At 44.1% G+C, this 141,237-nt stretch overlaps 5 protein-coding genes across 17 annotated transcripts; all 5 read left to right on the forward strand.

The window, feature by feature from the left end:
• Positions 1-314: 314 nt before the first annotated feature.
• On the forward strand, positions 315-39,177 carry ENTPD3 (ectonucleoside triphosphate diphosphohydrolase 3). Of its 3 annotated transcripts, XM_027587623.2 has the most exons (11): positions 322-405; positions 1,361-1,413; positions 3,553-3,680; positions 10,071-10,188; positions 25,093-25,243; positions 27,380-27,539; positions 28,488-28,721; positions 34,245-34,517; positions 34,689-34,799; positions 35,182-35,319; positions 37,931-39,177. In XM_027587623.2, exons 2-11 carry the CDS (start codon positions 1,374-1,376, stop codon positions 38,165-38,167), a joined length of 1,590 nt encoding a protein of 529 aa, XP_027443424.2. In that variant the 5' UTR covers positions 322-405; positions 1,361-1,373; the 3' UTR covers positions 38,168-39,177. The 3 variants fall into 3 exon arrangements, with proteins under 3 accessions (XP_027443426.2, XP_027443424.2, XP_027443425.2); XM_027587625.2 differs by lacking the exon at positions 34,689-34,799 and having other exon boundaries at positions 315-405; XM_027587624.2 differs by lacking the exon at positions 322-405 and having other exon boundaries at positions 955-1,413.
• Positions 39,178-56,677: 17,500 nt separating this feature from the next.
• Positions 56,678-60,470, forward strand: RPL14 (ribosomal protein L14). Its single transcript, XM_027587765.1, has 6 exons — positions 56,678-56,901; positions 57,412-57,513; positions 58,114-58,208; positions 59,691-59,790; positions 59,877-59,930; positions 60,139-60,470. The coding sequence occupies exons 1-6, from the start codon at positions 56,899-56,901 to the stop codon at positions 60,415-60,417; spliced, it is 633 nt and encodes a 210-aa protein (XP_027443566.1). The 5' UTR covers positions 56,678-56,898; the 3' UTR covers positions 60,418-60,470.
• Positions 60,471-72,490: 12,020 nt separating this feature from the next.
• ZNF619 (zinc finger protein 619) lies at positions 72,491-84,783 on the forward strand. Of its 6 annotated transcripts, none has more exons than XM_027584642.2 (5): positions 72,491-72,618; positions 73,146-73,231; positions 77,350-77,476; positions 78,040-78,156; positions 80,333-84,783. In XM_027584642.2, the coding sequence occupies exons 2-5, from the start codon at positions 73,208-73,210 to the stop codon at positions 81,754-81,756; spliced, it is 1,692 nt and encodes a 563-aa protein (XP_027440443.1). In that variant the 5' UTR covers positions 72,491-72,618; positions 73,146-73,207; the 3' UTR covers positions 81,757-84,783. The 6 variants fall into 6 exon arrangements, with proteins under 6 accessions (XP_027440443.1, XP_027440442.1, XP_027440441.1 ...); XM_027584641.2 differs by having other exon boundaries at positions 72,501-72,627; positions 73,154-73,231; XM_027584640.2 differs by having other exon boundaries at positions 72,509-72,627.
• A 16,569-nt stretch (positions 84,784-101,352) lies between these two features.
• ZNF620 (zinc finger protein 620) lies at positions 101,353-121,030 on the forward strand. Of its 3 annotated transcripts, none has more exons than XM_027584650.1 (4): positions 101,353-101,667; positions 115,680-115,833; positions 116,322-116,435; positions 118,500-121,030. In XM_027584650.1, the coding sequence occupies exons 1-4, from the start codon at positions 101,644-101,646 to the stop codon at positions 119,495-119,497; spliced, it is 1,290 nt and encodes a 429-aa protein (XP_027440451.1). In that variant the 5' UTR covers positions 101,353-101,643; the 3' UTR covers positions 119,498-121,030. The 3 variants fall into 3 exon arrangements, with proteins under 3 accessions (XP_027440451.1, XP_027440452.1, XP_027440453.1); XM_027584651.1 differs by having other exon boundaries at positions 115,707-115,833; XM_027584652.1 differs by lacking the exon at positions 116,322-116,435.
• Positions 121,031-125,995: 4,965 nt separating this feature from the next.
• Positions 125,996-139,655, forward strand: ZNF621 (zinc finger protein 621). Of its 4 annotated transcripts, none has more exons than XM_027584646.1 (5): positions 125,996-126,097; positions 126,785-126,870; positions 135,232-135,358; positions 136,149-136,253; positions 137,868-139,655. In XM_027584646.1, exons 2-5 carry the CDS (start codon positions 126,847-126,849, stop codon positions 138,926-138,928), a joined length of 1,317 nt encoding a protein of 438 aa, XP_027440447.1. In that variant the 5' UTR covers positions 125,996-126,097; positions 126,785-126,846; the 3' UTR covers positions 138,929-139,655. The 4 variants fall into 4 exon arrangements, with proteins under 4 accessions (XP_027440447.1, XP_027440449.1, XP_027440448.1 ...); XM_027584648.1 differs by having other exon boundaries at positions 126,041-126,489; XM_027584647.1 differs by lacking the exon at positions 125,996-126,097 and adding an exon at positions 126,500-126,643.
• The last annotated feature ends 1,582 nt before the right edge of the window (positions 139,656-141,237 follow it).

Consider the following 141,237-nt stretch of genomic DNA (forward strand, 5'->3'; position numbering starts at 1 on the left):
ACGCACGAAGTACCCAGGTTCTACACTGCCCTGCCCCCACTCCCCCTCCACGTAGGCTCGTGGGGAGGATGGAGGAAACCAAAAGAGAGATCAAAGGGTCCTTGGTCTTGGCATCGATGGAAGAGGGAGTCAGGCAGTGGACACCCTCCTGGCCTTGCCCAGGTAGGCCCCGGGAGGGATTGGGGTGGAAAGGATGGGAAGAGGGAAGGTGAAGCATAGGTGCTGGGCCTTGACCCGGCCGAGGGGATGGACCCGGGCAACGGCTGCCCCGCCCCCGCCCCGCCCCGCCCCGGAACCGCCCCGGAGCCGCCCCGCCTCCCTTGCCTCCGCAGAGCCTCCCGCGAGCTGGCCGCCGGCTGCCACTGCGGCAGAGCCGCTCGCCCTCCTCTGACCGTCCGCGCGCAGGTGAGGACCGGGGACCCCTGCGCCCGAGCCGCTGAGGAACGAGCGGGAAGCTTCGTGGGGCTGGGAGCTGGGAGGGAAGGAAACAAAATCGGATTCCGTAGTCGGCCGTAGGGAGGGACCGAGGGGCGCGCGTCCCAATCCTGGTCGGCGGGGAGGTGGTCCTTCCCAAGCCGGGAGAGGTGGACGCGTCTTCACCGAGCCCATCTGCGGCTCCGGAGATGCGCTGGCGCTTGGATATCCTGGCTGTGTGGAGACGCAGGTCCAGAGCAGGGCCTCCCAGAACCTGGGGCGTTGTATCCCGGGGGCCCGACATCCCCTTGCAATCGTTTCCAGCCAGCAGCTAAAAATACCCCTCCTAGGTCTTTCAGGGGCGACTCCGGGCTCGTGGGTCGCCAACACCCACCGAAACCTCCCTTGCTGCTGTGATTTGAAGAAAAGCCCTGCCTCAGCCCTGTGAATGTTGTTACTAAGAGGTGGAAGATTTCTTCTGCCCCGGTCGGTGTGTACAGGTGGAAAAAATCTGCAAGAAATGATTGACTTATTTTTTGAAAATTTTCAGTTTAAAATTTCAGCAAACCTGTTCTTCTTTTTCTTACATCTAGGGAGTTGACACCAGAATTTAAACCCAGCTTCGGGTTTATATCCGAAGGGCTCGGTTTATCTGTCGCCCAAAAGGTTTCGATTTGGAAGAAGTGAAATGGGTTTGAAAGCGGGTTTTGCTTGGTGATAGGCTTTTCTGCTGGGGCAAGAGTTTGCTTACGGTAGTCATTAGCTTTTTACCTGAAAACTGAGGACTAAGAGGCAGCCGCGTGGATTGCTTACGTAATCACCCCCCTCGCACCCCGGACAGATGTTCTTTAGTCGTGCCCCCAAATTAGGCTTAATACCGCAAGGTTCTGGAACTGAAGTCAGGGGGCCAGTGATACACTGTCATTGTGTGTTCTCTTGCCTACAGTTTGGGAGGAAAGATGTTCACGGTGCTGACCCGCCAACCTTGTGAGCAAGCAGGTTAGTATCCCGCAGCCGGCAGCCAGTGTGATAGTCTCAAGTCACAGTCCCGGCTTCAGCCCACAGTTCTTCATGCGTGGTCCCTGCGAATAGTTTTAACGTCTGTGGTTTGAGACTCAGTTGCTTACCAGGCTTTCACCACCAACATTCCTCAGGTAGAAGTAATGCTTTTGATCAAAGCTACACAAAACAAGGACTAACATGCATGTTTCGCTTAAATGGTTTTTCCTGTTTGCATAATCCATTAATTTGGCCGTTTGTGGTTTCCCTGTGTGTGAGGTTTGCTCGAGAATATTGTGGATTTTGTAATGAATTATAAAGTACTTAGATCTGTCCTCTACTTGCATCCCAGTGTTGTTGCTGGCACAGGACCTACAGTGTCCCCCACTCCCCACCCCCACCCTAGGTCAGCGTTCTTACCCTTGCTAGCGGAGGCACATGCGTAGAATTCACACACACACACACACACACACACACACACACACACACACACACACACACACACTCACACACTGCCAAGCTTGCCCTGCCTGCCTCTGGAGCACGTTTTGTAGTTGCTCATGTGGAAGCCCAGAATGGTCTGGCCTCTCCACTCTCAGGTAGACACCTTGTAATTACAGTGTTTGTTCACTCCTAATGACAGCACAGCTCTGGGCTGCATTCCCTAAATGAATGAGACCTGGTCTAGTCCCTTTTGTTTTGCGAGAGGCTTTTCTGCTGGGGCCAGGGTTTGCTGAAGGTAATCATAGCTATTTACCTGAAAAGTGCTGAAGCGCAGAGGATGGGCGGCCGCACAACTGTGATCAGGAGAGTGCTTACATATCACCCCCTCCTGACCCTGGACAGATGATCTTTAGTCCTGCCCCAAAACTGGGCATTCTTGTCTTCTAAGAAGATATAATTTTAGGATGGTAGGGGCAATTTCTACAAATCTTTTTTTGTAAAAGGAAATTGTACCTAAGGAGCTAGTTTACTTGGATTTTCAGGTTTTCCTCAAAGGACTTTGAAAGGTTTGATGAATTTTGACAAATCACATCCATACACCCCATAATTCTAGGAAGATATAGAGCATTTCTGTGACCCCAGAAAGTGCCCCTGTGTTCCTTCCCCGTGAGTCCCTGCTCCCAACCCCCTGGGCAGTCACTGTTCTGATTTCTGTCACCTGCCTGTTTTAGAACTTCACATGAATGAAGTCATTTCAGTATAGAACAGTATTTGTTTGTTTCTCTTTTAAAAAAATGTATTTGCTACTTTATAAAATTTCCATTAGCCCACACTGGTTTGGTAAGACCCAAGTAAATATTTGTTCAAAATCATCTAGTTAAGCAATATTAGTTTAACTTTAATACATAGACCTAGTCCATTATGGTAATTATATACTTTTATACAATACAGATATAATTATCTTTATTCAGAGGCTGTGTATTTAGTTGAAGATTATTCATAGGCTTCGTTATTATTATTATTTTGCTTTTAAATGGGTATAGTTTACATGTTATGATTAAAATACAAAGGCCAGAGATGATATGACCCCTTTGGGAGGAACATGTGGCTTGAGGTCTAGCTGTGCTTTGTGAAGATGTAGGAGACCCTATATGCCTTCAATGTAGACACAGGAAAATTGCCTGAGGTTGACTTCTTACTGGCAACCCAAATATTTTAGAAACTCGTACATGTTACTATTTGCATAACATTATGCCACTGTGTACTGAACTTTATAATCATTGATTATATCTGAAGTATAGAATTAATTTCTTTTATCTGATATTATTTTTAAATGAAATATTGTATCGCCTGCTTTAATAGAAAACCCATATTTTTTTAATCTACATTGAAATAAATGTTACTGTAAATCATCTCGGGGACAACCAGTAATATGCATAACACATCTGGGGAGATACCAGGAAACTAAACTATGCCCACCCTCTCTGCAAATGTTGTCTCAGTCCACTCTTTGGAGGAAAGATAAATGGGTACTGGAGCCCAATCACTGCTCCACCTTAAAAGTGTGGGTCTCACCAAAGCCAGAGGAAGTGACGTATGCACACAGTTATGCATCCAGTCTGTGGATTCTACAAAGAAAGCCAGTGCCTTGTTCCTACTTTCCCCTCATGTGTCTTCTGGGTCTTCCCATTTTAGGCCTCAAGGCCCTCTCCCGAACCCCAGCCATCATCGCCTTGGTGGTCTTGCTTTTGAGTGTTGTGGTGCTTGTGGCCATCACACTCATCCAGTTTCACCACAAAGAGGTCCTCCTTCCAGGACTGAAGGTAAGTATAAAGGGATTGGCACTGAAGGGATGGGCTATGACATCAATTACTCTAATGCAATGAGTTAGAAGAAAACCCTTTTCCCCACCTCCCTTGGGGAAGACCCAAGGGAGAACCTAAGGGTCTTTGGTGTAGGACCCAAGGGAGGAGCTCTGGACATACTGGTTTTGTGATGTTTGACACTAGAGAATGTTAATGGTAACACCTTCTCTAAGGACTGTGTGGCCTTGCTTTCACTCCTGACTCTTGGAACCAAAGCTAGACTTTGTAGCCAAGAATTGCAGATGGCTACCAAAGATCTACCAGCTTGTGCATTCCCCCAAGACCACACAACCCTGATCATGAGTGGAGACCAGGAGACCCAGCCTCCTCTTCTGGCCTAACCTGGTAAACAAAACATCAAGGACTTGAAAAGGTCTCCTTGAGCTGTATTTGTGCTACCTCTCTTGAGTCTAGAAGTGTGCCATGATCTCTCTAACTCTTCCCCTTGAAAAATTACTCAGGGTCTTATGCTCACTTTCAGAAGCTACTCTTAGCCCTTGATAAGTCTGTCCCCATATGGCCTCTCAGATGTTGTCTGACAGTCTGAGAACAATATGTATCCCACCAGCCTTGGCTGTAAGGCTGAGGGGAGGTGATCCCATGAGGGACTTGTCAAATGAAAGGGAAAGGAATCCTTCAGTCATTTGGGTAGAGTTTGGCAAAGTTTTTCTGTAAAGAACTAAATAGTACATATTTTAGGCTTTGAAGGTCATTTATAGTCTCGGTCACATATCTTTTTTTTCTTTTTTTGTCTTCTTATGATTCTTTAAAAATGTAAAAACACTTCTTAGCTAGTGGGCCATAGGAGCCAAGAAATTCAACTGTTATCTGAATCTCATTTAGCCTTTACCCTTGACCTCATGAGTCCTTTCTACATCTTCCTGCTCTTAGTGACTGTTCAAAGGCTATATTTGAAATAGAAGTTTTTAAAGTTTTTAAAAGATAAAAAAGAAATGAATATTGCCTCAGCTTTGTGGGTGAGTTTGACCTACCATTCTGAGGCTGCTCTTCTGAAAGATTAAAGTAAAATCTCCTTTAGATTATGGCATTTGGGTCTTTTATAGGACATTTTACTTAAGAATCTCAACACTCCCCCATGAAAAACAGGAAGAAAAAAGAAAAAAAAAGAAACCTTATTACAACTGTCCAGTGATGATGGAAAACAAATTATCTGGTTGTCCAAAGACATTAGCCAAGGCCTAGAGGAGCCATTTTTCCAAGCTCTAGGCACTGCCTTCTTCTATAGACTATAGAAAATTAGGATTGCAACTGGGAGTAATACCATCTCCTTAAACTTTGTAAACTGCTCTTCAGTTTAGTGAACACTTTTCCCTGAATTTTCTCTTTTCTCTTGTGGCAGCTATAGCAGGGAGACAAAGCAAGCATTGTCACCACCATCTTGCAAGTGAGAAATCATAGGTTTGGCCAGTGAATGGCAGACTAGAACTGAAACCTTGTACCTCCTGTTCCCAAGGCCAGGGTTTTCTTCACTCACCTCCCTCTTCTCCCTGATCCTACATTCAGAAAGGGAGCCCCAGGAGAAGGTACTGCCTCTAATAGGAGAACTTACCCTCCTTTGCACAGGACGGAAGGTGGGGAGGATGGGTGCAGATGCAGGAAGTTTTGCTGAACTGGGAAATGGAAGTATCCCCCAAATGGGGGGAAAGCTAATAGCCCTCTTAGACCCCAGGAACCACTCCTACACCCCATATTTCAGAAGAACCAGCTCTAGTTGTATTCCAGGGTTATCTCTCTCCACGGCACAAAGGGATGTGCTAACCCAGAGCCATGCTTCCCCTTCTAGAACAAGCTGTGATGCCTGGGACTCCAGAAGCCAGGGTCCTGCAGAGGAGCTCTGGGAGCCAGTATAGAACCCATCCCAGGGTTGTCCTCTACCAAAGGGCATCTTGAACACCTGTCTCACAGGTATCCCACTCAAGGACATACTTAGACACCAACTTCTGCTAGTCATTGGTTGAGCGGCTGCTCCTTGGAAGACATCCACTCCCTAACGTTTCTGGCACAGTGTATGCTCAGGTGGGCTCAGGCCACTGCAGAAAGCCTTTAGGCAGGTGGGAAGTGCATGGCTGGGCATCACCATGGTAAGGCCTGAGGGATGTGGGCAGGGAACCCTCAGCGACTGTTCCACGTAGATATGGTTATTGTTATCCTCATTTTGCAGATGAAAAAGTAGAGGAACAGAAAGGGCAGATAGCTTCTCAGAGTTACACAGACTGGAAATAGCAGACGTGGTGCAGAAGAAACAAAAGAGAACAGAGAATGTTGGCCTTAAACAAGGGTTTAGAAGGACTGGAAAGAAGACACGCCCTCACCCATTAGCACACAGTTCAAAGGGGATTTTTAATCTCCTCAAATCTTGTCGTCAGGCCCCCGTCACAGTTGTAGGGGAGAGGAAGTTGTAGAATGTTGGAATACTGGCTCAGGAGACCCATTCTGCTTAATTGGGTGGATTAAATGTGAGAAAAGACAGATGTTCTGAGCCGGTGGAACCAAGAGCAGAATGGCCACTTGAAAGAACATTCCACATGCAGCTCTTTTCAGAGTGAGGACAAGCCTCTTTCTTTTGTTTTGCAGTGTGTGCTAAGGATAGGAAAGGCAGTTGTGGAAGTGAAGCTGATCATTCAAGGGCTTTTAAATTGTTCTGTTTTCATACCTTGAAGTTTGTTTTGCCTTTGTGTGCAGCTGATATTTGGTTATGAGGGGCCAGCTCCACAATGGCCTATCTGGGGGGACCTGGAATGTTCCTTAAGACCCCAATCAGGATAGCTGGCTGTTAAATCCAGCCTTGGCTTACCTAACCTTGGTTTATCTGAGTTGAATAGCAGAACTATTAAAACTTAGTCAAGGGTCAAAATGTCCCCAGTTCCATTTTCATTGTTACTGGTCTGACCTGCTCTACCAGCCTGAAGAGTAAATATGATGGCATCACTTTTCTTTTTCACTCAGGCCCCCCCTTGCCTTATTATCATTAAGTCTAGTATCTTCCTTTTGAGACCTTGCCCTCCCCACCCCCACTCACAACTGTCTAGAAGCCCTGTGGCTTCCCAGTCCGATATGATCAGTATCACATTGCCATTGCCCCTTATGGACACATGACGTCACTGTTGAAGAGAGGTCTACATAGTCCCTCTCGGGTCACATTAGATCCCCATGTTGAGTCACACTCCCCAAAGCACAACCACAGGACCAGGCTGTGCTAAAACCATTCATTTTTAACCCTCATTGGTTCTCAGTCATCGGCCTGGAGCTCTGGTGCCCTGTGGCCCTTCCTGGTTTACCCCTCGGAGAGTGAGAATTAGATAATTGGTTTCCTCCTTTCCAGAAAGACACAACTCCTTCATCACTTTGGTCCACCTCCTCTCCAGCCAGATCTGCACACTACTTAACTACGAGTTTGCTTTTGAGAGACTTTTTGTCTGAACAAAGAAAGTCTGCAATAGCACACCTTATTATGAAGCATTCAACCCTGGGAGACCTGGTTTCCTTGGAACTCAGTGGAAGCATGGGGGCTCTGTGTATAGGGTTGATGGTCAGTTAGACCCAGGCTTGAGCCCAAGTCTGGGACTGTGGGCAATTATTTACCTCTGTGAGCCTCAGTTTCCCCATCTGTCAGGTGGGAATGATGACAACACCTGCCTTCTGAATGCAACAGTAAAGCACTTTGTGTCGTGCCTGGCATATTATAAGTACTCAGCAAATGTTTATTACTACTATTCCTATTATTATGCTAATAGTGATGATGATGATGGTGATGGTGGTGATGATACTAATAAATAAATCTAAGAAAGCTGATCTTATGATCTTTGCTTTTGCTTTGTTAGAGGCTCACACAGTCCTTAAGTTTTGGATCATGCGGTTCATATGGGAGGCTGTTTCCCTTTGGTTAACCCACTGAGTGTGCCTTCAGTCCCACATTCTAGCCATGTTTTTTCCCTGACACTGCATTAGACAGAAGGGTTACTTATTGCTTTCCACCTAGCTGAACTGAATGAAATTCAGTCCCCACCCCATGTCCTCCATCAAACCACATTGAGTGCCACTGATCTAGGCAAATGAGCTCTGAAAATTGGCTAAAGACCAATTTTTCCATTTTTGAAAATGTCAGGGAATGACGGTGGTTACTCAGAAGTAGCACTGGGCTCAAGGCTGGTCCCTGTCAGCACATCAGCAGGTGCCTGAAGGGCAGCCACTTCTCCGGGCTCACTGTGGAATGTCTCGGCCTGCTCCCACCCTGATGAAAACTGGATCCCAGCCGGGATGAGGATGAGAATGAGAACGGCTCTTCTTCCTCCTTTGTGATCTTGGCCCAGCAGCCCCAAGTTTCCTTCAAAGGGAAAATGCACTGTTTGTGAAGAGCTGGGATCCAGAAGATGTGGGAAGGGTGGGGACCCCATAGAGTGGTTGCTCTCGTGTATGTGCGCTCCCTCCTCTAGTCAGCACCAGGCGTGGAGGGGCTGGGGAGGGGTCCTGAGGGGTCAGCAGCAGGTGGGAGGGGAGAAAGCAGACTGTTAGGGAGGCTCAGATCTCTTGAGTGCCTTGTTTCCTTCAGCTCCACCTGTGCGCTAATTTCCTTAGTGAGCCTCTGCCCAGAGCAGGCTGTGAACAATGCCTCCCTTGTTTGCAGGGGGTGTCATGTCAGGATCCCCGTTGGCATTAATCAGATTGAAGGCTGGGATTGAGAGGCTGTCCGAGTTCAAATACAAATGGACACAGGATGTTCTGTCTCGATATAATGGAGAAGCTGTGATTGAGGAGCTGGAGCAACATGTTTTTATTTGGTCCCATTTCAAACGAAACAATCACTTGTTAATAGTGGAAAGTTGGAACGCTCCCAAATGTCTAGAATCAGGGAATTGGCTAAATAAATTATGGTACATCTCACAGTAGGTGTGGGGAATGTATTGAAAATGATGATATCCATATTTTTACTGGCAGGGAGAGAGGTGCATGATACGCTTATTGAATAAGAAAAGAGCATTGGAAAAGACTATGTACAGTGTAATCCTGTACTGAATTGAAAACATATGCCTAACCACATATTCATATATGTAGCTGTATACAGAGAAGTCCATTAGAAAAGATATATAGCAAGGTGTTAAAACAATAGTGGGATTTGAGGGGTGTTATTTACTTTTCTGTCCTCTTTTCCTTGCTTTGTAATTTTGTTTATTTTGCTTCATTGATCTTCCTATATAGCCTGTATTTATTGAGCAGCCATTGAGTATCAGGCATATGGTCTCCTATTTACTTCTCAAGGTTAAATTGTCTGAAGATAAGAAAACCCAGAGAGCTTAGGCCTTTTACCCAGGGTCGTAAAGCAAGCATCCACCTGAGTCGCCCTGCCTCCAGAACCCAAATTCATCTTCCTCACTGAGATGAGCAGCCTAATCCAACAGCAGTGGAATTGGGGAAGAGCTGTGACCCAGAAGCCTCTGCTGCCCTGGGCTGACTCCAGGTTCAAGCATATACTGACCTCAGTCAGCTTTACTCATTCCAATCCCCAGAGGCTGCTAATGCATGCTCTTTCCTGCTCAAGCTTGGTCCAGGGCCTGGGTGCGCAAGACCCTCAGGGGAAGCTCCCTGGCGCCTGCCTCTAGCTGGGGAGATGGTCCAGGACTCCTAGCCGGCAATCCTGGGCACAGCTAGTCCTGGCACTGCCCTGGTAACACCCTCTTGTCTGTGTGTTCATGTACCATGTTACCAAAGCGGGACAGTATGTCAACATTAGCTGGTATTTTGGGGTTTTTCTCCTTAATTATGAATACTTTCCTTCTGAAGGCTAATGCAGGTATTGATGTGTTTCTCCCTTGTGAGAACTTCCTATGTTTATTTCTAGGCTGATGGGCCTGGAAGTTTAGAGAATAGAGGGCGCAAGGGGACTGACTATCCATTTCCCTCCTGAGACCTAGGTGGCTTCTTTCCCCCACCTCAGAGGTCTGGATGAGGAAGAAACCGGGGATAGGCAAGATCCTTGGAGTGCTAATTTTCAACCTTGGCTGCATACTGGGGTCACCAGGAGAGCTTTAATGGGTCTGGGATGTGGCCTTGGAACTGGGAAACTCCCCAAGTGATTCTAATGTGTGGCCAAAGCTGAGAACCATGCCCCAGAATACCTGACCCACCTCACCCCATTCCATTCCCCCATAGTCCAAGGAGACAAAGTTGGTTTGGAGGAAATCATTTTTTTTCCCCTTGGTCAGCCCCTACCTAAATGATGCAGTGTGGATTAAGCTCTCGAGAGTATTCCGGGTTCTCAGTGGCCCATTGGAAAGGAGCCCTCAGAGAAGCCCAGCCCATTTCTGACTCTCCCTTTCCCCTTTTGTTCAGTACGGGATCGTGCTTGATGCCGGGTCTTCCAGAACCACCGTCTACATATATCAGTGGCCCGCGGAGAAGGAGAATAATACTGGAGTGGTCAGTCAAACCTTCAAGTGTAGTGTGAAAGGTAAGGCCCAGAGTGTGTGCAGGAGGACCATAGGGAAGCAAGGGAGAGTCCTAAGGGCCTTTGGAGGCCTGGAGGGATCCCAAGAAGCTGCCCAGAGGCAGGATATGAATTCTGGACGGGGCATCAGGAACATATGCAATCCTGTGCTATCGCTGATCCTCATCCATACAGTGATCTCGGGCCACTCACTTCCCTTCTCTGGGCTTCAGTTTTCTCATGTCTGAAACATGGCGGTGCATGGTGTGAGATTTTACCCTGCCACACTTGCATGAATGAAGGCTGGTGGAAGACACAAGTCTCCTGGGTCAGAACCAAGGATGGTTTATTGCTCACAGTAATAGCAGTAGGCAGAGTGTCAGCATTTTCTTGAGATGGTTCTCTGAGCCTCACTTTGCACAAGATGATGTAAAGAGGGCCAGAGAGTATCTGCTCACACAGTGGGTTGTATTACAGAAGACGAACCCCAAGGTTAGGGAATCTGAAACACTTACAATGCCTGCCTTTTGGTCTGGGGGAGAACACTGTCTCTGTCTTCTAAGCCTGCTTGTTATGCAAACATCCTTGAAAATACAATCCAGAACAAAGGCAGTCAGGGCCTCTGCTCATAAGACATGCAGAAACATGAGCAAGTCATGGAAAATTGTATTCCAGTAGGGGAATTGTATTCTAATTGGCTGTGTATGTTGTGGGGGAGGGTGGTAGGAAGAGATGGACAAGGATGGACAATACATAAACAAATGGACGTCACTCTATTCCAATAAAGCTTGGTTTATGGACCCTGAAATTTTGAAATTCATATAATTCTCAACTGTCACAACATGTTGTTTTAATTTTTCCTTGTTATTTAAAAATGTAAAAACTATCTTAGCTCACAGGCTGTACAAAAAAAAGATGATGAACCAGATTTGGCCTGTGAGATGCCAACCACTGAAACAGAACATTCTCGGCATCTCTGCAACATAGCCTGAATGTTATATTCACTGTTTCCTTGTTCTCCTTTCTAGTTTTGTCCTTATGCATTTAGTTTTTCCTGTTCTTGAAAATGGAATCAAACATGTATTTATATAAATGGAATCAAACATTTATTCTTCTGTAATTTGCTTTGTTCACTAACATTGGGTGTTTAAGATTCATCTACATTGACAGGAGTAGCAGAAGCTCATTCATTTTTTTTTTATTTTTTTTATTGTTATGTTAATCACCATATATTACATCATTAGTTTTTGGTGCAGTGTTCCATGATTCATTGTTTGTTCATAACACCCAGTGCTCCATGCAGAACGTGCCCTCCTCAATACCCATCACCAGGCTAACCCATCCCCCTACCCCCCTCCCCTCTAGAACCCTCAGTTTGTTTTTCAGAGTCCATCATCTCTCATGGTTCGTCTCCCCCTCTGACATACTCCCCTTTTCTTCCTCTCCTGTTATCTTCTTCTTTTTCTTTTTTCTTAAAATATGTTGCGTTATTTGTTTCAGAAGTACAGAACTGTGATTCAACAGTCTTGCACAATTCACAGCGCTCACCGTAGCACATACCCTCCCCAATGTCTATCACCCAGCCACCCCATCCCTCCCACCCCCAACCACTCCAGTAACACTCAGTTTCTTTCCTGAGATTAAGAATTCCTCATATCAGTGAGGTCATGTGATACATGTCTTTCTCTGATTGACTTATTTCACTCAGCATAACACCCTCCAGTTCCATCCACGTCGTTGCAAATGGCAAGATCTCATTCCTTTTGATGGCTGCATAATATTCCATTGTGTATATATACCACATCTTCTTTATCCATTCATCTGTCGATGGGCATCTTGGCTCTTTCCACAGTTTGGCTATGGTGGACATTGCCGCTATAAACATTGGGGTACACGTACCCCTTCGGGTCCCTACATTTGTGTCTTTGTGGTAAATACCCAGTAGTGCAATTGCTGGATCGAACGGTAGCTCTAATTTCAACTGTTTGAGGAACCTCCATACTGTTTTCCAGAGGGGTTGCACCAGCTTGCATTCCCACCAACAGTGTAGGAGGGTTCCCCTTTCTCCACATCCCCGCCAACATCTGTCGTTCCCTGACTTGTTAATTTTAGCCATTCTAACGGGTGTGAGGTGGTATCTCATTGAGGTTTTGATTTGGATTTCCCTGATGCCGAGCGATGTTGAGCACTTTTTCATGTGCCTGTTGGCCATTTGGATGTCTTCTTTGGAGAAATGTCTGTTCATGTCTTCTGCCCATTTCTTGATTGGATTATTTGTTCTTTGGGTGTTGAGTTTGATAAGTTCTTTATAGATTTTGGATACTAGCCCTTTATCTGATATGTCATTTGCAAATATTTTCTCCCATTCTGTCGGTTGTCTTTTGGTTTTGTGGACTGTTTCTTTTGCTGTGCAAAAGCTTTTTATCTTGATGAAATCCCAATAGTTCATTTTTGCCCTTGCTTCCATTGCTTTTGGCAATGTTTCTAGGAAGAAGTTGCTGCGGCTAAGGTCGAAAAGGTTGCTACCTGTGTTCTCCTTTAGGATTTTGATGGACTCCTGTCTCACGTTTAGGTCTTTCAACCATTTGGAGTCTATTTTTGTGTGTGGTGTAAGGAAATGGTCCAGTTTCATTCTTCTGCATGTGGCTGTCCAATTTTCCCAACACCATTTGTTGAAGAGACTGTCTTTTTGCCATTGGACATTCTTTCCTGCTTTGTCAAAGATAAGTTGACCATAGAGTTGAGGGTCCATTTCTGGGCTCTCGATTCTGTTCCATTGATCTATGTGTCTGTTTTTGTGCCAGTACCATACTGTCTTGATGATGACAGCTTTGTAATAGAGCTGGAAGTCCGGAATTGTGATGCCGCCAGCTTTGCTTTTCTTTTTCAGTATTCCTCTGGCTATTCTGGGTCTCTTCTGGTTCCATACAAATTTTAGGATTATTTGTTCCATTTCTTTGAAAAAAGTGGATGGTATTTTGATGGGGATTGCATTGAATGTGTAGATTGCTCTAGGTAGCATTGACATCTTCACAATGTTGATTCTCCCAATCCATGAGCATGGAACGTTTTTCCATTTCTTTGTGTCTTGTTCAATTTCTTTCATGAGTATTTTATAGTTTTCTGAGTACAGATCCTTTGCCTCTTTGGTTAGATTTATTCCTAGGTATCTAATGGTTTTGGGTGCAATTGTAAATGGGATCGACTCCTTGATTTGTCTCTCTTCTGTCTTGTTGTTGGTGTATAGGAATGCCACTGATTTCTGTGCATTGATTTTATATCCTGCTACTTTACTGAATTCCTGTATGAGTTCTAGCAGTTTTGGGGTGGAGTCTTTTGGGTTTTCCACATACAGTATCATATCATCTGCAAAGAGTGAGAGTTTGACTTCCTCTTTGCCGATTTGGATGCCTTTGATTTCTTTTTGTTGTCTGATTGCTGTGGCTAGGACTTCTAATACTATGTTGAATAGCAGTGGTGATAGTGGACATCCCTGCCGCGTTCCTGACCTTAGAGGAAAAGCTCTCAGCCTTTCCCCATTGAGAATGATATTCGCTGTAGGTTTTTCATAGATGGCTTTTATGATATTGAGGTATGTACCCTCTATCCCTATACTCTGAAGAGTTTTGATCAAGAAAGGATGTTGTACTTTGTCAAATGCTTTTTCTGCATCTATTGAGAGGATCATATGATTCTTGCTCTTTCTTTTGTTAATGTATTGTATCACATTGATTGATTTGCGGATGTTGAACCAGCCTTGCAGCCCAGGAATAAATCCCACTTGGTCCTGGTGAATAATCCTTTTAATGTACTGTTGGATCCTATTGGCTAGTATTTTGGTGAGAATTTTTGCATCCATGTTCATCAAGGATATTGGTCTGTAATTCTCTTTTTTGATGGGGTCTTTGTCTGGTTTTGGGATCAAGGTAATGCTGGCCTCATAAAATGAGTTTGGAAGTTTCCCTTCCATTTCTATTTTTTGGAACAGTTTCAGGAGAATAGGTATTAATTCTTCTTGAAATGTCTGATAGAATTCCCCCGGGAAGCCATCTGGCCCTGGGCTTTTGTTTCTTGGGAGATTTTTGATGACTGTTTCAATTTCCTTAGTGGTTATAGGTCTGTTCAGGTTTTCTATTTCTTCCTGGTTCAATTTTGGTAGTTGATACATCTCTAGGAATGCACCCATTTCTTCCAGGTTATCTAATTTGCTGGCATAGAGTTGCTCATAATATGTTCTTATAATTGTTTGTATTTCTTTGGTGTTGGTTGTGATCTCTCCTCTTTCATTCATGATTTTGTTGATTTGGGTCATTTCTCTTTTCTTTTTGATAAGTCTGGCCAGGGGTTTATCAATCTTGTTAATTCTTTCAAAGAACAAGCTCCTAGTTTCGTTGATCTGTTCTACTGTTCTTTTGGTTTCTAGTTCATTGATTTCTGCTCTGATCTTTATGATTTCTCTTCTCCTGCTGGGTTTAGGCTTTATTTGCTGTTCTTTCTCCAGCTCCTTTAGGTGTAGGGTTAGGTTGTGTATTTGAGACCTCTCTTGTTTCTTGAGAAAGGCTTGTATTGCTATATACTTTCCTCTCAGGACTGTCTTTGCTGTATCCCAAAGATTTTGAACAGTTGTGTTTTCATTTTCATTGGTTTCCAGGAATTTTTTTAATTCTTCTTTGATTTCTTGGTTGACCCATTCATTCTTTAGTAGGATGCTCTTTAGCCTCCATGTATTTGAGTTCTTTCCGACTTTCCTCTTGTGGTTGAGTTCTAGTTTCAAAGCATTGTGGTCTGAAAATATGCAGGGAATGATCCCAATCTTTTGGTACCGATTGAGACCTGATTTGTGACCTAGGATGTGATCAATTCTGGAGGATGTTCCATGGGCACTAGAGAAGAATGTGTATTCCTTTGTTTTGGGATGGAATGTTCTGAAGATGTCTGTGAAGTCCATTTGGTCCAGTGTGTCATTTAAAGTCTTTATTTCCTTGTTGATCTTTTGCTTAGATGATCTGTCCATTTCAGTCAGGGGGGTGTTAAAGTCCCCCACTATTATTGTATTGTTATCAATGTGTTTCTTTGCTTTTGTTATTAATTGCCTTATATAATTGGCTGCTCCCATGTTCGGGGCATAGATATTTACAATTGTTAGATCTTCTTGTTGGATAGACCCTTTAAGTAGGATATAGTGTCCTTCCTCATCTCTTATTACAGTCTTTGTTTTAAAATCTAGTTTGTCTGATATAAGGATTGCCACCCCAGCTTTCTTTTGGTGTCCATTAGCATGGTAAATGGTTTTCCACCCCCTCACTTTCAATCTGGGGGTGTCTTTGGGTCTAAAATGAGTCTCTTGCAGACAGCATATGGATGGGTCTTGTTTCTTAATCCAATCTGATAGCCTGTGTCTTTTGATTGGGGCATTTAGCCCATTTACATTCAGGGTAACTATTGAAAGGTATGAATTTAGTGTCATTGTATTACCTGTAAGGTGACTGTTAACTGTCTGTTGTCTGTGTTCGTTTCTGCTCTTTGCTGCTTTTAGGTTCTTTCTTTGCTTAGAGGACCCCTCTCAATATTTCTTGGAGGGCTGGTTTCGTGTTTGCAAATTCCTTTAGTTTTTGTTTGTTCTGGAAGCTTTTTATCTCTCCTTCTATTTTCAATGATAGCCTAGCTGGATATAGTATTCTTGGCTGCATATTTTTCTCGTTTAGTGCTCTGAAGATATCTTGCCAGTCCTTTCTGGCCTGCCAGGTCTCTGTGGATAGGTCTGTTGCCAATCTAATGTTTCTACCATTGTAGGTTACATATCTCTTCTCCCGAGCTGCTTTCAGGATTTTCTCTTTGTCTCTGAGACTCGTAAGTTTTACTATTAGATGTCGGGGTGTTGACCTATTATTATTGATTTTGAGAGGGGTTCTCTGTGCCTCCTGGATTTTAATGCCTGTTTCCTTCCTCACATTAGGGAAGTTCTCTGCTATAATTTGCTCCAATATACCTTCTGCCCCTCTCTCTCTCTCTTCTTCTTCTGGGATCCCAATTATTCTAATGTTGTTTCGTCTTATCGTATCACTTATCTCTCGAATTCTGCCCTCGTGATCCTGTAGTTGTTTCTCTCTCTTTTTCTCAGCCTCTTTATTTTCCATCATTTGGTCTTCTATATCGCTGATTCTCTCTTCTGCCTCATTTATCCTAGCATTTAGTGCCCCCATTTTTGATTGCACCTCATCAATAGCCTTTTTGATTTCGATTTGGTTAGATTTTAGTTCTTTTATTTCTCCAGAAAGGGTTTCTCTAATAACTTCCACGCTTTTTTCAAGCCCAGCTAGTATCTTTAAAATCATGATTCTGAACTCTAGGTCCGACATCGTACTAATATCCGTATTGAGTAGGTCCCTGGCTGACGGTACTACCTCTTGTTCTTTTTGCTGAGGTGATTTCTTTCGTCTTGTCATTTTGTCCAGAGGAGAATAGATGAATGAGAGTACAAAATGCTAACAGGTTTACAACGTCCCCAGCAAATATACTGTATACAAATCAGAAAAGACCTGACACCAGGGGAAAAGAAAGGGAAAGAAAGAAAAAAGAAAGAGAAAAAGAAAAAAAAAGATAAAAACTAAAACAAAACAATACAAAAAAGGCAGAATATGATCAAATATGATCAGGCTAGTGCATAGATCAGTGCCACACACTAGATTTTGGGCGTATTTTGGTCTGTTAGAAAAAAGTGCCTCCTAAAATTTTAAAGGAAGAAAGACATATATGTACAAAATAAGGGTTGATACAATGAAGGGATGGAAGATGACTGTAAAGATGAAAATTATAAAAGATTTTATAAAAGGACTTGGTAAGATAAGTTGTTTGAAAAAAGAAAGAAGATTTAAGAAAAAAAAAAGGAAAAAGGGAGAGAATGTGATCAGGCAGGAGACTAGAACAAAGCCATACACTAGTGATTTAGGGTATATTTTGATCTGTTAGAAGAAACTGTACCTCAAAATTTTAAAGAGAGAACAACTTATATATATATATGCCAAAAATAAGGGTAACTACTATGAAGGGATAAAATATGACTCTAAAAATGAAAAATAAAAAATGTTTTTTTTTTAAAAGGGATTTATAAGATGTTGGTTGAAAAAGGGAAAAAGAAAAATAAAAAAAACAGTCAACAAAAATTAACTTTGATGAAATAATGAATCATGGTAAAAAAAAAAAAAAAAAAAAGCCATGAATCTATGTGCAGTATTCCCCTAGCGCTGGAGTTCTCCTATTCTCCTTGATCGATCAACTTGGTCTTGGCTTGCTGGCTGTTTGTGCTGATCTTCTGGGGGAGGGGCCTGTTGCCGTGGTTTCCAAATGTCTTTGCCGGAGGCGGAATTGCCCCGCCCTTGTCGGTCCGGGCTAAGGAAGCTGCTCCGGTTTGCTCTCAGGAGCTTTTGTTCCCTGCAAGCTCTCGGTACAGCTTTGGAGGCCCAGGGCAGAAATGGTGGCCTCCCAATCTCCACTTGAAGGAGCTGAGAACTCGGGGCCCCGCTCCTCAGTGCGCCCCCAGAGAAAAGCAGTCACTTCCGTGTCCCCGGTCTCCGGCCGCACTCCGTGCTCACCCGGCCTGTGATCGAGCGTTGCTATCTCTGGCACCCGACCCCGCGCGGAGTCTCCAAACCCAGCAGATCCCTGCAGTGCGTTCCCGCACCGCTCCTCCCCGGGAAGGAAGGGGAGTCTCCTCGGATCTGCTGCTTGTTGGGTCCCTGCTGGAGGAGCAGTGGCCTGACTGGGCCGCAGATCACAGTTTATGGCAACCCCGAGCTGAGAGCCCGCGACTCTGCTCCGTCTCTGCAGCCGGCTTCCCTGCTCTGATACCTGGGAGCTCTGCTGCACTCAGGCACCCCGGTCTCTCTGTGACCCCAAGGGTCCTGAGACCACACTGTCCCGGGAGGATTCCACCCCCCGCTTAGCCACTGCAGCGACTTCCCTCCGCCCAGCCAACTTCTAAAAGGTCCGATTTTGTGCTCCGCGGCTCTAGCACTTGCCAGAAGCGGCCGGCGGAGGCCCCTCCCCCGCCGTCTATCCTCCCGAATATCGCCTGGGATTCACTTCTCCGCAAGCCCTACCTTCCAGTAAGTGGTCGCTTCTCTGTTCAGAGAGTTGTTGCTACTCTCCTGTTCGATCTCCTGTTGAGTTCGTAGGTGTTCAGAATGGTTTGATCCCTATTCAGCTGAATTCCTGAGACCAGACGAAATCTAGGTCTCCTACTCCTCCGCCATCTTGCTCCTTGTTCAGAAGCTCATTCATTTTTCCCTGTTGGGCACTTGTATGTCCATGGTTATGGAAAGGAAGGATGTGAATAAGGTTGAGTATATTTATATTTTTATTTATTTACAAAATTACAAATTATAAATATATTCACGTATTTTATATGTATATTTCATATACTTATGGCCATTTCTGTTTTTGTGAAGTGCCTGTTCATGTCTTTTGCTCACTTTTCTACTGAATGCTTGACTTTTTCTCATTGATTCATTAGAGTTTTTTATATATATATTGTAAATATGAGTGCTTTGTTAGTATTATTATGTTGTTCTCCTATCTCCTTACAGCTTGTGGTTCGCCTTTCTAAGTCTCTTCATTATGTCTTTTGATGAACAGTTCTTATTTTTTATGTAGGAACAGTTATCAGTCTTCTTGTTATGATTTGCTCTTTTGTATTCAAGAAATCTTTCTTAGCCTGAGGTCATAAAGATATTCTTCAATCAAAGTTTTGTAATTTTGCCTTTTACAATTAAGACTTTTGTACTCATAACAAACCCCAGTTAGTGAGCATGTGTATGTGTGCTCCTTTTTAAAAGGAGCCTCTTTAGAGCATCATGATCTTTGACTTGGCCTGGAGCTTCCTGACCAGTGCATCCTGAATGTGTTAACAGGTATACCTTTGGCCCACAGGACAACAGGTTAGAGACTCTGGACTCATCCCCCCAGCCCCAAGCAGCTTCCTTCATTTACCTCAATGAGCTTCCCAAATATAATAACTTTTGGGAGGGTCATGACATTGAAAAAGATGGGAGGGGGGCAGAATTAGTCTTTCCCGTAGGGAGACTAACAGACTTCTTTGAATAACAGAGTGTTCTGATCATCTGTCCTTCCATGGAGGGCAGCTAGGAGCTCACTTAGTACATAAGTGTCCCAGGTTAGGTTGTCAAGAAGCTGATTTTGAGCTAGAGTTTAGGATGCAAGATAATTATTAGAGATCCACACCTGTAGAAGAAAGGAAGAAGAAGGAGGATTGGTCAGAAAGAGAAGTCAAACAACCACATGAGCCTGACCAAGCTTCAGCCAATCAGAGTTATCCTGCATGGCCTCAATTGGCTAGACTAGGATACCCCTGTTGCCATCAATTGTTGGATGTTGCCATTCTGGGAAGAGCAAGACACTGAGCAAGGCAGCTCTCTGCCACAGAAGAAAACCATGCAGGAGCTGACAGCTGAGACACTAAGTCTTTATTTGAAGCTGTATCTCCTTGGCATCTCTCCAGGCTCCACATAACAGGGGACTTAGATGTTTATTGAGTACCGCTTGCATTGGTATCCACAAGACATAGGTGGCTGCAACCTTGCTTGAAGCTCAGCCAGAGATCCCATCTCTGTTGTCCTAACCTCTGAGTCATTTGCTTACCTTCAAGCAGGATGCTTATTTAGAAAGATGAGACTAGCCACTTCAAGAAAAGAGAGGATAATGTAGGATAATGATTAAGACTTCACCTCATCCCTCCTGTGTGAGCTGTGGGAAGTTTCTAACCTCTCTGTATCTTGACCTCTTCATCTATAAAATAAGCATAATAATAGTAGCACCCATCCCATAGGAATCATTTGACGATTCAATGATATAATATATGTAAAGCAGGTGGCAAATGCGTGGCATACAGTAAGCACTCAATTAAGTGTTAGCTATTATTATTCATAGAGCAGCACACTTTAGAGCTCCTGGTGGATATTCTTGCCAAGAAGTTAGTCTGTCCCAGATCTGTCTTTAGACCCAGAGAACAGTTCAGCCAAGTCAGTCCTGATGGTCTTCTGACTATAGGGGGAGATGTGACCTTCATGGAGGAACACAGGCAGTCTCCTAGGGGACGGGGCCCTCGGCCACCCTGGATGTGATTTAGGGGAAGGGCAGTGTCATGGAGCCCACACCGTATCCATAAATGGGTCTTCCCTTTGATCGCAGTAGCCTCAGGGATCCATATATATACTCCAGATGACCAGAAGACCACAAACTAAAGCTCAAAATACAGAGTTAAAGTTTGGTGAGTGCTGTCCCCTTGAAGACATGTGGCTTCTCCAGGGATAATTTGGGTCTCTGGTTTCCCAGTTGCAAATTTCCCAGGACTCCCCTGCCTTGGCCAGTCTGAGGGGGTGATGAATGCTTGCTTGCCCAGCCGGGTTTCCCAGATACCCAGGCTCTTAGAAATTTCTTTCTTGGCGGGGGTGGAGGGACCTTGGTGAGTATCATCAGTCCTCAGTTACTGCTATTTTCCTGAGTTCACTGGGTGCTGCCTTAGCTGCTGGTCCCCATGCCAGTGTCCAAAGCTCTGAGCTGCATGTTATAAAGCCATTCCCTGGAGGGCACTGGGCCCCTACACCACCCTCATCTCTTTCACGGTGTGTGGTGCTCATGACTGCGGCTGCCTCCTCCCACAAAGGACATTCATGTGTTCCCTTTAAAGCAGTGGTCAAAGTTCTTTAAACTCCACTGGAGCTTAAGGGTAACCATCTCCTCCATTGAAATACCTTAAAAAGTTGTGTTGGGGACCAGGCCATTATGGTGTTGAAAGCATCCTTTTCTTGGGTACATATCTTCTGCTTCTGTCTCACCTCGAGTAAGTTTTGTGTCATCTGTCCAACCATCTTTCTCCAGATTGGAATAGTGATTTCAACCCTCCTTTCTTGGAGTTGTGAATCCCAGGATCCCATGAGCCTGTGAGCCCAATCTTGTCTTTCCTTTAGGAAGCTTATAGGACCTTATGCAAATAGGTCTCAGGTGACATGCTCAGATATCCCAAGTTTTGACATTCCAACAAGGCTCCTAACAGGTCCCTTTCCAGAGACCAGCTCTAACTGATCAGATTGGACTACATGATCCCCTTAGTATAGAGTTGCACACTGGTTTGAAAATCTCATTGACTGATTCATTTATTCATTTATTTAATAAATACGTATTGGGTATCAACTGTCTGCCAGTTACTGTTCTTGACACTGGGGATTCTAAAGTGAAATATGCAAAGTCTGCTATTGTGGAACTTACATTCGAATCAAGGAGATAGATCATAAAAGGGTATATAACATGTCAGGGAGAAGTGCTGTGAAGAAAAATCAAGTGAGGTAGGTGGACAGAGAATGATCATGCTCTGTTTGGAGGGGATAGTTAAGCAGAGGCAAAAGTGAAAGGAGAGTGTGAGCCACACACATTTTTGAGGGAAGAACGTGCTGAGCAGAAGGCCTGGCAAGCAGAGAGGCCGGAGGTGGAAGCTTCTTAGCATTTTCTAGGAAAAGCAAAGGGACCAGTGTGGCTGGAGCAGAATAAGTAAGAGGAAGAAAGGTGAGTAGTGAGGCCAGAGCCGTGGTCAGGGCCAGCTCAGAGGGCCTTGAGAGCAGTGAGAGGTTTGACTTGAACTCAGATGCATTTTCTTCAGAGTATACTGGGAAGCCATTAGGAGATTCTGACCAGGAACTAACATGGATATGACTTATACTTTTAACAGAGCACTCTGGATGTAGAACATGTAGTCAGAGGCTGAGATCAGAAGCAGGGAAACCAGGGCTATTAGAACAGTGCATGTAATGATGTCATAAAGTTATGATGTGGTGGTGATCTGGCTGAGACTGTGCTTGTCAGTGTGGGGCAACTTGGCTCCCCTGGGAACATTTAACAATGTCTGGGGACATTTTTGATTGTCACCATTGGGGTTGGTGGTTCTGCTGGCATCTAGTGATAGAGACCAAGGATGCTGCTAAACATTGTGCAGTGCACAGGATGGCCCCACAACAAAGAATTATCTGGCCCCAAATGTCAGTGGTACCAAGATTGAAAAACTCTGATCTAGAATGGTTCTGGGGGAAGGGGAGAAAGAGTGCTCAAATTTGAGAGGTATTTTGAAAGTAGAGCCAATAAGATTTTATGAAAGATTCGATGTGAGATGTCTAAGTTGGTGGTGCCTGAGCACCAGTTCTGACCTGAGCAACTGCATGTGTGATGGTACCACTTCTTGAGAGGGGAGTCCTGGGGGTGGGTCAATTGGGAGCATGGCAGGGATTGAGGAATTTGGTTTTGGACAGATTAAGCTGGAGATGCCCATAAATCATCTAACTCCGGGAACAGCAAATTTTTTCTGTAAAGAGCTAAATGATAAATATTTGTTACTTGTTGGCCATATGGTCTCTGCTGTAACCATTCAGCTCTGTCACTTTAGCACAAAAGCAGCCCAGACAATGTGCAGACAAATGAGCATGTACGTATATGTGTTTCAAGAAAATTTTATTCATGGATCCTCTATATAGGGTCCATAATGCCTAATGGGATATACCCTAGGACAAAAAGAACTTTAAAAAAAAATCTTAAACTGTTTTCAATAACCATATAGTTGGTGATAGTGCTGGTATTGCCATCCTAAGACCTTTGTGGGTGGATTGTGAAATAAAGCAAGCGAGCTATTCAGTTGGAGTAGCTGGGAAGCGGGATTTTTAGCATAGGAAAAAGAAGGTCAAGATCAACTTAAGTAAAAACCTGTAGTTTTGAAGTAGAAGTACCAGTAAGAATTCATGATGCATTTTCTCTTGAAACAAAGTTTTCCTAAGTCTGTCCTCTGAAAAGCCTTGCAAAGGCTTCCAAATTTCAGACACCAAATATCATACTCAAAAAAAAGAAGCCATTACTCCTTGGAGAAGTGGCTGATTCCAGAGCTGGGGGCAAGAAGTGCATAAGATCACACATCTAATATCAGAGAGCAAAGAAGCTCTCAAAAGTTCTGAGATCACATCTAAAGGACTCAGGGGTCCTGTTGAAGAGAGCTCCACTGGCCAACCCCGGGACCATCAATAAGAATAATAACTGCAATGAATCAAAACACATCCAATATATCTTCAAATTCATATGTTCTTAAGATACACAACAAACAAATAAAATCCCTCACTGGATAAATTAGGAGGATACAAGACATGCAATCTCTATTTCTTAAGCTGATGAAGGGGAAAAATCCAGCACTTACCCTGCTTTCCCTGTACAAACTGTATTGTAGGGTAACCAAATAGTTAATGAGAGAGAAGTTTTCCTCTTATGAAAGCATTTAGGTTATAAGTGAAGCAAGAAAGATGGAAATGAAACATCACCATTTCATAAATCCTAGTGGGCTAATGGGTCTAAGCAATGATCTCTGATGCCTGCTCAAGCACAAAGAGAAATAGCAGATATGCGTGATTTGCACTGGAAGTTCACATTAAGCCCTATAAATTATTTCTTCTGAAAAAGTCCAAACCTGAATCTGACTGAGCTTCTGCATTCAGTTACCAATTTATGGGAAAAGCCAGGACTCAACAGCATGTTACGTGAGTCATAGGGATGCAGTCAGCAAATCTTAGGCTGTAGGAAACTCTATAAGACAAATGAAATTGCAAAGCAATTTTTTTTAATCTCAAGGGAAAAATAGAAAGGGAGGACAGAACTTATGGGTAAAAGAGACTTAACAGACATACCAGCCAACTGCAATGGATGTAATTTATTTGGACTCTAATTCAAACAAACTGGCTAGAAAGAGGATGCAGGGGGAAGGATGGGGGGGGAAATATATGAATATGGAGGAAATGTGCACCTTGGCTAGAATTTGGTTCTATTAAGGGATTATTTTTAATTTTTATGGACATAATAATAGGGCAGTAGTTATGCTTATTTAAAAGAATTCTTGCCTAACCCTACTTTTAGTTCTGTCTGTGATGGTACATTTCAGCTCACGGAGATTTCTGACCAAACTGAGGAACTCTGTCATGGGTTTGTTTGCATTATTTGTCTCTCTAGGTATGTTACTTCTTGAAATTTATAAATGCGGACTTTTCGGTATTATTTTATATTTAATGTTTAGGATGATGTCTTGTTAAATTATATATAGTTATACCAAAATGTTTCCTGAAGATAAACCATGGCAAGATTCTTTTTTTCCCTCTGTGTTTGAACACATGGGACATAGATTTGAATTTTTGTTTCATTTTTCCTGTTCCTCCTTTCACTATGTCTCTAAACCTATTTGGTGGAAGTTCTGTCAAGCAATGAACTTCCCGGAGCACCTGGCTGACTCAATTGGAGGAGTGTGTGACTCTTGATCTGAGGCTTGTAGGTTCAAGCCCCACATTGTGGGTAGAGATTCCTTAAAAATAAAATCTTTAAAAAACAAAACAAAAAACAAGTGAACTTACCAAAGGCAAGTAGTATGAAAGGAGACTAGAGAAGCAAAAGGCCAATAAGACTGATTATTTCTGAACAAAAAAAAAGAGAATTTTTGCCTTTTAGTGAAACATACTGAAGTATTTAGAGAATGAAATGATACCATATCTGCAGTTTGCTCTGTAGGGAGAAAGAGCAGATGAAATAAGAGTTGATCATTGTGGAAGCTGGGAGATGGGTGCATTGGGGTTCATTATACTACTCTCCCTACTTTTATTTATATTTGAAATTTCCATAATGAGACTTTTTCTTAAGCAGATCCTGGCTCATTTTTTTCACTTTTGTAATTCCTCTCTTCCATATTTTGGATGTTGACTCATCAGTGTGACCACATCCACCTGTTTTCAACCCCTACTCAAACCCATTAATTTTCAAAGCTGATTTGTTTTTTATTCAGAAGTTATACTGCTCTTGTTGGTTCATGGGAATGCTAAGAAATGCTGACTGCTTGCTCTTCAGGCTCTGGGATCTCCAGCTATGGGAAAAACCCCCAAGATGTCCCCAAAGCCTTTGAGGATTGCATGGAAAAAGTCAAGGGACAGATTCCAGCCCATCTCCATGGATCCACCCACATTTACCTGGGGGCCACAGCTGGGATGCGCTTGCTGAGGTAAGGGCGGGAATGGCCCCAAGGAGCCCATATGATCAAAATAGCCAAGAATGTGTTGAACCCTGCCAAGAATGTAACTCTATTTCTGGGAACAAATATGAAAGAAAGAAGCCCATATTCTGCATAAATTGAGGCTCCAAAAGCTGGGAAAATTTCAGGCTTTATTTTAATACCCAGAAAGAAATCGTTCTAAAATGGATTCCCTCCCCATTGGTGATTTTCCTGAGAACTCTAGAAGAAAGGAAGGTAACATGAAATCTCATGAGGTGTACCTCTAATTCTTTAGAAAAGTAAAAATTGTTTTTGATGCCTGGTCTTTTGATACCTGTGCACAACCAGGTCCACTGACTGCAGCCCATATCTATGTGGCTTCTACCCATGTACACAATGCCACAGGAATCTGCTGGAAAATAGTGGAATTTCTGCACTTCACCCCAGTCAAAGTCTTTGGAGCTATTAGGAAACAAACAGCTCATTTCACTCAATTAAGGATCCTTCTAAATTTGTAGCCATGACTTTGAGCCCAGTTGCACTGTCTTTGAGAGCCCTTTCTCTGTTTTTTTTTTCCTTTATTTTATTTCCTTGACCTTGAAATAAAAGAAAAATAGTTTTTAAAACATCAAACTTAAATCTACTCAGGGTAGAGGCTGCTCCAAACTTTGAAAATAAGGTTTTAACCCCCAAAGATGACATTTATCCTGCTTCAAAGCCACTTTGTCTGTGGTGCCAGTAACATAAAATTATATGTGTGGGCATGAAGAAGATACACAGGAACAAACAAACAGAGTCACTTCAACATGATCATTAAAAGAAATCAGGAAGCACCCTCAGATGAAGTGGGCCTTTTCCTTGTGGGTTTTCTCTCCTTGTTTCTGTTCCTAAGTCCTGGTTGACCAAGTAAAACGTGGGAGAAAATTGGATTTCTTTGCTCCCTCTTGGAATCTGAAGTGTGTTTCAAAATTATTGTTTCCTTAAAATAGAAATGATATAGAAATTCCTTCCTTCTGCCTTTTCTTTCTTATGGAAACAAAGCACCCAACTTTTTCTCAATTGCTTTTTCTCACAGTCCTCCCGGTGAGGAATAATTAATAGACTCTGTGATTTATAGTCCATGACAAAAACCATGGAATAGGAAGTGCACCACTTGGGAACACAGTGAATGTCCCATTTGAATAAATTAAATATTAACTCCTCCTTGTAAAACTTTCTGATGGTGATCCATTCCTTCTAAGGAACTAGCTGACATTTTAATTGCCAGAAAAGTCAAATATAAAAAAAAGCAATAGTGAATCCTCTGGGATGGGAACTGATAAAACTAGAAAAACTCTTGAATTATTTTCTGAGCAGTGATAATTTGCTGCTGAATTAGCATGACCTTCAGCTGGTAACATGGCTCTTTCTTCTTGAGCCAAGAATGAGCTGGTGCCCCTGGCTTTCTTAACCCACTGATGAAAGGGAAAATAATCTCCCAAGCGAATCTTTTTCCATAAGGTAAAATGGCAGCAAATGAATATTACAATGCCATATCATTGGGTGATACAGGAATGCTGTGTTGCCACTCTTCTGTGGGTCAGCACACTGATGGATTTCAATCCAATGCTGGCCATGATACCCATCATATCCCCTCATGATAAAGCCCTTCCCAAAAGCAAAGCAGGGACTGTTGAAAACTCAACCTTCTTCCTTTCCCCCTCCTCCTCAGATCCCCCTTCCTTCTGGCCTGATGAGGGCTCCTTTATGTGGTGCCCCCAGAAGATTACTTATGCCACCCCTATGGCTTCACCAATCCCTTTTCCTGTGCTGATCTGAGACAGAGCAATGGTGATTAAGCAGGAAGCTCTTTTGGTTAACTGGTTGCTAGAGAATGGGATGGGAACAGGTAAGGGAGGAGAGGATGAAGGGTATTTTTACTTGAAGCTATTTTTTTGATTGGCAGTTTGACAGGTAACAAGTGCATCTGCCTTCACGGTTGCCTAGGAGGCTTCAACTTGCAAAAAGGGTTGCCATTTTTGCACACATCTGGAAAATTGTCCCTGTCAGCAGAGGGGTGAGAGGTTTACCTTTTAACCTGAGTGAGATTATTTTAAGACTCTCTTGTCCAGGCACTCAGCCTTTTGTGTTCTGTGCCTTGCATAGGTTACAAAATGAAACAGCAGCTAATGAAGTCCTTGCAAGCATCCAAAACTACTTCAAGTCCCAGCCCTTTGATTTTAGGGGTGCTCAAATCATTTCTGGGCAAGAGGAAGGGATATATGGATGGATTACAGCCAACTATTTAATGGGAAATTTCCTGGAGGTGTGTGAAAACAAGTGCATGGTTTTTAATCTTGCTATTTATCCCATCCCCTGTGGGTGGCCACTTAAAGCAGAGGTGCATGTTGACAGGGGCATCTGTTCTGTGTCATCCTTATCATATAATGCATTAAGGAAACACCTATGAAACAATAGCCAAGAAAAGACACATATAGCTGGGGCAAAAACATTGTATCATAAGCAGGACCAAATGCACAGAGGAGAGGGAATATTATCACTTAACTAACTAATAAGAAATTGGAGGTGGGGGGGGACCTAAATCTAAAGCCTATGGGTCTTTTGAAGGGTAGCTGGAGAATGACCCTTCCCAAAGCTCCACAGCCCCCTGAAATTTCTGGAGCCCTCAGGCTTCCCAACCCATCCTGTGTCCCCGGGTCCCTTATATTGCAGTCCCCACATGCCCTGCCCCTTGTTCAAAGGAAAGCCAACTCCAAGAGATAATCACCATGTTACAGAGGGCATAAACCATATCCAGCCCAACACCTGTGTTGTTCCCCCTCAAATATATTCTTAAATTTTAATTAATTGCCAACAATTAATATTTTGGAAATTTCACATAAAAATCCACATTTATAGCTTGTCCGGACCCCCACCCCCACCCCCAAAATTGGAAGCACTGGTCACAATGAACTCACATTCCACATGACAACAACTAACTGGAATAGAGTGTAGCTCATGTGGTCCCCAGTTTGCCACAGTCCCCACCATTCCCTATTGTCAACACCTAATCTGCTTCACTCACTTATGTTGCCTGCCCAGCCTCTGAAAGCATTTGAGTTCACCACCCTTGAAATAAAGGAGAGAGTTGGCCCCTGAATGTTCCCCATGTCATACTTCTTAGCAATAAGAGATGGGTCTTGGGTGGAGAGCCCTGGGCAAACAGAGATGGTGCCTCTCGACTTTTCTCTTGCTTCCTTTTCCCACTGTGCAGAAGAACCTGTGGCATATGTGGGTGCATCCAAATGGAGTGGAGACCACAGGTGCCCTGGATTTAGGTGGTGCCTCCACCCAAATATCCTTTGCGGCTGGAGAGAGGGTAGGGCTGAACACCAGCGACATCATGAAAGTGTCCCTGTATGGCTATGTGTACACGCTCTACACCCATAGCTTCCAGTGCTACGGCCGGAACGAGGCTGAGAAGAGGTTTCTGGCAATACTCGTTCAGGTACCTGAGCCGGGGCGGGGGAGGTAGGGGGGACAGCAGGTGTTCCCTGGGGGTCTTGAGGGGAGGGGGCCTTGGCTTCTGGGGTCTGTCCTTTCCACTCCAATTAGAACGTGGATAGAAATGAGAGCATGTTCCAGTTTACTCATGGGGGTCCAAGCTCTCTCTCTCTCTCTCTCTCTCTGTTGTATTGACCACTTCCAGTGAATTTGAGTCAGAAGTCTAGGGAAATTCCAGGGCACCAAATGTTTTGTAAATGATTCAAGACCTGGGATCCCTTTATGGACACAAACTGTTTTAAACCAATAGCTAAATAAGCCTGGGAATTTTGCGACTCCCCTGAGTACAGACAAAATAATAAAAGTGGTACCAAGAGAAATATACTTGCTGACAGGGGAGAGGACTGAGCCTTCCCTGGGCTCAGCCTCCTTTTAGATGGGCCTATATTAGTTAGGTTTGATGCCCTTTATATGGTGGGATGTTGGAGTAACAGAACTCCATCACATTGGTCAGTAATTCACACAGTAACTGTTCCATGGCACAGATGGCTACTTCAGGCATCAGCTGGAAGGCTGTCACTGAGGTAAACTAGTGTTAGTGTGGTGTGTGTCAGCAAGCACAAGCTCCGTGGATGAGACCCTAGACCCCAAACTCCAGTGCTCAGGGGACATCCATCTCAGCCATGCATGGCTAAGAAGGGAAGATGAAGACGAAGGAAAGGGACTTTGACTTTGACCACCTAGAGGGGCATGAGGCCAACCAGAGGCCACAGATCCTGGCTTCTGGTGAGACCCAGGGACAGGCGACAAGGGCTGGGTTGGCCTATGAATATAGTGGACACAGCACCATAGGTTAACCCCCACCCCTCCCACCTACTTCGGCAATTAAGGAAGGAAGCAGTATTCCCCCAGCCACTAGCCTGCAGGGAAAAATGGTCTGGCTAACCAAAGTGCCATCAGCAAAACTGACATCTTCAGACCCCTGCATTTACCGAGTAGTCATGCAGGGGTGTGTGTGAGAATTCACTCTCTAGATCTGGCCTGCTCCCCAGAGCTTCTCTTTGAGCCTCACAGGAAAGGTTGGAGCCTCAGTACACATGCATGTGGCAGGCATTGTTGGGAGAGGCTGAGCACTGCCTGGGAAGGACAGAGTGGGGGATCCTGCAGGCAGCTCTTGGGGCTCAAGAGACCCAGTGCCCACCCTAGACTCACATCACACCCACTTGGCCAAGCCAAACCCCACAGGGAACCCTATCAGTCCTCCCTAGCAAGGTCTCCATAACCAACACTCCTCCCCACTTGCTTACTAACGTACGTCAGCCAAGATGCTTCTTTCCAAGACAGAAGTTCTGGAAACACCTCTTTTCCCCATCTCCTTTCATTTCTAGCTATGCTTAAAGCCCCTCCCTCCAGCTCTAGTCTTGACAAGGGTGGAGGGCAGGGTCTCCTCTGAACTTGGAACAGGAGAAAGGGGGCAGGTGAAATCATCCTTTTCCCAGGGTGAGTGAAGCTCAGAGAAGCTAACCTCTTAAATTTGGCTGGCCCTGAGGAATGTTTGTGTGTGTGGTTTTTATTTTTATAATGTTTATTAAAGAATGACTATCCAAGAATCTACGGTGGAGAAGCAAATACTCCACCTGTCTGAGGTTTCATTTGGGCTTGAGAACGTAGGTCTCAAGGTGTGAGCCCAGGCCTAGGGACAGAGTGTGGGAGACCCCAGGCTCTACTGTGGCCAGTCAGCTCACAGGGACGGGGGCAGCCCTCCAACTTGCTTGGTAACCTCTGGATGCCTGAGAGGATGGCTCTGCCCTCAAAGCCTTCTGACTCAGGTGACGGGAAGGATCCAGGTGTGCTGAGGATCACCCACAAATGCATGTCCAGACCTGCCTGACCAGTACTTTTGTGTGCCAAATACATGTTACCAAGCCCCGACTTAGAAGGTTCACCAAGATGACTACATCATGAACACTGGCTGAGTAAATTCCACCAGTCTGGGTCTGGTTTCCTCATCTCTCACAGTGTGGTGAGAATGATACCTGAATATAAGCCTTGCAAACTGTTTTTGTATGAACAAGCCTCCAGTTGCCCCAGGGCTGGAGTCTCTGACAGCCTGTTAGACGCTAGGGATGTGCATTCATGGTCCTTCTTCCCCTCTATTTAAGAAAGTTCTTTCTTTTGTTTTTAAAATAAGACACATTGAATGAAAAAATTTAGAAAAGCAGACCCAAAAAATATAAATAATAAAACAAAACAAAAAACCCTAGAATTAACCACCTTAAACATACTGTTGCATTTTCTTCCAGTTATTTTTTTTCATGCACGAATATGTGTATTTACAAATTTGGCTTCATATGGCATATATAGCTTTATATCCAGCTTTTTTTTAAAGATTTTATTTATTTATTTTGACAGAGAGAGAGAGCGAGAGAGGGAACACAAGCAGGGGGAGTGGGAGAGGGAGAAGCAGGCTTCCCGCTGATCAGGGAGCCTGATGTGGGGCTTGATCCCAGGACCCTGGGATCATGACCTGAGCTGAGGCAGATGCTTAATGAATGAGCCACCCTGGCACCCCTATATCCAGCTTTTTCTTTTACCTAACAATATACCATGAGCAGTTTCCTGTGTTGTTCAATATCCTTTGAAATTATTATTTTTATAGACACATAATATTCCAAGTACCATTATTTAAAAAGAAAAATTGTATTGGTCATTTTGTTATAAAAGAAAGTACATTTTTATTGTAAAAAGTCAAACTATGCAAAAAACATATTAAAGTAACAATGAAAGAAATCTCTTTCCAACCCTATTCACCAAATATCTTCACTGTTCACAGCTTGATACGTTGTTCTAGACTTTCCAGATCGATATCTAACTTATTTTCTTTACCCTCTAGTATTTCACAATTTGTCAACCATTCCTATCCTGATGGACACCAGGCTATGTCCTGTTTTGTTGCAGCAATAATAATCCAGTAAAGCTTCTTGTGCATATAACCTTATGAAATAGTGATTTTGCTTCTGTAGGATAGAATCGAAGGGTAGGTATATTTTTTATATAAGTGGATAAATAGGCAATCTTCCAACAAAATTAAAAACCATCCAAATTCCCAACAACAAAGTTGTGATGACTCTTTGCAATCTGATAATTTCAGGGATTCTGGGATATTCTAGTAATAAGTCCTTAGATAAGGAAGATCTGTTTCTGGATTTCCCGTTCTATTCATCCATTTTTCCATTCTTGAGCCAATTATTCTAGTTGCAGTAGTTTGTTTTTCTAGTCTCAGACATTTATTCTGAACTTCAAAATCATTTTAAGCAGTAACAGAAAGGAAAACTTTTTTCATTGAAATTATGATTGCAGTTGCATTGACTGAAAATTAATTTGGTAAAAAATTGGCTAATCGATAATATTATGAATTCCCCTATAGAATTATAAAATATCCTTCCAATTATTTAGTTCTTGGTTTGTATCCTTCAATAAAACATAGTTTTCATTATTGGTCCTGTGCCTTCCTTTTAAATTAGTTTCCTGGTGTGTTCTTTTAATAGTTTCCATCACTATTGAAGATAGTTCCTATCTCCACTTTTCCACTTTTGTTGGGATTTACTCAAGTCCAAGTTATGCTGCAGTTTTCCAGTGGACTTCTTGGCTCTCAAGCCTAATGGTTGACCCTTTAGTGCCAGTGCCGTGCAAATACTAAGTTCAGGGGAGATTTGTTGAATGTTGAGGGCCTGAGCAACTTGGACCATTGGCAAATTATATTTAAAGAACGCCATCACAAATCATTCAAACTCCAAAAAGAGCATAGAAGTAATCTTTAGGGGCACCTGGGTGGCTCAGTCAGTTAGGTATCTGCCTTCAGCTCAGGTCATGATCCCAGGCTCCTGGGATCGGAGCCCCACATCTGGCTCTCTGCTCTGCAGGGAGTTTGCTTCTCCCTTTGCCCCTCCCCACTTCATGCTCATCCACGTGCTCGCTCTCTCTCAAATAAATAAATAAAATCTTAAGATAAAAAAAAAGAAATAATCTTTCCTGAGCTTCTTCTATGTTCCAAGCCAGAAATTGATAATATCTTGCTTCTTCCGCAGGCCAAGCCAGAAATAATTTATTTCATTTTAACTACTTAAAAAGTATGTCAGATTTGGAAGGGGAAATTAAATAACCAGTTGACTGATTTCTTTTTTTCCCCCCTTTAAACCAATATTTCAGCCATAGGGTGACCCTGGTGTGACATGTTACAAATTAGACATACCAATTTTTGAAAATCATGAATTTTTTTCATACCATTGAAGCAGAAGGAGCCTGTTTGCTACCTCCACAGACTCAGTCATATTAAGATCTTCTGGAGGATGCTCATTAGAGTCACATTGGATGAGTGCTGGTCTTCTAGACGCTTATGTGTGGAGTCCTGTCACTGGCCTTTGTTAAATGATTGCATTACTTTGTTGTGTATCTCAATTTCCTACACCAGTTAATTGAAAGAGTTGGAATAAATATTGTCTGAGTCAAGACTTTATGGCAGGAGATGCTTAAGTGGCTTTGAAATTGGACAGAGTTCAAATCCAATTCCTTAGAAAAGGGAGTCCATAAATAGAACCAAACACACTTTGGAATTTAGTATAAGATAAGAAGAATATTTTTCACCAGTAGATAAAATATTGGATAGTCATTTGAAAAAAGTAAAGTCAGGTTCCCTATTACAATCTTTACACCGAATAAATTACAAATGGATCAAAGATTTATATGTAACAAGGATATTTATTGCAGCCTTGCTTATAATGCAGAATGATTGGAAACCATCTAAATATTCATATTCATATTCCTTATCTAAGGAATCTCCTCTATAGTTTATTTGTACAGTGGAGTGCTATGCAGTTACTAAAAAGAAGAGGTCATTCTACATGCATGATGGGAAAGATGTGAAAGGTATATTTTTAAGTAGGAAAAGCAAGGGGAATAACTGTGTATAGAGTACTACGATTTATTGTTTTTAGAAAAAGGAAGAGGGAGGAGAAGAAAAGATATTTGCATATGCATACAAGAATGATCTCTGGCAGGAAATCACAAAAATGGTCAATAGTGGTTACTTCTAGGGAGGGGATCTGGTGGCTAGAAGTGGTTGGGAGGGAACCTTAATTTTCATAATATACTTATTTGTAACCTTTTGGATTATTTTGTTAGGGGGATAGGTGATATTCTATTCAAAATGATCAATTAATCTAAACATATCTTGTTTTCCCATACAAATGGATTTCATAAAACCTGCTTCCCAGGACTGTCTTAAGGAGTGGGTCAGATAATATGAGCGAGAGCCTGGCATTGTGCCTGGTGCAGGTTCACCCACCCCCACTGGAGTTCTCAAGACAACCTGGGAGTTGCCTTCAAGTGCACACTGACACAAAATGGCGTGTTTTCCATCCATTTCTCTCTTGGCATGGGAGGGTGCAATACTGAGGAGTTGCAAGAGGGAAACACTTTGGCCCTCCACAAAAGAGTGGTTTCTGACACCTCCTTCTTGTACCTACAGGATTCTCCCACCAAAACCAATATCATCAACCCCTGTTACCCTCGGAATTATGTCACCACCCTCACTGGGGGCTACATATTTGACAGCCTGTGCACAGCAGACTTGAGGCCTGTAAATTATGACCCTGATGACATCATCACTTTTGAAGGAAGCGGAGACCCATCACTGTGTAGGGAAAAGGTGGCTTTCCTGTTTGACTTCAAAGCTTGCCATGACCAAGAAGCCTGTTCTTTTGATGGGGTTTATCAGCCAAAAGTTAAAGGGGCATTCGTGGTAAGAGCAAAAACCACCAAAAGATTCCTTTTTTCCCCCATTGAAGATTTAGCTCTCCCCTTTGTTTCTCTTCTGCTGCCCTGTTTTCCCACTTTTTTATTCCCCACACTGAAAGCTCCATAACATACCGCGTTCTGAGAACTGACTTCCTTCTGTGCGACCCCCTTCCAGGCTTTTGCAGGATTCTACTACACAGTCAGTGCTTTCAATCTTTCGGGGAGCTTTTCCCTGAAAGCCTTCAACTCAAGCACCTGGGATTTCTGCTCAGAGAGCTGGAGTCAGGTCAGTATTTAAAGGGAAAGGGGCAGCATCCGTACAACACAGTGAGCGGAGCCGAGTATATTCCATTTGTGTGCATGTGTGCACTTGTTCCGAGTTGGGACTTTATGCCGTTCTGCTTTCACCACACCCACAAAATGGGATAATAAGGGAAACTACCTCATACCCACATTGTGGATGAATGTCCTGACCATAGGCACAATGGTTACAACAGCATGTGGTGTACCCATACTGCATAGGGGTGTTTTCATTATGATCTGATACAATTGGATGATTTTATGGTGATGGTATTATGAAATTCTAGGGGATGAGAGTCTTTAAAATGTGTTCTGAAACTTGCATTTTCAAATGTGCCTGCCTCATGTGTTTGGGACCTCCTCTTCAGCTCCCGCTGCTGCTCCCCAGGTTTGACGAGGTATACGCCCGCTCCTACTGCTTCTCAGCCCACTATATCTACCACTTGCTCGTGAATGGATACAGATTCACCGAGGAGACCTGGCCCAAAATACATTTTAAGAAAGAAGTAAGTCAAGGCACAGGTTGTTTTCTCCTCTTCCTCTTGAAAGACTTGTGTATATAGGTGCGGAAGAAATGTAGAAGTTAAGAGGGTGATTTCAGTTTGCTGAGGGGAAACTGAAGAGACTTCAATCCCTTGTGAGTTTTCCAGAAGAGATGGTGGAGAATCCAGAGGAGGTGTCACTGGAGACCCTTCCACATGGGTGAGGGATCAGAGGCCAAGAGCTCACAGACCCTGAGCTCCTCGAGCGCAGGACCTGTTTCATTATCTTCAGCACAGGAGCGAAAACCTAGAAGGTGTTTACTAAATGTTTGTTGAGTGTATATATAAATATCTTAAGGATCAGACTTTTCAGCTGGATAAGAAGATTTAAATAGGGCAGTGATTCTTTAAGAGGCTAGTAACTGCTCTCCATTTTACACAGATGTCAGGGTAACAGAGAGTATTAGGGATTTACAGCAGCATGAAGTAAGAACTTCTCCTGGCATGTGCCTGAGGTCACTGTATTTACTGGTGACTGTTTGACCTGTCACCCTTCAGGCCTTGTTTCCAGGCAGGACTCAACCTTGCTGATATGTTCACCCAGCCTATGTTCCCGGGATTTGGGAGAATTTTCTCATTTCAGGAATAGCCGATCTAAAGCTTGGAGTCAGTCTGTTTGATATTAGCTTTAGCAATAATTAGATTAAACCAATCAATAGCCAGCATTAGGCCTGTGACTGTCTACTTTTACATAAATAAAATTGAGTCATCTACGAAAAGATAAGACTGTCTGGAGACATATAAGGACTCTTGGTGGCATGCACTCTCTACGCTTTGCTTCTAATGAATCTAATTAGCAGGAAAGTACATTCTGAGAACGGAGAGTGATGTCCCCTCAGATACCAGTTTGGATGGATACAGAATTCCAGCCTTCAAATCCCTTTCTTTTATTCGTAAAGAAGTTTATATACAGGGGCGCCTGGGTGGCTCAGTCGTTAAGCATCTGCTTTTGGCTCAGGTCATGGTCCCAGGGTCCTGGGATCAAGCCCCGCGTCGGGCTCCCTGCTCAGCGGGAAGCCTGCTTCTCCCACTCCCCCTGCTTGTGTTCCCTCTCTCACTGCGTCTCTCTTTGTCAAATAAATAAAATCTTAAAAAATAAAAGAAGTTTATATACAGCCAAATTAGTATTCAAACGTGAAGGCATAAAAAGATTTAGAAGATTTGCCACACAGAGACGTCAAAAATATTTTTGGAGGAAAAAAACAAATAAGAAGAGAAATAAATCCAGGAAATGTTATAAAAATATAGGCAGGAAGAATAAATGATGTGGTGGCTTAAACTGTATATTTAAAAAAAGAAAAAAGAAAACTTACACCAAAGAAAAGGAAAAGAGTCCATTCATGACAACCCAAAATCCAAATATAGCTAATATCCAGTGTGAAGGGAGCAGGGTAAAGGGTCACAAGAGTGGCCTAAAATGCTCATCCTGTAAAGGTGGACTTTATTTATATATCATTTTTAAGGCAAGAAAGGAAAAAAATATAGAAAAAGGAAAATAGCACTAATTGAAAATTTAAAACTAAGATATTAGAAAGAAGTAGTCCAAATATATCAATAATCACAATAATCATAAATGGACTAAGCCTACCAGTTAGAAGACAGATATTGTCAGATTAGATTGTTAAAAATCAAGTATATATTGTTTGTAAGAGAAACCCTTAGGTGTTAAGCAAAAGGCCATGGAAGTTTGAAAATTTAAAAAAAAAATTTAGGGGCACCTGGGTGGCTCAGTCGTTAAACGTCTGCCTTCTGCTGGGGTCATGATCCCAGGGTCCTGGGATCGAGCCCCGCATCGGGCTCCCTGCTCAGCGGGAAGCCTGCGTCTCCCTCTCCCACTCCCCTGCTTGTGTTCCCTCTCTCACTGTCTCTTTCTCTGTCAAATAAATAAATAAAATCTAAAAGTAAAATAAAATTAAAATTAAAAATTAAAAAATAAAAAAAATTTAACTATCAGGCAAACATGCTACCCAAAAGAAAACAGTATAGCTAATTTTTAAAAATTTCAGTATAGCTATTTAATATCTGACCAAATAATCTTTAAAATAAGGAGGATCATTCAAGATACAAAGGAATACAACATAGTGATATAGAGTTCCTTCTGAAGATTGCAAATTTGAAACTTTTTTGTATCTAGTAAAACAGCCTAATAAAAACACAGAAACAAAAACTGATGGAACTAACATAAGAAATTGACAAAGTCTCTTTCCTATTTAGACTGACCCCCTGTGCTTAGAAACTGGTCCTGGCTTCAGTAAACTGCTCATTACCCTCTTTCTTTAGCCACAGACACTTCTGTACCGGACAGTAGAGAAACTCCCACTGTTATTAACTGAGCCATCATCCCACTTGGCTGTGACGAGGTTGTGAGGACTCTGACGATTTCTCCACAGTGCTGAGGGTAGGGTCTCAGTGACCTGGATTCTAGCCCAGTCTCTGCAGTGTCTGAACTTGGGCAAGTCCTTTGAGATTAGGCCACAGTTTCTGGTGGGTGTTTCATAAGGATGACAGTGGTGTATGTGTGTAATTCCCACCTCGAGCCCTACCCTGATAACTAATCCATCTTTCTACCATACAGGTGGGGAACAGCAGCATAGCCTGGTCTTTGGGCTACATGCTCAGCCTGACCAACCAGATCCCAGCCGAAAGCCCCCTGATCCACCTGCCCATGGACCCACCTGCCTTTATGGGCATCCTTGCCTTCTTCACAGCAGTGGCCTTGCTGTGTCTGGTGTTTCTGGCGTACCTGTATGCTTCGTCCAGGAAGCAGAGGCGCTCCCAGCATGCCTTCGACCACACAGTAGATTTTGAGTGAGCCTTGTGAAGCAGCTCCTGGAGCCTGAGGGCTGCCCGGAACCAGCCTGGGTAGCACCAGACAATGCAAGCGAAATGTCCATCTTCAGGAAGTGCACCTAAAGTCAAAGACCTAGATCATGTGCCTCTCCAAGACTGATTTACACCAAAGCACCTCTTGGGGAGTCCCCCAACTGTTCTGGATACGTTGTTCCTCCAAAAACCCTACCACCCACTCACTGACCTATTGGGGAACTGAGGAGAGACAGGCCATCAAGGTCAGGCTCTTTAATCCAAGTGCCCTAGAGGAAGAGTAAGTTGAGAATATGACAGTTTGATGTTGAAGAATTGACCTTGGGGCTCAGTTTGCATTTTTCCTTCCTCAGAAACACCTCCTGGCAAGTTTGGAAGGTGGCAGGCGCCCATGAAGCATTTAACATAGTTAAATATGTTGCATTATGGCTTCCTCCCATTGATTCTTAACTAAGATTTGGCAATCCCATAAACATTGAGCTCCCTCAGACTAGTAGAATAGAGTATCTGGGGGAGAAAGCTCCTTTACCCCAAGGACAGTGGCTATGGCCAGGCTCTGTCATACAGGCAGAACTTGAAGGACAGAGACACACAGAAAATCTCCCTGGAAACTGCAGTCCATTTCCAGAGTGGGATTCCCACTCAGGGCACTGGTCAGTCAAGTGCAGCCTGTGTGTATGTCTTCATTCTCACCTGCCCTTCCCATGGTTGGGTCTTCTCATAAAACATTGACTCCTAGTGAGGCTACCACGTAACAGATCTTTTTGCCTTTGCTAGGCGTTTGCTTAGGGCTGTTTCTTCATTGACAGTGTGGTGTGTGTGTTTCACCCACTGTTCCCACAAGTGTACTTGATGCTGTCCTCAGATAGCCTTGCTTACCACTTTCCTACCAAGGATGAGAAAGAACTCCAGCAAGTCTAATGGTGACAAACTAAAAATCAACATTATTTCAGATTGTTGTTGGTTAGCCGAATATGGAATAAAGGACTCTTATTTTGTTTTGACTTGAAATGTGTGTGTTTGTTACCTTGCAAACAGTACTTTTCCTCCTAAGAACCCAAGGTGGTATTTATGAGAGGAAGTTCTTAAAATGAGGAAAAATTTCTTAGGAAATCTTTCCTAGTATACTAAGAAAATTATGCATTAATATCACCTTTATTCCAGAGAAGTAGAAGTACTTTACTTTGATAAACCTTTGGCTCCTTGAGATAACTGAGTCAAACACTTCTCTATCTTATTTGACATTCAAAACTTCTGTGAAGCTACAACCTGCCACTCAGATCTTGATTCCCACCCAGAATGGTTGCTCCCTTCCCTAAATGCACCTTTGCTCACACAATTCTCCCTACCCCGCCTGTGGGTCATCCTCCCAAACATCCAAACAATGCATATTTCTCAAGGCCTAATTTGGCTCTGCTTCCTCCACAAAGCTTTCCTTACACACACACACACACACACACACACACACACACACACACAAAATGATCTACTGGACCACTTTTTAAAAACTAGTTGGGAATACATACATACAGACATACATACTAGTTAGGTAAATTCTTATATTTATCTTGTGTGTGCATATGGCTTATTTCTAAAATAGACAGTAGTCTTCTTAAGGGCAAATCCCTTTTGAATCCCATTCATCACTCATTCATTCAACAAAATTCTAAGAAATACCTACTACAGGCCTAACACCTTGTCAGGTGTGATCTTGGATTTGGATAAATGCTATGAATGTAATATACTCAACATATTTGTTGATTGATGTTATTGCCATAAAGGACAGAAGGGTGGGCAATAAAGTATGGAGATATCAGATAAAAATAGCATCCAAATCACCAAGAGTTTGCATGAAAAAACAGATATGTCTGCAGGGTAGAGGGCCAACATTCCATGAAGGCAGGTCATAGTCAACGTTTCTAGCTGATTCAGGAACTTGGAATAAGCTGATGAAGTATTTTGGGTTTTCTAACATATATCAAAAAATTCTTACCAAATGGACCATCATGAAATCTGCAGTCCAAGTAACATATCTAGTAAGACTATGGTAAGCAGGAGTCTAACATGGTCCCCATCGCCTTGCCCCCTACTGTTACTTGGGAGGTTACGTTGTTAGATGGCAAAAGGGATTTGTCGATGTAATCACCAATCAGTTGACCTTAAAAGGGAGAGATTATCCAGGTAGGCTTTTTCTCCTCACGTGAACTCTTTAAAGGCAGAGTGTTTGCTCAAGAAGTCAGAGAGATTCAAAGCATGAGATGGGTTTGATGTGCTGTTGCTAACTTGAAGATGGAGGAGGCCAGGCATGAAAGAACCCAAGAGCATCCTCTAGGAACTAAGAGCAACCCTTGGCTGACAGCCTGCAAGAAAGCAGAGGCCTCAGTCCTACAACTGCAAGCAACTATGTTCTGCCAGCAACTTATAGAAACTTGCATAAACTTAAAATAAACTTGCATAAACTTCCAGTTAAGAGCTCCACCAGATTTAGCACATCGATTTCAGCCTTTTGAGACCCTAAGCAGAGAACCCAGTTGAGCCCACCCAGACTTCTGACCTATAGAACTGGAACGTAATACATGGGTGTGGTTTGAGGCCACTAAGTTTATGGCAATTTGTTATACAGCAATAGAAAATTAATACTACAGAACCCAGGCCCCAAGACTCCAACCAAAACAAGTGCTTACCTTTGAAATATGAGTAAAGATAAAGGTAATTAGGTATCACAAGTTGTGTCTATTCCTTACAATGACCATGTAGGAAAGGCATGGGCTCAGAGATAAAATAACTTGCCAACACCACCCAGCTAGTAAGCATTTTTGGAGGTGGAGACTGTGAGTTGAGATTCTGCTCTGGTTGAATCTAAAGCCCATTATGTCTGTCACATTTCCTTCACAGAAAAAGGCAGTATCACATGGCAGACAGGAGTGTGGCTTTAGAATGTGGTAGACCAACATACTCATTCACATGCAGACACTTGATTTATGACAGAGGTGTCATGTCAGAGCAGCAAAATAGATGTGGGACAACTGGATTTCCATATGGAAAAAAAGGAAATTCGACCGCTTCCTCACACCATTTTCAAAAATTACTTGCAGGTCAAAGACCTAAGTGTGAAAGATAAGTGTACAAAGGTTTTGGAACAGAAAAGAGAAAATTTTTAAGATCTTGAGTAAGGGAAGGGTTTCTTAAGCATTACACAAAATGCATTAACAATAAGAGAATATGTGATACATTCTATTACATTAAAATTAAGAACATCTGTTCCTCAAAAGACACCATTATAAGAGTGAAAAGACAAGCCACAGAGTGGAAGAAGGTATTTGCAATATATATAACTGATAAAGGACTGGTTTCTAGATTATACGGAGATTTCCTACAAATCAGCGAGAAAAAAGGCAAATGATATAATTTTCCTAAATGGGCAAAAGCTGTGAAGAGCCGTTTTACAAAAAGAAATCAAACTGTCCAATAAATATGAAAAGGTGCTCAACCTCATTCATGGATGGGGGCAATGCATATTAAAACTACAATGAGTTAACATAACACACCCATTGCTTGACAAAATTAAAAACTCTGACAACACTAAATGTTGGTGAGTGTGGAAAAACTAGAACTCTCATGCACTGTGGTGGGGATGTAATTTAATGTAACCATTCTGGGAAACTGATATTATCTAATAAAGTTGAAGATATGCATACCAAATGACTCAAAAATTCCAGTCCGAGGTATATACCTTAGACATACATGTTCAAATGCACAACAGGCTACATGCCTAAGAATGTTTTTACCAGCAGCCAAGATGCCTATCCCATAAAATGGAAGGGTATATAGTGATATATCTGTACTAGAAACCACCATACAGTATGAAAACAAAAGAACTGCAGATCTGTGCTCAAATGGGTAGATCTTACCAAGGTGACATTGAGGATAAAAAGCAAGTCACCAAAAAAAGCCATATATATATATATAATTCCATTTATATGAAGTTCAAAAACAGGTAAAACTAAATACAGAAAGTCAACTCTCAAAGAAAGCAAGGAAATTATTACTCTTAAATTTGAGGGAAGATGGAGGTAGTGTTTGGAAACAGATACATGAATGTCTTAGTGTAAAAGGGCTGCCATGACAAAGTACCATAGACCAGCTGGCTTAAACAACACACATTCATTTTCTCACAGTTCTAGAAGCCAGGAAGCCTGCGACCAAGGTGCCAGCCAATTCAGTTCCTGGTGAGAGGCTTCTTTCTGGCTTGTAGACAGCCCGCCTTCTTACTGAGGTTCCCCTTGGCCTTTCTTCTGTGCTCGTGTGGGGAGAAAGACAGTGAGCTCTCTGGTATCTCCTAAGGGCACCAATCCCATCAGGAGGGTCTGACCCTCATGGCCTCATCTCACCCTAATTACCTCCTAAAGACTCATTTCCAAATACCATCACAGTGAGGGTTAGGGCTTGAATATATGAATACTGGGGGATACAAACATTTGGTCCCCAACAACAGGGCTTCCGGGGTGACAGGAATGTTCTGTAACTAGCCAGCAGTCACAGGTGTTCCCTTTTTCCAACCATGTATACACTTTGCATATGTCTTGTATGACATTTAAAAAATAAAATTATAGGGGCGCCTGGGTGGCTCCATCAGTTAAGCATCTGCCTTCAACTCAGGTCACGATCCCAGAGTCCTAGGACTGAGCCCCACGTCGGGCTCCCTGCTCAGTGGGGAATCTTCTTCTCCCTCTCCCTCTGATCCTGCTCATGCTTTCTCACTCACTCTCTCAAAAAAATAAATAAAATCTTTAAAAAACATTTTTTAATAAAATAAAAAATAGGGGTGCCTGGGTGGCTCAGTCGTTAAGCATCTGCCTTCAGCTCAGCTCATGATCCCAGGGTCCTGGGATCGAGCCCCACATCGGGCTCCCTGCTCAGCGGGAAGCCTGCTTCTCCCCTCCCCCACTCCCCCTGTTTGTGTCCCCTCTCTCCCTGTGTCTCTCTCTCTGTCAAATAAATAAATAAAATCTTTATAAAAAAATAAATAAAAAATAAAATAAAGTAAAAAATAAAATAAAATCATAGATCTAGGTTAACTCAAAGATTTTCTACCTCTATGATCTTCAGAAAGCCTTTCAATTTCTTTGAGCCCTGATTTCCTCATAAATAAAATAAGGATAATACCTACCTCATGGGATGGTTATAAGAAAAGAGAAAACATAGCACATAGCCAGTGTCTGACACAGAGTATAGCCTACGAATACAAGTTAAAAAGTAGTTCTTTCACCCATTTACTTATTCATTCATTCACTCACCATACATTTTCCAGAAGTCTACTATGTGCTAAACGCTGGGCTGAGGGACTGAGGTTACAGGAGAAACCAGACAAACGTCTTTCCTCTGAAAACACAGGAGACGTGAGGCCCTCTGCTGGCGCCAAGGAGAAATTCCTTCCCCCACTGCGATTTCTTTTTCTCCGCCTCACTAAAGATGCTAAACAAAAATCAGTAGCTGAGAAATATTTTTAGTATTATAAAATAATGTGATAACTGGAGGTCTGAACATTTGATGATATCAAGGAACTGCTTTTAATTTTTGTTTGGGGGGGATGATGGAATTGTGGGTTGTTTTTTGTTTGTTTTTCAAGAATCCTTACCATTTAGATACTTGCTAAACTATTTCCAGATGAAATGATGTATCTGGTGTATCAGTCAGGGTTTAGCCAGAGAAAGAGAACCAGTAGGAGATATATGTGAAGGTACTGGTTTTGCAATAAATTGATTCATGTGATCATGGGGGCTGAAGGCAAGTCTGAAATCCACAGGGCAGGCTGTCAGGAAGGGCTCGAGCTAACGCTTCCGTCCACAAGTGAAGAAGTCGGCCATTTGAACACCTGCTGGGAGAGCATTCTAAGCAACCGACACAGTATGTGCAAAGACTACACGTGGAATTTCTTCTTGCTCAGGGAAGCCTTGGCTCTGCTCTTAGGGTCTTCCAACTGATTTAGTCAGGTTCACCAAGATAATCTAGAATAACCCCCTTTACTTAAAAACATCTAATGATGGGTTTTAATCACATCTACAAACCTTCACAGCAACACCTAGATTAATGAATAACTAGGGTCTGTAGTCTAGCCAAGTTCACACATAAAATTGACCATCGCATCTGTGAGTAAATGGAACAGGGCTGGCACATGGTTTGATAGTGCTTGAGCCTGGGGTGATAGGTACAGGGGAGGTTCATTATACTATTCTATCTGATTTGTACTTCTGTCTGCCTGTACTTCACAATCATCTACAATAAAAATGTTTTAAATATACTTTTAAAAACACTCAGAAACTCACTGCTTTATATTTGATATTTTTCTTTCTGGATCTTTTTCTCCACACATTCTTACATAGCTAATATCATGCTGGAGTTACTATATCTTACCTCTTTCAGTGTTACACCATCAGCACCTTCACACCTCATTAAAAATTCTTCCCAAATATCAAAATTATTAGGAACTCAAGCTCTGGCTCCACACAAACCTGGTTCAAATCCCAGTTCTGCTGTTCATTGCTGAGTGACCTTGACCTAAACTTCCTAGGCTCCCTGTGACTCAATTTCTTTTAATAGAATTATTCAATTCATTCATTCATTCATATTAATGGAGTGTGTCCTCTGAAGTCAGATCCTGTTCTAGGTGCTCTGGCTATACCAATGAACAAAGCAGACAAAATCCTTGCCTTTACGGAGCTGACATTCTAGTGGGGGAAACAGATACTAAGAAACTAAGTACATAATGTACAGGGGTTTGTAACTAATCCAGAGAAAAATAAAGTGGGGTATGGGGGATAAAGAGTGCCAGAAGCAGGAGATGGGGGTTGCTACTTCATGTAAATAGGCCAGGAAAGTCCTTTCTGATGAGATGACACTTGAAGAAAGTGAAGGAATCAGCTGTTTGAATATCTGGTGGAAGAGCATTCTAAGCAAGGGACACAGTATGTGCAAAGGCCCCGGGGTAGGAACATGTTCAAGATACAGAGAGGAGGCCAGTGTGGTTGGAGCAGAAGGAACTAGAAGATGTAGGAAATAAAGTCAAAGAGTTAACAGGAAGTAGACAGGACAAGAGGAAACCACTGGAGGGTCTGGACAAAGGAAGGACACCTGGCTTCTGTTTTAAAGGGTCTACTCTCTAGCTGCAGTGAGAAAAATAAAGTGAAGGGTACAAGGGCAAAAACAGGAAAATCAATTGGTAGGCAATTAGAATCATCCAGATGAGAGGTGCTGGTAGCTTGGACCGAGTGGTAGCAGTGGAGGCTGTAAGCAATGTCCAGATCCTGCATATATTTGAAAATAGAGCCCACAAGATTTGCTGGTGTATGTAGAGTGAGAGACAGAAGGATTCGAGAATTATTCTAAAATTTTGCCTCAACAACTGAAAGTACCGGGTGGCCATTAACAGATTTGAAAACAGCAGAGGAAAGGGGTTTAGCAGGGAGAAGATTAGGATCCAGACTGCTTTTGAAGAAGGCTGTCCATACCAGCACAAATCCACATGCATGGGGAGAACAGGAGAAAAGAAGGCAGCAACAACATTTTGCGCCTGAAATGCTGACCAGCCAGGGGTAATTGACTTAGCAGACCCAAGAAATCCTAACCTAAATCAATGAGGAAATTAAGAATCAACCAATTAAATAGTAGCATCCTCAAAAATCTCAGGAATTTGTGGATTAGGTACGGCTGGAAGTTGGGTTGGTGGGCATAAAATAAACATGATTAGTTTAAAGCTGTTTGAGAAGTAGGAGCTCCCTGGATCCCTTCTCCTGCTCTTTGCTGATGAGAGACTACCTCGCCCTAGCGCAGGCAGAGGAACTGAAAGGCACAAATCAGTTGAGGGTGGAGGCATCATACCCCCAAACAGCAGGATTAAGGGAACTGGGGTGTATTTAGTGTTTAGACTTCAAGCCCTCTACCCCCATTAACCCTGGGGGCTCTAGGCTACCCCTGCTCTCCAGGCAGAACTTTGGAAAAGCCTTCTTTTATGGGGAATCCAAGCAGCCCATGAAGGACAAAATGTGTTGCTGGTGGGGTGCCTGGGTGGCTCAGAAGGTTAAGCATCCGACTCTTGTTTTCAGCTCAGGTCATGATCTCAAGATTCTGAGATTGAGCCCCATGTCGGGCTCATGCTGGGCATGAAACCTGCTTAAGATTCTCTCTCTCCCTCTGTCCCTCCCCCACTCTCTTAAAAAAAAAAGTGTTGTTGGCATTTGGGGAGTTCCCCAGTAAAATTATCCTATAGTGAAGCTTGAGTCAACTACTGACAACCTCCATTTTTACTTCATCCCCTACCTTAAATATGAGAAGATAAACAAGGATTGCCCAGTGTCTAAGGAGTCTCATCACAGTTTTACAGTGGAGTGTTAAGAAGGAATGCAACTAGATATTTGTATTCTTTATCAAACACCTTTACCAAGAGTCTGTCTGCATGTTGTTTTCTTACCTCCCCTACATTTTGCCACCTGCCCTCTTCCTTCCTAAAAAATAGTGGTGTTCCAAGAGGCTCTGATTTTGTTGCTTTGCTCTTGTCTATCTAAAACTCACTTCTGAATCATCTTAGAACTTGACCTCTCAGTAGGGGGAGTCTCATTGCCTTTCTCTGCATTTCAGAACCACGGTCAGGGATAAAAATACACTTCTGGTGTGAAATGGGCTCCATCACACTGTCATAGTATCTCTGGCTGCTTTTGCACTAAAACAGCAGAGTTGAATAGCTGTGGCTGAGACTGTATGGCCAGCAATGGCTAAAATATCCACTATTAGGCCCTCTGCAAGAAGCGTTTGTAGAGCCCTGATACAGATGGTCTCATTTAGTCCTAATAGCCCTTGAGGTTGACATCGGTCATCCTTGTTTTATCACGAAGGAAGCTGAGGTTGAGAGAAAGCATGTAACTTGCTCAGAGTCATAGAAATATTGGTAACATCATCAAAGTGTCTGTTGACAATAGCATATGGTCTCCCATCACAGTCATTTCCCCACCTTCCAGGACCCTCAATGAGGAGATACCGTAGGTCAAAGAAATCCAAAGTATTGAAGTGTTAAGCCAGCTAAGACATCATAAGTACTTTTCCTGGAGCTAATGGCCATTCTATGTGTCTCTGTCTCTTTACTTTTTCAGAAATGACTCTGTCCATTGGAGCAAGAGTACCAGCCTCACCGTAGGATCCCAACCAACCCTCCAGCTCTCCCCACAAACCTCCTGCATCTATCTCTGCCACCCTTTCCCCAAGCAGACAGCCTGACCTTTCTGAGATAAACTCATTCTACAGTTGAATAGGGAATATCACTGAGTTCCAACACAGCCATCACAGAGGGTGGGCCTGTCTCACTCTTCCAGAGCTCTGCCAGCCCTCGAGGCCGGAGGAAAAGCCCTCCCCTGTTCCCAGGCTCAAATGAGCACAAAGGTGAGAATAAACCAAATCCAACGCTTCTGAGGGAGAGGCTGCCCAGGCTATGGAGCCCCCTCCTACCAGATGAATTCATCCCAGGCTGCAGCGCTGAGCTATAGAGCAGTCTTCTCAGAGAAGACCTATTCCACAACTAGAGCTCTTTGAGGGCGGAGGCTGTCTTACTGACCACAGGGCCTTATTTAGGGCAGGGCTTGGCACTTGTAAGCAACAAATGAGAGCTATAATCATTATGTGTGCATATGAGCTTGCTAAATAAATGAATCAATGACTGATGGTCTCACAACAAATCTCTTAGGACCAGGATAGTTAACCACATCTACAAACTTATAATCTACAAAGTATTTTTCACATCTTCTACCCCAGTGCACCCTTCCAGCAATGTTTAGGGAAATACAGAGAGCTCTCAAACCTCAATTTCAGAGAGGAAAGGCCATTAAAAGGTTAAGTAACTCAACCAACATCACACAACCAGAAAGGGACAGAGGGGAGATGTGAACCCAGGGCTGATTCAACAGCCTGTGTTTCTTCCAGCAAAACCACACTGCTTCTCTCTGCCAGAACCCAGATGGCCTCCTCACTATGTACATGTCTTTTTTTTGCTATCTTTCTCTATCTCTTCCCTTCTCTCTAAGGTCCCCTTTTTCCTCCCTCTCCCTTGTCTCAGGTCCCATAAAAAAAAGGATTCCTTGACTGTACTAATGATTAAATATTGTTGCTTTAAAAAAAAAAAAAGTATGCTTGGGTTTCTACCCAGGGTTTCTCTGCAAAATTTTAGTCTAATAACAGTAGGTAAAGAAAACATACAAGGCCACTTGCATTTAAGAACTCCACACGTAATTTTATTTTCTTTACTGAACCACGGTGACTGAATTTTAAATATATTGAGCACCCCTGATTGCTTTTTATGCGACTGTCCTTCAACCTGACCGCATTAAAAGTTCTCAAGATTTACCTCCCCTAGGAAAAGAGCAAGCTCCATTTACACTGGAAAGCCTTTTTAAAACAATCATATAAATCAAGTAGCAAAACTCAGAAATAAGTTCAGCAGACACATGAGCCCTGGGGCAAGTTCCAAGTACCAACTATAAGCTCAGCAATCCCGAGAGCCTGCCAGCCACTCTGGGTCAAGGTCACCCAAGACCTGATGCCTATCAGATGTCCTGAAGAATTCCTGTCAGGGCCAGGCCAGACAAGACTTTTGTCCTTCCAGAGTGCCTCATCAGATTCAGATTCTCTCCTGCTGCAGATTGGACATGAATAGGCATACTGGCCAGCATAGTGGCTGTACTGATGCTGGGGTAGGAAATGAAGTTCAAGTGTATGGCAGCAAGGATATTATATGGCTGCCCCTGCCTAGGAACATCCATCCATTCAGCCATCCACCTCTACAGCTCTGCTCTACACCCGGTCCAGGTAGGGACTATTTCCCTTGAATGCCTCATACAGCGCCACCTCAGGCTCATCATTCTCCAGCAGATGCAGATGGTGTGGGATGAGGTACTGAGCAATGAATCCCAGCAAGCATTTCAACAGCTGCTCCTGCACCTCAGAAATGACACGGTTCAGAAGGGGAAATGAACAAGGACTTTCTGTGGTTCTCTTGGAGGCCTGTGGCTATGAAGACATTATGGGGAACTTGCTGGCCACACATCATGGGGAAAGTGAAAGTGTGAGGATATTCTTCAATTCTCGTGCTTTACTTCATTGCACCTGGGCACAAAGCCTGGGTCCCCCTGCCCCTCATCTTCAGGAACCTCTGGATGACAAGGTTGGCTTCGTTAGACAAGTGAATGGAGTCAGTATCAGCCTGCCTCAGCCTATCCAGCCTGAGGTAAGGATTTAGTATATGAAGATGTACTCAACACACAGCGTCATCACCGTAAAGTCAAACTTGCTGATAGAATAAAAACGGCCTTTCAGCACCCCTGTAGGTGCCTATTTCCTGGAAAACTTTGATGGTGATTGTATACTTCACTGTGAAAACGCTCAGACTCTGAGAGTCTGCCCCACCTGGCATTTTTCTCTGATGCTTTTCTCCCACTCCTCTTCCTCCTCCCAGGATTTCCCCTCCTCATTCAGGCAGCAAACCCAGCAGAGTGGTTAAGTGCTCTGAGAGTGCCTTTGAAAGTCCATGACTTTGCCCACAGTATCTAGAAGCTTGGTAACTGGCTCCACTGCATAGGACCAAATAATAGCTGAAGCCATCTCCCACATCTTAGAGGTCAAGAACAAGACCTCGGGAAAGCTGTCAGAAATCCCTGCCAGCTGGTCATTGATGGAAAAATGAAACCCTGCAGGAGCTCCTCTGGTAAACCCCAGGCTGCTGTTCTCTGGAAGAGATTCTCAGTCATGTCAACAGCCTCTACAAAATCAATCAGATCTTAACAAAGTTCCACCTTACCTTCTGCACTCGGTGAAAACAGCACACAAAGATGGGGAAACTTCCTTTGGGAGAGATACCAGTGCTCCTACCTATGATTACACTAAAGAATGTATCTGCTTTTACCTGTTCCTGGAGCTTGTTCTGGATTGAGGGGCCCATTAGCTTGACCAGTTCATTTTACAATTGTTCAGCTGTTTCCAGAGCACATAGCTAACGTTTTCTTTTAACAGTGGGTCCAGTTCTGTAATATAATGTGAGAATGTATATCTAATCTTAGTGAGTTTTCCATGCAATGGAATATTCTATCTTCCACGGAGAATAAGGAGTTTAATGATTTATTTTAGGGCATGATGATTTCTTTCTGTCAACTCCTTCTTATACTTAAAGGCAACAGAAGCCTTCACATTTGCTGTGGCCTTACCATGTTCCTTAGATCTGCTATATTTCCCAAGTATTTTCTTGACACTGGACCAATGGTTTGAAAGCACAGAACCCAACACTACCTCTTTGGTTGCTAAACACAAAAAATAGACCACAAAACACCCCATCCAGGCATTTGGAGTACTGGACAAACTTGTATTGCTGAAGAGCTGGGTGCTACATCCCAGGAGTCCTGACCCATGTCAGAGTCCTTCACCTCTTTGGGAACTGGTAGCTGGAAGTGAGGCAACAAATGTGTTGCTAAAACAACAACAACAACAACAACAAAACCCTTCATTTGCTCTTACTAAGGTCCCCATGATTTAATAGGCCAATGTCTTCCTCAAGATGGGCATCTTTCTCATCACAGAATATTCTGTCACCTGTGGTTTGTGACTTTACCTCCTGCTCCACAACATAAAAGATCTAAAACTTCGCCATTGATAAAACCTTCAGAGTTCTTTCCTTCTATATGTCTCATCAGCATGTCTGTGACCTAAACATTAGCTCTGAGAAAAGTAAAATCTGCATGGCTCTTCCTTCAGGCAGAAAAAAAAAGATACAAATAAAGACCATTATAAAGTTAAAAAGAAACATTATGTCTGCCAACCAATACTACATCTGTAAAGTGTCATAATAACCTTCTTTGAGCACTACTGCTTTCTTATTCTTTGTTCTCTAAAATCAAGGACTCTCAGGGCGCCTGGGTGGCTCAATCGTTGGGCGTCTGCCTTCGGCTCAGGTCATGATCCCAGGATCCTGGGATCGAGTCCCGCATCGGGCTCCCTGCTCAGCGGGAGGCCTGCTTCTCCCTCTCCCACTCCCCCTGCTTGTGTTCCTGCTCTCACTGTCTCTCTCTGTCAAATAAATACATAAAATATTAAAAAAAAATAAATAAAATAAAATCAAGGACTCTCAGAATGAAACAGTTTCTTTTTGTAAGATTTTATTTGAGAGAGAGAGAGCACGAGGGGGAGGAGGGGCAGAGGGAGAGGGAGAAACAGACTCCCTGCTGAGCAGGGAGCCAGATGCAGGGCTCCATCCCAGGACCCTGAGATCATGATCTGAGCAGAAGGCAGCCGCATAACCGAATGAGCCACCAGACGCCCCAAGAATGAAACAGTTTCAATTAACCACTCAGATGCAAAGCTTCAGAAAAGGGGTTTCTACACAAAATTCTCAGACACAGGACCACGGGTCCATTTTGCTATCTAGGACTGATGTGGACCCCTTTACACAGTCCTGCTTTGCATCGAGCCTATCAAAACAGTGTTTCATTTAAATTTCATCTAAACTTTACATCTGTCCACAATTCTGTAGCTGTCTTTTCCTTCGTTTGGTTAAATGACCCATGGTGTCTCTGGTGTGCAGTCTCCCTCATTACAATGAATCAACGCACCTGATTTTGCGGGACTACAGGTTTATTCCTGATGGCTTTATGTTACTTGGGCTGAGACACTGTCTTGCTCGGCTTTGGGGCTCCTAAGATGAAAATTTTGAAAGTAGATGTAACATGCACTTTTTTCCACTCTAAGTATATCGTGCCAGGTAGGCTTATGACTACCATGCCAGTTTGGTCATTACTGGGATGTGTTCACATCTCGGAAAGGTTACAGAAACAAGAAAGAAGTCAGGGTTCTAGGTAGCTTTCGGTTCACTTCTTGAACAGGCTTAGGTTTCTCTTTTGGGAACTCGACAAACATTTTGTCTGCTAAACTGACGCTTCCATCCCCCGTGACTGAAAGAAACAAAGGAGACACAGCTACTCAGCTGAAGCTGACAGGCACTCTGGGATCCAGCTGATTACAGGAGTACAACTCTGGACACGCTGACACCCGCAGGGACTCTAAGGGGAACTGGGCGTGTTGCTGCCGTCCTCCGCGTCCCCCAGCCGGGACCCGGGACCCGGGACCAGCGCTACCTCTCTGCTCGGTGCTCCCTGGCAGAAAACCAAAGCGGGGCGCCCGCCTTGCCCCTCACATCCACCTCTTGCCATAAGCAAGCGCAGGGGGACGCAGGTTCAGACGGACATAGCTTCCAAAACAGCCCACGCGAATGACCAGCGAAGGATCCAAGCCTAAGAGTGCCTGCAGGTTGCCACGTTTGTTAACAGGGACGGTCCCCGGCTAGCCCTTCCTCTCGGTGATTGGACGAGCAGGGACGGCGTAGGGAGGGAAGGGAGGGAGGAGCCGGATAAATTACTGGGCGTGTCCATGACGCCATCTTGGGTCCTGGTGTGGTCCTGAAGTTGCCCTTCCTCCCGGTGATTGGACGAGCCCGTTGGGGGTCCCGGAAGGGGCGTACCCAGCCAACCTGAGCTGGGCGCTTGGTCTGGTCGTCTGGTTTCTGAAGTCTGTAGCTGGTGATTTTCTTTTTTTTATTTTCTTTTATTTATTTATTTGAGAGAGAGAGAATGAGAGATAGAGAGCACGAGAGGGAAGAGGGTTAGAGGGAGAAGCAGACTCCCCGCTGAGCAGGTTTTCTTGCTCATTCCTGGACGCCCGCCACCTCGCGAGGTACATAAGTTTTAGGTGGACTTACCTACCCATTTTAATGGAGCTTCGAAGAAATCTGAAAACCTCCTTGGAGTTGCTTGGGGAGGGGGTCTTTAGATGCTTCTTCATGGACGTGGTGTCATTCTTCAGGGAGAGTGGGGATCATATCCTCGGAAGAGGGGACACAACTGCATGAGTAGCCGCGAGACTTACAGCTACAACGGGATTAGGAGTGAGGGATGCAGAATTGCCGGGGGGGGGGGGGACCTAGGAAGGTGTTGGGGTGAGATTTGGGGGTCCTTGAATGCCAGGCTAGGGAGTTTGGACTTTATCCTGTAGAATAGGGGATAAAAATGAACATTTGGAGAACTTTAAACAGGGGTGACATGATAAGATAGTGAAATTTATTTTTATTTTTTAAGATTTTATTTATTTGACAGAGACACAGTGAGAGAGGGAACATAAGCAGGGGGAGTGGAAGAGGGAGAAGCAGGCCTCCCGCCGAGCAGGAAGCCCAATGCGGGGCTCTATCCCAGGACCCTGGGACCCTGGGACCCTGACCTGAGCCGAAGGCAGACACTCAAGACTGAGCCACCCAGGCGGCCCCAGATAGTGAAATTTAGAAAAATAATTCTGTAACTGGAGAATCCCAAGGTATTTCTTCAAGTGTGTTTAAGTGAACCAGTTGGGGAGCTTGTTTTTAAATGCAGATTCTTGCCCCTCCCTAGACCTGCAAATCAGATTATGCGCAAATCTGAGAGTAAAGATTTGAATTGTCACAAGCTGAACACACTGGTGTAACCAACACCTAGATTGAGATATCACCAACAGCTCAGAAGCCTCTTACTCCCCAGCCACTGCTGCCTGCACCAAGGTTAAACATGATCATTACTTCTAACAATCATAGATTGCCTGTTTTGAATTTTATATAAATGAAATCATACAGCATATACTCTTTGTATCTGGCTTATTTCGGTGTTATGTGTAAATTCATCAGTATCGTTCCTTATAGTTGCTGTTGACTCCATTCCTAACAACTTTTATCCATTGTTTTGCTAGTGGCCTTTGAGTAGTTTCCAGTTTGGGGCTATTAGCAGAAAAAAAGTGCTGCTATGAACTTTCTTATTCATGCTTTTTGCTTTGAAAATTATAAAGCAAGATACCAAGGCCTAAATAATAATTCACTCACTACCTGTTTATTGAGGCTACTGTACAAAGGAAAAAAATGGCCAAGGTCCTGCCCTCATGGAACTTATTCCAACTGGTACAAAACTATTATCTGTGAACGGAAAAATAAGTCAAACAATTGCAATTGTGATAATAACTCTGAGGAAATAAAGAAATTGAGCTAAGACAGGAGGAAGGGGACTAACCTATTTTTTTATGTGATAGGTTAAGTCTCTTAGAAGAGATATCTGGAAAAAAATACAAGAGATGGTTGGCACTGCCATGCATTGAGTATGAACAGAGGTGAGAGCATTCCTGGCAGGACGAGTCACCATGTGAAAAACTCATAGACAAGGAAAGAACTTGGCCTGTTCAAGACCAATGTAGCTGAGGCACAATAAGAATGGGAAAGGAGAGATGGCACAGGTGTGTTTGAATATAGGAGCATATGATGCAGGGCCTTACAGGCTAGAGTAAGAAGTTTAGATTTTATTATTTTTTTTTAAGATTTTATTTATTTATTTGAGAGAGAGCACAAGCAGGAGGAGGGGCAGAGGGAGAGACAGACTCCCCTGCCTAGCAGGGAGCCCAACGTGGGGCTCTTTCCCACGACCGCAGGATCATGATCTGAGCACCCCTAGATTTTATTTGAAAATACTGTAGAAAACCACTGAAGTGTTTTAACAATGAAGTGATGTTATCTGATTTATTTTTTTTTTAAAGATCCCTATGTCTGATGAGCAGAGAATAGATTAAGGGAAGCAGTGGGGAAAGCAGGTCATTTAGGAGGCTGGTAGAACAGTCCTGGAAAATACTGGCATAGAGTTCAGAAGAAAGGACTGAAAGACATTTGGGAATTACCAGTACAACGATCTCCTTAATCCAGCGATGAAAGGTAACACTGTATATTTAGGCAAAGAGATATCCTATGGGTGTATTCTTATGTTTTGCATCAAGGGCACAGCATTTCTACCAAAAATGCATAATCTGGATCTGATCACGGGGGAAACTACAAGGCCATATTGAAAGACAGTCTATAGGGGCACCTGGGTGGCTCAGTCGTTAAGCATCAGCCTTTGGCTCGGGCCCTGATCCCAGGGTCCTGGGATCGAGCCCCGCGTTGGGCTCCCTGCTTGACGGGAGGCCTGCTTCTCCCTCTCCCACTGCCCCTGCTTGTGTTCCTGCTCTCGCTGTCTCTCTCTGTCAAATAAATAAATTTTAAAAATCTTTAAAAAAAAAAAAGTCTAGGGCGCCTGGGTGGCTCAGTTGGTTAAGCGACTGCCTTCGGCTCAGGTCATGATCCTGGAGTCCTGGGATTGGGTCCCACATCGGGCTCCCTGCTCGGCAGGGAGTCTGCTTCTCCCTCTGACCCTCCCCCCTCTCATGTACTCTCTCTCTCTCTTTCTCGTTCTCTCAAATAAATAAATAAATAAATCTTAAAAAAAAAGTTTAAAAAAAAAGTCTATAAGCCAATTTGCCTGTATTTTAAAATGTCAGTATTAGGAAAGACAAAGATGTAGGAACCATTATAGATATTAAGACTAGACATGACAGCTTCCAACTTGTAACCCTCCATTAGATTATGAACCAGGAAACAAAATTTTTCTTTATTTGCACTAAAGGACATAAGTGGGACAACTGATAACATGTGAATAAAACTACAGAATAAATGATAGATTATGGTAGTATAATTTTCCTGATTTTGATCACTGTACTGATTATGTAAGACAATGTCCTCATTTTTTAGGAAATGGCTGTTAAGAGATAAAGGAACATTATGTCTAACATCCTCTCAAATGATTCAGAAAAAAAATGATAGAACAGGGGCACCTGGGTGGCTCAGTTGGTTAAGCGACTGCCTTCTGCTCAGGTCATGATCCTGGAGTCCCAGGATGGAGTCCTGCATTGGGCTCCCTGCTCGGCAGGTAGTCAGCTTCTTCCTCTGACCCTACCCACTCTCATGCTCTCTATCATTCTCTCTCTCAGTAAATAAATAAAAATCTTTTTAAAAAATGATAGAACAATAAAGCAAACATAAAATGTTAACATCTGGGGAGAGGTGCCTGGGTGGTTTAGTCGTTAAGCATCAGACTTGGATTTCTGCTCAGTTCATGATTTCAGGGCTGTGAGATCAAGCCCCAGGTCGGGCTCTGCATTGGGTGTGGTGCCTGCTTAGGATTCTCTTTCTCCCTCTGCGTCTGTCTCTCAATAAATAAATTCCCTCTGCCGTCTCTCTCTCTTTCAATAAATACATACATATACACATACATAAGTATGTATATATTTGGGGAATCTAAGAAGCATTTATGGGAATTATTTGTACTAGTTTTGCAACTTTTCTTTTAAGTCTTAACTACTTTAAAATAAAATGTTAACAGAATTGCTGGGATCACTTAGAGAAAAAAATCTAGTACTAAGCCATGAGTAACAACATTTAGACCAAAATCTGAAATACTTATGAGTAATGGAAGGAAAAACGGAAGAACGTTACAAGAAGTAAAATGAAATGTGGATACAGTTATAATGAAAGGCATAGCTTCTGTGCGCTTCTTCACCCTAAAGTCCTAAGAGATGACCTGCCTTCTGCTAGACAGGCCGTGCCACCAACGCTAACCTCACTGCTTGCTACGGCGAAAAAGCTAGCAAACCTTGGACGGGCTCCCGCCATGTTTTCCCAGTGAGCGTGCGTGCGCGTATGCACGTACGACCCCAACCAATCGGTGCTCACGTCGACGACTCGTTAATCGCAGGGGCGGGGCGGCCTTCTACACATGCGCACGGCCGAGCGGGCTTTCTTTCTTCTCGCTGAGCGCCGCCAACATGGTGAGTGTTGGTGTGTGGGTCTCCTGGTAGGGTGTTCATGCCGCTCCACTTCCGCCTGGTAGGGGAAACGAAAGCTTGGGACGACCCCCGTCGGATCTTAGTTAGCGTGCGGTGAGGGTCCCTGGGCGGGGGGACCACGGAGTTTAGGAGCTTCCCGGGCGCGCGGCCGACGAGCGCGTGGAGGGCTGTGCAGGCCCGGCAAGCCTTGGGCCTCGCGTGCGCGCCGTGGCCGCCAGAGCTAGAAAGCTGGAGCGGCCCGGGGCGTACCGGGGCCCAGCCGGACTGGGGCTTTGGAGGCCCCATACGCCTGGAGGCCAGCGGGAACACGGCTTTTGCCGCTGCCGGCTTTGCGTATTTCGTCCATCCATCAGGTCGTGCCGTGGCACTTGGGCGTGTTCCCCCAACGTTCTTTTTCGGTATACTTAGTTACGCTGCCTTTGAACAGCAAAACCTTATAAACAAACGAGTATTTTTAATAAGTCTCATTCTCTCCTTTCCCCTCGATTTTAGGTGTTCAGGCGTTTCGTGGAGGTTGGCCGGGTGGCCTACGTCTCCTTTGGGCCTCATGCTGGGAAGCTGGTCGCAATTGTAGATGTTATTGATCAGAACAGGGTAAGTGTCAGGGAAAGTGTCAATTTCACATGCTATGACTGATACGCAGTATAGATGGTAATTTTCCCAACGGCCCTCTAAGGTAGGAATATTGCGGGTGGTGGGTTTATTTTACCATTGAGGAGACAGGCAGTGCGAAATGAGGATTTCAAGCACAGACTAGAAGTTGGCCAATATTACTGAGTTTGAGTATTACCTCTGTCACTTAAGGCAGACCTTTTAACAAATTATGGGTTGAAACATTGGTGAGGTTTAAATGAGTTACTCTGTGTAAAGCGTGTTTAGAACAAAGCCAGGTACATAGCATTCTATGTCCTTGTATGCTACTGTTGGTACTTGAGGACCACAAACTAAGGGATTGACCAAAGATTGTGAATGAACATAACGTTGATTGTTGGAAACATAAGGATTAAAGACTTAAAAACTTTTGTCCAGTAAGTTACATGTAGTTAGGTTATAGGGTACACTACTAATAGTAGTTTTATCTTTCTCAAAAGCATTTAAGTGGTAGAGATTTGGTGATTCTGAAAAGACATATATATAGAAAATCTGCTTGGGTTGCTATTATGTTCTGCACTGAGATTTGTTATCTTGTTCTAGGCTTTGGTTGATGGACCTTGCACTCAGGTAAGGAGACAGGCTATGCCTTTCAAGTGCATGCAGCTCACTGACTTCATCCTCAAATTCCCTCACAGGTAACTATCCAACACCCAATACCCTTCCCCCAGCTTTGCCTATATACTGGGAAAAATTTGCTTAGATTGGGGCGCCTGGGTGGCTCAGTTGGTTAAGCGACTGCCTTCGGCTCAGGTCATGATCCTGGAGTCCCGGGATCGAGTCCCGCATCGGGCTCCCTGCTCGGCAGGGAGTCTGCTTCTCCCTCTGACCCTCTTCCCTCTCGTGCTCTCTATCTCTCATTCTCTCTCTCTCTCAAATAAATAAAATCTTTAAAAAAAAAAAAGTTAAAAAAATAAAAAAAATTTGCTTAGATTAATTCAAAAAAGTTTTGCTATCTTGTTTGTTTCTTGAGAACGTAGTATACAGTGTTGAAGAGTAAGAGCAATTCAGAAGAGGGATTTTCAGTATAAAAGTAGGTGGCCATTGTTTACTTTTTAAATGTCCTGTGATTATCTTTCCACCCTGTCAGTCGTCTGGCTTTGTCTTTGTCCAGATTTGCCGTCCTTTTTCTTGCCCCCTTTCAGGATTTTCACAACAAAGACCTCCCTAAGGAATTCTGGTCCCCCAAACATATTTTAGTCACCTTTAGCTTCAAAACAAAAATACTAATTCTTTTCTCTCACAATACTAGTTGTCGTTAGTTGAGCTTTTAGTGTGTGTCAGTTATTAAGTATTTGATGTACGTCATCTTGTTTTGATAGCTACTAAGGAGGTTCTATTCCCGACTCCTTATAGGCAATTGAGGAAATCAGTAGTGATTCTTTCTTGATGTGATGTAGATTATGGAAGTTAAAACGCCGTGGTGGTTACTCTCAGGACCGTCGGAGACGGTCGCAGTGGAACGTGTGTTGTAATATGTCCTACTGATTTATTTCTTAAGCGTGCAGGGTTTTGATACTTGAAATATTTGAAAGAAACTTCAAAATGGTTATAATTAGATTTTGTGGCGTTTGGCCACATCTCTTTAAGCATTATTATACAGAAGGCCTGAGGATTAGCTTTACCTCATTCTTTATGAAAAGGAAATTGCTTTGTGTACATCCACTACAGTAGAGTGATGTTATATGCAAGATCAGAGGTAATTTTTAAATACGAAAAATGAGCTGGTTTGCATTTTTTATTAAAATGGTGTGTTTGAGGGGCTCCTGACTGACTTAGTCCATAGAGCATGTGACTCTTGATCTTGGGGCTGTGAGTTTAAGCCCCATGTTGGACCTAGAGCTCACTTTAAAAATAAATAAAATCATGTGTTTGAGATTTTAAGACATCCTGGTTTAGTGAACAACATTCAGGTAAGACATAGTGTGCTAAGTGGTATGTGGCATATGGTGTCACCTAGGGCTGGAGGTATCATGGATGAGAAAGGTGCTTTTGACATCATTTGCGTATGCTTTTTAACTTAAAGGAGTATAAATTGTGCTCTCAGAGGGCTCAAAGCTCTCCTTGGATCTGTGTGGCTTCAAAACTGATGTCTTAATCTGCTCTTGGTTCGTCCCTAGTGCCCGCCAGAAGTATGTCCGACAAGCCTGGCAGAAGGCAGATATCAATACAAAATGGGCAGCCACAAGATGGGCCAAGAAGATTGAAGCCAGAGAAAGGGTAATGGCTTAGGGTCATTTGAATTGTGACCTTTTCTTTTTTGGAGGGGTGATAGGTGGCATAAGTGATTATTTATTTTTTAACAGAAAGCCAAGATGACAGATTTTGATCGTTATAAAGTCATGAAGGCAAAGAAAATGGTAAGTTTTGAAATTAATACAGGATTTTTATAGTCTAACCCTCAACTTGTAATTCTGCTTGCCCAAGCTTGGTAGATCAAAGTTGAACTCATAGGGGTTTTAGACATAAGGTTTGTTTTCTTGCATGTATATTCTCTACATATAGGATGAACAACAAAATAGTTTTTTTGTGCATACATGATAAATAACTTATATTGAAATTTTTCAGAGGAACAGAATAATCAAGCTTGAAGTTAGGAAGCTACAAAAAGCAGCTCTCCTGAAAGCGTCTCCTAAAAAAGCACCTGCTGCTAAGGGTGCGGCTGCAGCAGCTGCTGCTAAGGTTCCAGCTAAAAAGATGGCCGCTGCAGGCAAGAAGGCTCCAGCCCAGAAGGTTCCTGCCCCGAAAGCTGCAGGCCAGAAGGCAGCACCTCCAAAGGCTCAGAAGGGTCCGAAAGCTCCAGCTCAGAAAGCACCTGCTCCAAAGGCATCTGGCAAGAAAGCATAAAGAGTATAAGAGGCTATTAAAAACAAGTAATAAAGGTTCTTTTTGACATGCTGGCAAGTGTACTTGATCTGTGGCATAAAGTCTATTGCTAGGGTTGGGATTATGGAGCAGATTGATAGGATTGTTAATGTTACCGTTAGAGAATTGTTTTTTTTAGCCCAGGTCTGTCCGGATTCAGTATAAAGCCATCACAAAGTCATAACTAGCATGCTCGTGGGAAATTGATCGTTTATAGCACTGGGTGAGTTTTTCCCCTTGTACAAATATATTTCCTATAAAGTCCCAGCAGCTTTTGATGCTTAAGAGGTTAGTAAATTTTCTTTAGAAAATAAACTGTAGGAAACCAAGACAAGTAAACAAAATAACACTATGGTATGATAAAGTTTTTCTGTTACTATTCCCTATTATTGCTAACCAAAAGCTGGCTTCTGAGCCTCACTGGGATTCATGGGGACAAAACTCATTTTGCTTAGTGATACTAATAAGCAAGTGATGCAGTGTAGATAGGGGAAATGCAGGCAGTTTGGGGTTACCCAGCCTTTCTTGAAGGGTGGGGAGTTGTCTAGGTAAATGGGGGTTTTAAGCTACAAGAAGGCAGGTATGTAGGTTGGGGATGTGGTGGGCTTGGCTAGAGAGACCCCAGAACAAGGTGTCAGGTTAGTGTTAGATATATGAGTGTAACGAGCCATTGAGCATTTCCAAATGGTGATCCCTCAGATTTAGGTCATACTGTTGGGACTGAATCTTAAGGAAAGGATACTGGGAAGGTCGAAGGTGGTACAGGTTTGGCAGTATTCCTCACCTTGACAGTGGTCCAAACCAAGAAGCAGTAGTGCCACTGTTAAGTAGGCCTTCATGGTTTGGGCTGGAAGGAAAGTAAGAAAGCCAAATGTGCTAACAGTTTCTGGTTCATACTTTGGGCTCATTGTGGAAGAAGAGAGCTGGAGCAGGGTTACTCCAGGGATACAAGTTTTAAGGCACCACACAGACTTCCCAGTCTGGTAGATAACAGGTGCTGACAACCTGCGTTCAGGTGCTGGCTCTGCTGCTGAAATGCTGTGTGGTTTAAGCATGTTCCTATCTTCAAGCCTGGTTTCCTCCTATGTGGTGTAATTTTGTGGAGTAGGGAAGTAAATCATGATTGGACAGCCCAGTGACTGGTTCATAGCAGTATCCGGGATAGTTGTGACACAGCTCTTAAAGACAGATTTGGGGTTCATGGTATGTAAGCAGTCACTCAAGATTGCCCAGGGACAGAGACAAAGATTGGGAAGGAGTGATCAGAGGGGAAACCAGGAGGTGGACATGGAAGCCACGGAAAGTATGTTGGTTATTGTCAAGGTGTGAGGGTTAGAGGGCAGTGAGGGAAGGAGAAGTGTTACATGGAGTTTGGAGGTTTTAATTTTGTAAAGGAGTGATGGGTACATTTGGATGCTTCTGGAAAAGCAACTAATTGGAGGAAAGGAATTCAGTTTTTGAGGAAAGAGGACTGAATGGAGCCTAGAGAAGAGGGATTGATAACATTTGCATGAGGAGGAAAAAAGTGGGTTTAGAAGCTTAATTTGTAGTTGAGCTGTCAGAAGATCACTCAATGGTTTGTCACACTCATGAATCTTAACACTAACCTGCCACCTTGTTCTGGTGTCTCTCTAGCCAGTCCACCACTTTCCCAACCTTCATACCAGCCTTCTTGTATCAGAGGTCTCTGATCTCTGAATTTCTCCAGTTAGAAAACAAGGTCACATGCTGAGAAAGGGGGATGAAGGAACGTAGAATTGCAGAGAATGCAGGTTTGAAATTGCTCATGGAGGAGAGGGGAGAGTGCTGCTGTCAGATTGCCATTGATCTGGAAGGCCCTTAACCTCCAATCTGTGCAGTCTGCTCAGAGGATGAGAAAGCTTCAGGGTGGAAGCTGCCTTTACGCTGCACCTAGTCAGTACTGCAATATGAAACAGCAGAAATTGGAAATCCCAGTCTAGCGGACCTGCAGGAAAGTGACCCGAAAAGAGTAGGTCCTTGAAAAAGGAGTAGGAAATACAATGGGTGGGGCCAGAGAATAAAGATTTTTGAGCTAGGTTGTAGTCCTCAGGAAAATCCATCTGGCAGCATAGTCTAGATTGGACTGGGGTTGGAAGAGGAGATCAGGAAGTTGTTAAAATACACAGGTACAAAAAAATAAAATACAAAGGCACATAATAGTCCACTCTGATTATAGAGGACTGCACACTTGTCCAGTGTGGGGAAAATAGAGCATATTGATTTCAGAGTCAGAGCTAAACTTCAATCCTGTCATGCAGCTCTAGCTCACTCTTCTACTTAACATAAGCCTCATCTAAAGAACAGGGACCCTGATGTGCCTTACCTTGTGGCAAGGATCAAATGGGATAGAGTGAGGACAAAGTCCATATCCCCGACACCTAACAGTTCTGTTCACACATTAGATAATCTGGGTTGGATTATGGTGAGGTAAACTTGTCCTCTAGGCAAAATTAGGCTGTTGGATAGTGTGCTTTTCAGAGAGCCTTTGCCCCTCCAGCAGCCTCCAATTTCCAGGTAATCAGTATCTCCCAACTGTGACACCCCACAAGAATTTGTCTTGAATTCCATTTTCTCTACTTCACATGTTTCTTTACCCCTCATCTGTTGGTATCTTTTAGTACCTGAGTTATTAAAGTTACCTCTAGGTCTGTCAGCTAGCTGATTTTTATTTATCCAGAATAAATCATGAATACATCTACATTGTAATAAAATATTGGAATTGGGATTAAAGGGCCCCTTGATTATCTCTACTACAGTTATGGTATCTTGCAAAGGAAACCACTGTGTACGTCCTTGCAGACATTTTTCTTGCATTTACAATAGACATTATAGAGTTTGCTTGTTTTAAACACAAATCTTACATTGTGCGTATTCTGCAACTTATTTCTTTTAATACATCTGGAGATCTTATCTAGTCAGCCCCTATCAATCTACCTAATTATCTTCTGCATAATAATCCCTAGTGTGAATGTTCGAGTGACCTACTGAAGTTCATTGTGGAGGTTTGTTTGAACTCTACTGATAGACTTTAAGGATAGTGCCAATTTTCGTCTGTCATAAGCTAATTCTCTGAATATCCTTGCACATTCCTCCTTCTGTACGAGTCATTGTTTATTTGAGGCACATTACCAGTCAGTACACTTGCTGGGTTGAAGATTGCGTGTGTTTTTAATCACTCCTTTGGTAGGTTCTACCAATCTAGTAACCTTGCTCTATCAATTTACTTCTATCAGCATTGAGGACATTCCTGCCTCACAGTCATGAACTCCTTATATCTTACATTTCTGCCAATCCAATGTGAGAAAAGTAGTATGTTATTTTAATTTGCACTTTCCTGGTCCAATATAACACTGAGTATCCTAGCTTTACATTATGTTTAGCCATTAAGGCAGGTCCTTTCTTAGAGTTATCTTAAATTTTTTTCCTTTGGTAACCTTACACATTTTCAGTTTCACTTTCAGATAAATTTTATCTTTTTTTTTTTAAAGATTTATCCATTCATTTTAGAGAGAGAGGGAGAGCGTGCATGCAAGTGGGGTGAGGGGCAGAGGGAAAGAATCTCAAGCAGACTCCCTGTTGAGCGCAGAGCCACTGCAGGGCTTGGTTCCATGACCCATGAGATCATGACCTGAGCCGAAATCAAGAGTTGGAAGCTCAACCCACTGAGCCACCCAGATGCCCCTCACTTTCAGATAAATTTTAGAATTTGCTTGTCGAGTTATTTAAGTCCTATTGTGATTTTAGGATTGCATTGCATTTATAGATCTGTTGGGGGTGGGGGCATGCCACATCTTTGCAATACTGACTTCCATCCAAGAACATGGTATATCTCCAATTACTCAGGTCTTATATGCTTTTCAGAGTTTGTATATATCTCAGTTTTTCCTCATAATTTTGAACTAGAACCTTTCTAAATTGGGCATTAGTGGATATAAAAGGGCTATGAGTTTTTTATGTGTCCACACTGCTGACCTTCTTACTAGTTCTAATAGATTTTTTTTTAGTTGGTTTTCTTGGATTTTTATTGACTTTTTTAAAAGTAATCTCTATGCCCAATGTGGGACTCGAACTCACAACCCTGAAATCAAAGTTGCATGATCTACTGACCTAGCCAGCCAGGCACCCCTAATGGATTATTTATGCAGATGATCATGTAGACAGCTTCTCTCATAATAAAATAGCACTCTACCTCAGTAGGTAAAGTTAGTCCCAGAAAAATAATAGATCCTGAGATGTTTTAATGGATAACACTGCAACTTCTTTCAAAGGTATATTCTTGCCAGTCCTTCAAATAGATGTCTTGAAGATTACCATCCCTGACAAGTACCACGAAGTCTTACCTCAGATACCTGAGTGTTACAAGGCCCTCAAGACCATTTTTGGAATGGGCCTCATTCTATACTTCTGTATAAAACAAATCCTGTAATTGTGGTGAGCTAAGGAATAGAAATCTGTATCAATTCTGGTAATAGTTAATCCTGATTATAGTTATATCAATCCTACTAATTGTTACTCAAATAGTTACTTAAATTATTTAAATTCTTCGTTTTTGGCTATCGGATATTTTTGGCTATTTGATTTTGAGAGAGTTAAAACTCCATTTATAAGTATGGATGTGTTAATTATATTTCTATCAGGTTTTTGTTTTACATATATTAAGATGATGTTAGAGACATAAAGATCAGTTGTAATTAGACCTTCATGTGGATTAGCTTCTTTTCCAATACAAGTGTTTCTCTTTTAATACTTTCTTCCTCCAATTGTTTTTTTCAGGCGTTAATATTGTCATACCTGCTTTCATTTTGTCAGCAGTCATTTGATAGATCTTTTTCTACCCTTTCATTTTCAGTGTCACCGTGTCATTTTTATTTTGTTTCTGCTGTGTCACACGTAAATAGATTACAACTGTTTTTAATCTAATCTGAGTCTCTCCATACATCAGTGCAAGCCATTTATTGTGCACTGCATTTCATCACCCTATAATTGGACTTCTGTCATCTCTGTTTTCCACCTGCTGACCTCTGGTGTATTACCCCTCCTCCCCTACATTTCCACCCCTTGTTTCTTGAATTGGTTTGGAAGTCACATACCTTCTATTTCTGTTACTGTTCATCACAGAATTAAACCAATATCAGTATATTTTACCCACCCTCGCTGAACAATATTTAAAGAGGCAACGTGGGGCACCTGGGTGGCTCAGTTGGTTAAGCAGCCAATTCTTGATCTTGGCTCAGCTCTTGATCTCAGGGTTGTGAGTTCAAGCCCCACATGGGACTCCATGCTGGGCGTGGAGCCTACTTAAATAAATAAATAAATAGGCAACATGTATTTGGTTTAATATCCTTTACTAATTGCTTGGTTTACCACCGCTGCTTCTGTCCCACCTCTTCCTCTTAGATTCATGAATTTATTTTTTTTATTTTCATAGACTGCATCCTCCAGTATTTCTTTCAGTTAGCATTCATGAGTGATGAACTTTCTGAATACTTGCTTGTCTGAAAATATTCTTATTTTCCTTTATATATTTGAAATGTTTTTTATTACATTTCTGATAGCAAACATGCAGGTTTTTTTCCCAAATCAGCCAATTTTCTAACTCTCTGAACACCAACTGGGTGTCCTACAAATTAGTTTAGTTCTTTGTTTTTAAGTAGGCTCTATGCCCAGCCTGGAGCCCAGCTTGGGGCTTGAACTCACAATCCTGAGATCAAAACCTGACCTGAGACCAAGAGTTGGATGCTTAACTGACTGAGCCACCCAGGTGTCTCAAAATCAATTTAGTTCTGGCACTGCCCAGAGTTAGGTTTGGACCCCACAGCTTAAGGGGTCTGCCCCACTTCAGATGCTGATCGCCAAGTCCCAGGCCTCCTGCACTTCTGACTACCCAGCTATACATCGGAGTTCCCATGACCCCTTCCTCAGGTTTGATAACTTAGGAATAGCTTGCAGAACTTGGGAAAACACTTTACCTACTATTAGCAGCTTATTATAGGGATACGACTCAGGAGCAGCCAAATGGAAGAAGTGCATAGGGTAAGGTGTGAGGGAAAGGGCAAGGAGTGCACATGCCCTCTCCAGCTCATCACCTTCCCAGCACCTTGATGTGTTCACCAGCCTGGAAGCGCTCTGAACTCCCCAACCCATTAGTGTTTTGTTTTGTTTTGTTTTTTAAGATTTTATTTATTTGACACAGAGAGAGGGACAGCAAGAGAGGGAACACAAGCAGGGGGAGTGGGAGAGGGAGAAGCAGTCTTCCCGCTGAGCAGGGAGCCCGATGTGGAACTCGATTTCAAGACCCTGGGATCATGACCTGAGCTGAAGGCAGACGCTTAAGGACGGAGCCACCCAGGCACCCCCCCATTAGTGTTTTTATTGGAGGATCATTATGTAGGCATAATTGATTGAATCATTGACCACTGGTCATCAACTCAATCTCCAGCCCCTTTCTACTCCAGGGGATGGGGGTGAAAGTTCTAGTCACATGGTTGGTTCCTCTGGCGACCAGCCCCTCCCTATTCGTGAAGCTCTTTAGGATCCCCAGCCACCAGTCTTCATTAGCATACAAAACGACACTCTTATTACCCCAGAGATTCAAAGGGTTTTAGAAGCTTCCTGTGTTGGGAACCAGGAAGAAAGATGAAATGTTATAACAAAAGATGTTCCTACCATCCCTATCACTGAAGAAATAACAAAGGTTTTAAGAATTCTATGCCAGAAACTGGGGAAGAAGCCCAAATAAATATTTCTTTATTATATCACAATATTACATTTTATGTCCATGTAATAGCTTAGCTCTTTAGTTTTAAATTCAAAATGATTTTCCTTTAGAACTTTGTAAACATCCTCCAGTGCCCTTACTTGATCTTACTATGGACTAAGTACTGTTGGTAAAAGCAGATTCGGGAACAAGAATTTGTTCACTTCTTTGTTCCAGCCACTTTACACAAGTCTCATTTCCTTTTCACAACGTTCCTATTTTCAGAAAAAGCTGACTAAGAGGTGAAAAATTTCATTCACTTAGTAAATATTTTTGGAGTGCCTACTAAAAGAGCTCACAGTCTACTCGGAAGAATGACACTGAGAAAGCCGATGTCAACAGTGTAGTAAGCACCATTACAGGGGTAAGCATGGGGAGCCTGGAAGATCATCACCTAGGACATCAGAAAAGACTTCTTTGGGACGTGTGGGTGGCTCAGTTAGGTAAGCGTCTGCCTTCAGCCCAGGTCATGATCCCAGGGTCCTGGGATCCAGCCCCGCATCGGCCGCATCAGGCTGCATCCGACTCCATGCTCAGCGGGGAACCTGCTTTTCCCTCTTACTCTGTAGCTCCCCCTGCTTGTGTACTCTCTCTCTCTGTCAAATAAATAAATACAATCTTAAAAAAAAAAAAAGACTTTTTCAAGTGACAGCTATTCTATTTCTTTTCCCCAAGTTTTTATTTAAATTCTAGGTAGTTAACATACAGGGCAATATTGGTTTCAGGAGTAGAATTCAGTGATTCCTCACTTACATACAACACCCAACCCAGTGCTCATCACAAGTGCCCTCCTTAATCCCTATCACTCATCTACCCCATCCCCCACCCACCTCCCTCCATCAACCCTGGGTTTGCTCTCCATCATCAAGAATCTCTTATGGCTTGCTTCCCTCTCCTTTTTCCCCCCTTCCCATATGTTCATCTGTTTTGTTTCTTAAATTCCACATATGTATGAAATCATACAGTATTTGTCTTTCTCTGACTTATTTCACTTAGCATAATGCACTCTAGCTCCATCCGCGTCATTGCAAATGCAAGATTTCATTCTTTTTGATGGCTGAGTAGTATTCCATTGTATATATATATATGCCATGTCTTTTTTTTAAAATTTTTATTGTTATTTTAATCACCATATGTTACATCATTAGTTTTTGATGTAGTGTTCCATGATTCATTGTTTCTGCATAACACCCAGTGCTCCATGCAGAGCATGCCCTCTTTAATACCCATCACCAGGCTAACCCATCCTTCCACCCCTCTCCCCTCTAGAACCCTCAGTTTGTTTCTCAGAGTCCATCGTCTCTCATGGTTCGTCTCCGCCTCCGATTTCCCCCCCTTCATTCTTCCCCTCCTGCTATCTTCTTTTTTTCTTAACATATATTGCATTATTTGTTTCAGAGGTACAGATCTGTAATTCAACAGTCTTGCACAATTCACAGTGCTCACCATAACACATACCCTCCCCAATGTCTATCACCCAGCCACCCCACCCCTCCCACCCCTCAGCACTCCAGCAACACTCAGTTTGTTTCCTGAGATTAAGAATTCCTCATATCAGTGAGGTCATATGATACATGTCTTTCTCTGATTGACTTATTTCGCTCAGCGTAACACCCTCCAGTTCCATCCATGGTTGCAAATTTATGCCATGTCTTCTTTATCCATTCATCAGTCAATGTACATTTGGGCTCCTTCCATAGTTTGGCTATTGTTGTTAAGGCTGCTATAAACATCAGGGTGCATGTGCCCCTTCGAATCTGTATTTTTGTATTCTTTATGTAAATACATAGTAGTGCAATTGCTGGGTCATAAGGTAGGTCTACTTTTAACTTTTTGAGGAACCTCCATACTGTTCTCCAGAGTGGCTGCACCAATTTGCATTCCCACCAAGAGTTTAAGAGGGTTCCCCTTTCTCTGCATCCTTGCCAATATCTGTTGTTTCCTGAGTTGTTCATTTTAGTCATCCGGATAGGTGTGAGGTGGTATCTCATTGTGGTTTTGATTTGCATTTCCTTGATGATGAGCAATGTTGAGCGTCTTTTCATGTGTCTGTTAGCCATCTGGATGTTTTCTTTGGAAAAATGTCTATTCATGTCTTCTGCCCATTTCTTAACTGGATTATTTGATTTTTGGGTGTTGAGCTTGATAAGTTCTTTATAGATTTTTGGATACTAGCCCTTTATCTGATAGGTCATTTGCAAATATCTTCTCCCATTCTGTAGGCTGCCTTTTAGTTTTGTTGACTGCTTCCTTTGCTGTGCAGAAGCTTTTTATCTTAATGAAGTCCCAATAGTTCATTTTTGTTTTGGTTTCCCTTGCCTCCAGTGAGGTGCCTAGTAAGAAGTTGCTGTGGCTGAGGACGAAGAGGTTGCTGCCTGTGTTCACCTCTAGTATTTGATGGTTTCCTGTCTCACATGTAGTTCTTTCATCCATTTTGAATTTATTTTTGTGTATGGTATAAGAAAGCGGTCCAGTTTCATTCTTCTGCGTGTTGCTGTCCAGTTTTCTCCACACCGTTTGTTGAAGAGACTTTTTTCCATTGGATACTTTTTCCTGCTTTGTCAGATTAGTTGACCATAGAGTTGTGGGTCCAATTCTGGGTTTTCAATTCTGTTCCATTGATCTATGTGTCTGTTTTTATGCCAGTACCATACTGTCTTGATGACTACAGCTTTGTAATATACCCTGAAGTCTGGAGTCGTGATGCCTCCTGCTTTGCTTTTCTTTTTCAGAAGTGCTTTGGCTTTTTGGGGTCTTTTGTGGTTCCATACACATTTTAGGATTGTTTGTTCTAGCTCTGTGAAAAATGCTGGTGGTATTTTTTAAGGATTTTATTTATTTGAGAGAGAGAGCAAACACGAGCAGGGGGAGCGACAGAGGGAGAAGGAGAAGCTGACTCCCTGATGAGCAGGGAGCCTGACCAGGGCCTGGATCCCAGGACCTTGGGATCTCGACCTAAGCCGAAGTCAGACATGCTTAACAGACTGAGCCACCCAGGCGCCCCTGCTGGTGGTATTTTGATAGGGATTGCATTAAATGTGTAGATTGCTTTGGGTAGTATAGCTATTTTAACAATGTTTATTTTTCCAATCTATAAGCATGGAATGTGTTTCCATTTTTGTGTCTTCTTCAGTTTCTTTCGTGAGTTTTCAGAGAACAGATCTTTTACCTCTTTGGTTAAGTTTAATCCTAGGTATCTTCTTATTTTTGGTGCAATTATAAATGGGATCTATTCCTTGATTCCTTTTTCTGTTGCTTCATGATTGTTGTATAGAAATGCAACAGATTTCTGTACGTTGATTTTATATCCTGTGACCTTGCTGAATTCATTTATTCTAGCAATTTTTTAGTGGAGTCTTTCGGGTTTTCTACATAGGGTATCATGTTGCAAGTGACAGCTATTCTAGTATCTGAAGGTTTAGGGACAATATCTGCAAAATCAGATACTTTTGAAGGGTTTTTAAAAGCAGTGTTATGGGCGCCTGGGTGGCTCAGTTGGTTGAGCAACTGCCTTCGGCTCAGGTCATGATCCTGGAGTCCCGGGATCGAGTCCCGCATCAGGCTCCCTGCTCAGCGGGGAGTCTGCTTCTCCCTCTGACCCTCTTCCCTCTCGTGCTCTCTATCTCTCATTCTCTCTCTCTCTCTAATAAATAAATAAATTCTTTAAAAAAATAAAATAAAAGCAGTGTCATGCCCAGATTCATATCTTAGATCACCCTGTCTATCCTGTGGGAAGAATGGAGCAGAGGGGGCCAGACTTGATACCAGAACAGTTAGGAGGCTGCTATAGCAATCCAGGTAAGAAGAGATGCAGAGGAAGGGATCAGTTATGACTCCCACATTGAATGATTTGGTTGGCTGGATGGAAAGTGGTGCTGAATCTATGCTCCATAGGGTTAATGAGGTAAAAGGTCACCAGCAAGACCCCCACTGACCCCCTTTCTTCACAGGAATGTTAACCTTATCTTTTAGAGGCAAACAACAGGAAGAGCTCCAGCTGGCCTAAACCAGCTTGAGCTTGACCCCTGGCTTACAGCTGTGCAGATGGACCATGGAGTGGTCATTATAATGTTAAAATTTCCCCCTTAGTTAACATAACACAGAATGCATGTATAGGCATGTTTTCTAAGTACCCCTGCGCAACCTAATGCCCACCTTTACATGTGATGACAAAAGTCCCCTTTCTGAATATTCATCCCAACCTTAAGTAAAAAAGAACACACTTGCCTCCACTGGGGGAATCACAGCTTTGGAAGTTATTCCCCACGATCTCCTTATTTGCTGCAAATAAAATTTCCTTTGTGTGACAGCTCCATCTGGTGTAGTCTCTACCTGTAACTCACCAAGGATCAAACTCACCTAGTTGGGTTACCATGCAGTTTGGGGGAGGGGGAGGAGGGAGGGACAGGGCAACCCTGGAAAGTGGAACAGGAGGGTGAGGGAAGGATGACAAGATCCGTCTGGAACTTTTTGAGTTTTAGGTGCCTGTGGATTAGCCAAGTAGAAAGAAACAATGGGGAGGTTGATACACAGGACTCTAGCTCAAAGGTATCTGCACAACGCCTGGCACGCCTGGCCAATAGGAAACACTGCTGCCGGTGCTATTATTCTATCTGGATTGGAGAAAGAGATATGGGAGTGTGTTTTAGGAAAGCGGCAACGACACACAGGAATAACAGTAATGTCCGCAACAACAGAGCTAGAACTTACTCTGAGTTACTTATGATGCAGAACCAGAAGTTGTCATTAAGTGCTTTGCACGAGTTGACTCACTCAATTGCTGCACTGAGTTTATGAGTTCGAAACTACTGCCGTTCCCAACTGAGAAACGGGAAGCACAGAGTTTCAGTAACTGGCACAGGCCATACAGTGAATAGGTGGTGGAGCCGGGATCAGAACGGGGACAGTCAGACCTGGGACTTGGCGACCTCAGGTCACAGTCTCGAAGCCGCTGGACAGAGACTGGGGCTGGGAATTCATTAGGAGAGGAAGTTACTGCTGGCAAGCGCTGGAGCTCGCACGCAGACCCACGCGGAGTGTGGTGCGGACTCGATGTCCCTGAGTTGCTGCTCTCCGGCTGGGGCGCGGCGCCGCGCAGGCAGGGCGGGAAGAAAGCCCGCGCCAGGGCGCAGGTGGCGACTCTGGCTCGGGACCATGGAGAAGGCCAGCCTCCGGGCTTCCTAGAGCGGCGCGGGTGGGAGCGCCTCCGCTCGCGCTTCCGCCTCGGCTGCGATCTGCGGGAGAGGCCGGGCGTTCGGCGCTCCGCCTCCGCGCGGTGGCGCGTTCCGCACTGTCCGCGAACTCAGGCGTCGGGCTGCGCGGACACCGCCCGAGGGGCCCCTGCCCGCAGAGGCGCCGTCAACCCTCCTGCCCCGGAGAGCTGGCCTGACGTCCCTCGGCTCGCGGTACTCAGGGTGAGGGCCGGTGACGCGTGGGGTCGCCCGCTTACGGGGCTGGAGTGTGCAGATTCCCGTCGGGTTTCCGGTCACCATCGCCCCCCTGGGACGTCGGGCGTCTTCCCCTTTCCCCTGGGGCCAGATCACCACTTGCATTTTGTCCCGGGGCCCCGTTACCCTACATTTTCTCTAAATGCTTGTTTTGGTCTTTGCCACCTTTGCTGGAACCATTCAGTACAGACTACTTAGTAATTCATTCATAGTGGGCCAGGGATTTTCTTGAAAGCCACAAATCCACTGCAGTTCTTGACTCTTGCTTCAGAGACATTCTTTCGAGGAATTTTCAGCCTCACCAGGCAGATTTGTAGAATTTACAAAGGAAGCAGATTCAGCACCGCATGAGCCACTGGAGAAGGTGCACTGAGAACATCCAGAGTGTCCTAGGAATATTGTTTCCAATGAGAGAGGCACGGAGACTGAGGGGAAAGAGGTGGGGAACAAGGCAGGGTCAGCCTCATTGTGATTCTCTCTCTTAGCTCCACAGGTTCTTGCTTTTCCAAACAGAGAGGGCAGTGCATGAAGCCAGGGGTCGTCAGCCATGCTCCAGACAGTGTGGTCCCAGGTGAGCTGAGCTTTCTTGCAGCTTCCCACATTCAAAAGAAATACGATTGATCACTACAGGAATAGTAGCCTGGCCTGGCCAGTCCCATGCTTAGCTTTGCATCCATCAGTTGAGTATGGCAGAGGAGTATGTTAGGGGAGGTGATGAAGGTGAGTAGGTGAACTTGGGAGGATCAGATCGGTTGGGAAAGAAGGAAGCACCAGCTAAGAAACTCTCCTAAAAAGTGAGAGTCTACATCCATGCAGACTGTGGACCATGAATGTACGGTTCACAGATGAGCAGCTTTGGCATCACTAAGGGGATTGCTAGAAAGGTAGAGTCTTAGGCCCCAACCCAGATCGCCAGAATCAGACTCTTCACTTGTACAATATCTGGGGAACAAATGGGCAAGTTAAAATTTGGGCTGTGCTAGTCTGCCTCACACCATACGGAGGAAGGCCACCTCCTGCATTTAAACAGTCATTCCCACAGGAGGAGTTTGCCCTGCAGATCACAAAGTCAGGGTACAGTGAAGCCACCACTGGGGAGCCTTTGGAGAGTGTGGATTGATGAGGGAGGTGGATTCTTGCTGAGTTTGGAGCTGATGCCAGGGCCTCCGGCCCTTTGCATAGATTACAGCTTAATCTCTGCAAAAGCCTGTATCCTTTGTTGGCACAAATTCATGCAGCTCTGGAAGCAGTTGTCCTTCCAGAATTTTCTTGGCACTAGAGGATGCTTGCATTGAATTTTTCTCCAGCATCCTAGATCAGGGAATGAGAAAGCTGGTGTCCTGTGTATTGGATGTGTCATATAATTAGGAAGCCCTATCCAAGACTTAAGAATAATGTGTATGTAGACATCAGACCATCCACTTCTGCTTCACCACTTAAGTCAAAATTAGTTCCAAGTCAGGAAGTGTTTAAACATCTGTGGGGGCAGTCTGTTCTCTCCTGGTGCTTTGTGTGGGGTATAGTAGTCACTCAGGATTGGCCTCCAGTAAGGAAACCCCAAGGGACAGTGGTTGAAACGAGATAGAGGCTCTCATGCAAGAGAGGTTGGGGAGAGGCAGTACAGGGACATTGTGGCAGTGTTACCCCACACCGGGCTCTTTCTCTTTTTTTGCTTCACCATCCTAGCACTGGCTTTCATGCTCAGGGCCGCTTCATGGTCCAAGGTGCCTGCTTGATCTCCAGCTGTCATGTGTGCATTCCAGATAGAAGAGCAGATGACAAAAAAGGCGAACCTCTCATCAGTTTGCACTCTTTAAGGAACCTTCCCAGAGAGTCCCCGACAGTTTTTGTACTTGTGTTTCATTGACCTCACTTAGTTGCCAGAGCTGGGAGCAGCCCCAAGTAAAATTAGGATTCTATAATTAAAAAAGAAAGGGAGGGGGAAAAATATGCACATATATGTTTAGACAATTGTCAGTCTTTTTTTTCCTAAAGATTTATTTATTTGAGTGTGAAGGCGGGGAGGGAGACAGAGGGGGAGAGAGAGAGAGAATTCTCAAGCAGACTCCCCACTGAGCACAGAGCCCGACGTGGGGCTCGATCCCCACACCCTGGGATCATGACCTGAGCCAAAATCTCGAGTCAGCTGCTTAACCCACTGAGCCACCCAGGCGTCCCTAGACAACTGTCAGTCTTATCTGCGATCTCTATGAGAAATGTTCCCCTAATCTCATCTGTACTTTTAAGTGCTGAGATTTATATAACACCGTGTGCCAGGCGTTGTTTTAGTTCGTTACATATATTAACTCATTCCACTTCCACTCTTACAAGAGCCTTATAAGATAGGTACTCCTATTATCCTAGTTTTCCAAATGGGGAAACTGAGGCAAAAGAGTTTGAGTATCTCATCCAAGGTCACACAGCTGATGGTTATCAGAGATAGAATCTTATTTTATTTATTTATTTTACAGATAGAGACATAGCAAGAGAGGGAACACAAGCAGGGGGAGTGGGAGAGGGAGAAGCAGGCTTCCCACCAAGCAGGGAACCCAATGCAGGGCTCGATCCCAGGACCCTGGGATCATGACCTGAGCCAAAGGCAGACACTTAACGACTGAGCCACCCAGGCGCCCCTCAGAGATAGAATTTAAGCCTAGGGAGTCTGACCCTAGAGCTGAGTTTGTCAACCGCAGCACTGTTGACATTTTGGGCCAGATAATTCTTTGTTGTGGGGGCCTGTCCTGTGTGTTGTACGATGATTAGCAGCATCCCTGGCCTCTACCCACTAGATGCCAGTAGCACCCCCCACCCCATGGTTGTGACAACTAAAAATGTCCCCTGGGGCGCCTGGGTGGCTCAGTCGGGTAAGCGTCTGCCTTTGGCTCAGGTCATGATCTCAGGGTCCTGGGATTGAGCCCCACACTGGGCTCTGCACTCAGCGTGGAGTCTGCTTCTCCCTCTCCCTCTGCCCCTCCTTCCCCCACTTGTGCGTGCACTCTCTCTCTCTCAAATAAATAAATAAATCTTAAAAGAAAAAAAAAAAAAGAGTCCCCAGACAGCGAGTGCCCTATGTCTCCTGGTGGGCATTTCCCCGTTGAGAAGCACTGCTCTGAAGCCCGTGCTCTTTGCCCCTGTGCTACGCTATCTCGGAACCCACTTCCTCTGTAGGGGAATCAAGAGCCCCGCTTCATCATGGAGAAGAAGTAAGTGCTAGCAAAGGACAGAAGCAGAGTGGTCAGAGGTGGAGCAGAAAGTTGAGAAGCTGAATGTTGTCGAAAACAAGGAGCAAGGAATGCACTGTTATTACAGGGGTGCCTCAGAGGTGTGGAGGGGTAGAAGCCATGATATAAGGAAGGAAGGTCCATGTTCCCAGCTGTTGGCTCTGAGGGAAGACAGAAGGTTGGTTAACATTTGGGGGCAATTAACTATCTATTGTGCACTGTCCAGGAAGGTAGCCACTAGTTATATGTGCCTGTTTAGAATTAAAGTTAATTAAAATGAGAAATTCAGTTCCTCAGTCACACAAGCCACATTTAAACTTGCTGGTCAAGGTGATACCTGATTTATTCAGTGTATAGTTACTGTCTTTCCCTTGCAACTGATCAGAAATCAATGGGGAGACATTTACGATTATGCAAGTATCCTGCTCCTCTTGGAAATTTCCTCCTCGATGTAGCATCCATGGGTGATTCTCGTCTGAACCAATCTTTACCATGCTGGCTGCAATCCTATATAGTACGTCTGTAGTTCTGTTTCTTCCCCCCGGCAGACACTAGGCACAGAGAGGTTGTTGACGTGACAGACTGGGGTAGAGTTCACTGTCAGTCAAGGAGAGACGGTATAGTGCCACTCACTTGTATAAGCGGTCAGTTCACTTTGAAATGTTTGCTTCCTTATACAACTTCGTGATACTCAGATAAAGAGGACTCCCTTTTGTCTATTTCAAAGTGCTTAACATCACTGATTCCCATCATCTGTAATAGAGAATACTAATTTTTACGTCGCCTGTGTGTTCTGATGATTGAGTGAATTGATGTAAAAGTAGTTGACACAGGACAAGGGATGGTTTCCTTCTCCCCTGAGAAGGTGGAAGTGGCCCCATCGGGAGCAGGGAGACACACCTGGTACAGAGGGCAGTGTTGGTAGGTGATCTCGGGGCAGGTGCCTGCTCAGGGATGAAGACTGCCATCCTGTCCCTGGAGTTGGGTGTTAGAGGAGGCGGCGACAATGCACATTGCCTTCAAGGGACAACCAGCTCTCTGATAAGATGCCAGAAAGACGGAGAACCAACCGGAGTGGAAGGAACTCTGTGCCTGTGGGATTCTTCCTCTGTCTATAAAAACGCATGGAGGGGGAACACCAGAGAGAAACCGAGTGGATGGAGTGGATGAATTCAGGGTGAATGAGAGATGCTATGGTCGTATTAGAAGACATGCCAGAAAGATCGACCCAGCTCATGGAACCAGACATGGGGTTGATGTGACGACCAGGCAGGGGCACCTCAGAGGTGTGCATGTTGAAAATGTGCTGAGGGCTGTCCCCGACTGGGGTACGGTTGTGGCTGTCCTTGTCAGTACAAGCCTCCCGAGGGGCTCGGAGCCATGGACTCCAGTAGAGTCAGCCCTTCCCTGGAGTTCAGGCCCCTCCTTAGCCATCACACAGGGCTTGAGCAGGAGCCTGTTGTTTCAGGAGCCAGTGACCTTTGAGGATGTGGCCGTGTACTTCACCCAGAATCAGTGGGCCAGCCTGGACCCCATGCAGAGGGCCCTGTACCTAGAGGTGATGCTGGAGAATTATGCAAACATAACTTCCTTGGGTAAGTCCTTCCTTGTCCCTGAACCAGCTCTGCCCCAAGGGTCCCTGGCTTCCTCCTTGGTGGATCCGGGGTCTTTCATATCCCCAGGACTGACGCACCATGAGCTGAGCTCCCTAATCCCCTGTTTTGGGAGTAGCTAATGGGAGAAAGATCTAGGCTCACTTTGGTTTTCAGCAGGATTTGCCTCTTCCCTGTTTCTTGATAGGGACTCTCCTGAGAGGGGTTTTTGCTCTGGGCACAGACAGCTGAGAGGGTTCCTGGATCCTCCACTCTTCCAGTTCCCTGGAGTGCTGGGCTCCATCTGTCCTGTGTGAGAGTCTCCTAGGACCCCCTGTACACACCTCTAATGACAGTAGGAGCTGTCTGTCTTTTCTGATAGAGCCAGAGTAAGCCTCCTCTTGAGCAAAACAATTTCAGCCTTCCTTAGAACCCCAGATTCTCTCCACACTGAGCTCACTTAGTGTCCTGGGTTGTCAACTTGTTCACCTGGCAAAGCAGAGGGTGGGCTGATGGGGTCAGCAGCGACTCTCCTCAGCTTCCTGTTCCTTTTCTTTCTCCTTCAGCAGCATTGCCATTCCCCAAACCAGATCTGATACTCCAGCTGGAGCAAGGGGGAGCACCATGGGGCCTGGATCCCTGGACACCCCTTGAGGGGGAGGCCCTGGGAGGTGTCCACATAGGTAAGCAGGAGAACTTACCATCTTCCTCTTTGGCTTGGCCTCCTCCTGTCTTTTAATGATTCAACATGAAAAAGGTTTTGCTTCTGTCATACCAGTTCTTATGAGGATGAAGATGTTCACTCTCCTTCAGAAAAGTGACCCTTGATAGAGCTTCAGCTCCATACTGAAAAGACCCATTGAAAATTTCATTTTCTGTTATTTTTCTTTGCAAAGCTAGAGGATTTCAAAAACGCATAGTGAAAATAGGCTTTTAGGGGGTCAATTTAGGAATAGAAACACAATGTAGTGTAAGAGCTTGTTTCTTCTTTTTAAAGATTTATTTATTTATTATTTGAGAGAGAGAGAAGGGGGAGGGGCAGAGGGAGAGACAGTCTTTAGCAGACTCTGCACTGAGCACGGAGCCTGATGCGGGGCTTGATCCCACGACCCCAAGATCATGACTGGAGCTGAAACCAAGAGTTGATGCTCAACCAGCTGAGCCACACAGCACCCCAGAGCTTGTTTCTATAAGAACGTTTTATGTATGTAGGTGTATGAAACTGTACATGGGAAGAGAGTTTTTATGAATTCCTAAACACTATCAATTAGCTTTTCAAAGAAAGCCTGTTTATTGGGAACGAATGGTTTCCTTTTCTGAAACGTACAGAATTGAGGTGGATGAGAACCATCCAGAGATTGGGTGTTTAGCCTTCTCATTCAGTTGGCCCTGTTCTCATGCTCTCTCCATCCCTTATGTTGTTCAGAGTCTTATAAACCAAAGGCTCCTTCCTAATTCAGTCCACTTCCGTCCTCATCAACAGTGCCTTTGTGCTGACTCAGCACTTCCTGTCATCTTTTTTTTTTTTTTAGATTTTATTTATTTATTTGAGAGAGAGAGCACGAGCAGGGGGAGGGATAGAGGGAGAAGTAGGCTCCCCACTGAGCAGGGAGCCCAACTCAGGGCTCGATCCCAGGACCCTGAGATCATGACCTGAGCCAAAGGGAGACACTTAACCAACTGAGCCACCTAGCACCCCACTTCCCATCATCTTGATGAGAAACCTATCCCCGCCAACCATCTGCAGTGGTGTTTCCCTTTGCCAAAGCTGTGCATGGTCTTCTTTAGTCTGCCAACGGCTTTAAGCCAGTGCTGTCCAATAGGACACTGTCTAGTGATGGAAATGTGCTATATCTGTGCTGCCCAATATGGTAGCCATTGTCCTCATCAGTTCTTGAACTGTGGCTAGTTCAAACAAAGAACTGAATTTTAAATTATGTTCCATTTTAATTAAATTTAAGTAGCCACATCTCAGTCAGTTAAGTGTCTGCCTTTGGCTCAGGTCATGATCTCAGTCTGGGATTGAGCCCCACATCAGGCTCCCTGCTGAGCGGGGAGTCTGCTTCTCCCTCTCCCTATGCCCCTCCCCCTGTTCATGCTCTTGCTCACACTCTCTCTCTCAAATAAATAAATAAAATCTTTAAACAGCCAAAAACATAAAAATAAAAAAAATTTAAGTAGCCAGAGGTGTCTAGGGGCTGCCTTATGGGCAGTGCAGCTTAAAACAAGTACACAAACAGTCTCCACCTGCCTTTTTAGCTTCTAGATCAGTGGTTTCCAATTCCAGTGAGCATAAGAATCTCGTGAGGGGCTTGTTAGAACATGGACTTGCTGGATATCACCTCCAGAGGTTCTAATTCAACAGCACTGGGGTGGGGCCCAGGAATTTGCATTACTAGCAGGTTCCCAGGTGATGGTGGTCCGGGGACCACACTTTGAGGACTACTGTCCTTGAGAATCTCAAGCCATACCTTTTAAAATCTGGATTTCACCTCATCAATGAGTTCTCAGCATTTAAAAATTAGTTTGGGGCTCCTGGCTGGCTCAGTGGGTAGAGCATGTGGACTCTTGATCTCAGGGTCATGAGTTCAAGCCCCACATTGGGTATAGAGATTACTTGAGATAAATAAATAAATAAAATTTGAGAAATTATGTAGTTGTGAAAAACCTAGTTCTTCTAATAGAAAAAACTCAGTAAAAAAAAAAAAACTAGTCTGGACTACACTAGACTTAAATAGACCAAAATAGTATAAAATCTGCCATGAATGCATCAAAATGCATCACTCTTTCTTTTTTTTTTTTTTAAGTAAACTCTACCTTTCTAGCTTCAGAGCCTCTGTTTTCTTTTTCTCATACTAGGTGGTAAAAACAAGATCGAGCGTGAGGAGCAAAGCCCAAGACTAAACATTTCTAAAGACTCAGCAGCCCATAGACTGATGGTGGAGGGGCTGCTCACAGAAGCTCCCCAGCACCCTCACCTTAAGGACAACTTAGGAAGGCCACAGCCATGTGACGCAGGGGAGAAAACAAACCAAGGAGGTTTCACGGACTTGCTGGTCCAGGACTACAGAGCTCCCGTCATCAAAAGGGAGGAGGCAGGTAGGAAGCTGGAAGGAAGCACCAGTGTCAATACCCACCTCCTGTCAAAGCAGGGCCTCCCTGGAGGACTGGCATTTTATAAATGTGGTGAGTGTGGCCGATATTTCAGCCAACATTCAGACCTTTTGCAGCATCAGAGGATTCACACTGATGACAAGCCCTACAAGTGCAGAGAGTGCGGGAAAGCCTTCAGGTATAACTCAAAACTCTCCCGACACCAGAAAACCCACACCGGGGAGAAGCCTTACTCGTGTCAGGAGTGTGGACAAGCCTTCGGTCAAAATTCCCACCTCCTTCAGCACCAGAAACTCCACGGTGGAGAGAAGCCCTTCGGATGTCAGGACTGTGGGAAAACCTTCAGCTACAACTCAAAACTCATCCGGCATCAGCGAATCCACACCGGGGAGAAACCCTTTCAGTGTAAGGACTGTGGGAAGGCTTTCCGGTGTAGCTATGACCGAATCGTCCATGAGCGCACCCACACCGGGGAGAAGCCCTACAAGTGTCAGGAGTGCGGGAAAAGTTTCAGTTCAAATTCAGTCCTCATCCAGCACCAGCGCATCCACACCGGGGAGAAGCCCTACGCATGTCGGGAGTGCGGGAAGGCCTTCCGCCGGAGCTCCGTGTTTCTCCAGCACCAGAGGCTCCACACTGGGGAGAAGCTCTACAAATGCAAAGAGTGCTGGAAAACGTTCAGCTGTAGCTCTCGCTTTACGGTGCACCAGCGCATCCACACCGGGGAGAAGCCCTATGGCTGCCAGGAGTGCGGGAAGGCCTTCAATCAGAAGGTCACCCTGGTCCAGCATCAGCGGCTCCACACCGGGGAGAGGCCTTATGAGTGCAAGGTGTGCGGGAAAGCCTTCACGTGGAGCGCAAGTTTCATTCAGCACCAGAAGTTGCATGCTCGCAAGAAGGCCACCCAAGTGACAGGGCCAGCCGCAGTTGGGCCCCACTGCCCTGCTTCTGGCCACCCCCCTCTGCCTGCCCAGCACCAGCGCTTTGCCCCCTCCAGGCCAGTGGCCGCCCCGCCTTCCCCACACCCCGCACTCCTTCCTCCCTCCCTGCCTCTCTTTGTGCTGCTCCCCTCGTCTGAAATGGCTAGTTCTTCCCCTGTTCAAATAGTGCATTTCTTTCAGGATCTCACTTCCCCTAGGAGCCTGAATCCTTTGTCTCACTCCCCATAAGCTCCTTCATGTGCTCGAAAACCCACCCACCTAGAGTTACCAGTTTCCCTGGGCTCCTGACCATGCCTGTGTTTGTCTTCTGAGCTCGTGGAGTCATTATTGTTTTCCCAACTCCATTTGTGTTCTCACGTGTTAAGAACCATGTTTGACTCTTCTCTTCCATCCCCTGGGTGGGAAATGGTAGGAGTTGTCCTTTATGGTGTCCAGTTTGGGCGTGTACCCGTCAGTCTGCACCTGCATTCTCTACTAGACTTGGTAGAGTTTACAGAACACTTTGGGGCTTAGGGGTATGGCATTCCAATGACATGGCCTGTTGTGATTCAAGAAATATGGGAGGAGGTAAGCAGAGAAAGTATCCAGTGATGGCTTTCAGGAATTAAGGAGGGCCATTTGGTGGGGCAGTAGCAAGGCTCACCGTGTGGAATCGGAGCCCAGGACTTCTTATTATCTCGATAATGACCATGATGAGGATCCTGTGTAACTAAGCAATAAACCAAGGAAATAACCAGTAAAAAGAATATGAAGTGATGAGTCAGCATTGATAGCAAGAATGTAAAATCATGTTTCTAAACTTGATTGGAAGGGGATGTGGCTTTTCTGTTTGGGTTCCTTTTCTTTCCTGTCCACATCCTTGTTTAATTTCAGTGCCCACTCAAACATGTAGGTACGAAAGTATTTGGGCCTGTGCAGTAGAGGGCAGGTGCCTGGGTGTAGCCATCTCTCAATTACACGTGGAGTGAACCTTTTGGCATCACACTGGTGAGCCTCTGAGGGAGGGAGAGAAATCTGACCCTGACTTGCAGTAGCTCTTGCCTCAGAAGGGAGTTCATAACTAATCATACACACACGCAGATGTGTTCTCACACCTGTTCCACGTCCTCTCTGATTAAATCTGAATTTTTGAGTCCTGATACTTTTAAGTTAATTTTATAATGAACTACTTTGATAACACGAAGAATTGTATATGGACACTAATCTTTTTTTTTTTTTAGATTTTATTTATTTAGAGCGTGCATGAGCTGGGCAGGGTGGAGGGGGTGGCAGGGCAGAGGGAGAAGAAAAGGGGAGAATCACTAATCGTAAGCAGACTCTGTGTGGAGCGCTAGTCAGATGCAGGGCTCCATCTCAACCCTGAGATCTTTACGTGAGCTGACATAGAGTCCCACACTCAACCCACTGGGCCATCCAGGCGCCCCCTGTTGGTGGGCACTAATCTTACTAGATGTTATGATGTCACTGGTTTGGCCATACTTTTCATCTAGTGGTATGGGCCCTGATCCTTCTCACAATCACTGCTTCAGGACAGTGTAGCAACATGGGAAGGTACTTTAAGTAGTTAAGCAGGAATACAGCACTAAGGAAAAGATACGTACACTGTTATGATAACACCATACAATTATGTCTGCAAGGGAGGGCATAAAGAAATATTTTGGTTTTGGCTTTGGTTAGGCTTATTGAGATATACCTTATAGTCTTTACCCTTTTAAAGTAGACAGCTTGGTGAGGTTTGACAAATGAATACAGTTGTGTAATCAAGATAAAATTTCCATCACCCTCAGCATAGGGAGAAATTTAAATGGTTTGTGGGATGTTGGAGATTTTTCTTTATTTTCTTCCTTGATAAGGTTTGTATAATACATAGAATTCAGGAGAAGAAAAGGCAGAAACTAAACTTACCTTCCCAGCTGCAGTCAGAGCTTCCAGACTGCAAAATGCAAAGATCCCTCACCTAGAATCACTGTTTAGAAAAGCAGTCAAAATGTAGGAAAATGACAATGACTGTGGTTTCTTTGTCATTATTTCTCTGTCACACACACACACACGAGATGTATATAAATGTCCTATTTATTTCCCACAAACACTATGCAACAGGGCCTCAGGTTTTCTGGGAGGATTATAGCAAGGAAGGGGGGGAGGGGTGGTAGTGAGAGGCTCTGAAGCTAGCCAGACCTCAGAAAAGCAGAACTTCTAAATGTAGTTTAAGATGAGAAGAAAGCAAGGAGCGTAGGGAAAAATAAATATGAGCTCTGGGCTGAAAAATGGCTTTGGATTTCTCACAGCCAATAGATTTATGGGTTTCTGATGATGATGACTTATTTTCTCATTTATTTCTTTCTTTATTCATTAATTCAACAGGCATGTAGGGTTCCCCCCATTGTCGCACAAATGTGCAATACAGCCTCCATAGCACTTAGTACGTGCAAAAAGATGAATGATGTGCCATTCTTTTTAATGCAGGGACCAGTGTTGCAAGGTTGTCTGGCACTTAGTAGTCACTCAGATGTTTTTTGACAAGGGTCATGTGTAGCTCACAGAAAGGACAGATGTGTAAAAATAAACTCATACATGACTTAAAATCCAATGTAGAGTTCTTCCAAGAGTTTTATTTTCTCTGAAAGTGAAATGACTGTAAACGTGCTGACTCCTCCCTCCCTCCCAAACTTACTAGTTTAACACGAGCAAGAGGACTGCCCACATCCTTCAGGAAAGGGGTATGGGTATCATGTTACCGGAATTGTTTAGTTTTGAGACTTTTGCCTTTATCAGTGAGTTGGCTATGTTATTTGAGACCCTTTAAAAATAACAGAAGCCTATTTCAATGAATGTAAGTACACTTAATTTTAAGGATTCCTATGTGTAGCCTGGCACCAAACAAGAATGCAGCAGGAGATCTGGAGCCTGGAAAACCCAAGCAGGAACAACAGGCAGTCTCTGCCCTTTCTCCACTTTTTTTCTTCTTAAAATTTGATTTATTTATTTGAGAGAAAGAATGATAGCAAGAGCAGGGGGGAGAGGGAAAAGCAGTCTCCCTGCTGAGCAGGGAGTTCGACGTGGTGCTCGATGTGGGGCTTGATCCCAGGACCTTGGGATCATGACCTGAGCTGAAGGCAGACACTTAGCTGACTGAGCCCCCCAGGCGCCCCTCTTTCTTCACTTCTGATTCCTCTCCCCTCTTTGCAGTGCTGCTCGCTCTGTCCCTAGGCACACAGCAGAATTTGCCATGGGTTAGAATTGATCACATCCTAGGTCACAAATCAGGTCTCAACTGGTACCAAAAGATTGAGATTATTCCCTGCATATTTTCAGACCACAATGCTTTGAAACTAGAACTCAATCACAAGAGGAAAGTCGGAAAGAACTCAAATACATGGAGGCTAAAGAGCATCCTACTAAAGAATGAATGGGTCAACCAGGAAATTAAAGAAGAATTAAAAAACTCATGGAAACCAATGAAAATGAAAACACAACTCTTCAAAATCTTTGGGATACAGCAAAGGCAGTCCTGAGAGGAAAGTATATAGCAATACAAGCCTTTCTCAAGAAACAAGAAAGGTCTCAAATACACAACCTAACCCTACAACCTAAAGGAGCTAGAGAAAAACAGCAAATAAAGCCTAAACCCAGCAGGAGAAGAGAAATCATAAAGATCAGAGCACAAATCAATGAAATAGAAACCAAAAGAACAGTAGAACAGATCAACGAAACTAGGAGCTGGTTCTTTGAAAGAATGAACAAGATTGATAAACCCTTGGCCAGACTTATCAAAAAGAAAAGAGGACCCAAATCAACAAAATCATGAATGAAAGAGGAGAGATCACAACCAACACCAAAGAAATACAATTACAAGAACATATTATGAGGAACTCTATGCCAGCAAATTAGATAACCTGGAAGAAATGGGTGCATTCCTAGAGATGTATCAACTACCAAAATTGAAGCAAGAAGAAATAGAAAACCTGAACAGACCTATAACCACTAAGGAAATTAAAGCAGTCATCAAAAATCTCCCAACAAACAAAAGCCTGGGGCCAGATGGCTTCCCAGGGGAATTCTATCAGACATTTCAAGAAGAATTAATACCTACTCTCCTGAAACTGTTCCGAAAAATAGAAATGGAAGGAAAACTTCCAAACTCGTTTTATGAGGCCACCATTACCTTGATCCCCAAACCAGACAAAGACCCCATCAAAAAGGAGAATTACAGACCAATATCCCTGATGAACATGGATGCAAAAATTCTCACCAAAATACTAGCCAATAGGATCCAACAGTACATTAAAAGGATTATTCACCATGACCAATTGGGATTTATCCCTGGGCTGCAAGGCTGGTTCAACATCCGCAAATCAATCAACATGATACAATACATTAACAAAAGAAAGAACAAGAATCATATGATCCTCTCAATAGACGCAGAAAAAGCATTTGACAAAGTACAGCATCCTTTCTTGATCAAAACTCTTCAGAGTATAGGGATAGAGGGTACATACCTCAATATCATAAAAGCCATCTATGAAAAACCTACAGCCAATATCATTCTCAATGGGGAAAAGCTGAGAGCTTTCCCCCTAAGGTCAGGAATGTGGCAGGGATGTCCACTCTCACCACTGCTATTCAACATAGTATTAGAAGTCCTAGCCACAGCAATCAGACAACAAAAAGAAATCAAAGGCATCCAAATCAGCAAAGAGGAAGTCAAACTCTCACTCTTTGCAGATTATATGATACTGTATGTGGAAACCCAAAAGACTCCACCCCAAAACTGCTAGAACTCATGCAGGAATTCAGTAAAGTGGCAGGATATAAAATCAATGCACAGAAATCAGTAGCATTCCTATACACCAACAACAAGACAGAAGAGAGACAAATCAAGGAGTCGATCCCATTTACAATTGCACCCAAAACCATAAGATACCTAGGAATAAATTTAACCAAAGAGGCAAAGGATCTGTACTCAGAAAACTATAAAATACTCATGAAAGAAATTGAAGAAGACACAAAGAAATGGAAAAACGTTCCATGCTCATGGATTGGAAGAACAAACATTGTGAAGATGTCAATGCTACCAGAGCAATCTACACATTCAATGCAATCCCCATCAAAATACCATCCACTTTTTTCAAAGAAATGGAAGAAATAATCTTAAAATTTGTATGGAACCAGAAGAGACCCCGAATAGCCAGAGGAATGTTGAAAAAGCAAAGCAAAGCTGGCGGCATCACAATTCCAGACTTCCAGCTCTATTACAAAGCTGTCATCATTAAGACAGTATGGTACTGGCACAAAAACAGACACATAGATCAATGGAACAGAATCGAGAGCCCAGAAATGGACCCTCAACTCTATGGTCAACTCATCTTCGACAAAGCAGGAAAGAATGTCCAATGGAAAAAAGACAGTCTCTTCAACAAATGGTGTTGGGAAAATGGGACAGCCACATGCAGAAGAATGAAACTGGACCATTTCCTTACACCACATACAAAAATAGACTCCAGGGCGCCTGGGTGGCTCAGTTGGTTAAGCAACTGCCTTCGGCTCAGGTCATGATCCTGGAGTCCCAGGATTGAGTCCCACATCGGGCTCCCTGCTCAGCAGAGAGTCTGCTTCTCCTTCTCACCCTCCTCCCTCTCATGCTGTCTGTCTCTCATTCTCTCTCTCAAATAAATAAATAAAATCTTAAAAAAAAAAAAAGACTCCAAATGGTTGAAAGACCTAAACGTGAGACAGGAGTCCATCAAAATCCTAAAGGAGAACACAGTCAGCAACCTCTTCGACCTCAGCCACAGCAACTTCTTCCTAGAAACATCGCCAAAGGCAAGGGAAGCCAGGGCAAAAATGACCTATTGGGATTTCATCGAGATAAAAAGCTTTTGCACAGCAAAAGAAACAGTCCACAAAACCAAAAGACAACCAACAGAATGGGAGAAAATATTTGCAAATGACATATCAGATAAAGGGCTAGGATCCAAAATCTATAAAGAACTTATCAAACTCAACACCCAAAGAACAAATAATCCAATCAAGAAATGGGCAGAAGACATGAACAGACATTTTTCCAAAGAAGACATCCAAGTGGCCAACAGACACATGAAAAAGTGCTCCACATCGCTCGGCATCAGGGAAATCCACATCAAAACCTCAATGAGATACTACCTCACACCCATCAGAATGGCTAAAATTAACAAGTCAGGAAACGACAGATGTTGGCGGGGATGTGGAGAAAGGGGAACCCTCCTACACTGTTGGTGGGAATGCAAGCTGGTGCAGCCACTCTGGAAAACAGTATGGAGGTTCCTCAAACAGTTGAAAATAGAGCTACCATACGATCCAGCAATTGCACTACTGGGTATTTACCACAAAGATACAAATGTAGGGATCCAAAGGGGTACATGCACCCCAATGTTTATAGCAGCAATGTCCACAATAGGCAAACTGTGGAAAGAGCCAAGATGTCCACCGACAGATGAATGGATAAAGAAGATGTGGTATATATACACAATGGAATATTATCCAGCCATCAAAAGGAATGAGATCTTGCCATTTGCAACGACGTGGATGGAACTGGAGGGTGTTATGCTGAGTGAAATAAGTCAATCAGAGAAAGACATGTGTCCTATGACCTCACTGATATGAGGAATTCTTAATCTCAGGAAACAAACTGAGGGTTGCTGGAGTGGTGGGGGGTGGGAGGGATGGGGTGGCTGGGTGATAGACATTGGGGAGGGTATGTGCTATGGTGAGCACTGTGAATTGTACAAGACTGATGAATCATGGATCTGTACTTCTGAAACACATAATGCAATATATGTTAAGAAAAAAAAAGAAGAAGAAGATAGCAGGAGGGGAAGAATGAAGTGGAGTAAGTCGGAGGGGGAGAGGAACCATTAGAGATGATGGACTCTGAAAAACAAACTGAGGGTTCTAGAGGGGATGGGTTAGCCTGGTGATGGGTATTAAAGATGGCACATTCTGCATGGAGCACTGGGTGTGATGCACAAACAATGAATCATGGAACACATCAAAAACTAATGATGTAATGTATGGTGATTAACATAACAATAAAAAATTATAAAAAAAAAGAATTTGCCATGGGTTTCATGTTTACAGCTCCATCCAGGGAGCAGCCCAAACAATCTCCCAGACTGTGGCACATTTCCTGGGAGAGAGAATCTGATCTGCCCAATTTAGGTGAGGTGTTCACTTGTCTACTCTCCCCTGGCTGAGGGGTTAGATCACACAGTGTGAATGAGGCTGCTGGGGTCCCACTCTGGTACGGGGGAGTTAACGGGGCTGATCAGACACCCGAGAGGTATCTTGCGGACTTCTGAGATCACAAACTTTTCTCTTGTTTTTGTTATTCCAGGTCTCCTGGCAACTACGATAACAGGAGAAGCTTCAGGATATTTTTTCCCCAATGCCTGGAAGCTTTTAGCAATTCAGCTTTGACAGCCCTCTGTGGGAGGTGTTGATCATCCTCCATTAATGTTTCTTGGTTCACAGTGAGCTCTCAGTCTTCATTCAGATCTTCTTTTGTTGATGACTTGTGACTGGCTAGTCTTCGGGTGGAAGAGCTGGTGACGTTATGGGAAGTGAGGTTATGGTCCCCTCTGATTTCCATATGCTCTGTTTGGGGTAAACAGGCACTTCTGGCCATGGGCTGAATGAGGGTAAATCTCTGTGGCTCTTGGAACTTTTTCTCTGGGGTCTTTGTATATAGCTCACTCAACAGCTGCAAGGCTGGCTCCCTGGTTAGAGCTCTCCATCTGGTTCATTTCTTGTTATAGTTCTTGATCTTCTTTGTTTTTCCACAGCCACTCCAACATGGAAGTTGGCTGGTGATAAAAACAATATGGCTGCATGATTTCTCCTTTAATCTAGCTACCACTGCCATGCCTCCCGAAGTAATAGGCCTCCAGCAGGTACTCCTTCCATCTCCCTTAACCGATCCTACCCTAGTCCTCATCCCCTGAAGCTGAGATTTCTAAGTAGCACCGTCAGAGAGCTCATTGTGTACACTCCCTGTATCCTTTACTGTAAAGGAGGTGGCACACCTCCTCCAACAGTCCAGTCTAAATTGTAATGTGCTTAGCTGTCCTCAGTGTTTGTAGTGTGAAATCTGGCTAATTCTCTAGTTTCTGGCCTCGTCCTCAGGTTAGCACTCAGTATGTCAAGTCTGGCCCTATTAAGACCTCAGAGGTTGGACCAAAGACTCCACACTATCATTTTTACCAGTCCAGCCCCTGGACTGGGTTCCAGCAATAGTGCGGGCTTAAGAGATGCAAACAGCTGTCTCCTGTATGAGGTGCCCTGCAGGCCAAGAAGTCTGGCTTTCCCATCACAGTTGCACGTGGAACCCCCAAACATTTGCGTGGTTCCTGGCCCTGCTGCGGCCCCATCTGCAGCTAGCTGCTATCGTCTGTGCAGGCAGGGTTGCAGCCAGACGGTCGGTCGATGCCGCTGCTAGACAGCTGCAACACTGACACCTGCTGCGAGAGGCGGCGGCTTTGCAAGCCGGGCGCGGGAGCGTCCGGAACCAGCGCACCACCGAGAGGGAAACCTCCAGGCTTCCTAGAAGGGAAGGCGGGCTCCCGCGGTGCTTCCGGCTCGTCGCTGGTTGGTGGAGCCGGGCGCTCCCGTGGGAGGGGAACTCGGTTGCGGGTGCTCTGGGTACCGTAGAGCGGCTGCTCTGAAGCGGGGCCGCTCGGCCTCTGCAAGGTCTGGCAGCCTTGACTTGGAAGTGCCTGGCCGAGGAGGGCCGATACCTGCGCCTATGCCCCGGCCGCGGAGAGGGTTCCTTGGTTCTCGTGCGCACCTGCCTCCGGCCCGCCTTCCTATTGCAGCTGGAGGTGTTGGCTGGCGTCGCCGGCTTCCTGGAGGTCCGAGCGGGTCTGTGCCCACTGCCACCCAGCGGCGCACTTGAGCATCTTTTTCCAGCTTTGATCCGCGGCCGAGCCGCCACCTGCATCTTGTCCCGTAGCCCTTCTCGGTCCAGGCGTCCTCTGCCCTCTTTCTCTCCGGAGGCGGCCTCTCTTAGTCATGGTGTCAAAGATGAACAAAGCCGGCAGGTTTTAATCAGTAATAATTATTGCAGGAGGGAAAAGAGTCCAGGGTGAACTGGACGCAGTTTTGACTGGTACAGAAGGGACTGGACCTTTTAAAGGGAGAATGGAGGAGGAGGGAGCGGGGTGAGTGGGGGCTCCGTAGAGTACGTGAAACCCATATGAGTTTGCTGACCGAGCTTAGGGAAGTTTGACTCCTGCCCTCGTCCAGAGACTGGGAGACAGGGGCCCTGTCTTTAGGTGTTGGCTGGAACAAACAGTAAATTCTTTTGGCAGCCCTGAATTTTCTGACACTCTAAGAGGGGCTACGGTCATCTTTGGGATGTGGCCCCTTGAGATGTGGCCTTGAGCTATTAATGTTTTGTTCGTCTTTACAGGCCAAGGTTAAGGCTTAGTAGAGAAAGGGCTCAGGAGAGCCTGGCTAGAGTTTGGCCAAGGACAGAATCTTTGTCAATAGTAGGGTCACTGAACACATTCAGTAAAGACTATTTCTCCTCGAACCCAAGCAGTCATTGAAGCCAGGATTCTCCTCCAGCTAAGGCTCAGTTCTGGACAATGGAGTGTTGTAGTGGTTTATTTTGAGAAGCCTTGTCCCTTGCCAGCAAGTGATTGGAAAATAAACCGAGTAATTTTAACTGTCGGTGAGGGTAGGGGCCAGGCTGCCCTGGTGTGGTAGGATAGTCATTGTTCGGAGTCCAGGAGTCCAGGGATGGTGGGGAGAGATGGGGGAGTAATGCGCTTATGGGCTGCAAGAGAGGGGCAGTCTCACTCAGAGGTCTTCTGTCTTAGGCTCTTCCTTTTCCAAAGTCAGGGAGCCAAGCGGGAAGCTGGGACTCAGCAGCTGTGCTCCAGAAAGTGTGGTCTTAGGTGATCCTGATAACCTTTTTTAGATGAGCTCTCAGAGAAATCCATACAGGACTCAGGCCTGACAGGGCTCCCCCTTGCTACGCAGTTATGGAAGGTGTATACGTGTGTCTCTGCACATGAGGGTGTATTTGTTTGGGGAAAGTGGTTTGAGGTGAGATGAGATTATCCAGGGAAATATCTTGTATTAAAGAGAGGACATGATATTCAGACGATCCATTTAAATGTGTGAAGTGGAAGCACCTGCCAGTAAAAGTTTCTGGGAACTATAAATCCATATCACTTTCAACAGATGAAGTCTACCAACAGGCAAGAAAAGCCTTTTAGGGGAATATGTTCGCTCTGTAAATTGTGCATGAAGAATAGCATAAGATTAGGACTTCTCTGTTAACAGGTATATACTGAGCTCTGTGTGTGCCATGCTGTGAAAGAGGCTTTGGAAGTATCAGGGGAACACTACTAATAGTTACATAATGTACTGAGTTCTTATTTTGATAGATTCAGTCATTTAATAAATATTTATGGAGTTCCTACTTTGTGCCAATGGTCACCAAAATTGCCTTCACAGAACTGATTCTAATGAATGACACAGACAGCACACCAGTGAGTGTATAATACACTATAATGGAGTGATACATGTTAAAATGGAAAGGTGGGGAAGGGAATATAAAGTGACAATAGTGCATTGAATTCAGGGCAATGATATTTGAGCAGAATAATGCAACAGAGCAAAACAGGCAGAGGGAGCATTAAGGTCCTAAGGCGTGAACTGTCTTAAAATATTTGGGTTTTTAAGCAACAGAAAGAAGGCAAATATTTCATAAGTGCAATGAGCTAGTCAGGGCAGTTAGAGATGACGTGAGAGAAAGAGAAAAGACAGGGAGAGGGACAGAGGGAGAGAGGCGGGCCACTTCTTGTGTGGCTTTGATATTGTGTACTTGGGCACAGCCTCCTCTACCTGGAGTTGTAAAGGAAGGTCTCACTGAATAGGTGATGTTTGCTCGGAGATCTACAGGAAAGGAAGAACCAGGGGAGAGACTGCCAGGCCAGTGGGAGAACAAACCAGGAGGTAGGAGAGAATTGGATTTGTTGAAGAGAAAGGGAAGCTGGGTGGCCAGACCACACAGAACCCAAGGAAAGTATGGTGCTGGTTGAAGTTGTAGAGAGATGCAGGGGCCTGATAATATAGGACCTTTACTCATGGGAAAGACTTTGGATTTCATCATAAGAGCAACAATTGGCCATTGAAAGGTTTTTGAGTGCTTCGTGCAGATTTTATGATATTACTGGGTCTACTGCATAGAAAGACCCTGTTGGGGTTTAAGAGGCTAGTTAGACTATTGTAGGAGCCCACCGAAGAAATGGTTGCTCTCTTGCTATAGGATGCATTGCTATCTGGGTCGAGCAAATCCCTTTCTTTTTCTTTTCTTTTTTTTTTTTTTTTAAAGATTTTATTTATTTATTTGAGAGAGAGAATGAGAGAGAGAGAGAGAGAGAGAGAGAGAGCATGAGAGGGGGGAGGGTCAGAGGGAGAAGCAGACTCCCCGCTGAGCAGGGAGCCCGATGTGGGACTCGATCCCGGGACTCTAGGATCATGACCTGAGCCGAAGGCAGTCACTTAACCAACTGAGCCACCCAGGCGCCCTCTTTCTTTTTATTTTCTCAAAATATTCTTAGCTAGTCTTTTCATCTATTCTTTCATATAAATTTCAGAATCCAGATTCTTTGGGATTTTAGAAGAAAAATGATTTCTATTGGGATTGCCTTGACTTATAGATTAATTTGAGAAATGACAGTTTCATAAAACGAATGCTTCTCATTCAGGAACATGTTCTGTTGTCATTTGTTCAGCTCTTATGTTCTTCAGTGAAGGAGTGTGTGTGTGTGTAAACTATAGATCATGTCCAATTTCTAATTGATTTTCAGGGCAGAGTATTTTTTTTTCCTTTTTTAAAAGATTTTATTTATGTATTTGACAGAAAGAGAGAGAGAGAGCACAAGTAGGGGAAGCAGCAGAGGGAGAGGGACCTGAGCAGGGAGCCCAACACAGGACTCGATCCCAGGACCCTGGGATCATGACCTGAGCCGAAGGCAGCCACTTAATAACTGAGCCACCCAGGTACCCCACTATTTATTTTTCTGTCACGATCTTCATCTGGCCATCTAATTTTTGACAGCTCATGCCTCCTCCCCTTCTGCGCCTAGCTCAGGGCTTGAGTAGGAAACTTTTGTTTAAGGAGCCAGTGACCTTCGAGGACATGGTTGTGTACTTTACCCAGAAGCAACAGGCCAGTCTGATGCCTCTTTAGAACACCCTACCCTGAATCTCCACAATTTTGGAGATATATGGGACTATAGCTTCTCTAGGTAAGGCCTCTCTTTCCTCTAGGACTCAAACTCTGTACTCTGGAACTTCCTAGTTTCTTTCCTCTTATAGGCTCAGGTGTCTCTCCTCAGCTCAGTTTTCATAAGTCTGTGAGCTGAGTTCCCCAGGGTCATCAGCCTCAGAGGTTCCTGGTTGGGAAGAGCCCTAGGTTCTTTTTGGTATGAAAACAGACATTCCCCAATTCCCTAGAAGAGGCTCTGCTCTGGGCAAAATGGGAAATGAAAAGTTTTCTGATGTCCTTCTTAAGCCCTTGGTCCCTACCTCATCCTTGATTTCTTGAGACCTTGGTCCTCTACTGCTACCCCTATTTTAGCGCATACGCAGATAGGGCCTCATAAGGTAAGTTTCTTAAGTTTCTGGGCCCTTGGGTGGCTCAGTCAGTTGGGCGTCTGCCTTCAGCTCAGGTCATGATCCCAGGGTCCTGGGATCGAGCCCTGCACTGGGCTCCCTGCTCGGCGGGGAGCCTGCTTCTCCCTCTCTCTCTCTGCCTGCCGCTCTGCCTACTTGTGCGCAACTCCTCTGTCAAATAAATAAATAAATAAATAAATAAATAATAAATAAATAATAGATAGATAGATAGATAGATAGATGATAGATAGTTTCTTCCTGAGTAGGACGGTTGGGCTCCTTCTTTAGAGGGCTCCTAAGACCCACCAACTTTGTCCTCCTGGGTATTCCAGGAGGAACTGAAAGCTGGAGCTGAAAGGAGCTCCAGAATCGACTCTCCGAGTATTCTGTTCTGATTGCTTTGCTGGAGCAAGGGGAGGTCCCATGGGCCCAGATCCCTGGGCACAGGTTTGCAGAAGGGTTCTGAGAGGTGTCAGTATAGGTAAGTAAGAGAACCTGTGAGCTTCCTTTCCTACTTCTACTCTCCCTTTGTTTTAATAATTTATCAGACAAAGGGGTTTTCTTTCTCAAATGGCTGCTGTCGGGGATGAAAATGGTCACTCTTAAAGTATTGTAGGACATTTGGCAGAGGCTCAGTGGAGCACCAGCCCTGAACCAGAAAGGATATTCCCCAGGTATCCTGCCTGCAAAGGTTCTGCACGTTTTGCCACTTATTTGTGTTACCACCCTCCTCCAGCCACACATCTTTTGTTCATGTAATGGGATAATTTAATTTTCTACTGTTTTCAATACAAAGATGTATTTTAATTACAATAAGAGGAATTTAGGCTTCCATGAACTAGCCTGGGGGAACATACATAACATTATTACTCATTGTTTCAATGAGGAAATGTTTTTGGGTTTTTTTTTTAATGTTTTATTTATTTATTTAAGCGAGAGAGCAAGCATGCATGAGTTGGGAGAAGGATACAGGGAGAAGAGCAAGAATCCCAAGCAGATTCACACTGAGTGTGGAGCCCCACGTGGGGCTTGATCCCACAACCCTGAGATCATGACCTGAGCCGAAACCAAGAGTCAGACGCTTAAGTGACTGAGCCACCCAGGCATCCTGAAAATGTAATGTTTCTAAACAGTGACCTAAAAATAAACTTTGTAAGGAATTCGTGGTTGTAACTGGGATGGAAACTAGCTTTCTTCATTTGAAAGAAGTCCATTAAGTGAGATTTTTAAAAATCCAGAAGAGTATATTGGTGTCCTTTCCTATTCTTCTCAGCCTGTTCCAATTTCTCAAACTATACAGAGTTTTTATATAGCATTTCCCCTTCTAATTCAGTCCTACTGTTACTTTGAGGTGGTGCCTTCTCAGGAAGAGCTCTACCCAAGGAAGGACTTAAGACTATTTTGGTGAGAAAACTTCCCTGCATCTACTGGGAATTCTCTTTATGGGTTGTCTGTTTAGCCTGTTAATGACCTTCACAGGGGGATTCAGGGAACTTTTCTTTCATTCTCTTATAATAGATAGGCAATAGGTAGGACTCAGGAGAAAAAAAATCAGAATTCAAGCTTAGTGTATCCAGATGCACTTTGAGTCAATCCCAGATCCTCTCTAAGAAAACCTATAAGAAAAAAGACAATGATTTTGATTTCTGGAAATTATATTTATTAACTGTGTTTTCCAGTAGTAATTAGGATGAAAACCTCTGAAAAACCATTGTATTATAGCAGTTTAGAGCAGGAAAGAAAAATATGGGATCTCTGTGGTCCTATTTGATGGACAGGAATTTGTTCTCACAGTCCATCATATGGGGACAGGAACATGGGAAGGCTGAGACTGCATGCCTTAAATTGTTTGTAATAGTCCTTGGTGGGCAGATAGTTTATTTATAAAGAACTTGATCGTCGTAGATTTCAGATACCTAATCTGCAGTAGGTTAGTTTTTTTTTTTCCAATAACAAGATAAAACAGAATAAAAGCCCATCTAGAATAATGCCTTATATACAGTACAGGAAAGATAACATTCTGATGGAGAGAAAAACCTTTGTAAACTGTACAGATAAGAAAAAAAATGTAAATGCTTTTCCAATACTTAACAGAAAAGTTTTTCTCAGATACTCAACAACTAATGGAATTAGTTTTGGAAATAGGATTTAGGCATATAGTCAGGGCAGGAACATGGGGCAAGTGGTAGCAAAATGAAAGAAGATAAGCCGAGTGGGAGGGAGAGTTTCCTTAGAAGAAAGTTTGAGTCCATAAAAGCCAAGCCAGGCAGATATAAAAGGGAGCAGGACGTTCCTATATATAACTGGCCCTGAAGATATGACTAAACATCTTCATTATTGGAGGGTGTAAAAGAAGGAAGAATGAGGAGGACATCGTGTCCCGAAAAGCATGGGTCCATTGTGGGGAAATGGTGGACTCAGCATGACAGTTGTCCATGCTCAGCAGCAGAGCTGGAAATTTGTGTCTTCATACTGTTAAGAGTAGACATATAGGTTCTAACAGGACACCTGGAGGCCAGCACGAAGGAAGTCGTGGCCAGCTATCAGGAAGGTCAGAGTCCTGTCCTGGTAGCACTTCGCAATAAGCCGGATCAAACCAGACAAGTCCAAGATGGTGGATGCCACAACAGGAAACTCCTGACCAAATTGGGAAGAAAAAGTAGGAAACCCCGCTTCACACCCCAGGTAATGAATATTCTGCCCTCTGGTTAACAACTGTCAGTAAAAGAAAGAAACCCAACCCCCTGGGCATGCATCTCTCTCTCTCTCTCTCTCTCTCTCTCTCTCTCTCTCTCGAGCTCACAGCTCTCATATCTTGAGAGTGTACTTTTCACTTTAATAAACTTTCCCACCTGTGTCACTTGTCCACTGTCCTTGAATTCATTCTCATGACAAGTCCAAGAACTTTCAGCAACTCCTTTGAGTCTGGCTGGGTCAAGGCCCCAGGGCCCGAGGTCTCCCCAGTTCACCCAGCAACAATACCAAGGAGGGTTTGTAAAAAAAACCTAGGGGGGGCGCCCGGGTGGCTCAGTTGGTTAAGCGACTGCCTTCGGCTCAGGTCATGATCCTGGAGTCCCGGGATCGAGTCCCACATCGGGCTCCCTGCTCGGCAGGGGGTCTGCTTCTCCCTCTGACCCTCCCCCCTCTCATGTGCTCTCCATCTCTATCTCATTCTCTCTCTCAAATAAATAAATAAAATCTTTAAAAAAAAAAACCTAGGGTATCATAAAGTCAAGCAGTGGAAAAATACAAGGGCAACTAGGAATTTTTAAAAAATTTGTGCAATAAAAGAAATATAATCTTTGTATACTTTGTATATTTGGCTCTATAGTGAGCACTATTTACATGGTAAGGGAAAAGGTCTTTCTGAGTTGCTGGAGTAACTGGAGGTAGAGATATTGTTGGGTGACATCTGGGCACTGCAATCATTATTGCCACCTGACAGATTCTGGCTATATTGTAGGGATGACCAAAGGGTCCAGAATTTATAAACATTCCTTTACACAACAGTGCATACATTTGTGTGTGTGTGTGTGTGTGTAAATTCTTCTGATTAGCTTGAGTATAAAAGCATGGCTCACAAAAGATGAGTTGCTATGATACAGAAGGACCCACTCCAGTATTCTAATGTGGGGCTTGATCTCAGGATGCTGAGATCATGACCTGAGCTGAGATCAAGAGTCAGACATTTAACCAACTGAGCCACCCAGGCACCCCTGCTTCTGCTTTCTTTGGTTACCTCATTTCCAATAAAATTTTGTAAAACTTTGCTAATTAAATCTTACTCAACCATATGTAAATGTTGCATGAAGTTTTCTCAAGGCATTTGTTGTTTGCTAGTTATAAACTAGCAAAGCTATAAGCAGTGATAATTTGGCATCGTTTCCATTAGTTTCATATTTCTTTTTCCTTTTCGGCATAAATGTTCAGATAAATGGACATTAGATGTTATATGTGTGCTTTGTAAAGTCTTAAGTGTATTGTATATAACACCTTCCTAAGACAATGCTGAATGAAGATGGTCACAGAGCCATATTGTAATTAATTAAAGAAATGACATTTTTGTGCCCTGTCAGATGTTGAAATAATTGTTTATCTTTAAAAAAATTTTATATATTTATTTTAGACACAGAGAGAGGGAGACAGAGAAAAAGAGACAGAGAGAGAGAATGCAAGTGGGGAGAGGGAGAGTGACAAGCAGACTCCATGCTGAGTGTGGAGCCTGATGTGGGGCTCAATCCCATGACCCCGAGATCATGACCTGAGCCAAAATCAAGGGTCGGACACCCAACTGCTGAGCCACCCAGGTGCTCCAATTGTGTTTATCTTAATAAAATTTGTGTTCTGGCATAATTTACAATTTTAGAGCTTGGAAATATGTAAAATCTTTCCCATGGAGATTAATAGTATAATAGTTTAATTGACTTATAATAAATGGCCTTAAAGTTTTTTGTTTTTAAACACATTGCCCTCGGGGCGCCTGGGTGGCTCAGTCGTTAAGCGTCTGCCCTTGGCTCAGGTCATGATCCCAGGGTCCTGGGTTCGAGCCCCATATCGGGCTCCCTGCTTGGCAGGAAGCCTGCTTCTCCCTCTCTCACTCTCCGAGCTTGTGTTCCCTCTCTCGCTGTGTCTCTCTCTGTCAAATAAATAAAATCTTAAAAAAAAATAAATAAACACATTGCCCTCATACTAGCGGGAAGGTGCTCTTGTTTAAGAGTCTTAAAAGAAACAGCCTTGATGCAGGTTAGCTGGGTCCAAGGACCCAGAAGAGGTCCTGCAGGCCCAGCCAAGAGGGTCCTTGGCTTCACATAGGATGGAAATCAAACACAATCTGAGAGAAGTAAGAGCAGACAACTATAGATACAGAGCATCTGGGAGATTTGGAAAGGAAAGGGAAGGAAAATGAGTGTCGTCTTTGCTTGAGACCTGGGGTTTTTATTGAGGACAATTGTCTGGTGCACCTGTCTTCTCAGTAATCCAGAAACAAAGTGTTAGGTGTCCTCCATAAATCACTTATGCCCTGGAGCCAGGGTTCTTGATGAGTCATTGGTCTTGGTCTTGGAAAACTTTCATGAAGACCCTGCTCGGTCCTTAGATATTATCTGTTGCGTTGGAAGACTCCAACGAAATCATTAAATCCTTGACCTTTACAAGGAGGACACACACTATCTGTTCTATAACACCTGTGTAAGGGAGGGGTGTAGGTCCTGATAAGAATAGAAGCAGGAAAAGGAATGACAAAGCAGTTTTTCATGGATCGCTTTAGTTTCCCTGTCTCAGCCTGATCCCAAATCCTTTTCCTGATTCCATGTAGCCTAGAGACTCTCCTTCCCCTACCCAGGGAGAAATCTGGAAGTGCATTTTCTTGAACTGGTGAACCATAGATGTTTTTCATGCAAAGCCGAGGGGGCATGAGTGAGCCACCCAGTTTCTAGAAAACTGGGATTATCAAAGGACGCATACCGAATCTCTAGGCTCCTCTCCCTGCTCAGCGTCTAGAATGCTCCAATCATTCTTCCTAATCCTGGAGAAGAGGGAGTGTAGCTCAAGAGCCCCTGGATCCTGGGGTCCCAAACAGACTAGGTTTTGCGACTGACAAAACCCAAAGGCAGAGAAATGAGTGGTGGTGAAACAAGAAAGGAATTTATTTCAGTGAGCGACTAATGTCTCAAAGACTGTCTCCAAAATGCCAAAAATACTTCCAGGTTTATTTGAGGAAAATGTGGGACAAAGTCGGTGGGTACGTGCAGTTAGGCAGTGAAGGTTAAAAGCCATCAAAGTCTTGGAATCAATCACCGGTAGGGTCTTGCTGCCTCAGGGCAGTTCTTGTTGCTTGAAGGGGTAGTTTTGGTTCCCATCAGGGGATACTTGGCTCTATGGATCTTCTTCCTGAGCCAAGAGACAAGCTGGAAAGAAGAACCCAACTAAAAAGTTTGAGGTCAAAATGGAGGCAGCCAAAGTCCTCTTTCAGGAGGACAGTTCTTACATAGAACAGTATCAAAGCTTGGCTTTGATACAAAGAAGCTACTAGCTTGGCTAGTAGAAGCCATGCCTCTGAAGCTATTCTCAGGAGTATTAGAACCTTCACGGTAAAACAGAGCCTTCCCACACTGGCGACCTCCAAGAAGAGCCTCTTGGGATAAGGTGGAGACATTTGCTTGGCTTGCAAACATGCAATAAAGGCAAATCATGGTGGCTATCCCATTGGCAGGTCTAGCTGTGTAGTGGGGTGCTCTGAGAAGTCTTTGAGGATAGAGTGGTTCTGAAGACTGGCAGAGGAGAAGCTAAATGAAACATTCAACATTCCATTCAGCAAGCTTCTTTGCCTGTTTCCGTGTCTGTTAAGTGGGTATAATAGTGATACCACCCTCAAAGGACTGTTGAGGCTTAGTAATTAAATGAGTCAATGGATTAACAAAGTATTTACAGTAGTGCCTGGCACACATTAAGTGCTTGCGGGTTGTTTTCTAATTGTGTTTTTTGGTTTCGAAGATACAAGTGCTGCTGGGACTTCCAAGATGTGGCACACTTTAGGGAAAGGGCTATTAACATTTAGCCTTAGACCCTTTTCCCACGCTTTACCTGGATATGTGTTCCAGGCCCAGCCTGGAAACAGATTTCAGCTAAGGGCCCAGCAGCCTTCCCTGTGAATAGTGGGTCCTTCATATTAAGTTGAAGGAAACAGGCAAAGAAGCTTGCTTCTGCTCACACAGCTAAGAAGTGGTACAGCCAGGTTTCCGGACCTACGTAGTCCATGCTCTCCACCAATACACAGTTGGCTACTCAGGTGATGGGCCCCACACCCCCTCACTGCCCCGCAGCCACAGAACCTAGGCAGCTTTGGCAGTGGTCCCTTTAGGACCTGGAAGAGCAGCCAGGAGGGGAAAACGCCAGGGAACCCTGGGTGATTCCCGGGATTGCAACCGTTCTGTGGCCTAGGCTGGCCGGACGACATCCCCCGGAGGGGCTACCGAGAGAGGGCGCTGCAGGACCGGAGCCTAGAGCCCGCAACTCTGGCGCAGTCTCGGAGAGTAGGGATAGTGGCGGTAGCACCTGGGCTAGGGAACCACAGAGACGAGCACGTTTTCAGGTTCCTAGAGAGGAAGGGAAACTGCCCTACGGGCTTCCGGCGGAGCGTGTCCTAAGCTTTCCCGGGAGCGCTAGTTCGCCGCTTTTCCACGCGTTCCCAGCGTCTGCGGCGCGCCGCGTTAGCGGTCGCTTGGGCTCCGGGTCCGGCTAACGGGGTCACATCCCGTCGGCGTTCTCCAGTACCCGGTTCCCCAATCCCTGTGCCTCTGGGGTGAGGGGGTACCGGGACAGAAGGGGCCCCCGGCGGACAGACGGCATTTGCCGGGTGCCCGGCCGCAGCAGCCCTACCCGTGCCTCTTTATTTTCTCTTCAGTCTCACCTCGAACCCCAACGGCGCTCTGTGAAGTGGGGACCCCAGCCATGCTCCAGATCACGTGGTGCCAGGTGAGCGAGCATCCTCTCTGCTCCGTTGCCCTCCTTACCCGCCCTCCCACCCTTAGATGTCAAGAGAGAGCAGATGTCGGTCGCTTTATCGGGGTTTAAGCTCGAGCACAGGGGAGCAGCACAAAGGAAAGAATCCTCAGGCTTACTCTCCGAGGAGAGGTCAAGGAGAATTTTGTAAAGATCCTTAGGTGGAAAGAGAGTGCGGTCTAAGCAAGTAGAGGCGGGGATTTATTCGCACCTACACACTTAGAGGTCATGTTTCTTCATGCATCTCTTGCGTAATGAATTTGTTAAATCTCCAGCCCTGGGCATGATTTTTAGTATTGTAATGAGGGAAAAAGTCGTGAAAGTTCAGCGCTCGGGTCGATCTTGGAGGAGACTGGTTTGGACCGGTCGGGGCTTCCTCCTTAGCCGGTGCTTTGCTCTGCAAGTTAAGTGATAATAACCAGTAGGGGGCGCCTGGGTGGCTCAGTCGTTAGGTGTCTGCCTTCGGCTCAGATCATGATCCCAGAGTCCTGGGATCGGGCCCCGCATCGGGCTCCCTGCTCCGCGGAAAGCCTGCTTCTCCCTCTCTCACTCCCCCTGCTTGTGTTTCCTCTCTCGCTGTGTCTCTCTCTGTCAAATAAATAAAATCTAAAAAAAAAAAAAAAAAGAAAAGGCCAGAAGGCAGCAGGGAGTTTCAGAGGTGCACATGGGACTTGTTCCCGAGGTTCCTGTTTCACAGGCTTGTGGCTTTCATTGTGTGGCTGTCACTATCAGTTGTGGGAGGAGGAGCTGAGAGGGATGGAGAGATGAGAATGCCCAAACTAAGATACAGTCAGGATAGAAAGGCAGGTGTGGGGGATTGATTGGGATAGAGTTGAAATCAAGGCTGAAAAGTAGAAATCTGCATCACTGCGTACAGCGAAGACCTTTTTCACCTCTGTCCACAAGATTGGAGCAGTCTTTCCTTGGGTAAAGTAATTCTGGTATTTTTTTTGGTAGACCCTATTGGATTTTTTACGTAGACATGCCATCTACAAATAAAGACATTTTACTTCTTACTGTCTGGATACCTTTTATTTCTTTTTCTTGCCTAACTGCACTGGCTAGAACCTTCATTTAATGTTGAGTACAGGTGGTGAGGGCAGATATCCTTATCTCATTTGTGATCCTAAGGTGAAAGCATTCAATATTTTACCATTAAGTATGATCTCCATCATAGGTTTTGTTTTGTTTTGTAAATGCCCTTTATCAGATTGAGGATGTTCAATGCCTAGCTTGCTGAGGATTTTTATTAAGAATGGATGTTGGATTTTGACAAATGCTTTTTCTATATTGGTTTAGAGGATTATATGATTTTTCTGTTTTAGTTTCTTACTGTGGTGAATTACATTAATTTTTCAAATGTTCAACCAACCTTGTACTCCTTGGATAAAAACCACTTGGTCATGATGTGTTATTCTTTTACTATATTTTCGATTCTCTTTTGTTAAAATTTTGTTTAGAATTTTTGCATCTATGTTTGTAAGAGGTATGGGTCTGCAGTTTTCTTTTCTTGTCATCTCTTTGTCCCATTGAATGAGTTGGGAAGTATTCTGCCCTCTTCAATATTTTGGAAGAATTTTTGTAGAACTGATTACATTTCTTCCTTAAATGTTTGGTAGAATTTACCAAAACCACTTAGGTATGGAGTTTTCTTTCTGTTAAGTTTTAAAATAGAGTTTCAGTTCCTTTGGTAGATATAGGGCTATTCTATTTCTCTTTGAATGAGTGTTGGTAATTTGTCTATTTTGTGTGCCTGGGGGGCTCAGATGGTTAAGCATCTGCCTACAGCTCAGGTCATGATCTCGAGGTCCTGGGATTGAGCCCCACATTGGTCTCCCTGCTGAGCGGGGAGCCTGCTTCTCCCTCTCCCTCTGCCTGCCACTCCCCCTGCTTGTGCTCTCTGGCTCTCTAATAAAAAATATAAACAAAAAAAAAAAACCTTAAAAAAAAGAAATTTGTCTATTTTATCTCAGTTGTAGACATTAATGGTATAAAGTTGTTCAGAATATTTCCTTATTATCCTTTTATTATCTGCAGTGATGTCACCTTTTTTAGAACTAATTTTGCTAGTTTATTTCTTCTCTTTTTTCTGATTAATCTGACCAGAGATTTATAAGTTGCATTTATCTTCACAAAGAACCAGTTTTTGGTTTTGGTGATTTTCTCTATTGTTTCTTGTCTATTTTATGTCACTGGCTTCCATTTCGATCTTTATTTTGTTCTACTTAGTTTTTGTTAAATTTGCTGTTCTTTTTCTAGATTCTAAAGGTGAATCTGAGGTCACTGATTGAAGACCTTTTTTACTTTTAAATTTTGTTACACAGGCATTTAATACTATAAATGTCTTCCTAAATACTGCTTTAGCATCATCCCTAATTTTGGTACATTGTGTTTTCATTTTCCTTCAGTTCAAAACACTTTCTGCATTCCTTTCTATTTTATTCTTTGATCTATGTGTTAATTAAGAGTGTGTTCTTTAGTTTATAAATATTTGGGAATTTTCCATGTGTTTTCTCTGTTACTTCTAATTTAATTCTGTTGTGGTTAGTGAACATTCTTTGTATGACTTGATTTCTTCTTTTATGATCCAGAATATGGTCTGCTTTACAAAGTGTTCCTTGGACACCTGAGAAGAATGTGGATTTTGCTGTTGTTGGGTGTTCTGTAAATGTCCATTAAGTCAAGTTGGGTAATAGTATTATTAATGTTTGCTATATCCTTGTTGAGAGGGGTTATTGAAATTTCCAGCTATAATTATGGATTTATTTGTCTGTTTCTTTTGCAGTTTCATTAGTTTTTGCTTCATGTATTTTGAAGCTCTGTTACTAACTTCATAAACATGTAGAATTGTCATGATGACCTAATCCCTTTATGGTTATAAATGACTTTATCTCTTAATATTCTTTGTTCTGGGGCGCCTGCGTGGCTCAGTTGGTTAAGCCTCTGACTTCAGTTCAGGTCATGATCTCAGGGTCCTGGGATTGAGCCTGTGTTGGGCTCTGAGCTCAGCAGGGAGTCTGAGGATTCTCTCCTCCTCTCCCTCTCCCTCTACCCCTCCCCGCACTCTCTCTGAAATAAATAATCTTTAAAAAAATATTCTTTGCTCTGAAATCTACATTGCCTTAAATTAATATAGCCACTCCAGCTTTTTCTTTGACTAGTATATATTTTATTTACATCTTTTTGCTTTTAACTTATTGTCTTTACATGTAATATGCATTTCTTGAAGGCAGCATATAGTAGGCCCTTGCTTTTTAGAAAATCTAATCTGATAATGTTTACCTGTTGGGATGTTTAGATTTATGTATTTTGGCATAATTATTGATATGGTTAGATTTGAGTCTGTCATCTTTGTAATTGTTTTCTAATTGTCCTTTCTTTGTTCCCTTTTCTCCTGATTTTCCACCTTCTTTAGGACTAATGGTGTGTTTTGTTCCATGTTTTACTCTTTGTTGGCTATATATAAACTATAACTTTGTGTTACTGTTTTAGAGATTGCTGTAGGGTTTGTAGTGTGCATCTTTAATTTATCAATCTACCTTCAGTTACTTGTCCATTAGGCTTTTCAAGGTTCTCTCATAGCTCCCTGATGGCTCTGTCCTTTTGGCTTTCAGGCTTTTTCTCTGTTTCCTTTTGGTTGGTTTTTATTGCTAAGCCTTCAAGTTCACAAGTTGTTTTTTTCTTTTTCTGCAATGTCAGATTTGCTGTCAATCCCATGAATTATATTTTTCATCTCAGACATTGCAGTTTTCATATCTAGAAGGTTGATTTGGGCCTTAAAAAATACATCTTTGGGGTGCCTGGGTGGCTCAGGCAGTTAAGTGTCGGATTCTTGATTTCTGCTCAGGTCATGATCTCAGGATAGTGAGATCCAGATGCATCAAGATCGAGCCAAGTGTAGGGCTCCACACTCAACTGGGAGTCTGCTTGAGATTCTCTCGCTCTCCCTCAACCCATCCCCCCCAGCTCACGTGCGTACACGTGTTGTCTCTCTCTCAAATAAGTAAATCTTTAATATATATCTTCCTTGTCTCTAGTTAACTTTTGAACATTTGGAGTGCATTTATAATAACTGCTTTAAGGTCCACTCTGCTAATGCTAACATCTGTCAGTTCTGGGTTGGTTTTGATTGACTGGTCTCATCATAGGTCACGTATTCCTGCTTCTTTGAATGCCTAGTAATCTATGATTGAATGCCAGATATTGTAAATTTTACCTTGTTTGATTCTAGATTTTTTTATAGTCCTCAAAATATTCTTTTTTTTTTTTTTTTAAAGATTTTATTTATTTGACAAGGACACAGTGAAAGAGGGAACACAAGCAGAAGGAATGGGAGAGGGAGAAGCAGGCTTCCCACTGAGCAGGGAGCCCGACGTGGGGCTCGATCCCAGGACTCTGGGATCATGACCTGAGCCAAAGGCAGATGCTTAACAACTGAGCCACTCAGGCGCCTCTCTCAAAATATTCTTAAAAAATTTTTTTTAAGATTTTATTTTTAAGTAATTTCTACCCAACATGGGGCTTGAACTTAAAACCTCAAGATCAAGGGGCCCCTGAGTGGCTCAGTCGGTTAAGCACCTGACTTCAACTCAGGTCATGATCCCAGGGTCCTGGGATCTAGCCCCACGTTGGGCTCCCTGCTCAGCGGGGAGTCTGCTTTTCCCTCTCCCTCTGCCTGCCTCTCTGCCTACTTGTGCGCGCGCGCTCTCTCTCTCTCTCTCTGTCAAATAAATAAATAAAATCTTAAAAAAAAGAAGAAACACCTCAAGATCAAGAGTTGCATGCTCTACTGACTGAGCCAGCCAGATGCCCCTCCCCCAAGTATTCTGGAATCTTCTCTGGAATAAGGTTCAGTTTACTTGGAAACAATTTGATCCGTTCTGGCCCTGATATTTATGATTTGCTAGTAGAACCTGGAGTGGTGCTCAGCCTAGGAATAATTATTCTCCACTACTGAGGCAAGAGTTTCCTGAGAGCTCTGTCCAATGGCCTATGAATTATGAAATTTTCCAGTGTGGATAGTGGAAATAGGCACCGTTTCTGGCCCTGTGTGAACGCCAGGCATTGTGCCCTTCAGTCCTTTCAAATGATCCTTTCTCTGGCTTTGGGTAGTTACCACACACCTGTGCCCTGGTCATTCTGTTGAATACTCTAGGGAGCCCTCTGCAGGGAATTAGGTTTCTCTGTACACCTCTCTTCTCTATGGTATTCTGTCCCGAACTCGGCTGTCTTGGTCTCCTCAGAATACACCAGGGAATCGGCCGGGCTCTGCCTCATCTCCCCCTCCCTGTCTTGCAGCCTGGAAACTCTTTCAAGGTAGTAAACTTGGCAACTCATAGGGCTCACCTCTTTATTTCCCGTCCCTCTGGGATTGTTGTCCTTCATTGCTGTCACCCAGTATCTGATAACTTGTTTTGTGTAATTTGTCTTGGTTCGGGCAGAATAACCCCAATCCCTTTAACTCCATCTGAACGAGAAGCAGAAGTTTTCACTCAGCATTTTTATTTTTTATTTATTTTTTATTGTTATGTTAATCGCCATGCATTACATCATTAGTTTTTGATGTAGTGTTCCGTGATTCATTGTTTGCGTATAACACCCAATACTCCATGCAGAACGTGCCCTCTAACACCCATCAGCAGGCTAACCCAACCCCCCATCCCCCTCCCCTCTAGAACCCGCAGTTTGTTTTTCAGAGTCCATCATCTCTAATGGTTCCTCTCCCCCTCCGATTCCCCCCCTTCATTCTTCCCCTCCTGCTATCTTCTTCTTTTTTTAACATATGTTGCATTATTTGTTTCAGAGGTACAGATCTGTGATTCAACAGTCTTGCACAATTCACAGCGCTCACCATACATACCCTCCCCAATGTCTATCACACTGCCACCCCATCCCTCCCACCCGCCCCCCACTCCAGCAACCCTCAGTTTGCTTCCTGAGATTAAGAATTCCTCATATCAGTGAGGTCATATGATACATGTCTTTCTCTGATTGACTTATTTCGCTCAGCATAACACCCTCCAGTTCCATCCACGTCATTGCAAATGGCAAGATCTCATTCCTTTTGATGGCTGCATAATATTCCATTGTATATATATACCACATATTCTTGATCCATTCATCTGTCGTTGGACGTCTTGGCTCTTTCCACAGTTTGGCTATTGTGGACATTGCTGCTGTAAACATCGGAGTGCACATACCCATTCAGATCCCTACATTTGTATCTTTGGGTTAAATACCCAGTAGTGCAATTGCTGGATCGTATGGTAGCTCTATTTTCAACTGTTTGAGGAACCTCCATACTGTTTTCCAGAGTGGTTGCACCAGCTTGCATTCCCACCAACAGTGTAGGAGGGTTCCCCTTTCTCCGCATCCCCGCCAACATCTGTCATTTCCTGACTTGCTAATTTTAGCCATTCTGACGGGTGTGAGGTGGTATCTCATTGAGGTTTTGGTTTGGATTTCCCTGATACTGAGCGATGTTGAGCACTTTTTCATGTGTCTGTTGGCCATGTGGATGTCTTCTTTGGAAAAATGTCTGTTCATGTCTTCTGCCCATTTCTTGATTGGATTATTTGTTCTTTGGGTGTTGAGTTTGATACGTTCTTTATAGATTTTGGATATTAGCCTTTTATCTGATACGTCATTTGCAAATATCTTCTCCCATTCTGTCGGTTGTCTTTTGGTTTTGTTGATTGTTTCTTTTGCTGTGCAAAAGCTTTTTGTCTTGATGAAATCCCAATAGTTCATTTTTGCCCTGGCTTCCTGTGCCTTTGGTGATGTTTCTAGGAAGAAGTTGCTGTGGCTGAGGTCGAAGAGGTTGCTACCTGTGTTCTCCTTTAGGATTTTGATGGACTCTGTCTCACATTTGGTCTTTCAACCATTTGGAGTCTATTTTTGTGTGTGGTGTAAGGAAATGGTCTCATTTCATTCTTCTGCATGTGGCTGTCCAATTTTCCCAACACCATTTGTTGAAGACACGTTTTTCCATTGGACATTCTTTCCTGCTTTGTCAAAGATTAGTTGACCATAGAGTTGAGGGTCCATTTCTGAGCTCTCTGTTCTGTTCCATTGATCTATGTGTCTGTTTTTGTGCCAGTACCATACTGTATTGATGATGACAGCTTTGTAGTAGAGCTGGAAGTCCAGAATTGTGATGCCACCAGCTTTGCCTTGCTTTGCTTTTTCAACATTCCTCTGGCTATTCGGGGTCTTTTCTGGTTCCATACAAATGTTAGGATTATTTATTCCATTTCTTTGAAAAAAGTGGATGGTATTTTGATGGGGATTGCATTGAATGTGTAGATTGCTCTGGGTAGCATTGACATCGTCACAATATATTTCTTCCAATCCATGAGCCTGGAACCTTTTCCATTTCTTTGTGTCTTCCTCAGTTTCTTTCATGAGTATTTTATAGTTTTCTGAGTACAGATCCTTTGCCTCTTTGGTTAAATTTATTCCTAGGTATCTTATGGTTTTGGGTGCAATCGTAAACGGGATTGAATCCTTAATTTCTCTCTCTTCTGTCTTGTTGTTGGTGTATAGGAATGCCACTGGTTTCTGTGCATTGATTTTATATCCTGCCACTTTACTGAATTCCTGTATGAGTTCTAGCAGTTTTGGGGTGGAGTCTTTTGGGTTTTCTACATAAAGTATCGTATCATCTGTAAAGAGTGAGAGTTTGACTTCTTTGCCAATTCGGATGCCTTTTATTTCTTTTTGTTGTCTGATTGCTGTGGCTAGGACTTCAAATACTATGTTGAATAGCAGTGGTGAGAGTGGACATTCCTGCCACGTTCCTGACCTTAGGGGGAAAGCTCTCAGCTTTTCCCCATTGAGAATGATATTGGCTGTAGGTTTTTCATAGATGGCTTTTATGATATTGAGGTATGTACCCTCTATCCCTATACTCTGAAGAGTTTTGATCAAGAAAGGATGCTGTACTTTGTCAAATGCTTTTTTTGCATCTATTGAGAGGATCATATGATTCTTGTTCTTTCTTTTGTTAATGTATTGTATCATGTTGATTGATTTGTGGTTGTTGAACCAGCCTTGCAGCCCAGGGATAAATCCCACTTGGTCGTGGTGAATAATCCTTTTAATGTACTGTTGGATCCTATTGGCTAGTATTTTGGTGAGAATTTTTGCATCCATGTTCATCAAGGATATTGGTGTATAATTCTCCTTTTTGATGGGGTCTTTGTCTGGTTTGGGGATCAAGGTAATGGTGGCCTCATAAAACGAGTTTGGAAGTTTTCCTTCCATTTCTATTTTTTTGGAACAGTTTCAGAAGAATAGGTATTAATTCTTCTTGAAATGTTTGGTAGAAATCCCCTGGAAGCCATCTGGCCCTCGGCTTTTGTTTGTTGGGAGATCTTTGATGACTGCTTCAATTTCCTTAGTGGTTATAGGTCTGTTCAAGTTTTCTGTTCCTTCCTGGTTCAATTTTGGTAGTTGATACATCTCTAGGAATGCATCCATTTCTTCCAGGTTACCTATTTGCTGGCATATACTTGCTCATAATATGTTCTTACAATTGTTTGTATTTCTTTGGTGTTGGTTGTGTTCTCTCCTCTTTCATTCATGATTTTGTTGATTGGGTCCTTTCTCTTTTCTTTTTGTTAAGTCTGGCCAGGCGTTTATCAATCTTGTTAATTCTTTCAAAGAACCAGCTCCTAGTTACGTTGATCTGTTCTACTGTTCTTTTGGTTTTTATTTCATTGATTTGTGCTCTGATCTTTATGATTTCTCTTCTGCTGGGTTTAGGCTTTATTTGCTGTTTTTTCTCTAGCTCCTTTAGGTGTAGGGTTAGGTTGTGTATTTGAGACCTTTCTTGTTTCTTGAGAAAGGCTTGTATTGCTATATACTTTCCTCTTAGGACTGCCTTTGCTGCATCCCAAAGATTTTGAACAGTTGTGTTTTCATTTCCGTTGGTTTCCATGAATTTTTTAAATTCTTCTTTAATTTCCTGGTTGACCCATTCATTCTTCAGTAGGATGCTCTTTAGCCTCCATGTATTTGAGTTCTTTCCGACTTTCCTCTTGTGATTGAATTCTAGTTTCAAAGCATTGTGGTCTGAAAATATTCAGGGAATGATCCCAGTCTTTTGGTACCGGTTGAGACCCGATTTGTGACCTAGGATGTGACCTATTCTGGAGAATGTTCCATGGCCACTAGAGAAGAATGTGTATTCCGTAGCTTTGGGATGGAATGTTCTGAATATGTCTGTGAAGTCCATTTGGTCCAGTGTGTCATTTAAAGTCTTTATTTCCTTGTTGATCTTTTGCTTAGATGATCTGTCCATTTTAGTGAGGGGGGTGTTAAAGTCCCCCACTATTATTGTATTGTTGTCAATGCGTTTCTTTGCTTTTGTTATTAATTGCCTTATATAATTGGCTGCTCCCATGTTAGGGGCATAGATATTTACAATTGTTAGATCTTCTTGGTGGACAGACCCTTTAAGTAGGATATAGTGTCCCTCCTCTCTCTTATTACAGTCTTTGGTTTAAAATCTGATTTGTCTGATATAAGGATTGCCACCCCAGCTTTCTTTTGGTGTCCATTAGCATGGTAAATGGTTTTCCACCCCCTCACTTTCATTCTGTGGGTGTCTGGGTCTAAAATGAGTCTCTTGCAGACAGCATATCGATGGGTCTTGTTTTTTATTCATTTATTCATTTATTTATTTATTTTTAAAGATTTTATTTTATTATTTATTTGAGAGAGAGAGAATGAGAGATAGAGAGCACGAGAGGGAAGAGGGTCAGAGGGAGAAGCAGACTCCCCGCAGAGCAGGGAGCCTGATGCGGGACTCGATCCCGGGACTCCAGGATCATGACCTGAGCCGAAGGCAGTTGCTTAACCAACTGAGCCACCCAGGTGCCCGGGTCTTGTTTTTTAATCCAGTCTGATAGCCTGTGTCTTTTGATTGGGGCATTTAGCCCGTTTACATTCAGGCTAACTATTGAAAGATGTGAATTTAGTGCCATTGTATTGCCTGTAAAGTGACTGTTACTGTATATTGTCTGTGTTCCTGTCTGGCCTATGCTGCTTTTAGGCTCTCTCTTTGCTTAGAGGACCCCTTTCAATATTTCTTGGGAGGGCTGGTTTCGTGTTTGCAAATTCCTTTAGTTTTTGTTTGTCCTGGAAGCTTTTTATCTCTCCTTCTATTTTCAGTGACAGCCAAGCTGGATATAGTATTCCAGGCTGCATATTTTTCTCATTTAGTGCTCTGAATGTATCATGCCAGTCCTTTCTGGCCTGCCAGGTCTCTGGGGATAGGTCTGTTGCCAATCTAATGTTTCTACCCTTGTAGGTTACATATCTCTTCTCCCGAGCTACTTTCAGGATTTTCTCTTTGTCTCTGAGACTCGTAAGTTTTACTATTAGATGTCGGGGTGCTGACCTATTTTTATTGATTTTGAGAGGGGTTCTCTGTGCCTCCTGGATTTTGATGCCTGTTTCCTTCCCCACATTAGGGAAGTTCTCTGTTATAATTTGCTCCAATATACCTTCTGCCCCCCTCTGTCTTCTTCTTCTGGGATCCCAAGTATTCTAATGTTGTTTTGTCTTATGGTATTGCTTATCTCTTGAACTCTGCCCTCGTGGTCCAGTAGTTGTTTCTCTCTCTTTTTCTCAGCTTCTTTATTTTCCATCATTTGGTCTTCTATATCGCTGATTCTCTCTTCTGTCTCATTTATCCTAGCAGTTAGTGCCCCCATTTTTTTTTTAAAGATTTTATTTGTTTATTTGACAGAGAGAGGCACAGTGAGAGAGGGAACACAAGCAGAGGGAGTGGGAGAGGGAGAAGCAGGCCCCCACGCGATGTGGGGCTCGATCCCAGGACCCTGGGTTCATGACCTGAGCCGAAGGCAGATGCTTAATGACCGAGCCACCCAGGTGCCCCAGTGCCCCCATTTTTGATAGCACCTCATTAATAGCCTTTTTGATTTCGACTTGGTTAGATTTTAGTTCTTTTATTTTTCCAGAAAGCCTTTCTCTAATAACTTCCATGCTTTTTTCAAGCTCAGGTAGTATCTTTAAAATCATGATTCTGAACTCTAGGTCCGACGTTGTACTAATGTCCGTATTGAGTAGGTCCCTGGCAGTTGGTACTACTTCTTGTTCTTTTTGTTGATGTGATTGTTTCAGTCTTGTTATTTTGTCCAGAGGAGAATAGATGAGTGAGAGAACAAAAGGCTAACAGGGTTATAGTGTCCCCAGAAAATATACTCTAAAGAAATCAGAAAAGACCTGAAACCAGGGGAAACGAAAGGGAAAGAAAGAAAAAAGAAAAAGAAAAAAAAGATAAAAACAAACAAAAACAGAACAAAACAAAAACAGAATATGATGAAATATGTTCAGGCTGGTGCATAGATCAGTGCCATACACTAGATTTTGGGTGTATTTTGGTTTGTTAGAAGAAAGTGCCTCCCAAAATTTTAAAGAAAAACTTATATATGTACAAAAAAAGGGTTGATACTATGAAGGGATGGAATATGACTGTAAAGAGGAAAATTATAAAAAATTTTATGAAAGGAATTGATAAGTTGTTTGAAAAAAGAAGGAAGAGTTTTTAAAAAAAGAAAAAAGGGAGAGAATGCGATCAGGCAGGAGTTAGAACAAATCCATACACTAGTGATTTAGGGCATATTTTGATCTGTTAGAAGGAACTGTATCTCAAAATTTTAAAGGGAGAACAACTTATATATATGCCAAAAATAAGGGTAACTACTATGAATGGATAGAATATGACTCTAAAAATGAAAAATAAAAATGTTTTTTAAAAAAGGAATTGATAAGATGTTGGTTGAAAAAGGGGAAAAAAAATTCAGAAAAAAAGACAGTTAAAAAAAATTAACTTTGAAAGACTAAAGAATCATGGTAAAACCATGAATTCTATGTGCAGTATTCTCCTAGCCCTGGAGTTCTGCCATTCTCATTGATCGGTAAACTTGGTGTTGGCTGGCTGTTCTTGCCGATCTTCTGGGGGAGGGGCCTGTTGCCGTGGTTCCCAGATGTCTTTGCTGGAGGCGGAATTGCCCGGCACTTGCCTGGTCCGGGCTGAATAATCTGCTCGGGTTTGCTCCCGGGAGCTTTTGTTCCCTGCAAGCTTTCCGTACAGCTTTGGAGGATGAGAGTGAAAATGGTGGCCTCCCAATCTCTGCCCTGGAGGGGCCTAGAACTTAGGGCCCCGCTCCTCAGTGCGCCCGCAGAGAAAAGCAGTCACTCTGGTCTCCCCGGTGTCCGGCCGCACTCCGTGCTCACCTGGCCTATGACCGAGCATTTCTATCTCTGGCACCCGACCCCGTGTGGAGTCTCCAAACCCAGCAGATCCCTGCAGTGCTTTTCCGTGCCGCTCCTCCCGGGGGAGGAAGGGGAGTCTCCCCGGATCTGCCGCTTGTTGGGTCCCTGCTGGAGGAGCAGTGGCCCAACTGTGCCGCGGATCATGGTTTATGGCATCCCCGAGCTGAGAGCCCACTCCGCTACGTCTCTGCAGCCGGCTTCCCCGCTCCGATACCTGGGAGCTCTGTCGCACTCAGGCACCCCCGTCTTTCTGTGACCCCGAGGGTCCTGAGACCACACTGTCCCCCGAGGGTTCCACCCCCCCAACTTAGCCACTGTGGCGACGTCCCTCAGTGGAGCTGACTTCTGAAAGTTCCGATTTTGTGCTCCGCGGCTCTAGCACTTGCCAGAAGCGTCCGTCGGAGGTCCCCTCCCCCGCCGTCTATCCTCCCGAATATCGCCTCAGATTCACTTCTCCACATGTCCTACCTTCCAGAAAGTGGTCGCTTTTCTGTTCAGAGTTGTTGCTGTTCTTTTTTTCCATCTCCTGTTGAGTTCATAGGTGTTCAGAATGGTTTGATCCCTATCCAGCTGAATTCCTGAGACCAGATGAAATCCAGGTCTCCTACTCCTCCGCCATCTTGCTCCGCCCCTCTGTTTTTTATTTTTTAAATTAATCTATTTACTTGAGAGAGGAGAATCCCAAGCAGACTGCCTACTGAGTGTGGAGCCCGATGCAGGGCTGATCTCATGACACTGAGATCACCATCTGAGCAGAAATCAAGAGTCTGAGGCTTCGACTGAGCCACCCAGGTGCCCCTTCACTCAGCATTTTAAAAAACATTTCCCCATTTACTTTCACCATGTGGTCTGTTGTCATCTTGACTCCCCAGTCTGTGTGTGTGTGTGTGTGTGTGTGTGTGTGTGTGTGTGTGTGTGTGTGTGTGTGTGTTTTTCCTGCTCTGGAAGTGTTTAGGATTTTTTTTTTAATGTTCTCATTTTTCCAAGACTTCTCAGTGATATACCTTTGTGTAGGTATTTTTTATTTACTGCCCTAAATACTTGTGGGTCCTCTCTCCTCCTTGGTGCTTTTAAACAGATAGAATATTTTGCCAAGTTTTAATAAGCAGAGCACACTTAAAAAATCCTGGGCTCATCCTTGGTTTTGTATGATGATCAGCCTCCTTTTTGTTTGCTTCCCCCTCTGCCAGCAGTTAACATTCAGCTTTCTCTGCTTTTCTCATTTAGTTATCTACATTCATCCTTTCTGCCTTCTAAAATTCTCTGAACTCCCTGGTCTACTTTGACTCTTCTCCTCTTGGGCCATTGTATTGGTGTCACTTTAGTGGGATCAGGGCCGGAGTGGAGATCAGTACAAAAGTGTGGTGGGCTGTGTTTATACAGATGTTCCCTGTGCGTGTGCACAGAAAACCCATGGAAAGGAGCCAGAGTGACCAACGGGCACATAGAGCAGGGCCCGGCAGAGTCAACACAGAGGTCAGCAGAGGAAAGAAGGGCTGTTTGTGGGGATGACCACAAAGGGGTGCAGTGGGTCTTGGACTTTTCCTGTAGATGAGGGTGATGTTGGCTGAGGGCTGGCCCCCTTGGGGAGTTCGGGGCACTGGAGAACTGTCCTTGGCAATACCACCACACCCGGTAGGTCTCTGCCCCAATACTTAGGCTCCTCTGCCTTCACACAGGGCTTGAGCAGGAACCTGTTGTTTCAGGAGCCAGTGACCTTTGAGGACGTGGCCGTGTACTTCACCCAGAATGAATGGGTTATCCTGGACCCTTCACAGAGGGCTCTGTACCGGGAGGTGATGCTGGAGAATTATGCAAATGTGGCTTCCCTGGGTAAGGACTCTCTTCTCCCTGCTGTTGTCTGCCTCTGCCATTTGTGCATCCTGGCTACTTTCTTCCTTAGATATTGTGGCCTCTCTGATAACCCTCATGGGCAGTTGCTCCAAAGGCTGAGCTCCTCAGAGGCTGCTGGGTGGGGAGAGTTTTGGGTTCCCAGGTTTGGAAATCTGCTGTCCCTCTGGCCCTGGGAGGGACTCTGCCCCATGCATGAAGGGAAATGAAGAGCTCTTGGGAGCTCAGCAGAGCCCTTTGCCTCTGTCTTCCAAGTTCCCTGAAGAAGATCTGGGACTCCCTCATGCGAGTTGGGGGTTATTCCAGGACTCTGCCCCTGTTTGTGGGAATTTTCTGTCCTCTAAGATAGCACAGGCTGACTTGTCTTCATTTCCCTCCCTGGCTCAGTGAAGAAAGGTACAGACAGCCAAGAGGAGACCTCGCTTCCTGATTCCCTTTACTTTTTGTTCCTGTTTCTTTTCCCTGGGCAGCTTTTCTATTCACCAGACCTGTTCTGGTCTCCCAGCTAGAGCGAGGGGAACTGCCATGGGGCCTGGAACCCTGGGAGCCTGCAGGCAGGGAAGCCCTCAGAGGCATCTGTCCAGGTGAGCATGAGAACCTACCAGCTGTCTTTTTTGCTTAGCCTGCTTTCCTATTTTCACATTTGAATGTGTGTGAAGTGTTTCTTCTCTTGTGAGACTGTTTTCTTTTTTCTGGAATCATTACATGTGATTCTGCGTTCATGGTGGTAGCCCCTCTTAAATGAGGAAGGGCCAGTCTCTTTCAGGAAAGGCATGGCTGCAAGATTTCTGTGGATGTTCATCTTTGCCTCTCCACCTCACCACCTGCTAAGGGACACCATGTGACTGAGTGAGCAGCTCTTGAACCATGAAGGCTCTTTTGAGCCCTGTCTTGTGGAAAGTTTATTTTTCTGCCAGTTGGTTGTTGCAGAATTGAGGATGTCTACCACCTTAGAAGGAAAATAGGCTTCTGGGGCCTATCTAGCCATCCACATATTCACAGAGTATATTATTTCTATGGGAATTTTTTTTTTTTTTTTGAAGATTGTATTTATTTATTTATTTGACAGAGAGACATAGTGAGAGAGGGAACACAAGCAGGGGGAGTGGGAGAGGGAGAAGCAGGCTTCCTGCAGAGCAGGGAGCCCGATATGGGGCTCGATCCCAGGACCCTGGGATCATGACCTGAGCCAAAGGCAGACGCTTGATGACTGAGCCACCCAGGCACCCCTGGGAATTTTTTTTTTTTTTTTAAGTAAACCCTACACCCAATGTGGGGCTTGAACTTAAAATCCTGAGATCAGGAGTTGCATACTCTACTGACTCAGCCATCCAGGCTCCTCTCTGGGAAACTGAGTTATGAGTTCCCAAACACTTACTTAAATAAAAATAAAAAATAAAATAAAATTTTATGATTTAAAAAATTATTTAAAAAACTGAAAAAATTCTTTTTCGTAATGGAAATTTTCACACATAGGCAGACACCAGCACAACACACCCCATGATTCCCTTGCCTCAACACCCACCTGAAGCCTGTAATTTTTCCCCTACAGACACTTAAAAAAACTTTGATTTTAACATATAAAAGAAAGGTGAATGGCTTCCTCATTTTGAAAGGTATTGATCTGAGAATTAAAAATAACAAGTGTATTTTTTTTTTTTGCCTTTTTTACTTTGTTTCACCCCTATTCTGCCTGGAAAAATTTCATGTGCTCTTCAGACTCTTCTCAGAGAATGTCCATAAATAATGCCCAACTCCCCCCACTCCAAGCCTTGTGTTAAAGTTCTGCCTTTCCCAGGACTTCAGCCTATCTGGGTAAAGAGCATTTTTTAAACAGTTTGCTTGTAAACACAAGAGGTTGCCACGGCCCAGTGCTGAAGATTATATTAGCCTGCAAAAGGCCTTAATAGGAGAGGGAAAATAGCTTTTGGTTTTCTCTATTTCACATTCCTGCTGTCATATTAAACTATATGCAGTGTACAGCAGTTTAGGAAAAGCACAAGTGTCATTACCAGGTCCTCCCTGAGGCTTATGTCCGTTCTTGGAAGGGTTCTTCACACGTGCAGTGAGTGCTCTTCTTTTTAGAAGCAAGCCTCCATGTCTTCCCCTTTCTTTGCCGCTGCTGTCGTGTTAGCCCACCATAGTCCTCTTAGCCATCACATTGGAGGCTGCTGCTTTACTAGCATCAGCTTGATGACAGAGACCATTCTCTTTTCAAAGATTATGACTTGGATAATGTAAAAAATAAGCAGCTTTTAAGGAATCAATTGTGGGACCCTTTGTAGTTCGAGCTGCTTGACCTGCCCCTTCTTCAGTCTGGTGGTCTTCCTCTGACCTTGGGGTCTGTAGTCATCATTTTTCCATACCTTCTTACCTCACCCCTTCACTTGGGAGAAAGCGGTTGGTCTTTCCCCCCTAGTAGGTAACAGTCTTGGCTGTTTTCCCATCTTTACACTCTTTATGGGAATGCCTCCCGGCCTTGCTGGCCACCCACCCATAGTGTCTTCATTTCACTTGTGGGGCTCTGCTGTGTGGTGGTCTTCGGTAGCCATTTTGTGTGCCTATAGGAAAATAGCCACTTGATCCTTTTCCCCTTCAGCACTATCAGAGGCTGACACCTTTTTTTTTTTTTTTCCCTGTGATCTCAGGGGGTGAGACCAGAGCTGAGAAGGAAGAATCAACTCCAAAGGAACACATTTCTAAAGAAACGGAGTCCCACGGACTGACATTAGGAGGGCTGCCAGGGAATGTTCCCCAGCGCCTGGACTTTGGGAGCAGCCCAGAGCAGCAGCATGGTCACTGGGTAGCTAAGAAGGCCAAGTCAAACAGGAGAGATTTCACAGATGGGCCAGCCAGCCATCACGAGGCCTGCACTGTCGGGAGTGGGGAGCAATGTGAGAAATCTGGGGAAAACGTTAGTGTCAGCACGCAACTCAGTACGGATCAGACAGTTTCTAGTGGTCAGCTATCATACGAATGTAGAAAATGTGGCAGATACTTCAGTCGAGTGGCGGATTTTCAGGGATGTCACACTGGTGAAAGGTCTTTCAAATGCAAAGAATGTGGAAAAGCCTTCAGATACAACTCATTACTTATTCGGCATCAGGTAATTCATACTGGAAAGAAACCATTTAAATGTAAAGAATGTGGGAAAGGTTTAAGTTCAGACACGGCCTTGATTCAGCATCAGAGAATCCACACTGGAGAGAAGCCCTATGAATGTAAGGAGTGCGGCAAGGCCTTCATCAGCAGTTCTGTTTTCCTCCAGCACCAGAGGTTCCACACTGGGGAGAAACTCTATGAATGTAACGAATGTTGGAAGACTTTCAGTTGTAGCTCAAGCTTTATCGTCCATCAGCGAGTGCACACTGGGGAGAAGCACTATGAATGTAAAGAGTGCGGGAAACGGTTAAGCTCCCCCACAGCCTTGACTCAGCATCAGCGCATTCACACCGGGGAGAAACCTTTTGAATGTAAGGAGTGTGGGAAGGCCTTCAGTCAGAAAATCACCCTGGTCCAGCACGAGCGAGTTCACACTGGTGAGAAACCGTACGAATGTGAGGTGTGTGGGAAAACCTTCAGTTGGTGTGGGCGATTCACTCTGCATCGGAAACTACACACACAGAAGATACCTGTGCAAGAGTAGGGTTGTCTGCAGCTGGGTGTGCTGTGCCTCCTTGTTTCTCCCCACTCCGTTCTTCGCCAGCACACTCTTTACAGTTAGAAAAGAAGAAACAAACCTCCAAACTCAGATGTACAAGGAAATGTAACTGGCTGATACTCTGTGGAGTTTGTGGTGTCCCTGAGTGCCCTGCAAGATGAATGAGGGATGTGCCTACATCAGAGGACACCGCTGTGAATTACCAAAACTCCAGGCTTTAAGAGGAGATCTTAAAAAGGTTCTAGAGAAAACAAAAGATCAGGTATAAGAATGCATTAGATTTCAGAACAGCAGTCTTGAAAGTTAGAGGACAGTGGTGTATTCCTGCAAAATTCTAAGGGAAAATAAGTTCCACCCAGTGTTTAGTACCCTCAAGTGAGAGCTTAGTATAAACTTAGATTTTGAACCTTTATCTCCCATGCATCCATTCTCAGGTGTGCAACACTACACAAGGGGTCAACCAGAAAGGAAACCCTATCACAATCTATATTAGGAGTCTTCTAGACTCAGAAACAGAGGGCCCTTGTCCATGTGGAGCCATCTGTATTTTGGAGGATATTCCTAGTAGGCTGCAAGTTTTCAGAGACCTACCTCAGGTGCAGTGCCCACCCACACTACTTACTCTGTAGTTACTTATTGCTCAGTTGTAGTCTGTGCCTTTGCGAAAGTTGGGGTATATATGTACCCTTTGAGTCAAATGCAAGGCCCTATTTATTCATCCATCTCATTGCTCTTCCAAGTGACCCTCACAGCAGGAAGCATTTCCTTGCAATTTCATTTAGTTCTATTTTACCATGGAAGAAGTGTCCGTTATTTTCTGTTACCAGTAGAGATGAGGGGAGATATAAACGTGTTCTGTTTTAGCATCCCCCTTTTGCAAGGTGCTTGACTTCGCCCACTGCAGGAAGCAGAGTAGTGGATAATATTACAGAGCCAGGCTGACTTTGGTATGAGCCCAGGTGTGTTACCTTGGTTAAGTACAGACCCTACTAATTTCCTTATCTGTAAAATCTGGATGACAGTCTACCTCAGGTTTGTGTTGAGGATTAATTGCATTAATACACATAGGAGTGCTTAGAACAATGGAACCTAATAAAAGTGTTACTTATTATAATACCATTGCTAAGTGTTGACTTATGTATACACCAGTGAAATAGTCACCATAGTCAAGATAATAAACAGAGCCATAACCCCCCAAAATTGCTTATGCCCCTTGGTAATCCCTCTCTCACAGCTTTGCACAGCAACTGCTGATCTGCTGTCACTTGGTTGAGTTTTGCTTTTCTAGGATTTTATATAAATATTCCATCATATGTATTCTTTCTGGTCTGTGTCTTTCAGCATAAATTATTTTGAGGTTTACCTATGTTACATATTCATTGTATCAGTGGTTCTTTTTTTTTTTTTTTGGCTGAGTAGTAGTCCACTATGGAAATACCAAATTTGTCTGTTCATCTCTTGATGGCCATTTGGGCTGTTTCCAGTTTTTGGTTATTACAAATAAAGCTGCTATGAACATTTGTGTTTAAGTCTTTGTAATGACATATGCTTTTATTTCTCTTGGGTAATTAAGAGGAGTGGAATGTCTGGGTCATAAGGTAGGTATATATTTACATTTTTATTTTTTTATTTTTTTAAAAGATTTTATTTATTTGACAGAGAGACAGCGAGAGCAGGAACACAAGCAGGGGGAGTGGGAGAGGGAGAAGCAGGCCTCCCGCGGAGCAGGGAGCCAGATGTGGGACTCGATCCTAGGACCCTGGGATCATGACCTGAGCCGAAGGCAGACGCTTAATGACTGAGACACCCAGGCGCCCTATATTTACATTTTTAAAAAAGATTTTATTTAAGAGGGAGAGACAGCATGTGCACACACAGGTGCGGGGTGGGGGGGGAGAGGGACAAGCAGACTCCCTGCGGATCAGGGACCCTGGACGCCCCAACGCAGGGCTCGATCCCAGGACCCTGGGATCATTACCTGAGCTGAAGTCAGATGCTCAACTGGCTGAGTCACCCAGGTGCCCGCCCCAGTATATATTTACATTTTCAAGAATCTTAAACCTCTACAAAGAAGTTGTACCATTTTATATCCGTACCAGCATTGTATGAGAGTTATACTTCCAAGACATCTTTGGCTATGCTTAATATTGTTTTAAATTTTGGCTCTTATAAAGTATAATGCTGTCTCATTGTGATTTTACTTTGCATTTCCCTAATGACTAATGATGTTGAACATATTTTCATGTGCTTATTTGCCAGTGTCCGTATCTTTTGCCTATGTTTTTATTGGGTTGTTTTCTTTTTATTGATATTTGGGAGGTCTTTTGGGGGGTGGGGGGGCTCTTTATATATAGTGGATACAAGTCCTTTTCCAGATAAGTGATTTCTAAACATTTTCTCCCAGCATGTGGCTTGCCTTTTCATTCTCTCTCTTTTTTTTTTAAGATTTTATTTGAGATTTAGTGTGCATGGGTGGGATTGGGAGAGAGGGACAGGAAAAGGATAAACTCCCCGCTGAGCGGGAAGCCTGGTGCGGGGCTCAGTCCCAGGACCCCGGGATCATGACCTGAGCCGAAGGCAGACGCTTGACGATGGAGCCACCCAGGCGCCCCAGTTACTGTAGTTTTTCTAAGTGTTGAAGTCACACAGTGTTAGTGTTCCTATTTTGTGTTCTGCCAAAGTTGTGGCCATTCTAATTCCTTTGCATTTCACAGGAATTTTAGAATCAGTTTGCAGATTTTTACAAAACACATCCTCAAATTTTGGTAGAGATTGTATGGACTCTTTAGATTAATTTTGGGGAGAATTCACATCTTTCTTAACTGTATAGTCTTTTAACTCAAAAACATGGTAAGCCTCTCCTTTGGATCTTCATTTCAGCAGTTTTGTAATTTTTACTGTATGTCTTTCACACCTTTTCTCAGATTTGTCTAAATATATCATTTTTTGATGCCATATATAATAGCAAATTTCTAAATGTTCATTGATGGTATATAGAAATGCAATTGATTTTTGTATTTTGACCTTGTATCCTGCAATCTTGCACAACTCACTTATTTTAATAACATTTTTCTAATATTGAGAATCATGTTCATAACCATTTTACTTCTTTCCAATTCTGGATTTTTTTTCTTGCCTTATTGCACTGGCTAGTGGCTGGGGATAGTGTGTTAGGGAGAGCCAGTCCTTGTGGCATTGGCCAGGTGAGGGACATCCAGCTCTAGACCTTCAATTTTGCTGATACATGAGCAGGCTCACTGACAGCTGTAAAAGCAGCTCAAGTGTCCCATGTCCTGGTTCACCTTGCTTTCTAGCTGCCTGTAGGTCAGCACTGCCTGTACTCTGTCCCTCTGGTGAGGATGCTCTGGGAAAGAATGGGACTCTTGTTGCATGCTCCCAGTTTTCTCCTCTGACTACCCATGATTCCAATTCTCATTCTCACAACTTGGGGATTTTTATTTGGGTCTACCCAAAACTCTCATATTCTCCCTGCACTGGTATAATACCAGATAGAGGAATTCCGTGTCCAATATTGTACCCCTTCAAGTTAGACCTGATTGTGATAATTGGCTATTTTTTTTTTTTTTTGTAAAGATTTTATTTGAGAGAGAGCAAGTGAGTACAAGCAGGGGAAGCAGCAGAGGGAGAGGGAGAAGCAGGCTTTCTGCTGAGCAGGGAGTCCAAAACGAGGCTCCAGCCCAGGACCCTGGGATCATGACCTGAGCCAAAAGCAGATGCTTAACTGAGCCACCCAGGAGCCTCTGGCTAGTACTTTTTAAGGGTTTGTGATGTGTATATGTGTGTGTGTGCACCCATATATGTGTGCCCATCTTTCTAGATTCATGGTAGATGTTCATTTTGATAGGTTTAGAGAAGGGGCAATATGAAAATAAAAGTCCTCATCACGCTATTGTTCCTGGCAATCTAATTCATTTATTTAAAACAATTGTACAGAAGCTTTACAATAAAAATACTGGAAATTTTATAAAATACACGGTTTCTATGATAGGCAAAATCTCAGTGTTAGGCAGCCTCCATATGGTCCGCAGTGATTCTAATCCTTGCATTCATGCCCTTATGTATCTCATCTAATACTGTATTATGACTGGCTTGTGTTGGTAGTATATTGAGGTGATGATGGCGCATGACTTCTGAAGCTAGGTCATAACCCTAGTTGGCCTTGGCCTTTTTTAATTTTTATTTTTAAAAAAGATTTTCATTTTTTAAGTAAACTGTACAACCTGTGTGGGGCTTGAACTCATGACCCTGAGATCAAGAGTCACATGCTCCACCAACTGAGGCAGCCAGGTGCCCCTGGCCTTGGCCTTTTGGATTGCTTACCTTAGGTAGAATCCTGTAGCCATGTGAGGACACTCAGCTGTGTGCAGAAACCGGTGTGGGAAGGGACTGAAGTTTCACACCAGTAACCAGTACCAACTTGCCAGTCACGTGAGTTATCTTGGAGGCAGAAGCTGTAGACTCAGTCAAGGCTTTCAGATGAGTGCAGCCCTAGGTGACACCTGCATGGAACTTCATGAGAGATCCCAAGCTGCTATCTTCCAGCCAAACCACTCCTGAATTCCTGGTCTACAGAAACTTTAAGCAATAATAAATGTATATTGTTTTCAGCCACAAAGTTTTGGGATGATTATGCAGCAGGAGATACCTATTGTACTCTCCATGACAGGACTTTAAGCTGTGTTTTGTTAATCTAATTCCTGTGGAAGTGTAACAGCACTCCAGCCGGTCTTAAGGGTTAACACTCCTTACTTGCTGACCTAAGGCCTCAGTCTGTAACAGAACTATTTTACTTTGAGATTTGCAGACCATTGGCCTTGAGAAGAACCGGAACCTTCCCAGGTCCCAGAGGCTAGCAAGTCTGTTTGAAGCCACCTCGGATTTCTGATCAGTCTAGCAAATTTTTTTTTAACCAAAATATTTTTTTAGGCTACACAAATGATTTTACTAACCTCCCTTTGTGTATCTATAGACCTTGCCCTGCTTTCCAGAAAGGAGTACTCGGGCACATCACGACACAAGAACAGGACCCCCATGCACAACCCCAGCACTGAAAATGTTTCTAGCTGGTCCCAAATCTGCACGTGATCAAGAAATGCTACAGGCCATTGCCCACTCTGCCGATTAACTACCCTAAACCCCTTTAAGCCCCCCGGGCCAGGCAAAAATCTCAAAGGGGGCTTTTGGACAAGAGTCCAACTTCTCCCTCGGTTGCCGGCCTCCTGAATAAAGCTCAGATTCCTTTCCAAACAAAACTCGTCTCTTGAGTGACCTCTCAGGTAACAGACAACCAAATGGGTTTGGTAACAAAAGGAGTAGAAACTCTTGTGATAGAGCCATACATCCAGATAGCAAGGATCATTCTATCTTACAGCAGTGGGAGGTCAATTCCCCTCCATAGCACTGAAGTTCTTGGTGAGTAGGAGGCGTAAAGTCCGTTCACGTTGGCAACCACACCGGCCCGCCGTGGTCACTGGAACACGGGGACCCAGTGATTTCCAAAGTCTTGGTCGCTATATTGAGGGCACTGATTGGCTGACTTTCGGAGTGTTTACCACTAATTGGCTCATGTTCAGAAGCTTGGGCTGCCATTGATTTGCTAACTTTCAGAAGCAAACTGGGACCACCCAAGTGAGACTGTCACTCTATTGGCTAATTTGCAGAACATGTGTACTGACCTTCAAAGTTGTGCAAATTAACGGCAATTACTTGAATATGAAAAACAGGTAACTTTAATCTGTTAATCTGTTTTAACTTCACACAGCCAAACCTGCAGGAGAGACTGTTAAGGGATTATCCAGATCTTTATTTATGGAAGGTATGATTTTTTTTTTTAGCCAATTATTTCAGTGCCAGTTATCGGGTGGAAAAATAGCTCTAAACTACAGATTTGTTGGTAAATTTATTGGGAAAAGCTAAACAGGACATTTAAGTCAATACAGAACAAAATCATCTGACATAGGACATGTCCTGTATATACAGGATGCCTGGCAACTTTAGTCACCATTATTTTGGTAGCTAAATGAGTCTGTCCTAAAAGGACCCACACGTGCATGTTCTAGTAAGGGAGAGGGCTTTACACGGGTGGATGGAAACAGTTTTCCTAAGGGCGGCCTAGCTTGGGGGACCCAAGCAGTGTCGGCTTGGGTGCTTGGGTCTCTAAGAGGTGAAACACCGGGAGCCATTCTCCCCACAGCAGCGCAGGCCGGGTGACGCTCGGAATAAAGGCGGCCGACCGCTGACGGGCTTTCGATTAACCCGGGCCCCACCTGGGTCCGGACCGGGCACCAGAGCCGCAGCGTGCCTGACCCCTAGAGGCTGCAGCGGCGGCCGCGGGAGAGGCACCAGCCAATGAGCAGGCCGGCAGCGGCCCGCCGCGGCCCCGCCTCTTCCGCGCGGCCGGCCGGGTCACGTGGTCCGGGCCGCGGGGACCACAGAGACGGGCTGCCTCCGCGCGGCCTAGAGGGGCGCTGGGCGCTTGCGCTCGCTTCCGCATCGGCTTGCCTCTACCAGCTTTCCGGTGTTCGGAGAGGGAGAGCGTGGGTTCCAGCGAGGTCTACGTGCAAGGTCCGCCCGGCATCGGCTTCCTCGTTTTACCTAGCGGCTCGTCAGCGCCCCCCACCCCTGAACTCGGGCCCAGTGTCGGCTCATCCCCCTTCCCTGACTCGGAGCTCTGGCGCCTGGGCCTCGCAGAGGCCGCCCGAGGTGGCCGCGCGGCCTTCTAGAGCCCTGGCCCAGCCCCCTGCCCACCGAGGCGTGATCCTCTTTTCTGTCCTAAAGAACTTGGCCCAACAGCTTCCCGCGTCCATTACTGACGTTTCTGTTTAGGGGGTGGAGATCCCGGTCGGGTCTCCGGTCAGCATCACCCACTGGAACACTGAGTAACTGTTAATCCGCATCTTGCCATCTCTGTCCCTCCTTTCCACTGGCCCCGTTTTTGGGTCAACGTCATGGTTCCTGTAAGTGCGCTTTTAGGTTTGTTCAGACCCAACACTAGGGACAGGATTTGTCTTACATCCCTCCGTCCACTGCGTGTGAATGGGTTCAGGAACACTCTTGGACTGAGCAGGAAGATGAGGATTGTCCTGAGGACCAGGCAGAGCAGTTCATGAGGTTGTTGGGGGCCATCAGCCGGGTGGGGGAGGGGTCTGAGAGAGTCTCCTGCCAGTGCTGGAAATGAGACTGGGAAGGCTATAGGCGGCTGTGGGTGTTGTAGGACAGGGTGCAAAGCACTCATCGCTCTTCTTCTCTTAGCTCCTAAGGTTGTTGCTTTTCCAAATCAAGAAGACAGTGCACGAAGCCAGGGGACATCAGCCATGCTCCAAACATCTTGGCCTCAGGTGAGCTGAGCTTCCTTTCAGTCTTTTAAAATTAAGTTAGCTATCAGGTAATTAGGAAAGGACCAAGAAGGCCTGATTTGGCCACGCTCTGTTTTCCCCCTTAAGTTTATCTCCACAGGTATGGCTGTAAATAGTGGTGGAGGAGATAAGAGTTGTGTGTATGAGAGTGATGAGTGTGGATGTGTAGGTTTAAGTGGGAAAAGAGGCACCCAAGCTAAGAAATTCTCTCAGAATGTGGAAAATCCAGATCATGTTCTGCAAATAAAAGTTGCCTACTGAGATCAGAGAAATTCTGTATTGAAGAAATTGTTCCACAAATTGTAGAGGTATCCCAGGGAGACCTTTTCTCATGGAAGGTACCTGCTAGCAAAGTGGATAGTCCATAAACAAACTAGTAAGTTAATTACATGTTGCTAAAGTGCAGTGCTTCTTCAAAGTGTGGTCCCTACATGGGCAGCATCCATATCCCTGGGAGGTCATTAGAATTGCAAATTCTTGGGCCCCACCCTAGACCCAGAATCAGGGAGGACTGTGAGTGGGGCCAGGAATCACTTGTAACAAGCTCTTCACGTGACTTTTTTTTTTTTAAGATATGATTTATTTGAGAAAGAGCATTAACAGAGGGAGGGGCAGAGGGAGAAGCAGAACCTCGCCCCCCCCCGCCCCCCCCCCCCCCCCCCACTGAGCAGGGAGCCTGCTGTGGGGCTCGATCCCAGGAGCCTGGGACCATGACCTGAACCAGAAAGCAGATGCCTGACTGAGCCACCCAGGCGCCCCTCTTCAGGTGATTCTTATGCCCATACCTTTTCAAATCTGAGAAGGCTTGAAGAAGCTCCCTCTCAAGGTGGTGGTCAGGGAAGCCCTCGTGGAGGTAGTAACATGGGGGTTGAGATCCCAAGAATGAGCTAGAAACAGTTTTGGGAAGCACTGAAGAGAGAGCTGACGAAGAGCTTTCCAGAGAGAAGGATGGCAAATGCAAAGGCTCTATATCTGGGAGAAACCTGGTGTACTCTAGAAACAGGGAGAGGTCAAAGAAAATAGTTTACTGTGAGGTGGGAGAAGTAGGCACATGTCTTGTAGGACACTGTAAAGACTGATTTCTATTCTGAGTTCAGTGGGAAGGAGCTGAAGGATTATTAAGCAGGGTAGGTGACATGGTTGGTCATATGTATTAAAAAGATTTTCCAGCAGACTTTGGGTGTCTCAGTCGGTAGGGCATGTGACTCTTGATCTCAGCATTGTGAGCTCAAGCCCCGTGGCCCCAAGTTGGGTGTACAGATTACTTAAAAAAAAAAAAGATTTTTCCAGCCCAGTGGTGAGTTGGTTGTAGAAGGGTATGAGTCAGTTAGAAGCATATTGTAGTCCAGATAAGAGATAAATATTGTCCTTTTTAAAAAAATAGGCTTTATTTTCCGAGAAGTTGTGGGTTCATAATAGAGTGGAATAGAAAGCACAGAGAGTTTCCATACACACCCTGCCCCCTGCCTCCATACATGCATAGCCTATTATCTTTTTATTTTTTTAATTTTTGTTTATTTATTAAGTAAACTCTACCCCCAACATGGGGCTCAAGCTCATGAACCTGAGATCACATGCTCTAAGGAATGAGCCAGCCAGGCACCCCTAAAATTTTTTTTTGAGTGTAGTTGACAATGTTACATTAGTTGGAGTGTAACCTAGTGATTTGGTAAGTTTATACATTATGCTACTCTCGCCACAAGCATGGTTACCATCTTTCACCCTGTAACACTGTTACAATGTCGTTCACTATATTCCTTATGCTGTACCTTTTATTTCTATGATTTATTCATTCCATAACTGGAAGCCTGTGTTTCCCTCTCCCCTTCACCCGTTTTGCCTATCCTCCCCACTCCCTGTAACCATCAGTTCTCTGTATTTACCAATCTGATTCTGCTTTTTGTTTGTTCATTTTTCTTTTTTAGATTCCACATATGAATGAAATTATATGCTGTTGTCTTTCTTAGTCTGACTTATTTCATTAGCATTAATACCCTCTAGGTCTATCCATGTTGTTGCAAATAACAATCTCTGGGCTCCTGGGTGGCTCAGGCAGTTAAACGTCTGCTTCCAGCTCAGGTCATGATCTCAGGGTCCTGGGATCGAGCCTCTGCTCAGCGAGGAGTCTGCTTCTCCCCCCTCCCTCTGCTGCTCCCGCCTCCCTCTGCTGCTCCCCCCTGCCTGTGCTCTCTCGCTCTCTCTGTCAAAGAAATAAAAATCTTAAAAAAAGAAAAAACAGAAAAACAACAACACAAGAAACAAGTGTTGGGGAGGATCGGGAGAAAGGGGAATGCTCTTGCACTGTTGGTGGGAATGCGAACTGGTGCCCCTCCCCCCGCTCGTGCTTGGTCGCTCGCTCTCTCTCACTCTCTCTCAAATAAATAAATAAAATCTTAAAAAAAACCCAACCAAACAAAAACCAATGACACAGTCTCATCCTTTTTATGGCTGCAGAATATTTCAGTGTGTGTGTGTATATCACATCTTCCTTATCCATTTGTCTATTGATGGACACTTAGGTTGAATCCATATCTTGGCTATTTAAATAATGCTGCATTACACATAGGGACACATGTATCTTTTTGAATTAGTGTAATTCCACTACCCAGTAGTGGAATTATTGGATCATATGGTATTCTGTTTTTAACTTTTTGAGGAACCTCCATACTGTTTTCCACAGCGGCTGCACCGCTGTGCCTTCCCACCAGTAGTGTGCATGTGTTCCCTTTTCTCCGTGTCCTCACCCACACTTGTTATTGTCTTTTTGATTTTAGCCATTCTGGCAGGTGTGAGGTGATACCTCATTGTGGTTTTGATTTGCATTTCCCTGATGATGAGTGATGTTGGGCATCCTTTCTCATGTGTCTGTTGGCCATCTGTAGGTCTTTGGAGAAATACCTATTCAAGTCCTCTGCCCATTTTTTAATCAGATTTTTTTCTTTGTTTTTTTGGTCTAGAGTTGTAGAAGTTCTTACATTTTATATATTTTTGGATATTAACTCCTTATTGGATATATTATTTGTAAATATCTTCTCCCATTCAATAGGTTGTCTTTTTGTTTTGTTGATGGTTTCCTTTGCTGTGCAAAAGCTTTTTACTTTGGTATAGTCCCAGTAGTTTATTTTTGCTTTTGTTTCCCTTGCCTTAGAGGACACATCTAGAAAAATGTTGCTATGGCTGATGTCAGAGAAATTACTGTCTGTGTTCTCTCTAAGGATTTTTATGGTTTCAGGTCTCACTTTTAGGTCTTTAATCCATTTGGGGTTTATTATTGTATATGGTGTAAGAAAGTGGTTCAGTTTCAATCTTTTGCACGTAGCTGTCCAGTTTTCTCAGAACCATTTATTGAAGAGACTGTCTTTTCCCCATTGTATATTCTTGCCTCCTTTGCTACAGATTAATTGACCATATAAGTGTGGATTTATTTCTGGACTCTCTTTCTTATTCCATTGATCTGTGTATCTATTTTGTGCCAGTACCATACTGTTTTGATTACTACAACTTAGTAGTGTATCTTGAAATCTGGAATTGTGATACCTCCAGCTTTGTTTTTCTTTCTCAAGATTGCTTTGGCTATTCTTAGCCTTCCCCATAATCAACATCCCCCACCAGAGTGGTACTTTTGTTACAGTTGATGAACCTACACTGACACGTCATAATCACCCCAAGTCCGTAGTTTACATTAGGGTTCATTCTTGCTGGTGAACATTCTGTGGGTTACAAATATATAATGACATGTATCCATCATTATAGAATCATACAGAGTATTATTATAGTATCATACAGGGTATTTTCATGGTCCTAAAAATCCTCTGTGCTGTACCTATTCATCTGTAGCTCCTTGGCAACCATTTTTTTTTTTTTTTTGCTGTCTTCAAAGTTTTGTTACGTAGTTGGAATTGTACAATATGTAGCCTTTTCAGATTGGTTTCTTTCACTTGGTTATATGCATTTAAGTTTCCTCTATGACTTCTCATAGCTTTATAGCATAATTCTTTTTAGCGCTGAATAACATTCCATAGTCTGAATGTACCACAGTTTATCCATTCAGCTCTATTGAAGGACATCTTGCTTGCTTCCAAGTTTTGGCAGTTATGAATAAAGCTGTTATAAACATCTGTGTGCAGGTTTTTATATGGATATAAGTTTTCAACTTATTTGGGAAGATCCCAAAGAGCATGGTTGCTGGATCATATGGTAAGAGTATGTTTAGTTTTGTAAGAAACTACCAAACTGCCTTCCAGAGTGGCTGCACCATTTTGCATTCCTGTCCGCAACAAATGAGATTTCCTGTTGCTTCACATCCTCAGTAGCATTTGGTGTTTTCAGTGTTCTAGGTTTTGGCCATTCTAGTGGTATCTCAGTGTCTTAATGTATGTTTTCCTGTTGACATATGATGTAGAGCGTCTTTTCATATACCTGTGTGCCACCTGTGTATCTTCTTTGTGAGGTGTCTCTTCTTGTCTTTTGCACATGTTTTAATGGGGTTGTTTGTTACCTTTGAGATTTAAGAGTTCTTTGTGTATTTTGGTTAAGTCCTTTATCAAATAGGTCTTTTCAACTATTTTTTCCCTGTGGTGGCTTGTTTTCTCATTTTTTTAAAAAAGATTTTATTTGTCAGAGAGAGAGTGAGAGAGAGCATGTGCGTGCGCATAAGCAGGGGAAGCGGCAAGCAGAGGGAGAAGCAGACTCTCCACTGAGCAGGGAGCCTGATGCAGGACTTGATCCCAGGACCCTAGGATCATGACCTGAGCCGAAGGCAGATGCTTAACTGACTAAGCCACCCAGGTGTCCCTTCTCATTTTCTTATATCCTATTTTTTTTCTTTTAGTTTTTAAAAGGGAGATATATTTGACAAGTTTCACTTAGTGCAATACACCTAAAAGGAAATCACAATACAATGAAAGATTTAAATCAAGGCCTCAGAATTTCATACAAACACCCAAGACCAAAATCCTAAAGTATCTCAAATTTTCTCCGTTAATTTAATTTTATTTTATTCTTTTTTTAAAAGATTTTTATTTATTTGAGAGAGAGTGGGAGCGAGAGAGATCACAGAGGGAGAGGGAGAAGCCGACTCACCACTGAGCCAGGAGCCTGACGCGGGGCTCGATCCCAGGACCCTGGGATCATGACCTGAGCCGAAGGCAGACGCTTAACCGACTTGAGCCACCCAGGCACCCCTGAAGTATTGGCCTTTCAATGTAGGGATTAATTCCTGCTCATCTTTTCTTTCAAAACTTCTTTTCTTCAAAACATTTTGGGTAGTCTTCCACACTTACTTTTCGGTTGACACTGTTGTTGTTGCTGTTATTATTTATTTATTTATTTTTAATATTTATTTATTTGTCAGAGAGAGAGAGCACAAGCAGGGGGAGCCACAGGCAGAGGGAGAGGGAGAAGCGGGCTCCTCGCTGAGCAGGGAGCCCGATGCGGGGCTCGATCGCAGGACCCTGGGATCATGACCTGAGCCGAAGGCAGACGCTTAACAACTGAGCCACCCAGGTGCCCCTTGCTGGTGTTTTCTGGCCCTCTTCATAAGTTAAAAAAAATTATTTATGGTCAAATCATTTCTGAGATTCATTTAGCAAATTTATATTAAGCAGCTAGTATCTGCCAGGCACTGGACTGTGTGTTAGTGAACCGGTTATGAACAAAACAGAGTCCTTGCCTCTGTGTTCTTTTGGAGGGAGATTGATAATGAACAGTCTGATTTGTTGGATGATGAGAAAGGCTGTGGAGAAAAATAAGGTGAGGTACATGGGGACCGTCCATGGGAGAAAAAAAGGTATATCCACAACCCAACTACCTTAAAGCAGTAAGTTTTCCTTTTTCCAGACTCTGGAACCCTGGGGATATTTGGTGGCAGGTGGGAGGGACAGTGGGGGAGGAAGACATTGGTGGCCGCAGGCTGGGAGGAGGAGGAGGAGGGGTGTGTGAGAGCAGCCCTGGAGAAGTGAGGAAGTGAGGTCTGACTTGCTCTACGTGGAGGTGAACTTTAGTTCACCTGTGGTCCTGTGGTTGGTGTCCTCAGAGGCCTTACCACCTTGTGGTTCTGTCTAGTGTTGGGATTTTTTTTTGGCTCAGATTATTTTGGGGGCCCTTTGGACCTTGTCATTGCCCAGTTTAAAGGCCACTTCTTGCTTTGAGGAGTGTCCACATTTGTTCTTTTTCTTTCAGTGTCTCCTTTTGAACTGGGTTCCTTAATTGTTGTTTTAAAAGGACACCCTCTGGGCGCCTGGGTGGCTCAGTCAGTTAAGTGTCTGGTTTTGACTCAGATCATGATCTTGGTTTTGGCTCAGGTCATGATCTCAGGGTCATGAGATCGAGCCCCTCATCGGGCGCCACAGTGAGCGTGGAGCCTGCTTAGGATTCTCTCTCTCTCTCTCTCTCTCTCTCTGTCCTCCCCCTCCAGCTCCAACCCCCACTCACGCTCTTGCTCTCTCTCCCTAAAAAAATAAAAGGGCACCCTCATAAGGACCTGAGTGTAGAGAGGCCATGAACAGTGTGCCAGCATTTATCCTTGGGATATATTTCTTCCAGGCTTCCTCCAAGAGCAGTTACAATAGCCTTCCTTTCTCCCCGGCCCCGGTGCTGCCCCCAGTGCAAGGCCGCTACCCAGAGAGACGGGGGCTTAGCTGAGCCCCTCTTGGTAGGTGTTTTCACTTTTGGTGACTGGAAGAACAAGGCTGCTTTATAGGGTACTGAATGTCTCCTAGGATGTGGACTTGGGGGGAGGCGGCACAAGAAGGTGAGAAGGCACAGAAGTCATGAAACCTCCCATGTGAGAATCTAGTCTCTGTGGTCTGTGCCACCCAACTGTAGAAGCAGAGAAAGTAGCCAGTGGACACCATTAGGGATTGCTCTTGGGCCTCATGGAAGGTTCAGAGGCTCTGGCTCCTGGGGTGGTATTGAGGTTTTGAAAGAGCTGACCCCTCAGTCCACACTCGGGGAGGGAGTCCCTGTGGCTTGGAGGGAACATGGTAAAGACAGATTGACAGGTGCTGTTGGGAGTTAGGAGTTTGAGAAACTGTTCTTCAAAGATGGGACAGCACCAGGTAATGATGAGGATCAGGGGCAAGCCATGTTTTAGGGGAAGCTCGTGAGCCCGGTATGGGAGGCAGCTTGGTGTGTGGGAAGAGCCCAGGTCTGCTGTTTGATGGATCTGGATCTGATGGAGCCCAGCGCAACCAGTTCCTGTCTGTGTGGTCTTGGGCAAAGTAATTAATCTTTCTAAACCTTAGTTTCATCATGTGAAAATGGGAGTAATAATTCCTACTTCATATGTATGTTTTAAGATTAAAGGACATACAGGGGCGCCTGGGTGGCTCAGTCAGTTAAGCGTCTGACTCCTGATTTTAACTCAGGTCATGATCTCAGGGTCCTGTGCTTAGTAGGGAGTCAGCTTGAGATTCTCTCTCTCTGCCTCTGCCCCTCCTGCTTGTGTGTGCTTGTGTGCTCTCTGTCGAATGAATGAATGAATGAATGAATGGATCTTTAAAGAAAAGATTAAATGAAATATATGTCCTAAAGGTACCCCCCTAAGAACTTGGTGCCTAGGGTCTTAATTAACAAGTATGAATTCCCTTCATCCTTGTGAACGTGGATGGCTCCAGGGGGAGGCAGAGAGGGGCCTATCTTGGCAGGTGGGATGGAGCTTAAGACTAGGGGATGGATCTGTGTCCAGAGACAGGAAATCCCAAGTTTTCTTTGAAGATGGGTGGTTCAGAGAAAAGGCCAGAACAGGCAGACTGCAGGTTTCCTTCAAGAGAGCTTTCTGATAAGGTAAGAAGGTATAAAAAGAAATTTGCAGAATGCTGGAAATATCTTTAAGGAGTGGCTTGTCTGCACTAGTGGAAGTGTTGGGGAAGACCAAGGAGATGCAGGGTGCAGGGAACAAACGGGGAGTGCATGTGTACTCTGGGTGGGTGGAGACAGGGTGAGTGGCGGCAGCCTGCAGTGGCTGGTGTATAGAAAACAGTGGCTGGTGTATAGAAAACAGGTGCCCCCCACAAGAGGGCAGGAGGTGTGCTGGAGAGACAGAGTCAGGAACATGGGGGTTGATGTAGTGACCAGGCAGAGAGCCCCAGCTGCCATGCTGTGAGATGGGGATGACAGTTTGGGGCCTCAGAGCCATGCAGATGGGAGAGTGTTGGGGTTCTCCATTTGGAAGTGGGAACATTCGCTGAGGGCTTGCCCCTTTGGGTGCTGGGTGCTCTTCTCACTAGAGCAAACCTTCCAAGAGGCTCAGAGTTGCAGACCCTGGCAGGTCCGCCTCTTCCCTGCAGCTCAGGCCTCTCCTCTGCCCTCACACAGGGCTTGAGCAGGAACCTGTTGTTTCAGGAGCCAGTGACCTTTGAGGACGTAGCCGTGTACTTCACCCAGAATCAATGGGCCAGCCTGGACCCCATGCAGAGGGCCCTGTACCGGGAGGTGATGCTGGAGAATTATGCGAGTGTGGCTTCCCTGGGTAAGGACTCTCTCCGTGGTCCGTTGTCATAGTTTGACATCTTCCTCAGATGTTTTAGGGCTTCTAGAAGTCCTTGGATTTGATGACTTCAGAGATTAGTTCTGCAGTCCTCAGCCTCTGGAGATGCTGGGTGAGGAAACAAATCCCTGGTTCCCTCTGGTTTTGAAATCAGACTTCCCTACATCCCGGAAGAGCCTGGTTCTGGGCCCTGGGGGGGAGGATGCTTCCCTGTGCCCTAGGTGAGCCCTTTGTTCCTCCATGCTGCCAGTGTTCTGGAGATGTTGTTCTCCCCCCATGGGAATCAGTGCCTATGTTCTTCCTGAGGGCATCTCTTCCTTTAGGTCAGGGCGAGATTGCAGTTTCTTCCTGAGGAGAGTGGCTATCTCCTTGGCCTTGCCTTGGAGCATAGTTTGGAGCTCTTCCTCAGCACCCCCCCTTTTTTTCAAAGATTTTTATTTATTATTTGACAGAGAGAGAGTGAGCACAAGTAGGCAGAGTGGCAGGCAGAGGGAGAGGAAGAAGCAGGCTCTCCGCTGAGCAGGGAGCCAGACGTGGGGCTCGATCCCAGGACCCTGGGATCACGACCTGAGCTGAAGGCAGCCGCTTAACCTACTGAGCCACCCAGGCACCCCCTCAGCACCCCTTGGTAGCTCAGCTGGTCTCCTGGGCATTTCATCTCATCCCTCCCTCCCTCCCCCTGTTAGCCTGTTGTGAGGTGGGCCGAGCAAGATCTCAGGAAAGCTCTGGAAGTCTTCCCTCAACTTGTTTTTCCTTTTTCTTGCTGGAGTAGCGTTTCCATTCCCCAAACCTGATCTGGTCTCCCAGCTGGAGAGAGGGGAAGCGCCATGGAGCCCGGATCCCTGGGAAGCAGAGGTTTTGAAAGGCACCTGTCCAGGTGAGTAAGAGAACATAGTGGTTTCTGATTTTGCCTTCCCAATTTCTTAGAAATGTTTCTCCCGCAGCAGGGAAGCCGTGGCTCCCTGTCGTTTATAAGGCAGTACTCAGTGCACTCTGTGACCTCCGCCCAGTTCCAGCCCTGAGCCTGGGAAGACCAGTCCCCAGGAGTGTGTGGCTACTCACCTCCCGCAGAGAGGCTGTGACCCAGTGCTCTTAAACCACTTCTTTTCTCACTTACCAGTGGAAATACTTAATTTTAAGCCAATTTTATGCAAAGAAATGGGTTTCAGCCATACTTTGAGGAAAGTATGATTCTATAGGTCAGACTAATTTATTTGTGTCACAGCTATGAATTTTGTTTCTAGGCCTTCAACAATGAAATAAATGCCTTTAATTTGCCTTTTTAGTGTTTAAGTTACCTAAAAGTTCTATATGCCAGAATCTTTAGGTCTGCATTATATTTGTCTTATATATAGCTATAGAGGGAGAGGCAGGGACTGTTTCTCCACCACTGCACCCAACACACAAACACACACACACACACGTGCATACATGAACACACATGTGCACACACAGCCAACACACACAGCCTAAAATTTCCCTGAGACTGCTCACCATTCCTGGGAGCTCTTGATTACTTGGGTTTTCTTTCTTTTGGAAGAAATTTTCCGTATATGCTGTGATTTTGTAAATCGCAGTTCTTTTATCAGAGCTATGCCTGTGGCCTACAGCTCTCCAGTTCAATTTGAGTTCCAGCTGACTTTCTGGAAGAATCTTTTATCCCAGAAGATTATGTGGAATATTTATTTATTTGCTTTAAGATTTATTTATTTTAGAGAGAGAGAATGAGGAGGAGAGGGAGAGAGAATCCTCAAGTGGACTTCATGCTGAGCACGGAGCCCAATGCGGGGCTCGATCCCACAACCCGGAGATCAGGCCTGAGTGGAAATCGAGAGTCAGACACTTAACTGACTGTGCCACCCGGGTGCCCCAATGTGGAATATTTAAAAATAGACTCATTGGGCCATTATTTAGAATTTAGGATGGTTTCCTGGCTTGCAGGTGGGGACGTTGAAATGCAGTGTTCTTGAGTTTGGATTGCAGCCCACTAGACCCCTGCTGGTGCGAGAGCTCTGCCCATCTCTTCTCCCCAGGAGTGTGGATTTCCTTCCCTTTTTGGGGTCTCTCTCTCTCTCTCTCTCTCTCTTTTTCTCTCTCAAAAATTTTCCATTTCTTGCTGATCCTCTTATCTCTCCCATTCTGGTTTCTCCTGTCCCCCCTCCTGTCTTCTTTCCTTTCCATTCTGGAAGGTCTCATTGTGCTCCTTTCATCTGCCTTAGTCTGCTTCCCAGCCTTCCTCATAGGAGGCACTTCCTCCTATTTCCAGTGTCATCCTCCCTCCAGTTAGTAGATTATCATTTATCTTTTTCTCTCATGGATGACATACGAGATGTCATATGTATGGATGGAGTATGATCCATCTGTCTGGATGCCTGTAGCCACTTCATGAGTACATTTTTCAAAATCATATTCTACAAGAGAAAACAGGAGCCCTGGATCCTGTTCCCTTCCCAGCTCAGTAACTCAGAACACTTATGGTTTCTTTGGGCAGGTGGTGAGTTCTGGATCAAGGAGGAGGAGCCAGCTGTAAAGCAGGAAACCTCTGAGGAGGCAGAATTGCCCAGAATGCCAGGAGGAGGACTTCTCAGAAACGTTTCCCAGCACTTTGACTTTAAAAGCAAGGCGACATGGCAGACTTTCAGTCTGAATCCGAATCTGATACTTCGGGGTGGGATGAAGTTCTACGAATGTAAAGAGTGTGGGAAAATCTTCAGGTATAATTCAAAGCTGCTTCGGCACCAGATGAGTCATACTGGGGAAAAGCCCTTCAAGTGTAAGGAATGTGGCAAAGCTTTTAAGTCCAGCTATGACTGTATCGTACACGAGAAGAATCACATCGGAGAAGGGCCCTATGAATGTAAGGAGTGCGGCAAAGGTTTGAGTTCCAACACGGCTTTGACTCAGCATCAGAGGATCCACACTGGGGAGAAACCGTACGAATGTAAGGAGTGTGGGAAGGCCTTCCGAAGAAGCGCAGCCTATCTGCAGCATCAGAGATTGCACACCGGAGAGAAGCTCTATAAGTGCAAGGAATGCTGGAAGGCTTTTGGGTGTCGGTCACTTTTTATCGTCCATCAGAGGGTTCATACGGGGGAGAAGCCCTACCAGTGTGAGGAATGCGGCAAGGCCTTCACTCAGAAGATAGCCTCCATCCAGCATCAGAGAGTGCACACCGGCGAGAAGCCCTATGAGTGCAAGGTGTGTGGCAAAGCCTTCAAGTGGTATGGCAGTTTTGTTCAGCACCAGAAGTTGCACCCTTTGGAGAAGAAACACACCAAGGTTCTTGGGCCATCCCTGATGAGTCCCCCGTGTGCCCCTCCAGCCTTATCTGCCGTTCCTGTCCAGGGCCCGTGCTCTGCTCCCGCCGTGGCCGCACCTTCACTGACCTTTCCACATGCTGTGCTCATTCCTACCTCTGGGCCCTTGTTCGTGCTACTGCCTGCACCTGGAATGCCTTCTTCACCTGTCCAAATAGTGCGTGTCTTCCAGGGCCTTCCTCCCACTGTGAAGCCGTCTCCAGTTATGCTGGTCCCTTCCCCTCATGCCTCATGAGCTTTATTTCAGCACTCTATCGGCTTTTAGGCCCAGCAGATCTTCAGCTTCACTTGAGTTTCATTTGTATGTTTTTTTTTTTTTAACTTTACACGCATTACTACTGTTTCAGCATAAACTCCATTGTAATCTATCTTATATTGAAAGACTGTTTATGTATTTTCTTCCAGGGAGAAAGTGAAACTACCTGACCTTAGCACTGGTCTCTTTCAGGCTTGAACAGTAATGGCTGTATGTGTACTGTGGGGGTGCGGGTGTTAGAAGGGCTGGCAGGACACTTGGTTGTCTTCAAGTGTCTGGGAGAGAGAGGCTTCCCCTGCGCTGGGCCATTGTGGTTAGAGCCAAGCGGCTTGGGGGAGGCAGAAGAGGCGCATAGGAACTGGGGTGAGGGTTGGGGGGGGAGGCGCTGGAATCCACTTCCAGCAGCAGACTCAGAAATTAATGCAGCTTGTTCAGTGGGCTAAGGTGGTCCATCAAAGCAATCGAAGTCATGTTGCCCTTGGCATGGATCATTGAGGATCTCCTATGTCTATGCAAAAGATCATGTGAGATAACCAGTGAAAAACTAATGTATGCAGTGATCACAATCATTTATGTGATTGATAGCAATCGTGTTTTTAAACACAGTGTGTGTTTTTTTTTTTTCTTTAGTTTTGCTCTTGATATCTAGTTGTTTCTTTTTAACTTTGGTTTCCTAAGTAAATACACACCAAAGTAGTCATCTTTCTTCCATGTGTTGTGTACATTTTTCTCCTTGGGCATTCTGGTTTTCTGTTTGCAAGCATTGGCTTCTACATTTTATGTTCTCCAGATAGCATGAATTGTAAATATGAATTTGGTGAATTATGAAAGAAATAGCATCTGTGTAAAGCCAACATGGGGGAAATCTGAATAAGTCTCTAAAATTATTTTTTAGGAGTAGAGGGAGCTGTGTGGTGGGTCAGTGGCTAAATTTCTGTGATAGGTCAGTGAAGTGGAATTTTGGATTGCTCTTAGTTTTGACCTTGGTGGGGATCTTTTACAGCTGTGCAAAGGACCACGTGAAGCAATTTCTGGAAAAAGAATCTGAGTCCTGCATTATCGGCATTAATATAAAGTAACTCCTTAAACATTGATGAAAGGGACCGTACATTTTATTCTTTAAGTTGCTTTTGCTACCCAGGTGTTTCTGCACATCAATTCACAGAAAAACCTTTAAATTAATGGTACTTATACTTTCCTGTGTGTCTGAATAACCTGGTCTGAAAAGAGTAATTTTCTGGCCTAACTCCCAGAACTCCTGATTTTGGATATCTGTGGTGATGGCTAGACATACACTGAGAGAGAAACTCTGAGCACAAAGTGGCTGTGGGCTGTTGGAGGTGTGTGTTGATACAGGGTTTGGGAGGGACTGTCTTCCTGCACAGTGGATCTTCAAGACAGAGACCTCTAAAAGCAGTGTGGGTGGCATTGGTTTAGAAGAGATAAAAGCAATTAAAACATGGCTGGTAGGGAACGAAAGAAAGGGGCAAAGAGGTCTGAGGTGGCTATGAGGCGTTCTAGAGGTCTCCACTGCCAGAGGTTTGTGGGGCCTGACATTGGCTACCTTTTGCTATTTTCTTGTTGGGTGAAATAATGAAGAAATATTTTCGTATTAGAAAGTTAGTTCTCCAGGGAGCTCTTGGGCTAAAGCAAGCACAAATTGCCTGCTACGGATGATCGGGAACTGAACAACAGTAAGAACAGGATGTAGCAGGGGGATGTGGCAAACGGCAGTACTCAGAGCAGTATTGACGGGCTTGGATGCATCCTTCACAAAACGAGTTTGAAGCTTTGCAGTTCAGAGAGCTGGGGATGGTGTCTGGTGGTGGGAAACAAATTAAGCACAAACTAAAGAAAACAGACCAAAAAATCCAAAACACAGTTGGCAAAAATAAGATACGCAGCAGAGTTTTTGGTGAAAATGGTGGTTAAACATGTTAGCATTCGTGCCCTCCTGAAACCCCACTAAAATAGCAAAAGATTAAAAATTAAACACCCGCTGACAAGGACGATGAAAATATGATGTGAAGAGCTTGGAAGCTGGAAGGCGGGTGAAGAGTTATAACTTTGAACAGCCACCAGGGGAAGCTAAGCAGCCATCCTATGTGGCAGATTCCGCACAGAGGCTTAGGAGTTGAAGATTTAGGTTTCTGTGGAAGTAGAGGATGCTGGTGGAGCTAAACATAGAATTTACAAAGCCTTTACGAAGCACTTAGATTCTCAGGTCACCTCCCCTATCCCTCTGTTCAGTGGAGCAGTAAAACAGAGGAGTTTTGGAGGTCAGGGGT

Source organism: Zalophus californianus, chromosome 1, assembly GCF_009762305.2.
Source record: "Zalophus californianus isolate mZalCal1 chromosome 1, mZalCal1.pri.v2, whole genome shotgun sequence".
Taxonomy (NCBI): Eukaryota; Metazoa; Chordata; class Mammalia; order Carnivora; family Otariidae; genus Zalophus; species Zalophus californianus.

Excerpts from the sequence above, each read along its gene's own strand:
- ENTPD3 (XM_027587623.2), top strand. The coding sequence starts at position 1,374 with ATGTTCACGGTGCTGACCCGCCAACCTTGTGAGCAAGCAG. Across the intron at positions 10,189-25,092 it reads CTTCAAGTGTAGTGTGAAAG|GCTCTGGGATCTCCAGCTAT; the intron begins GTAAGGCCCAGA and ends CTTGCTCTTCAG. Across the intron at positions 28,722-34,244 it reads TTCTGGCAATACTCGTTCAG|GATTCTCCCACCAAAACCAA; the intron begins GTACCTGAGCCG and ends TTGTACCTACAG.
- RPL14 (XM_027587765.1), top strand. Across the intron at positions 57,514-58,113 it reads ATGTTATTGATCAGAACAGG|GCTTTGGTTGATGGACCTTG; the intron begins GTAAGTGTCAGG and ends ATCTTGTTCTAG. Across the intron at positions 59,931-60,138 it reads TCATGAAGGCAAAGAAAATG|AGGAACAGAATAATCAAGCT; the intron begins GTAAGTTTTGAA and ends GAAATTTTTCAG.
- ZNF619 (XM_027584642.2), top strand. The coding sequence starts at position 73,208 with ATGCTCCAGACAGTGTGGTCCCAG. Across the intron at positions 73,232-77,349 it reads TCCAGACAGTGTGGTCCCAG|GAGCCAGTGACCTTTGAGGA; the intron begins GTGAGCTGAGCT and ends CTGTTGTTTCAG. Across the intron at positions 78,157-80,332 it reads CCTGGGAGGTGTCCACATAG|GTGGTAAAAACAAGATCGAG; the intron begins GTAAGCAGGAGA and ends TTCTCATACTAG.
- ZNF620 (XM_027584650.1), top strand. The coding sequence starts at position 101,644 with ATGCTCCAGATCACGTGGTGCCAG. Across the intron at positions 101,668-115,679 it reads TCCAGATCACGTGGTGCCAG|GGCTTGAGCAGGAACCTGTT; the intron begins GTGAGCGAGCAT and ends GCCTTCACACAG. Across the intron at positions 116,436-118,499 it reads CCTCAGAGGCATCTGTCCAG|GGGGTGAGACCAGAGCTGAG; the intron begins GTGAGCATGAGA and ends CTGTGATCTCAG.
- ZNF621 (XM_027584646.1), top strand. The coding sequence starts at position 126,847 with ATGCTCCAAACATCTTGGCCTCAG. Across the intron at positions 126,871-135,231 it reads TCCAAACATCTTGGCCTCAG|GAGCCAGTGACCTTTGAGGA; the intron begins GTGAGCTGAGCT and ends CTGTTGTTTCAG. Across the intron at positions 136,254-137,867 it reads TTTGAAAGGCACCTGTCCAG|GTGGTGAGTTCTGGATCAAG; the intron begins GTGAGTAAGAGA and ends TTCTTTGGGCAG.